The 133,904-nt window shown below is 47.5% G+C and overlaps 42 protein-coding genes across 42 annotated transcripts; 20 read left to right on the top strand and 22 right to left on the bottom strand.

Moving 5' to 3' along the window:
• Positions 1 to 35,495: 35,495 nt before the first annotated feature.
• Positions 35,496 to 36,083, bottom strand: IAQ61_009266 (uncharacterized protein; the record flags this gene model as incomplete). Its single annotated transcript, XM_003836902.1, has 1 exon — positions 35,496 to 36,083. One exon carries the CDS (start codon positions 36,081 to 36,083, stop codon positions 35,496 to 35,498), a length of 588 nt encoding a protein of 195 aa, XP_003836950.1.
• A 1,623-nt stretch (positions 36,084 to 37,706) lies between these two features.
• On the bottom strand, positions 37,707 to 39,714 carry IAQ61_009265 (uncharacterized protein; the record flags this gene model as incomplete). Its single annotated transcript, XM_003836900.2, has 3 exons — positions 37,707 to 37,870; positions 38,191 to 39,079; positions 39,145 to 39,714. The coding sequence occupies 3 exons, from the start codon at positions 39,712 to 39,714 to the stop codon at positions 37,707 to 37,709; spliced, it is 1,623 nt and encodes a 540-aa protein (XP_003836948.2).
• Positions 39,715 to 40,444: 730 nt separating this feature from the next.
• IAQ61_009264 (uncharacterized protein) lies at positions 40,445 to 42,493 on the bottom strand (the record flags this gene model as incomplete). The annotated part of the gene is made up of 1 exon (XM_003836898.1): positions 40,445 to 42,493. One exon carries the CDS (start codon positions 42,491 to 42,493, stop codon positions 40,445 to 40,447), a length of 2,049 nt encoding a protein of 682 aa, XP_003836946.1.
• A 330-nt stretch (positions 42,494 to 42,823) lies between these two features.
• IAQ61_009263 (uncharacterized protein) lies at positions 42,824 to 43,911 on the bottom strand (the record flags this gene model as incomplete). Its single annotated transcript, XM_066098320.1, has 3 exons — positions 42,824 to 42,983; positions 43,142 to 43,428; positions 43,552 to 43,911. The coding sequence occupies 3 exons, from the start codon at positions 43,909 to 43,911 to the stop codon at positions 42,824 to 42,826; spliced, it is 807 nt and encodes a 268-aa protein (XP_065951959.1).
• Positions 43,912 to 44,199: 288 nt separating this feature from the next.
• On the top strand, positions 44,200 to 45,675 carry IAQ61_009262 (mitochondrial 54S ribosomal bL28m domain-containing protein; the record flags this gene model as incomplete). Its single annotated transcript, XM_003836895.2, has 1 exon — positions 44,200 to 45,675. The coding sequence occupies one exon, from the start codon at positions 44,200 to 44,202 to the stop codon at positions 45,673 to 45,675; it is 1,476 nt and encodes a 491-aa protein (XP_003836943.2).
• Positions 45,676 to 46,788: 1,113 nt separating this feature from the next.
• IAQ61_009261 (uncharacterized protein) lies at positions 46,789 to 51,109 on the bottom strand. The gene is made up of 3 exons (XM_003836894.2): positions 49,473 to 51,109; positions 47,858 to 49,422; positions 46,789 to 47,806 (listed from the first exon to the last, which is right to left on the bottom strand). Exons 1-3 carry the CDS (start codon positions 49,732 to 49,734, stop codon positions 47,321 to 47,323), a joined length of 2,313 nt encoding a protein of 770 aa, XP_003836942.1. The 5' UTR covers positions 49,735 to 51,109; the 3' UTR covers positions 46,789 to 47,320.
• Positions 51,110 to 51,155: 46 nt separating this feature from the next.
• Positions 51,156 to 51,491, top strand: IAQ61_009260 (uncharacterized protein; the record flags this gene model as incomplete). The annotated part of the gene is made up of 1 exon (XM_066098319.1): positions 51,156 to 51,491. One exon carries the CDS (start codon positions 51,156 to 51,158, stop codon positions 51,489 to 51,491), a length of 336 nt encoding a protein of 111 aa, XP_065951958.1.
• Positions 51,492 to 52,785: 1,294 nt separating this feature from the next.
• VMA2 (Vacuolar ATP synthase subunit B) lies at positions 52,786 to 55,259 on the top strand (the record flags this gene model as incomplete). The annotated part of the gene is made up of 9 exons (XM_003836891.2): positions 52,786 to 52,887; positions 53,043 to 53,282; positions 53,345 to 53,429; positions 53,486 to 53,505; positions 53,560 to 53,595; positions 53,661 to 53,822; positions 53,873 to 54,189; positions 54,244 to 54,518; positions 54,576 to 55,259. Coding segments are annotated over 9 exons (1,773 nt in total), but the record flags the coding sequence as incomplete, so codon positions are not given.
• Positions 55,260 to 55,966: 707 nt separating this feature from the next.
• IAQ61_009258 (uncharacterized protein) lies at positions 55,967 to 57,048 on the top strand (the record flags this gene model as incomplete). Its single annotated transcript, XM_066098318.1, has 2 exons — positions 55,967 to 56,004; positions 56,796 to 57,048. 2 exons carry the CDS (start codon positions 55,967 to 55,969, stop codon positions 57,046 to 57,048), a joined length of 291 nt encoding a protein of 96 aa, XP_065951957.1.
• Positions 57,049 to 57,412: 364 nt separating this feature from the next.
• IAQ61_009257 (uncharacterized protein) lies at positions 57,413 to 57,907 on the bottom strand (the record flags this gene model as incomplete). Its single annotated transcript, XM_003836888.1, has 1 exon — positions 57,413 to 57,907. One exon carries the CDS (start codon positions 57,905 to 57,907, stop codon positions 57,413 to 57,415), a length of 495 nt encoding a protein of 164 aa, XP_003836936.1.
• Positions 57,908 to 58,328: 421 nt separating this feature from the next.
• IAQ61_009256 (uncharacterized protein) lies at positions 58,329 to 61,944 on the top strand (the record flags this gene model as incomplete). Its single annotated transcript, XM_003836887.2, has 3 exons — positions 58,329 to 58,745; positions 58,801 to 61,478; positions 61,548 to 61,944. The coding sequence occupies 3 exons, from the start codon at positions 58,329 to 58,331 to the stop codon at positions 61,942 to 61,944; spliced, it is 3,492 nt and encodes a 1,163-aa protein (XP_003836935.1).
• A 303-nt stretch (positions 61,945 to 62,247) lies between these two features.
• On the bottom strand, positions 62,248 to 63,726 carry IAQ61_009255 (uncharacterized protein; the record flags this gene model as incomplete). The annotated part of the gene is made up of 1 exon (XM_003836886.1): positions 62,248 to 63,726. The coding sequence occupies one exon, from the start codon at positions 63,724 to 63,726 to the stop codon at positions 62,248 to 62,250; it is 1,479 nt and encodes a 492-aa protein (XP_003836934.1).
• Positions 63,727 to 64,259: 533 nt separating this feature from the next.
• IAQ61_009254 (uncharacterized protein) lies at positions 64,260 to 65,615 on the bottom strand (the record flags this gene model as incomplete). Its single annotated transcript, XM_003836885.2, has 3 exons — positions 65,432 to 65,615; positions 65,196 to 65,385; positions 64,260 to 65,147 (listed from the first exon to the last, which is right to left on the bottom strand). The coding sequence occupies exons 1-3, from the start codon at positions 65,575 to 65,577 to the stop codon at positions 64,260 to 64,262; spliced, it is 1,224 nt and encodes a 407-aa protein (XP_003836933.2). The 5' UTR covers positions 65,578 to 65,615.
• A 661-nt stretch (positions 65,616 to 66,276) lies between these two features.
• On the top strand, positions 66,277 to 66,885 carry IAQ61_009253 (uncharacterized protein; the record flags this gene model as incomplete). The annotated part of the gene is made up of 2 exons (XM_066098317.1): positions 66,277 to 66,353; positions 66,681 to 66,885. 2 exons carry the CDS (start codon positions 66,277 to 66,279, stop codon positions 66,883 to 66,885), a joined length of 282 nt encoding a protein of 93 aa, XP_065951956.1.
• Positions 66,886 to 67,095: 210 nt separating this feature from the next.
• Positions 67,096 to 68,247, bottom strand: IAQ61_009252 (uncharacterized protein; the record flags this gene model as incomplete). Its single annotated transcript, XM_003836883.1, has 1 exon — positions 67,096 to 68,247. The coding sequence occupies one exon, from the start codon at positions 68,245 to 68,247 to the stop codon at positions 67,096 to 67,098; it is 1,152 nt and encodes a 383-aa protein (XP_003836931.1).
• A 381-nt stretch (positions 68,248 to 68,628) lies between these two features.
• On the bottom strand, positions 68,629 to 71,250 carry IAQ61_009251 (uncharacterized protein). The gene is made up of 3 exons (XM_066098316.1): positions 70,337 to 71,250; positions 69,862 to 70,031; positions 68,629 to 69,730 (listed from the first exon to the last, which is right to left on the bottom strand). The coding sequence occupies exons 1-3, from the start codon at positions 70,355 to 70,357 to the stop codon at positions 69,463 to 69,465; spliced, it is 459 nt and encodes a 152-aa protein (XP_065951955.1). The 5' UTR covers positions 70,358 to 71,250; the 3' UTR covers positions 68,629 to 69,462.
• A 314-nt stretch (positions 71,251 to 71,564) lies between these two features.
• On the bottom strand, positions 71,565 to 71,871 carry IAQ61_009250 (uncharacterized protein; the record flags this gene model as incomplete). Its single annotated transcript, XM_003836881.2, has 2 exons — positions 71,565 to 71,778; positions 71,852 to 71,871. The coding sequence occupies 2 exons, from the start codon at positions 71,869 to 71,871 to the stop codon at positions 71,565 to 71,567; spliced, it is 234 nt and encodes a 77-aa protein (XP_003836929.2).
• Positions 71,872 to 73,708: 1,837 nt separating this feature from the next.
• GOT2 (Aspartate aminotransferase, mitochondrial) lies at positions 73,709 to 75,709 on the bottom strand. The gene is made up of 4 exons (XM_066098315.1): positions 75,271 to 75,709; positions 75,071 to 75,131; positions 74,017 to 75,020; positions 73,709 to 73,960 (listed from the first exon to the last, which is right to left on the bottom strand). The coding sequence occupies exons 1-4, from the start codon at positions 75,379 to 75,381 to the stop codon at positions 73,859 to 73,861; spliced, it is 1,278 nt and encodes a 425-aa protein (XP_065951954.1). The 5' UTR covers positions 75,382 to 75,709; the 3' UTR covers positions 73,709 to 73,858.
• Positions 75,710 to 75,803: 94 nt separating this feature from the next.
• IAQ61_009248 (uncharacterized protein) lies at positions 75,804 to 78,089 on the top strand (the record flags this gene model as incomplete). Its single annotated transcript, XM_003836879.1, has 1 exon — positions 75,804 to 78,089. One exon carries the CDS (start codon positions 75,804 to 75,806, stop codon positions 78,087 to 78,089), a length of 2,286 nt encoding a protein of 761 aa, XP_003836927.1.
• Positions 78,090 to 78,157: 68 nt separating this feature from the next.
• On the bottom strand, positions 78,158 to 80,189 carry IAQ61_009247 (uncharacterized protein). The gene is made up of 3 exons (XM_003836878.2): positions 79,471 to 80,189; positions 78,945 to 79,386; positions 78,158 to 78,859 (listed from the first exon to the last, which is right to left on the bottom strand). Exons 1-3 carry the CDS (start codon positions 79,814 to 79,816, stop codon positions 78,655 to 78,657), a joined length of 993 nt encoding a protein of 330 aa, XP_003836926.1. The 5' UTR covers positions 79,817 to 80,189; the 3' UTR covers positions 78,158 to 78,654.
• A 546-nt stretch (positions 80,190 to 80,735) lies between these two features.
• Positions 80,736 to 81,869, top strand: IAQ61_009246 (uncharacterized protein; the record flags this gene model as incomplete). The annotated part of the gene is made up of 2 exons (XM_066098314.1): positions 80,736 to 80,879; positions 81,078 to 81,869. The coding sequence occupies 2 exons, from the start codon at positions 80,736 to 80,738 to the stop codon at positions 81,867 to 81,869; spliced, it is 936 nt and encodes a 311-aa protein (XP_065951953.1).
• A 1,501-nt stretch (positions 81,870 to 83,370) lies between these two features.
• Positions 83,371 to 84,274, top strand: IAQ61_009245 (uncharacterized protein; the record flags this gene model as incomplete). The annotated part of the gene is made up of 2 exons (XM_003836874.1): positions 83,371 to 83,846; positions 83,911 to 84,274. 2 exons carry the CDS (start codon positions 83,371 to 83,373, stop codon positions 84,272 to 84,274), a joined length of 840 nt encoding a protein of 279 aa, XP_003836922.1.
• A 279-nt stretch (positions 84,275 to 84,553) lies between these two features.
• IAQ61_009244 (uncharacterized protein) lies at positions 84,554 to 85,391 on the bottom strand (the record flags this gene model as incomplete). The annotated part of the gene is made up of 4 exons (XM_003836873.2): positions 84,554 to 84,598; positions 84,947 to 85,101; positions 85,174 to 85,297; positions 85,353 to 85,391. 4 exons carry the CDS (start codon positions 85,389 to 85,391, stop codon positions 84,554 to 84,556), a joined length of 363 nt encoding a protein of 120 aa, XP_003836921.2.
• A 486-nt stretch (positions 85,392 to 85,877) lies between these two features.
• Positions 85,878 to 86,186, top strand: IAQ61_009243 (uncharacterized protein; the record flags this gene model as incomplete). The annotated part of the gene is made up of 1 exon (XM_003836872.1): positions 85,878 to 86,186. One exon carries the CDS (start codon positions 85,878 to 85,880, stop codon positions 86,184 to 86,186), a length of 309 nt encoding a protein of 102 aa, XP_003836920.1.
• A 577-nt stretch (positions 86,187 to 86,763) lies between these two features.
• Positions 86,764 to 90,394, top strand: IAQ61_009242 (uncharacterized protein; the record flags this gene model as incomplete). Its single annotated transcript, XM_066098313.1, has 2 exons — positions 86,764 to 87,203; positions 87,271 to 90,394. 2 exons carry the CDS (start codon positions 86,764 to 86,766, stop codon positions 90,392 to 90,394), a joined length of 3,564 nt encoding a protein of 1,187 aa, XP_065951952.1.
• Positions 90,395 to 91,160: 766 nt separating this feature from the next.
• Positions 91,161 to 93,149, bottom strand: IAQ61_009241 (uncharacterized protein; the record flags this gene model as incomplete). Its single annotated transcript, XM_003836870.2, has 6 exons — positions 91,161 to 91,784; positions 91,837 to 92,167; positions 92,214 to 92,433; positions 92,499 to 92,546; positions 92,592 to 92,904; positions 92,979 to 93,149. 6 exons carry the CDS (start codon positions 93,147 to 93,149, stop codon positions 91,161 to 91,163), a joined length of 1,707 nt encoding a protein of 568 aa, XP_003836918.2.
• A 1,384-nt stretch (positions 93,150 to 94,533) lies between these two features.
• IAQ61_009240 (uncharacterized protein) lies at positions 94,534 to 95,758 on the top strand (the record flags this gene model as incomplete). The annotated part of the gene is made up of 2 exons (XM_003836868.2): positions 94,534 to 94,874; positions 94,998 to 95,758. The coding sequence occupies exons 1-2, from the start codon at positions 94,691 to 94,693 to the stop codon at positions 95,756 to 95,758; spliced, it is 945 nt and encodes a 314-aa protein (XP_003836916.2). The 5' UTR covers positions 94,534 to 94,690.
• A 1,409-nt stretch (positions 95,759 to 97,167) lies between these two features.
• IAQ61_009239 (mitochondrial 54S ribosomal protein mL61) lies at positions 97,168 to 98,162 on the top strand (the record flags this gene model as incomplete). The annotated part of the gene is made up of 4 exons (XM_003836866.2): positions 97,168 to 97,206; positions 97,283 to 97,285; positions 97,412 to 97,518; positions 97,718 to 98,162. 4 exons carry the CDS (start codon positions 97,168 to 97,170, stop codon positions 98,160 to 98,162), a joined length of 594 nt encoding a protein of 197 aa, XP_003836914.2.
• Positions 98,163 to 98,416: 254 nt separating this feature from the next.
• Positions 98,417 to 100,117, bottom strand: IAQ61_009238 (uncharacterized protein). The gene is made up of 3 exons (XM_003836865.2): positions 99,343 to 100,117; positions 98,873 to 99,270; positions 98,417 to 98,801 (listed from the first exon to the last, which is right to left on the bottom strand). The coding sequence occupies exons 1-3, from the start codon at positions 99,688 to 99,690 to the stop codon at positions 98,744 to 98,746; spliced, it is 804 nt and encodes a 267-aa protein (XP_003836913.1). The 5' UTR covers positions 99,691 to 100,117; the 3' UTR covers positions 98,417 to 98,743.
• Positions 100,118 to 100,372: 255 nt separating this feature from the next.
• IAQ61_009237 (uncharacterized protein) lies at positions 100,373 to 101,896 on the bottom strand (the record flags this gene model as incomplete). Its single annotated transcript, XM_066098312.1, has 2 exons — positions 100,373 to 100,938; positions 101,020 to 101,896. The coding sequence occupies 2 exons, from the start codon at positions 101,894 to 101,896 to the stop codon at positions 100,373 to 100,375; spliced, it is 1,443 nt and encodes a 480-aa protein (XP_065951951.1).
• Positions 101,897 to 102,573: 677 nt separating this feature from the next.
• On the bottom strand, positions 102,574 to 103,895 carry IAQ61_009236 (uncharacterized protein; the record flags this gene model as incomplete). The annotated part of the gene is made up of 2 exons (XM_003836863.2): positions 102,574 to 103,304; positions 103,380 to 103,895. 2 exons carry the CDS (start codon positions 103,893 to 103,895, stop codon positions 102,702 to 102,704), a joined length of 1,119 nt encoding a protein of 372 aa, XP_003836911.1. The 3' UTR covers positions 102,574 to 102,701.
• Positions 103,896 to 105,137: 1,242 nt separating this feature from the next.
• Positions 105,138 to 105,398, top strand: IAQ61_009235 (uncharacterized protein; the record flags this gene model as incomplete). The annotated part of the gene is made up of 1 exon (XM_066098311.1): positions 105,138 to 105,398. The coding sequence occupies one exon, from the start codon at positions 105,138 to 105,140 to the stop codon at positions 105,396 to 105,398; it is 261 nt and encodes an 86-aa protein (XP_065951950.1).
• A 422-nt stretch (positions 105,399 to 105,820) lies between these two features.
• IAQ61_009234 (uncharacterized protein) lies at positions 105,821 to 110,194 on the top strand. Its single transcript, XM_066098310.1, has 6 exons — positions 105,821 to 106,197; positions 106,413 to 106,712; positions 106,784 to 107,147; positions 107,326 to 108,569; positions 108,618 to 109,559; positions 109,618 to 110,194. Exons 2-6 carry the CDS (start codon positions 106,659 to 106,661, stop codon positions 109,678 to 109,680), a joined length of 2,667 nt encoding a protein of 888 aa, XP_065951949.1. The 5' UTR covers positions 105,821 to 106,197; positions 106,413 to 106,658; the 3' UTR covers positions 109,681 to 110,194.
• Positions 110,195 to 110,426: 232 nt separating this feature from the next.
• Positions 110,427 to 113,346, top strand: IAQ61_009233 (uncharacterized protein). The gene is made up of 4 exons (XM_003836860.2): positions 110,427 to 110,659; positions 110,724 to 112,004; positions 112,063 to 112,220; positions 112,276 to 113,346. The coding sequence occupies exons 1-4, from the start codon at positions 110,617 to 110,619 to the stop codon at positions 112,510 to 112,512; spliced, it is 1,719 nt and encodes a 572-aa protein (XP_003836908.1). The 5' UTR covers positions 110,427 to 110,616; the 3' UTR covers positions 112,513 to 113,346.
• Positions 113,347 to 114,227: 881 nt separating this feature from the next.
• IAQ61_009232 (uncharacterized protein) lies at positions 114,228 to 118,590 on the top strand (the record flags this gene model as incomplete). The annotated part of the gene is made up of 3 exons (XM_003836859.2): positions 114,228 to 114,467; positions 114,644 to 118,286; positions 118,379 to 118,590. The coding sequence occupies 3 exons, from the start codon at positions 114,228 to 114,230 to the stop codon at positions 118,588 to 118,590; spliced, it is 4,095 nt and encodes a 1,364-aa protein (XP_003836907.2).
• Positions 118,591 to 119,244: 654 nt separating this feature from the next.
• IAQ61_009231 (uncharacterized protein) lies at positions 119,245 to 120,431 on the bottom strand (the record flags this gene model as incomplete). Its single annotated transcript, XM_003836858.2, has 2 exons — positions 119,245 to 120,108; positions 120,174 to 120,431. The coding sequence occupies 2 exons, from the start codon at positions 120,429 to 120,431 to the stop codon at positions 119,245 to 119,247; spliced, it is 1,122 nt and encodes a 373-aa protein (XP_003836906.2).
• A 700-nt stretch (positions 120,432 to 121,131) lies between these two features.
• Positions 121,132 to 121,521, bottom strand: IAQ61_009230 (uncharacterized protein; the record flags this gene model as incomplete). The annotated part of the gene is made up of 1 exon (XM_066098309.1): positions 121,132 to 121,521. One exon carries the CDS (start codon positions 121,519 to 121,521, stop codon positions 121,132 to 121,134), a length of 390 nt encoding a protein of 129 aa, XP_065951948.1.
• Positions 121,522 to 121,918: 397 nt separating this feature from the next.
• IAQ61_009229 (uncharacterized protein) lies at positions 121,919 to 122,131 on the bottom strand (the record flags this gene model as incomplete). The annotated part of the gene is made up of 1 exon (XM_066098308.1): positions 121,919 to 122,131. One exon carries the CDS (start codon positions 122,129 to 122,131, stop codon positions 121,919 to 121,921), a length of 213 nt encoding a protein of 70 aa, XP_065951947.1.
• Positions 122,132 to 122,693: 562 nt separating this feature from the next.
• On the bottom strand, positions 122,694 to 122,933 carry IAQ61_009228 (uncharacterized protein; the record flags this gene model as incomplete). The annotated part of the gene is made up of 1 exon (XM_003836857.2): positions 122,694 to 122,933. One exon carries the CDS (start codon positions 122,931 to 122,933, stop codon positions 122,694 to 122,696), a length of 240 nt encoding a protein of 79 aa, XP_003836905.2.
• Positions 122,934 to 124,911: 1,978 nt separating this feature from the next.
• Positions 124,912 to 127,545, top strand: IAQ61_009227 (uncharacterized protein; the record flags this gene model as incomplete). The annotated part of the gene is made up of 1 exon (XM_003836855.1): positions 124,912 to 127,545. One exon carries the CDS (start codon positions 124,912 to 124,914, stop codon positions 127,543 to 127,545), a length of 2,634 nt encoding a protein of 877 aa, XP_003836903.1.
• A 1,628-nt stretch (positions 127,546 to 129,173) lies between these two features.
• On the top strand, positions 129,174 to 129,777 carry IAQ61_009226 (uncharacterized protein; the record flags this gene model as incomplete). The annotated part of the gene is made up of 4 exons (XM_066098307.1): positions 129,174 to 129,220; positions 129,410 to 129,460; positions 129,519 to 129,543; positions 129,592 to 129,777. 4 exons carry the CDS (start codon positions 129,174 to 129,176, stop codon positions 129,775 to 129,777), a joined length of 309 nt encoding a protein of 102 aa, XP_065951946.1.
• A 1,952-nt stretch (positions 129,778 to 131,729) lies between these two features.
• IAQ61_009225 (uncharacterized protein) lies at positions 131,730 to 132,307 on the top strand (the record flags this gene model as incomplete). The annotated part of the gene is made up of 3 exons (XM_066098306.1): positions 131,730 to 131,759; positions 132,056 to 132,153; positions 132,226 to 132,307. The coding sequence occupies 3 exons, from the start codon at positions 131,730 to 131,732 to the stop codon at positions 132,305 to 132,307; spliced, it is 210 nt and encodes a 69-aa protein (XP_065951945.1).
• Between the last annotated feature and the right edge of the window lie 1,597 nt (positions 132,308 to 133,904).

Genomic DNA, 133,904 nt, shown 5'->3' with positions numbered 1-133,904 from the left:
ATAATAGTCTAGGGTAAAATATCCTAGTCCTTGTTTCTAGATTCTAGGAAGTGCTTACCTACCCTAGCGCTATAAGTTCTAGCTAGGGGGGGTAGTCCCTTACTAGGTAGGTTTCTAATCTATATATATTATAGGTAGGTAGTTTCTTATTATACTACCTATAACTCTATAGCCCTAGCTAAGTAGTTATTATTTACGTAGGGCCCTAGGTTCTTAGCTAGTTTATTAGTAACCCCCTAATTACTATAGTATTCTAATATATTCCTTACTTTATCCTAGCGTTAGTTATATATAAAATAAAGTAGAGCTAGTTTACTAGGCTTTTTAGTAGTAGGCCTATCGCGTAGTGTTCCTATAGCCTATTAGCCTTAGCTAAACTTATCTTTATTTTTCCTAGTGCCCTAATTAACTAGTCTATTTCTAGGTTAATATTTAGTAGTAGTTAAGTAGTAGCTTGCTCCTTTTTAATGCCTTTTGCTGCCTCTATAATTTTCTTCTTTATAGGTGTAGCTTTTACTAATTCTAATATCTAATATACCTACTAAGTATCTTCCTTTATTTAGCTAGCTAATATATATTTTATTCCTTCTCTTTACTAATAGATTCTTTTAACGTAGGTATAGATCTTCTCTAGTCTATAGCTTACTACCTTATTACTATTAGGCCCTCCTAGCATACTAAGCAAGACTAGCTCTTTATCTACCTAGGGTAACCCTCTAAAGAAGAAGAATCTAACTTTACTTTTATATAGCTATTTAAATACTAGGTAGGTATTACTATATACTATAAAATTAGTATAGTACTCTAAGAGACCTAGGAAGTTTCTAGAGGCTTCTTATATATACATATCTAGGAAGGTTTAGGTACCTATCCTTTAGGCTATATCCTAGTCCCTCTAGTTCTCCTTTATAGCTTCCTGTAGCTCCTCCTAGTCTTGCTTCTAGTAGGGTCTAAGCTTCTTTATAAATATTCTACATACAGTATTATAGAAGTCTAGTAGAACCTTTAGCTAGTCTACTTTATCTAGCCCCCTATTTTCTACCTAGTAGTTATAGTTATCTAGGAACTCTATAACCTCCCTCCCCTAGAACTAAAAGTTAATTTTCCTAGGCCTTATAGGGATAAGGACTCTTCTTAGGGGTCTAGAGGTTTCTATTTTAGTTAACCCTAGGGTAATATTACTTTCTCTAGGTATTATTCCTAGTAAAAAGAATAGGCTTAGTTAAGGTAGTAGGCTTCTATAAATATTAAAGGAGGTATATAAACTAGTAATATTAATTAAAATTATTAGATAAGTTAGTATCTGCTTACTTATATTACTTCCCCCCTTTCCTATCTCTTACTTTTATAGACTACCTCCTCTTCCTTAGTAGCTATATCCCTAATACCCTTCCTAAATAGTGCTAGCACTTATATGTATTTTTAGTAGATTCTTATTATATTAGTAACTTTAGCCTAGCCCTATTTTCCTACTAATAGCGTATACTATCCTATAGCCTTTGCTATAGCTTTTCTATTAGTAGCAATATTCTAGGTATTCTAGCACTTCTAGTATTGCTAATGCTTCTTGTAGTTCTAATTATTCTAATAGTTCTAGTTATTCTAGTTCTAGTTATTCTAGTTATTCTAGTTCTAGTCGTTCTAGTTCTAGTTGTTCTAGTTCTAGTTATTCTAGTTCTAGTTATTCTAGTTCTAGTTATTCTATTTCTAGTTATTCTAGTTATTCTAGTTCTAGTTATTCTAGTTCTAGTTGTTCTAGTTCTAGTTATTCTAGTTCTAGTTGTTCTAGTTCTAGTTATTCTAGTTGTTCTAGTGTTTCTAATGTTTTCTAGTTAGCCTCTTAGTATTGTTACTCTATTCCTACTAACGCGTATTAGCCACGTCCTAATATAGGCCTACTATTTTTGCCTTAACAATATTAATTATTAAAACTACCTATTTTTTAATTTTTCTCTACCCTTCTTATACTTAGAGAAACGTCCTCTTAGTTATATGCTGCTAGGTCCTCCCCTTTACTAAGATAAGATAAGTTCCCCTTAGGCTTTGCTATTTAAACTGTTAGGGAGAGTAACCTATTTATATAAGGAGAAGTAGGAGGGGCAAGGTTTAATAGTCGTAGTGCTATAGTAGAGGATATAGGTTTAATGCGGGAATATAAGTAAAAAGATAATATTATAGAGTTAAAGTTACGTCTCTAGGAGTCCTCCTATTCTATCCTCTAATCCTTCATGCCTTTATACTATTTAATCCGCCTAACTTTTTAGGCTAAGCCTTGCTTTTCTTCTATACATCCCTTGCCACGGCACACTATAACCTAATAAGGAAGACCTAGTAGTAATAACGCTAGATTATATAGACTTAAGATATATTATCCTAGGATTAGAAGACAAGAATACACTAGGGATCTACGCCTCTATAAGAGAGAAAGAAAAGCCAAGGGATTAAGTCTTAGAAGAAGTAAGGGCGGGATTAATCTAGAAGCGTAGGCAAGGAATATAAAGGGCTTAGGCTTATACCTAAGCCTAGGTCTAACATAAGATAGACCAAGTCTAACACTACTACTAAGTAAACACACTACACACCTATAAAAAGGCGCAAAGGGCTTACCTCTCCTTTAAGATACTAAATACTATTATTAACGCTTATTATATTCTCCCTTAAGGCTAGTCTATAATATTTTAGTATCTTCTTCTAAATATACTATAATAGTAATAAGAGATAGACGCGCTAGATATTTAGAATAATTAGGTATAACCTAATATATTAGAAAGGCTAATATAGTAGGTCTATAGATTAATAGAATAATAGGCTTAAGACTCTACTATAATAGCTATACTATATTAATAGAATAAGGAAATACGTAATTAGATTCTATCCTAACCCTCCTCTAAGCCTGCTAGGTTTAATAATCTACTACCTCTACCCCCCTCTACCTTATATTACAAACCCTTCCTAGTTAGCTTACTATATAATAGCACTAAGGCAAACTTTTCCTCCTAGTAAATAACTATAGAGTTTAACCTACGTGCAGATAAGGTCTTTATTAGGGATAAGAAGGTAAGGTTTATATATATTTAGTCCTAGTTATTACCTATAGTCTAGTGTGCTATAGCACTATACTTTATAGATAGTACATGCAAGCGTTAGGATATAAGTAGGTTTCTAAACTACCTAGTGTTCTATTATAGTAACTATTACAGGCAGGAGCGCGCCTAGGTTACGTTAGAACACTTATATTAGGGCTAAAATTAGCCTTTTATAGAGTTCTTTGTAAATTTTATATAGCTTCTTATATAGTTAGGAGGTTTATACTAGGATAATAAATAGAAGCCTTTATAAATTTAGTAATCTCTTAATAGCTATATATGCTTAGTTTCCCTTAATAGGGGAGTCTCTAGGATAAACTATAATATAGCTATAGAGGAATACAAGATAATTATAGTAGATATTAAAATAGCCTCTCTAGAACTAGGCTTTCTTTAGGCTAGTAAGTCTAAGGAACCCTAGTAGAAGACTACCTTAGATTAGGACAGCGACACAAATATAGTAGAAGTAGCAGCCTTATTAAGTGCACCTACTAAACCGCTAATATCACGTCCTAACTAGATCCTATAGGACCTATTTAATGCATAGAAACTAGCAAAGGTCTACACTTAGTGTAGATAGGGTAGTTATTTTATACGTGCATGTCCTAATACCCTATTACTGCAACTAGTAGGTATTAAGATAGTTACAGCATTAGCAAGCGGCCCTAATTTAGGAAACTAGCCGCCCCTAACCCTAGGCTAAGTTAGGGGTATAAGGAGGACACTATAATAGAGGAATTATTAATAGTAGAGGCTATTAAGTGTCCCCTAGATATTAAGGCTAGGTTAAATAATCCTCCTTTCTTTATTCCCCTCCTCCTAGGTAGAGTAGAGAACGTGCAAGCGATAGTTAATTTAGGGTGCTAGTGTTTTAGTATAGTTAAGGAAAGGTTAGCAAGATAGATTAGTAGGAACTTTATAGATATTCCCCTGCGACCCTTGTAACATGCCTAGGGAATTACTAAGAGTACAAGAATTTTACAGTTAGTAGTATTAGACTATAATTTAGATAGTTAGTGGTCTTAGCTTTTAGCCTATGTAGTACCTAGTCTCTCCTATTAACTAATACCAGGTAGACTATAGCTGTGCAGAGAGGGCGTTGTTATAGATATTCTATAAGGCAAATTAATAATTAGGAAGGCAGGAAATATAGTAGTATAGGAGAGCAGGAGACGCCTATATCCTACCTATATCTCTATTATCTTAGGTTTAGTTATAGTAGGGTTACTAAATTAAGGACCCTAATAGGAAGATATATAGGTACAAATTTTTATAATAAATATACTAGATATTTTATAGGTAATATATAACTTACGCCTAATAAAATATCTAGGAAGTGTTAATAAGGGAAGTCCTATTAACATACACACTATCTATATTGCTAATAGTATAGTTCCCTATAAGCCTAAGTATAAAACTAGAAAGATAAAGTTGCTACTAGAACTATAAGAGTTTAGGGACCTGTTTAACAAAGAGTTAGCAAGCAGTTTGCCGCCCTATTAAGGTAGTATAGATTACTATATTTAGTTAATAACTCTCCTAGATAGAACCTAGCCTAACCCCTTATAGGGTCCCCTATACCCTATATCTTGTAATTAATTACTAGAACTAAGAATATAACTTACTAGATTAATAGATAAGGGCTAGATCTAAGCAAGTTCTTCTATAGCTAGAGCTCTAGTATTACTAGTAAAGAAGCTGTTAGGTAGTTAGCGCCTTTATATAGATTACTAGATACTTAATAGTATAATAATATTAGACTAATACCTACTACTACTTATTAAGGAAACTTTGCGTATACTATCTAGCGTAAATTAGTTTATAAAAGTGGATGTTTGCGCTGCCTTTTATAAAGTTAGAATAGTAGAAGGTTATAAGTCCTTAATAGCTTTCCGCACCTAGTTTAGGTTATATAAATAGTTAGTATATCTATTTAGTCTTATTAGTGCGCTATCTACTTTCTAATAATATATTAATACTATGCTTATAGAGTTACTTAGATTATATATAATAGCCTACCTTAATAATATCCTAATTTATTTAGGAGGAGACTAGTTTAACTATATAGAAAAAGTAAAGCGTGTACTTATACTATTAAACGAAGTAGGACTATACCTAGACTTAGAGAAATATACTTATAGTGTTAAGGAGGTACGCTACCTAGGCTATATTATTAAGGCGGGCAAATTACTTAGACCTAACCCTAAAAAGCTTAGGGTAGTATAGAAATAGGAATCCCCTAGGAATATAAGAGAGGTAAGGAGTTTCTAGGTTTTGCTAACTTCTACTATAATTTTATTAAAAGTTTTCTAAAGTAATAGCACCTTTAAACTAACTAACTAGGAAGAACACTATATTCTAATAGAGAGAGGAAGAATAAAGTGTATTTAATACACTAAAAAAGGCATTTATATCTAGACTAGTATTAATATAATAGGACCTAGCTAAAGAGACGTTATTAGAAGCAGACTATTTAGGATACACTTTTAGGTGTTGCTTATTATAAAAAGTTAGGGGCGTCTAGTGCCTAGTTACTTACTACTCTATAGCACTAATACTAGAGAGACAAAACTACACTATATATAATAAGGATTTGCTAGCTATTATTAAGTGCCTTAAAAGTTAGTTAGTAGAGTTATAGAGTGTTTATAAGCTATTTATAATATTTATAGACTATAAAAACCTAGAGTACTTTACTAGCCTTTAAAGCTTAAGTAAGTAATAGTGCTACTAGGTAGAGGAATTTATAAAATATTAGTATATCCTATAGTATAGACCTAGCTATCTTATAGGATAATCTAATACCTTAAGTAGGTAACTATAACATTTAAACTCCTCTAAAGTAATACTATAGTTAGTAATACGCCCTAAATTAATTTAGGTTATAGTGTTAGAAGTAGAGGAGGCGTCTATGTTACTAAAGTGCGCTAGCCTCTTTGCTAACCTATATATATAGATACTATAGGATAAAGTAGTACTAGAAGATAAGATATACTAAGTGCGTCTTAATATAGTTTAGAAAGGCGCTAGATATTTCCTAGTTTTAGCTAACACAAAAAAATAGATTAGGGACTATATAATTAGTACACACAGCACTTTACTTTAGAGGGGTATTATTTAGTTACTAATATAGGAACCCCTTATAATAATAATTATATAGTAAGTATATAAATTAGGGTTAGTAGGATATCTAGGAAAGAATATAATATTTTAGATACTACGCCACAACTATTATTAGGATAGAATATTAGGAGATGTTACGTGGTATATTTAGAACTACTAGTATTATAGCGCTTATATCTCCTAGAAGCGCTAATAGGGTTTATTATAACCTATACTAGTAGCGTTATAATACTAGTCCTAAATATCTATAGATTCTATAGTTAACCTACGTATAAAAGATAATAGTAAACCCTAGTTCCTATTTATTATTACTAATAGATTGTTTAAATATATTTAGCTTAAAGTAATAGTATTTATAATAGCTAATTATTGTGCAAGGATCTTCTAGGATAACTAGTAGTTGTAACAATAAGGCAGAATTGCCTGCCTATTGTTCCATGCCAAGTCAGGCCTAATAAAGGCCTGACTCACTAATGTATATAGAGAACAGCTCACCTATAGTTAGGATAGGCATGTTCTTCTTGTCCTTTCGTATAAGACCTATAGGTGTAGGAATCTTATTCTTTTCTATACTAACGCGCACTCCTATATGCCCTTAAGTTGTATAGGATACCTTTTAGATGCCCTACCTACCTAAGTTGTTACATTATAAGAAGAATATTATCCTAGCTAGTAATAGTATTTAAGAATATTGCACTTGTTATTATTTTAAGCTACTAATTTAGTTCTAGTAGCTATCTAACCCTGTAACTCTATAGTTAGAATAGCTATTAGAACTTCTAACAACTAAAGCCTATAGGCTTAGACTTCTAGACCTATAGGTGGTGCTAGATTACCTTTAGAAAAATCGCGTTAGATTACGTTAAGGTAGAGACCCAGAGACTACTAAAAGCCTAGAGGAATTAGAGGCAAAGCTAATATCCTCCTACAACCAAACCCCCTAAAAAAAAGATTTATTATTCTTATTAACTACAAAATGTTAGACAAAGGCAAAGGAAGGGTATCTAGTTTAGCCACTTTTAAAAGCCTATTTACTAATAGAAAGAAATTAGATAAGGAAGACTTAATTAATAACGCCCTTCTAGAAGGACCCGCTTCCTATCTGTCTCTTAAGGTACCTTGTGCTCCTAGGAAATCTTAAAGTAACACCTCCCTTAAAGATTAATATATATTAGCCCTATCTAAAAAGGAGAGGTTAGAGGAATAAGTTAAGCAACTTACTAATTAGTTATACAACACCTCCCTCTATAAGGAGATACAGGGTACTACCTAACTAGGCTAGTCTTTAGCTTCTATATTAAACCTTATAGTGTATACTATAAAAGCTAAGAGACAATCTAAAAAGACGCTAAATATCTCTACACTTAGTAATAGTGCTAATCCTACTTTTAGACAATAGCAAGTATCTATTTAGGATAGGCTAGAGATTAATGCTAATTACTACCCCTCTTCTAGAGCTTAGATAGCGTTAGTCTAGGGACACTGCTTAGGACTAGCAAGAGAATACTTAGAGCTATGTTACCTATCTAATTCCTTAAGTCTTTAATTCTAAAAAGCTAAGGAAATAATTACCCTCCTTTAAACTTACTTTATTACTAGAAATAAGATAGCTAAGAGTTAGACTATATTTAACTACCTGTATATAATAAATATAGAGATGTTCCCTATTTTTAAGTTATAATTCTAGAGTCTTGCTATTAGAGGAGAAGTACCCTAATTAGAGTAGTATTACTACCTCTAGATAAAGATTATACCTTCCCTAAGGATACCAAGCCTCGCTTTCTAATAGAATTAGCACAATAATTTCAAGACTATAGTAGATTATCTTACTACTTTTAATATAGAACGCCGCCTATACCCTACCTTATCTACTCCTACCTAGACTACTCTATTATCTAGAAAAGGACTAACCCCCTTCTAACACTCTAGAAACTAGTCCTATTTAGACGCTAATTAGAAACCCTATAATAGACCTTTAATAGCCAAACCTTATATGCCCTACTTGTAATAATAAGGCACTACCCCTTAAAATAATTAACCCCTATCTGCTACGCTAGCTACTCCTAGCGCTACTATAATAGGAACCCTAGTAACTTGCTATAATTATAGAAAGCCTAGGCACTTCTCTAGTAACTACCCTAAACCCCCTAGGATTTAAGCTATAGATATAGAATAGGTTGTTAAGAATTCTAAGGAAGAAGAAACTGCTAAATTAACTAATTTAGATAGCTATTAGATAGGAAATAATAACGCCTAGGAGGATCCTCCTTCCTAGGCCTAACTTAATATAACCTATTAAACCTTTCCTTAACTAAATTATTTGTTAGTTCCTATTTACTTGCACGTATAACCCTATGCCTTAATAGATCTAGTGTTTGCCTAAACGCTTTAGTAGATACTAGGGCCTAAGGTTATTTATTTCTTAATTTAAAAATTGCTTATAATATCTCTTCTACACTTAGGGTACCTGTCTAAAAGCTACTATACAAGCTTACTATTAAAGGGATCTAGGATTAGATTTCCTTACTAGTTGCCTACTATATTTAGCTTTATATAATAGTTAGTAGCTAAAAGGTGTATAACTACCCCTTTATAATAGTAGACTTAGGTTCTTAGGATTGTATTATTAGACAACACTAGCTAAAATAGTTCTAAATCCTAATTAATATAGATAAATCTTAACTAATCTAGCTAGAGAAATATCCTCTAACCTACGACCCCGCACCTCCTATTCTAGTACGACTCCACTAGCAAGTGCCATCTACTCTAGTTACCCACGACATCTTGCAAAGAGACGCCCTTTAGGATTAAGAGGAGAACTAGAACTAAAATAGTCCTAGTTTAATTAATAGGATACGTAGTATACTTAAAATTTTAACTACTTATAGGGCTACTACTAAACCTATTACACTACCTACCCTAGTCTAATTACTAACTGTTACCCTACCCGCAAAATTCTAAATTGCTACTATTTCTACTAATGCTTTCTATTTTAATATAAAAAAATCTTCTAATAAATTCTTTACTACTAGCCTGTATAAGATTAAGCGTAGGATCTAAACCCTATCTAAACAGGACACTCTTAACTATAGCTTATTAGATTAGAAACTCCTATCTAACTATAACTCCTATTAGGACCTCTTTAATAAGGCTAAGGCTAATAAACTTCTAATCTACTAGCCTTATAACTATAAGATAGTCCTAAAGGAACCCCTTCTAAACTACTAGAGTCCCCTCTACTATTAAAATACTAAGGAATTCTAGGCCACTAAGGAATATATACAAGACCACCCATAGAAAGGTTTTATTAAGACTAGTTAGAGCCTATTTACCTCTCCTATCCTATGTGTTAAGAAGCTAAATAGAGGCCTTAGGATCTGTGTGGATTACTGTAAGCTTAACAGCTTAACGCGAAAGGACGCGTATCTAATACCCTATATAGATAATCTATTATCCTAGCTAGCTAAAGTAAAAATCTTTACTAAGCTAGATATTTGTGCTGCCTTTAATAAGATCTAAATAGACCCTAACTTAGAGGAGTACACTACTTTCCACACTAGGTATAGTGCCTATAAATGCAAAGTCCTACTATTTAGGCTATATAACAGACTTATAACCTATTAGCGCTATATAAATAATGTACTAATAGATTATTTAGACAACTTCTACATCACCTATCTAGATACTATCCTTATCTACTCTAAAGACCTTGCTACTTACAAGGACTATATTTAAAAAGTCCTTAAGGGTCTTTGTTCTACTAGATTACAGGCTAATATTAGGAAAAGCAAATTTAATATAACCTATACCTGTTACCTTAGATATATCCTTACTAACAGAGGCTTAGAGGTAGATCCTAACAAAGTTAAAGTACTCTAAAACTAGTCCGCTCCTAAGTTAATAACTAGAGTAAAGTCCTTCCTAGGATTTACTAGATTCTACTAGCAATTTGTAGAAAATTTCTCTAAGATAGCTAAGCCCTTAACCACTCTCTAGAGCCCTACTACCCTATTTATATAGACTTTAGAATGCCAACAAGCCTTTAACTAGCTTAGGAATGCCCTGCTAGCAATCCTAAGCTTAGCTTACTTCTATCCTAAGTACCCTCTAAAACTAGAGACAGACGCCTCTAATAGAGTTATTATAGCTATCCTCTTATAGGAGCATCCTAATAGGAAATAGTACCCTATATCCTTCTTTAGTTAGACCCTTACTAGTTCTAAACTTAACTAGGAAATCTATAATAAAGAATTATTTGTAATAATATACGCCTTTAAGAAATAGCGTGCTAACCTAATAAGTACTTAGCACCTTATTAGAGTATACACAGACTATAGAGTACTAGAGTACTTTATATCTACTAAAGTCCTTAGTGCTAGGCAAGCTAGATAGCTAGAGGTTATAAGTCCTTTTAACTTCTAAATTAAGTATACTCCTAGATCTTACAACGCCTAAGCTAATATCCTAAGTAGAAGGGAACAGGATATATTTAACCTTAAGACTACTTAAAGGGATAATTGCTTATAAGTAATAATTGCCCTAGATAGGTTACACCCCTAAATTAACTCTAACTTAGCGCAAGACTACCTAGCTAAGCGTTCCTTACTAATCCTTGCTTTAATTATAGTAGTTTAGAACCCTATAACTCTTAGATCCCTAGAACTTATTAAAACTCTTCTCTAAGAAAATAGGTCCTTATTCCTAATAGAAAGATTAGAGTTGCCTAAGCACTATTAGATAGAAAACAGACTCCTTCTCTACTAGGATTAACTTTGCGTGCCTGCTAGATTAGTCCTATATACTAGACTAATTCATAAGGCTTATAATTAAGTGTCTACTACCTACCTATTAGCCACTAAAACCTATTAGATTCTAGCCTAATATTACTATTAGAAAGGTATAGAGACTACCTATAAACGCTACGTTTAGAACTGTATCCTATGCAGGAGAGGGCACCTAAGATAGCACTAACTCCCAGGCATGCTCCACCCCCTTCCTATCCCTAGTCTACCAATGCAACACCTGTGCATTAATTTTAAGGATTTTCCCTAGGATTAACGTGGTTATAATTAGATTATAGTTATTATTAATCGCCTATTAAAGCAAGCTATTACTATCCCTTACCACAAAACTATAGACGCCTAAGGTATAGCTACCTTATTTATTTAGTAGGTGTACTAATTTAGACATACTCTAGATACTATTATTTCTAATTAAGGCCCTTAGTTTATATCTAGTTTCTAGTCTAAATTCTATTAGATTATAGGCACTAAAGTTAAGCTCTCTACTACCTACTACAAATAAACTAATAGACAAACTAAGATTATAAATAAGTATATTAATTAGAGACTAAGGCCTTTTGTATCCTATTACTAAGATAACTAGAGTAACCTACTACCTATAATAGACTGTGCCTAAAGTACTCTTCTATATTTATCTATTAGCATAGCTCTATATTAGCTTCTCTTTAGTTCCTTACTAAAGCAAAGTTAGTATTAGAAACTAGAAAAGACCCTATCTACTATACTAGAGAAACTGAACCACAAGGACGCCTTATCCCTTGCTACCTAGATACACAACGCCTAGAAGATTACTAAAGAAAATATAGAAAGAGCTTAAGACTAAATGCGCTCTGCTACTAATTACTATTGCTATCTAGTTAACTAGAAGGTTAGTAACTATATTTATCTATCTACTACTAATCTTGCTATTTTATAACCTAGCTAAAAACTATCTAAATAATAGGAAGGCCCCTTTAAGGTATTAGAATAAGTAGGAAACGCGTATTGCCTCTAATTGCTACCTAGTTCTAAGATCTATAACGTTTTCTCTCCTAATATACTATACAAAGATCCCTAAGACCTATTACCTAGATAAGAGGCTCTAAAACCCCCTAGTACCCCTATACAAGGTGTAGAGGAATAGGAGGTAGAAGAAATCCTAGCTAGCAAATTATATTAATCTAAGCTAAAATATAAGGTTAAGTAGGTTAGACACAATCCTAATCCTATTTAGTATCCTACCTCTAACTTTATAGGTGCTCCCTATAAATTACAGGTATTCTACTAATAGTATCTAAATTAGCTAGGTCCCCTACGTAGCTTACTAAAATAGATTTAAGCCTAGGAAAAGGGTAAGGAGGATCTAATATTACTTCACGATAATTATGCTTAATATTAGAACTAATTTATATCCTATTTAGCTACGTATTATCTATTAACTACTATCTATTACTATTATTCTTGTTACTATTTATTATTATATCCTATTTAGAACTATCCTAAAACCTTTAAGGTTCCTAGGACACTACCCCTAGGAAACCTCTTTATTCTGTATCTATCTCTCTATTAGAACCTAGTTTAGACTCTGTATTAGCTAAGATAGCACCTAGACTAGGCTTCTTCGCTAGCTTCTAGACAACTAGTGCAGCAGGTGCGGCAGCAGGTGCAGGAGCAGGGGTAGGAGCTAGGACTAATTTAGACTCCTTCTTGTGGAACGCCTTTATCTTAGCCTATACTAGGAAGGTTACCTCCTAATTTAGTGCTAATTCCTCCTTAAGTTTATTAATAGCCTTTATTAAGCCCCTAACTACTAAGACTATCTTATAGATACTATTCTAAAGCTAACGTGAATTAGATATAGTAGTATAATAAGTGGCTATAAGGATTTTAGCAGCTTCTATGCCCTTAGTCTAAGTATTAGCAATAGTAACGCACTTAGCAAGGTTTTAGGTAGTTTCTTAAATAGTAGCCTTAAACTACTTAATATCCTTCTAATAAGTAACTATAGCTTCCTTATCCTTATCCCCTTTAGTAGGGTTTGCTACTAGGCTATAGTACTTATCTAGAGCACCCCTAAGGGCAGAGAACTCTTAGCTAATAAAAGAAGGAATCTACTATAATTAGTAAAGGAACCCTATTAGACTTAGATACTTACTAGATTGTAATACTTATTCTAAGAGATATAGTACTAGCACTTCTTAGGATTCTTTAACTTAAAATTAAAATTGTTAAACCTGCCCCTAGCTAGAGCCCTAACTGCCCTTATATAGAGAGCGCGATAAGCAATAGGGAGGACTCCTAGTAGTACTAGTACTAGCATAGCTAAAGGTTCTAATTTAGATTAGTAACTATTTAATTATATAGATTAAATACTTACTAGATTTTAGATAGATTAGGTTAAATAATTAAAAAATTAGGGATATAGGAATAAGAAAGTTAGTAGGTAGAGGGCTAGTTATAGGCAGGCTAAGGATAGGGGTCTGTGCCCTAGGAATAAGAAGTGAAGGTAAAGGCAGAGGTAAAGGTAGATTTATTTTGCAAGAGCTTTTCTTTAATAAGGGATTTAAACCTGATCCTAAGGATAGGGACTATCCTTTCTCTATAGGAGGGGGTAGTGTAATAATAAGGCAGAATTGCCTGCCTATTATTCTATGCCAAGTTAGGCCTAATAAAGGCCCAACTTACTAATATATATAGAGAACAGCTCGCCTATAGTTAGGATAGGCATGTTCTTCTTGTCCTTTTGTACAAGACCTATAGGTGTAGGAATCTCATCCTTTTCTATACTAACGCGCACTCCTATATGCCCTTGAGTCGTATAGGATACCTTTTGGATGCCCTACCTACCTAAGTCGTTATAGTAGTAGTTCTTGGGCTTCCTATCCTCTATTATTACTAACTAAGGCTTAGACTAGTTAGGAACTTTCTAGATAACGTTATACTAGATAATTGTTGCAGGAGGGATATCAACCGGATCACAGAGCATCTTGATCTGATTAATCCTGATTAATACCCCTGTGTGACCAACTATCTAATCAACTGCCAGCTTACTACTAAGTGCCTAATAAAAAGCAGGAGCTCTAGTAAGGAAGGTTTACTAATTATTCACCTTCTAGTAAGGGTAGCTAAAGCTCTATATATATAAGTCTGATCGTAGTAGATATAATCTAATAATCTATCTCCTAAATTATTCCTAACCTTAGTAATCTAAATTTCTATAGTTATAAGCCTAGTTCGCGCTTTACCTTATTAAAGATTGTCCTATCTATTTAAGCGTATTGTTTAACTTAGACACTAAGCTAGCAAGCTTTACTCTTTCTTTATACTATTTCTTAAGCAGAAGCTTACTTATTACTCTTCTACTATAAGCAACTAAATCCTAAAGGGGGATATCCTACTTACTAGATTAACTAACTAGCCTACCTAGTACATTTAATTTAGATACCATGCCCTAACTAAAGGGATCTAGGTAGAGGTAGACCCTAAGGCTTAGGATACTAAAAACTACTTTAAGAATAAACCTATTAAGCCTAATATGCTAACAGATATCGCGCTATCTAATATAACAAGCGAGTAGTATAAACTTAAAATAGCATAGTACTAAGCCTACTTATTAGATTAGGTATTAAAGTTATTAGCAATCTAGAACCTTTATATATAGGTTAATAACATAGTAGACTAAGGGATCCTTACCCTAGCATATATAGAGCTTGTTAATTAAGGAAGAGTAACCCTCTAAGCACTTATCTAAGTGCTCCGCAATAACCTAGCGCTAACTAATTTAAGCGCTGCAACACTAGCGAGATCGCAGTATAAAGCTTATCTTGCTAAGGCAAAGATAAGTAGCTAAGACGCTAATTACTAGCAGAAGGAGTGGACAATCCTATATACGCAAGCTAAGGTATACAACATTCCTAATATTAAAGGGCAGCTTATAGTATAGGATTATCTTAAAGCTCTATCTACTAGGATCTTACTAGATTAGGGTTAAACTATGTTTTAAAGGATTATTAAAAAGTTAGTAATAGGAGAGCTAACTTATAACCTCTATTAGGTTACTAAGATCTATTTATTACTTCTCTAAGAGAATAATATAAGATTAAGCTCTAAGGGTCCTGGAGTGTTTGCAATAATAGGAGCTCCACCTTCTAATTAACCTAAGAAGGAGTCTTTATACCTATGCAGTAGATCCTACCTATAGAAACCTCCTAAATGCAAAAACGTTATTAAAGCTTAGACTAATATAGGTAACAAGCTTACTACTACTTAATAATTAGAGATTAAGAAAAAGATTAATAGGAATTAAAAATTTAAAGAGTTAAGAAAAGCTCTAATTAATTCCTATCCTATTAATCAAGATTATAGTAGTGAGGCAAGCGCAATTACCTATCTAGGTAGTATCTAGGCGGCACTAATTAACCCTATGTTAATAGCAGAGAAAACAAACAGGATCTATTTAACTATAGACTTTAAAGCTTACGCTCTATTAAAGAGCACTATCTTTAACAATAGGGGTGTAGTACACCTAGTTAATAATATAAGCTACCTAGAAGAAAGCTTGTTTAGATTAGTTAGATATAAGATAGTTAAAGCAGGAACTTAAGCTTTTCTAATCTTAGGCAGAGGGACTAGAGTAATCCCTAATACTCTTAATAGACCAAGAGGTCTAAAAACAGAAGATTTGGTGCTCACTAACGTGGTGTTAGTAGAAGGTTTTTATGTGAATATTATATTAGAAGCTTAATTGCTTAAAGCAGGAGTTTAGTTCCTTAGGCTAGATGCCACCTTGCAGTTTAGATTATTAGAAAAGTGCGTTATATTAGCCAAGTTACTGCGCAAGTTTAACTTAACTTTCCTAGAATACAAGCCCTCTACCCCTTATCTAATAATCTAAAGCATAGTGCCTAAATAACCCTAATAATCCTAGACAACTTACCTAAGATATAATAGTAAGGAGCTTTAGCACTAATAATTAGGCTATTTAGGACCTAAGGCGCTTAAAGCTCTAGTTAAGTTAGTAATAAACGTTAGGATTAAAGGAACTCCTAGGAGCAAATACAAGTACTGCGCTATTACACATGCCTAACAGGTTATATTAAGATAACTAAGGGAAAGATTACTACGTCTATACTACTAGGTATTATAGGATCTATTTAACATGCTAATAGGTATAGCTTACAAGCAATAGATCTTAGTATTAAAGTGCGACTACTTAGGAAAGCTTTATACCTATCTACTGCAAGCCAAAAACCTTAATAAGATTATGCGGGTGTTTCAAAATTTTAAGAGCTTAATACTTAACTAATATAAGCTTAGCATAGTTAAGATTATGCAAGATAACAACGTTGTAACACTCCCTTAGCGTGGCAAATCTCGTTTTTAGATCTAGGCAGCTAATAATAGTATTAAAATTAAGAGCTTACCTGTATATACCTATAAACCTAATAGAGGAGTAGAAAGAGCAGGGCAGGAGATTATAACAAAATTAATTAAAATAAGGATTAGTGCTAACCTACTAACAAAGCTCTAGCCTAAAATTATTAAAGCAGCAACTTAGCTCTATAATATAAGCCTGTCCTATGCTTATAATATAATATTACCTAACAAAGTGCTAGATTGTTAGTTTACTAGATACTTTAGGTAGTGGCAACTAGAGTAGATAAGGGAGGCAACTACTAATCTCCGCCCTAATTAGAGCGGAATATACGCCTATGGCTGTTAAGCTTACCCCCTTAATAGAGATTAAGCAGCTAGGCGTTACAAGAGGGTTTTTAAGGTGAACCCTTAGGGTTATATTAGATATCTAGTAGGATATAGAGTATCTAATATATATAGGATATAGATCCCCTCTCTTAATTAGATTATTATAATATAGAACGTTACCTTTAATAAGGATCTTTTCTATAAAGAGAAAGATCTAGAGTAGCTTTAATAGTTAGAGGCTTAAAAGATAGTTAACGTTATTAGTAAAGATAAGATCTATAATATAGGAGAAGCATATAAAGAGCTTAATATCTTTAATTAGCTTTGTATTATAGCAGAGTAATATAAGGAGTCTAGTAAGCAAGGAGGACTAAACCTAGCGCAGGAGCTAGGGGGTAGGGTAGAGCTAGAGGAGGTAGATAATTAGGCTAGCTAGCCTAGTGATTCACAACCCCCTAAGCAGACACCTCTAGCGTGGGTACTAAGCACAGCTAGCTTAGTACAAAGAATCTATATAAAGTCCCCTAAGCTAATAGGGCTCTAAACTTCTAAACTAACACTAGAACTAAACTTTAGTATAGGAGATAAAGGATCTATACAGGTTATAGATTAGGGTCTTACTACCTAAGATAGTAGTAATCTAACTTACTTTAACGCCACAATAGGTAGCTCCTAGGAAAGACCTAGAGGGGAGAGTGCTATTAGTAGGTTACTCTATAAGAGCACAGAGATAGGTAAGGGCACCCTATCTAGCTCTTATAGGGGTGGTAAGCAGAGCTCCTACCTACCTGCTTTAGGACTAGATTCTATATCTCCTGCAGATCCCTTATAAGCGGCACCTAGAGCTCCTAGAAGAAGTAGAAAACTATAAGTTAAAGGACTGCCACTAATACGTGTTAGTAAGCAAGCTTAGGGACAGGACCCTAATAAACTACTAGGAGGCTCTATAAGTGTAGGGATATATATAGTAATAGATCTATTAGATATAGATCTAATTAGAAATCCCTTGCACAATCTTTTAGTATATCCTAAACTAAATGCTATAATCCACGCTGTAATCGCAGTAGCAATAGGGAGCAAATCTCCTAAAAACCCTAAAAGAAATACGCACCAGGACGCTCTACAAAAAGAGCTAAAATAATAGAAGGATATCTATAACTACTAAATAGGACAGCAATTTAGAGACGTAGCATATAAAGAAATTAATACTCTGCTAAAAGCTAGTACCTAGGAGGAGATTAATAGGCTAACTAAAGGAGAGCGTCTACTCCTACTTAAATAGGTGTTTATATACAAGCTTAATTAGGATAGTTACCTAATTAAGTGCAAAGCAAGGATAGTAGTAAGAGGAGATCTATAGCTTACTAACTTAATTTATTTAACCTACGCAGCTACCCTAGCAGCTTGAACCTTTAGGACTATAATAGCTATTAGAGCTAAGTTTAACCTTAAGATATATTAATATAACGTTGTTAGAGCTTTCCTTAACGCCTTAAGGGATTAACACCCTATAGTTATCTGCAAGCTACCTAAAGGATATTAAATACCTAGGAAGTGCGTTAAGCTTAAACAAGCTCTATATAGACTAAACAACTTACTATTATTATAATATAATAAGCTCTTAACTACACTCTAAGAAAATAAGCTTATTACTTCTAAAGAGGAGCTATGCCTATTCTTTAATAGAGATTGTAGTATCTTGTTAATATTCTATGTAGACAATATCCTATCGCTCTATCACCAAAACTACGCAAGCTAAGCTCACAAAGTTATCTAAGCTCTAAAGCAAAGATATACTATAGAAGAAAAGGGACCTGTGAGCTAGTTTCTAGGGGTAAGAGTAATCTAGGATAGAAAGAGATAGATAATAACGCTTGTTTATAATAAATATATTAACAAGATTGCAAAGAAATTTAATCTAGTAGAGATAGGAAAATTCCCTACTACACTACTATTAAGTAAAGACATTATAAAGAGCACAGGAGAAGCTACTAAAAAAGAGATTAAGGACTATTAGGAGCGCGTTAGATTAATCCTTTACACCTTAATTATAGTGCGCCCTAATATTGCCTATGCAGCCTCCTAGCTCTCCTAATACCTTACTAACCTATCTAAATAACACTTTAATACAGTTAATTAAGTGATTATCTATCTATACTAAACTTAATACTAATTAATCTAATATAGGAATAGGGATCCTAATAAGCTTATAATATATAGTAATATATTATTTACTAATAATATTAATACTTAGCGATTATTACATAGATACCTAATTATGCTCTTTAGAGGACCTATTATTTAGAAGGCAGCTTAATAAGCAACTATTACTACTTTAACTACTAAGGCAGAGCTCCTTGCGCTTAAGCAAGTAAGCAAAGAAGCAATAGCGTTAAAATACTTTTTAACTAAAATACACCTTACTTTAGATACTACCTAGACAATTAATTATAATAATTAATAAACTATTAGGTTAGTAGTAGGTAATAATAAAAGGATCACTACTAAGCTGCGCTATATAGATATTTAAAACATATAGCTAAGATAAGAGTATATAAAGGGATCTTTCTATATTACCTATCTACCTACTAGTAATATACTAGCTAATAGGCTTACTAAAAACCTAACTATATAATAATTTATAAGGTTTAGGGAGCACCTAATATTATATAATAGTAGAGTATATATTATATAGCGCTAATTAAAGTAAGGTAGTATACAAGATCTATTAATATATAATATAAGAATAACTAACTATAGCCTACCTCTCTATTATTAACTAAGTAGCTTCCTTAAGGAGCTCTATTACGCGCGAGAAGCGTGCCTTAGAGTCTATAGGGAGCCGCCTAGGTTACCCTAGCCTAGGATCTATAGGGGGAACCTTAGAGGAGCTAGAGTCCTTATCTTCTAATAAGGAGCTCTAGGCGCCCTTAGCTATAGTATTAGCCTTACGCGCAAGCTTAGTAGTAGTAGTAGTAGCTTTTACTAGCTCCTGCTGCTTAGCCTTGCTCTCCTTAAGGAGCACTAAGACCCTCTGCTTCTTATTCTTAAGAAGGTCTTAGCTCTTACCTACCTACTTCCTTACTAGGAAGGATAGCGTAGAACGTTAGGCAAGCTTAGGGCTATTAGTTTATTAGTATAGATCTTACTAAGCGTTATAAAGGAAAAATTCTTATATAGATTATATATATTAGGATATAGCTATACCTAGAGAAGCACTACTAGCACTAAGTCCCCCTACTAGAAGAGTTATAGCACTTACTATTAGACTTATTAAAGAGTGTAGAGCGTAGATAATTTAGATAAGTTTTAGCATAATAAATACTAGGCTCTCTATAGCAGGAGGATCTTAGGGTCTCCTTAGGAGCTAGAGAGGGAGCAGGAGCGGGGATATTAGGTAGGGTCTAGGGAGGAGCGGGAGCTAGAGTTAGAGTTAGAGCTAGAGTAGTGAGAGCTAAGGCAGGAGCGCCCTTCCTTAGCTTCTTAATCTTAACTATAGCAGCAGTAGCTACGTGCTTAGCTACTGCACGCTCTATAATAGCCTTACGCTTAGTAGTAGCACGCTCTTCTTTAGTAGTAGTAGCTTTAGTAATAGTAGCTTTAGTAGTATAGGAGGTAATAAGGGTAGCGTAGGTAGAGCAAGGGTAAGTAGCAGTTTTTAACTTTAACTAAGATATAGGTTAGTAGGGATATAGGTATAGTTTAGATCTTTAGGGTTATATAATCTTATAATTTAAGCTATAGTAAAGATTATAGTTAGGTAGATAGAGTTATAGAGCTTAGTCTAGATAATATCTAAGCGCGTAAGCGTAGGCTAAATAAGGAAGGCGCGCTAGTTAGTATCTAAAGTGTAAGCTAATTTAACCCTTTAGATATACAACGCTCTAATTAGCCACACTACCTACTAACTATAGGCGTAACTATAATAATAAAAGATCTACCTATACCTAGGGGGTGTGTTATAGGAGGGATATTAACTAGATTATTGTAATAACTTAGGTAGGTAGGGCATCTAAAAGGTATCCTATACAACTTAAAGGCATATAGGAGTGCGCGTCTATATAGAAAAGGATAAGATTCCTACACCTATAGGTCTTGTACAAAAGGATAAGAAGAATATACCTATCCTAACTATAGGCGAGCTGTTCTCTATATATATTAGTGTGAAGGGCTTAGGCTTATACCTAAGCCTAGGTCTAACACAAGACAGACTAAGTCTAACACTACTACTAAGCGAACACATTGCACACCTATAAAAAGGCGCTAAGGGCTTACCTCTCCTTTAAGATACTAAATACTATTATTAACTCTTATTGCATTCTCCCTTAAGGCTAGTCTATAATATTTTAGTATCTTCTTCTAAATATACTATAATAGTAATAAGAGATAGACGCGCTAGATATTTAGAATAACTAGGTGCAACCTAATATAGTAGAAAGGCTAATATAACAGGTCTATAGATTAATAGAATAATAGGCTTAAGACTCTACTATAATAGCTATACTACGTTAATAGAATAAGGAAATACGTAATTAGATTCTATCCTAACCCTCCTCTAAGCCCGCTAGGTTTAATAATATACTACCTCTACCCTCTCCTGCCTTACATTATAAACCCTTCCTAGTTAGCTTGCTATATAATAGCACTAAGGCAAACTTCTCCTCCTAGTAAATAACTATAGAGTTTAAACTACGTGCAGACAAGGTCTTTATTAGGGATAAGGAGGCAAGGTTTATATATATTTAGTCCTAGTTATTACCTATAGTCTAGCGCGCTATAGCACTATACTTTAAGGATAGTGCACGCAAGCTTTAGGATGTAAGTAGGTTTCTTAACTACCTAGCGTTCTATTATAGCAACTATTATAGGTAGGAGCGCGCCTAAGTTATGTTAGAACACTTATATTAGGGCTAAAATTAGCCTTTTATAGAGTTCTTTGTAAATTTTATATAGCTCCTTATATAGTTAGGAGGTTTACACTAGGATAATAAATAGAAGCTTTTATAACTTTAGTAATCTCTTAATAGTTATATACGCTTAGTTTCCCTTAATAGGGGAGTCTCTAGGATAAACTATAACGCAGCTATAGAGGAATATAAGATAATTGTAGTAGATATTAAAATAGCCTCTCTAGAACTAGGTTTTCTTTAGGCTAGTAAGTCTAAGGAACCCTAGTAGAAGTCTAACTTAGATTAGGATAGTAACACAAATATAGTAGAAGTAGCAGCCTTATTAAGTATACCTACTAAACTGCTAATATCACGTCCTAACTAGATCCTACAGGACCTATTTAATACACAGAAACTAGTAAAGGTCTGCACCTAGTATAGATAGGGTGGTTATTTTATGCGTGCATGCCCTAATACCCTATTACTGCAACTAGTAGGTGTTAAGACAGTTATAGTATTAGTAAGCAGCTCTAATTTAGGAAACTAGCCGCCCCTAACTTTAAGCTAAGTTAGGGGTATAAGGAGGACACTATAATAGAGGAATTATTAATAGTAGAGGCTATTAAGTGTCCCCTAGATATTAAGGCTAGGTTAAATAATCCTCCTTTCTTTATTCCCCTCCTCCTAGGTAGAGTAGAGAACGTGCAAGCGATAGTTAATTTAGGGTGCTAGTGTTTTAGTATAGTTAAGGAAAAGTTAGCAAGATAGATTAGTAGGAACTTTATAGATATTCCCCTGCGACCCTTGCAACATGCCTAGGGAATTACTAAGAGTATAAGAATTTTATAGTTAGTAGTATTAGACTATAATTTAGATAGTTAGTAGTCTTAGCTTTTAGCCTATGTAGTACCTAGTCTCTCCTATTAACTAATACTAGGTAGACTATAGCTGTGCAGAGAGGGCGTTGTTATAGATATTCTATAAGGCAAATTAATAATTAGGAAGGCGGGAAATATAGTAGTATAGGAGAGCGGGAGACGCCTGTATCCTACCTATATCTCTATTATCTTAGGTTTAGTTATAGTAGGGTTACTAAATTAAGGACCCTAATAGGAAGATATATAGGTACAAATTTTTATAATAAATATACTAGATATTTTATAGGTAATATATAACTTACGCCTAACAAAATATCTAGGAAGTGTTAATAAGGGAAGTCCTATTAACATACACACTATCTATATTGCTAATAGTATAGTTCCCTATAAGCCTAAGTATAAAACTAGAAAGATAAAGTTGCTACTAGAACTATAAGAGTTTAGGGACCTGTTTAACAAAGAGTTAGCAAGTAGTTTGCCGCCCTATTAAGGTAGTATAGATTACTATATTTAGTTAATAACTCTCCTAGATAGAACCTAGCCTAACCCCCTATAGGGTCCCCTATACCCTATATCTTGTGATTAATTACTAGAACTAAGAATATAACTTACTAGATTAATAGATAAGGGCTAGATCTAAGCAAGTTCTTCTATAGCTAGAGCTCTAGTATTACTAGTAAAGAAGCTGTTAGGTAGTTAGCGCCTTTATATAGATTACTAGATACTTAATAGTATAATAATATTAGACTAATACCTACTACTACTTATTAAGGAAACTTTGCGTATACTATCTAGTGTAAATTAGTTTATAAAAGTGGATGTTTGCGCTACCTTTTATAAAGTTAGAATAGTAGAAGGTTATAAGTCCTTAATAGCTTTCTATACCTAGTTTAGGTTATATAAATAGTTAGTATATCTATTTAGTCTTAGTAGTGCGCTATCTACTTTCTAATAATATATTAATACTGCGCTTATAAAGTTACTTAGATTATATGCAATAGCCTACCTTAATAATATCCTAATTTATTTAGGAGGAGACTAGTTTAACTATATAAAAAAAGTAAAGTGTGTACTTACGCTATTAAAAGAAGTAGGACTACACCTAGACTTAGAGAAGTGTGCGTTTAGTGTTAAGGAGGTACGCTACCTAGGCTATATTATTAAGGCGGGCAAATTACTTAGACCTAACCCTAAAAAGCTTAGGGCAGTATAGGAATAGGAACCCCCTAGGAATATAAGAGAGGTAAGGAGTTTTCTAGGTTTTACTAACTTCTACCACGATTTTATTACAAAGTTTTCTAAAGTGGTAGCGCCTTTAAACTAACTAACTAGGAAGGACACCCTATTTTAATAGGGAGAGGAAGAATAGGGTGTATTTAATACACTAAAAAAGGTATTTATATCTAGACTAGTACTAACGTAATAGGACCTAGCTAAAGAAATATTATTAGAAGTAGACTATTTAGGATACGCTCTTAGGGGTTGCTTATTATAAAAAGTTAGGGGCGTCTAGCGCCTAGTTACTTACTACTCTATAGCACTAACGCTAGAGAGATAAAACTATACTATATATAATAAGGAATTGCTAGCTATTATTAAGTATCTTAAAAGCTAGTTAGTAGAGTTATAGAGCGTTTATAAACTGTTTACAATATTTATAGACTATAAAAACCTAGAGTACTTTACTAGCCTTTAAAGCTTAAGCAAGCAATAGTGCTACTAGGCAGAGGAACTTTTAAAATATTAGTATATCCTATAGTATAGACCTAGCTATCTTATAGGATAACCTAATACCTTAAGCAGGTAACTATAAGACTTAAACTCCTCTAAAGCAATACTATAGTTAGTAATGCGCCCTAAATTAATTTAGGTTATAGTGTTAGAAGTAAAGGAGGCGTCTAAGTTACTAAAGGGCGCTAGCCTTTTTGCTAACCTGCACATGCAGACACTATAGGACAAAGTAGTATTAGAAGATAAGATATACTAAGTGCGTCTTAATACAGTTTAGAAAGGCGCTAGGTCTTTCCTAGTTTCTACTAATATAAAGTAATAGATTAGGGACTGTGCAATTAGCGCACACGGCACTTTGCTTTAGAGGGGCATTATTTAGTTGCTAATATAGGAACCCCTTATAACTACTATTATATAGCAAGCATATAAATTAGGTTTAGTAGGATATCTAGGAAAGAATATAATATTTTAAATACTGCGCCGCGACTATTATTAGGATAGAATATTAGGAGACGTTACGCAGTATATTTAGAACTGCTATTATTATAGTGCTTATATCTCCTAGAAGCGCTAATAGGGTCTATTATAACCTATACTAGTTATGTTACAATACTAGTCCTAAATATCTATAGATTTTATAGTTAACCTACCTATAAAAGATAATAGCAAACCTTAGTTCTTATTAGTTATTACTAATAGATTATCTAAATATATTTAGCTTAAAGCAATAGTCTCTATAGTAGCTAATTATTGTGTAAGGATCTTCTAGGATAACTAGTAGTAGTTCTAGGGCTTCCTATCCTCTATTATTACTAACTAAGGCTCTAACTAGTTAGGATCCTTCTAGATAACGTTATACTAGATAATAAAGATAAACTAGTTACTGTTTACTATATATCACCCCTAGACAGATAGCGGGATAGAGCGGGCAAACTAAGAGGTGTAGGTAGTGCTGCGCATAATAGTATGCTTTAAGCAGACTAACTAGCCTAACTACCTACTAGCCTGCTAACTTGCACTTAATAATAGGGACTCTAGTATAACTAGTATTAGCCTAAATCTACTTTTAAATAGGTATACTATAAACACGCTATAAAAGATAATATTACTACTAGTAAAGCCTAAGAATCCTTATAGAGAGGCTATAGCGTTCTTGTCGCACCTATAGAGGGGTGTAGAGCTAGCGCAAGCTACTATTATATTCTAATAGCAATAATAATAGGAAGTAACAAACTAGTCCTAACGCCTAGCTAAAAAGTTCCTAAAAGGCAATATAGTTTAGTTTGCAATACGCAATATAAAGATAAACTAACTAAGCAAAAAGTTTAACTAGCTACAGGTAAAGTATAGAGTAATAGAAGTCCCTACTCTACTTATAGTAGTATTAGATTTACTAGGGAACTTGCATAAGACTGTGCATGTAGATCTACTAGAGAGAGCTGCTAATAACCTGCTGCTAAGCTAGAGGCTTTAGGACTTATAACTAGGTCTAATAGTTACTCTAGAAAATAAAGATGCAACACTAGATAAATAGGAAGTAGAAGAGATCCTTTGTGCAAAGAATACAAGAGGAAAAGGAAAGTATTAAGTCCTAGTAAAATAGAGGGGGTATATTAATCTAATATAGCACCCGCTAGAGGTAGTGTAGGATACTAAGGCTTTAGATAGGTTTAAGGAATAGTATAGGGATGCCGCGTATAATAATAGCCTAATATATATAAAAGCTAGGAGGTAAGGGTAAAAGGAAACTAGAATAATAACTTAGACCTTTATTATAATTAAGAAGTAGAAAGGTATTAGAGATATCTTTTATTTATCCTAATAATACTCTAAGTAAGTGCCCTACTACTAAAGTTTTATAATATAGCTAATAATTAGGTAGCAGTGTCTATACTATTACTATCTATAACTAACCCCCCTTTAGCCCCCCCTAAACTATTATTTATATTATTCTAACGCCTCTATATCTCTTAGTAATAGTAGTAACGCTTACGCGCGTTATAGGTAGAGGAAGACTTAGTTAATAAGTATAAGCGGCGGTAGTAGTAGTAGCAGGAGGAGGGTAGTGCTTTAATAGCTTGCTAACGCGCAGCACCCTAGGCCTAAAGAAAGCAAATGTTAGAATAGATATAAAGGGAATAAAGGAAAATTAATACTAATAATAAGAGTCTTAATACTACAGGCAGTGCGCTTAGTAGCGCTCTTAAGCTTATTAATACAAAGGTTAGTTTAGGCCTAGGTCTTGTTTATACGCTAGTTAATACGCTAGAAGGTAACACTAGTAGTAGTAGCAAGCTATATAATATTATTATTGCTATAACTGCTATATAAAGGCGTAATAGCAGACTAAAGTAGAAATACTAGAGCACTAGTAGTAGATAGAATAATAGCACTAAGCTAATACTAATTATAGGCGCGCAAGTAGGTAGTAGGGGCAAGTAGAGTAACAGCGTTATTAGTTTAAGCCCTTAATATAAGATCCTTAAAATAATAGTAGAGCTAGTAGAACTATAGTATAAACTAGTAATAGGTGCCTTTAGTAGGTTTCCCTATAAAGGTGCTAAGGGTCCCCTTCTTTATAATATAGAGGCAATCCTCCTAGTAACTATAATAAAACTAAAGCTAGTTATAAAGGGCTTAGCAAATATTAGGATTATTAGCAAGGATAGCTTCTAATTAAGTATAGGTCTTATAGCTATAATAGCAGGACTTGTATAAGCGCCCTAGATATAGTTAGAACTTGCTATAAAGAAAACAAAAATTAAGGGGAACTTACTACTACCTTCCTAATAGTTACACTTACTAAAGAGATAAAGCTAGTTAATACACTAATTATAGGGAAGCAGCTTTATAAAGCTACTATTATACTCCTTATTATCTAAGTTACTAGAAATAATAAAGCTACTAAGTAGCTATATTTAGGGAGGCGTATGCTAAGCAAAAGTTAGTGCAGGAAATATAGGGAGAACACTAGAAGTACGCACCTTATCTTAGTAGGCCTAGCACGGGGTCTAACTACCTTATAGTAGATCCCTACTACTAGCACTAGCAGCTACAGATAAAGATATAATAGGAACTAGATAGGCGGGATTAATAGAAAAAGATTAGAGAAAGGGCTAATTAGTAGGGAAAATCTATTATATAACAAAGTAAGTTTAGGAAATTTATAGTAGGGTAGGATAGCTATATTAGAACTTTTATAGTAGGGTGCTAAAATAAGCGCATAGACGCCACACGCGCGTACTACTTAACATACAGGCCTGTTATAAATTAGGGAGGAACACAAAGATATAATAATAAAACCTAAGAATATATAGAAATAAAGCCTAAAACAGATTATAGGGTACAAAGACATAACCCTAGACCCCTAGAAAGATAATTTTATAATAGTTTATAGGGAAGGTTAGGGGTATATAAAGGGCTTAGGCTTATGCCTAAGCCTAGGTCTAACACAAGACAGACTAAGTCTAACACTACTACTAAGCGAACACATTGCACACCTATAAAAAGGCGCTAAGGGCTTACCTCTCCTTTAAGATACTAAATACTATTATTAACGCTTATTGCATTCTCCCTTAAGGCCAGTCTATAACAATTAGTAAGTTAGGCCTTTATTAGGCCTAACTTGGCATAGAACAATAGGCAGGCAATTCTGCCCTATTGTTACACTACCCCCTCCTATAGAGAAAGGATAATCCCTATCCTTAGGATTAGGTTTAGATCCCTTATAAAAGAAGAGCTTTTTGCAAAATAAATCCACCTTTACCTCTGCCTTTACCTTCACTTCTTCTTCCTAGGGCACAGACCCCTATCCCTAGCTTGCATATAACTAGCCCTCTACCTACTAACTTTCTTATTCCTATATCCCTAATTTTTCAAATATTTAACCTAATCTATCTAAAATCTAGTAAGTATTTAATCTATATAATTAAACAGTTACTAATCTAAATTAGAACCTTTAGCTATGCTAGTACTAGTACTACTAGAAGTCCTCCCTATCGCTCATCGCGCTCTCTATATAAGGGCAGTTAGGGCTCTAGCTAGGGGTAGGTTTAATAATTTTAATTTTAAGTTAAAGAATTCTAAGAAGTGCTAGTACTGTATCTTCTAGAATAAGTATTATAATCTAGTAAGTATCTAAGTCTAATAGGGTTCCTTTACTAATTCTAGTAGATTCCTTCTTTTATTAGCTAAGAGTACTCTGCCCTTAGGGGTGCTCTAGATAAGTACTATAGCTTAGTAGCAAACCCTGCTAAAGGGGATAAGGATAAGGAAGCTATAGTTACTTATTAGAAGGATATTAAGTAGTTTAAGGCCACTATTTAAGAAGCCGCCTAAAACCTTACTAAGTGCGTTACTATTGCTAATACTTAGACTAAGGGCATAGAAGCTACTAAGATCCTTATAGCTATATATTATACTGCTATATCTAATTTATATTAGCTTTAGAATAGTATTTATAAGATAGTCTTAGTAGTTAGGGGCTTAACAAGGGCTATTAACAAACTTAAAGAGGAAACAGCACTAAATTAGGAGGCAACCTTTATAGTGTAGGCTAAGATAAAGGCGCTTAACAAGAAAGCGTCTAAATTAGTTCTAGCTCCCACCCCTACTCCCACACCTGCTCCCACACCTGCTGCACTAGTTGTCTAGAAGCTGGCTAAGAAAGATAGTCTAGGCGCTATCTTAGCCAATACAGAGTCTAAACTAGGTTCTAATAGAGAGATAGACATAGAATAAAGAGGTTTCCTAGGGGTAGTGTCCTAGGGAACTTAAAGGTTCTAGGATAGTTCTAAATAGGATATAATAATAAATAGTAACAAGAATAATAGTAATAGATAGTAGTTAATAGATAATACGTAGCTAAATAGGATATAAATTAGTTATAATATTAGGCATAATTATTATGAAGTAATATTAGATCCTCTTTGCCTTTTTCCTAGGCTTGAATCTATTTTAGTAAGCTGCGTAGGGGACCTAGCTAATTTAGATACTATTAGTAGAATACCTATAATTTATAGGGAGCACCTATAAAGTTAGAGGTAGGATACTAAATAGGATTAGGATTGTGTCTAACCTACTTAACCTTATATTTTAGCTTAGATTAATATAATTTGCTAGCTAGGATTTCTTCCACCTCCTATTCCTCTACACCTTATATAGGGGTACTAGGGGGTTTTAGAGCCTCTTATCTAGGTAACAGGTCTTAGGGATCTTTGTATAGTATATTAGGAGAGAAAACGTTATAGATTTTAGAACTAGGTAGTAATTAGAGGCAATACGCATTTCTTACTTATTCTAATACCTTAAAGGGACCTTCCTATTATTTAGATAGTTTTTAGCTAGGTTATGAAATAGCAAGATTAGTAGTAAATAGATAAATATAGTTACTAACCTTCTAGTTAACTAGATAGTAATAGTAATTAGTAGCAGAGCGTATTTAGTCTTAAGCTCTTTCTATATTTTCTTTAGTAATCTTCTAGGTGTTGTGCATCCAAGTAGCAAGGGATAAGGCGTCCTTATAGTTTAGTTTCTCTAGTATAGTAGATAGGGTCTTTTCTAGTTTCTAATACTAACTTTGCTTTAGTAAGGAACTAAAGAGGAGCTAATATAGAGCTATACTAATAGATAAATATAGAAGAGTACTTTAGGCACAGTCTATTATAGGTAGTAGGTTACTCTAGTTATCTTAGTAATAGGATATAAAAGGCCTTAGTCTCTAATTAATATACTTATTTATAATCTTAGTTTGTCTATTAGTTTATTTATAGTAGGCAGTAGAGAGCTTAACTTTAGTGCCTATAATCTAATAGAACTTAGAATAGAAACTAGATACAAACTAAGGGCCTTAATTAGAAACAATAGTATCTAGAGTGTATCTAAATTAGTACACCTACTAAATAAATAAGGTAGCTATACCTTAGGCGTCTATAGTTTTGTAGTAAGGGATAGTAATAGCTTGCTTTAATAGGTAATTAATAATAACTATAATCTAATTGTAACTACGTTAATCCTAGGGAAAATCCTTAAAATTAATACACAGGTGTTGTATTAGTAGACTAGGGATAGGAAGGGGGTAGAGCATGCTAGGGAGTTAGTGCTATCTTAGGTGCCCTCTCCTGCATAGGATACAGTTCTAAACGTAGCGTTTATAGGTAGTCTCTATACCTTTCTAATAGTAATATTAGGCTAGAATCTAATAGGTTTTAGTAGCTAATAGGTAGGTAGTAGACACTTAATTATAAGCCTTATAAATTAGTCTAGTATATAGGACTAATCTAGCAGGCACGCAAAGTTAATCCTAGTAGAGAAGGAGTCTGTTTTCTATCTAATAGTGCTTAGGCAACTCTAATCTTTCTATTAGAAATAAGGACCTATTTTCTTAGAGAAGAGTTTTAATAAGTTCTAGGGATCTAAGAGTTATAGGGTTCTAAACTACTGTAATTAAAGCAAGGATTAGTAAGGAACGCTTAGCTAGGTAGTCTTGCGCTAAGTTAGAGTTAATTTAGGGGTGTAACCTATCTAGGGTAATTATTACTTGTAAATAATTATCCCTTTAAGTAGTCTTAAGGTTAAATATATCCTGTTCCCTTCTACTTAGGATATCTGCTTAGGCGTTATAAGATCTAGGAGTATACTTAATTTAGAAGTTAAAGGGACTTATAACCTCTAGCTATCTAGCTTGCCTAGCACTAAGGACTTTAGTAGATATAAAGTACTCTAGTGCTCTATAGTCTGTGTATACTCTAATAAGGTGCTAAGTACTTATTAGGTTAGCACGCTATTTCTTAAAGGCGTAGATTATTACAAATAATTCTTTGTTATAGATTTCCTAGTTAAGTTTAGAACTAGTAAGGGTCTAACTAAAGAAGGATACAGGGTACTATTTCCTATTAGGATGCTCCTATAAGAGGATAGCTATAATAACTCTATTAGAGGCGTCTGTCTCTAGTTTTAGAGGGTACTTAGGATAGAAGTAAGCTAAACTTAGGATTGCTAGTAGGGCATTCCTAAGCTAGTTAAAGGCTTATTAGCATTCTAAAGTCTATATAAATAGGGTAGCAGGGCTCTAGAGAGCGGTTAAGGGCTTAGCTATCTTAGAGAAGTTTTCCACAAATTGCTAGTAGAATCTAGTAAATCCTAGGAAGGACTTTACTCTAGTTATTGTCTTAGGAGTGGACTAGTTTTAGAGTACTTTAACTTTGTTAGGGTCTACCTCTAAGCCTTTGTTAGTTAGGATATATCTAAGGTAATAGGTATAGGTTGTATAGAATTCGCTTTTCTTAATATTAGCCTATAATATAGTAGAACAAAGATACTTAAGGACTTTTTAAATATAGTCCTTATAAGTAGCAAGGTTTTTAGAGTAGATAAGGATATTATCTAGATAGGCGATATAGAAGTTATCTAAATTATCTATTAGTATATTATTTATATAGCGCTAATAGGTTACAGGTCTATTATATAGCCTAAATAGTAGGACTTTATATTTATAGGCACTATACCTAGTATAGAAAGTAGTATACTTCTCTAAGTTAGGGTCTATTTAGATCTTATTAAAGGCAGCACAAATATCTAGCTTAGTAAAGATTTTTGCTTTAGCTAGCTAGGATAATAGATTATCTATATAGGGTATTAGATACGCGTCCTTTCGCGTTAAGCTGTTAAGCTTACAGTAATCTACACAGATCCTAAGGCCTCTATTTAGCTTCTTAACACATAGGATAGGAGAGGCAAATAGGCTCTAACTAGTCTTAATAAAACCTTTCTATAGGTGCTCTTGTATATATTCCTTAGTAGCCTAGAGTTCCTTAGCATTTTAATAATAGAGGGGACTCTAGTAGTTTAGAAGGGGTTCCTCTAGGACTATCTTATAGTTATAAGGCTAGTAGATTAAAAGTTTGTTAGCCTTAGCCTTGTTAAAGACGTCCTAATAGGAGTTATAGTTAGATAGGAGCTTCTAATCTAATAAGCTGTAGTTAAGAGTGTCCTATTTAGATAGGGTTTAGATCCTACGCTTAATCTTATACAGGCTAGTAGTAAAGAATTTATTAGAAGATTTTTTTATATTAAAATAGAAAGTATTAGCAGAAATAGTAGTAATTTAGAATTTTACAGGTAGGGTAATAGTTAGTAATTAGACTAGGGTAGGTAGCGTAATATATTTAGTAGTAGCCCTATAAGTAGCTAGAATTTTAAGTATACCACGTATCCTATTAATTAAACTAGGACTATTTTAGTTCTAGTTCTCTTCTTAATCCTAAAGGGCGTCTCTTTGCAAGATATTATAGGTAACTAGCGTAGATAGCACTTGCTAGTAGAGTTATACTAGAATAGGAGGTGCGGGGTCGTAGGTTAGAGGATATTTCTCTAGCTAGATTAGTTAAGATTTATCTATATTAATTAGGATTTAGAACTATTTTAGCTATTATTATCTAATAATATAATCCTAAGAACCTAAGTCTACTATTATAAAGGGGCAGTTATAAACCTTTTAGCTACTAACTATTATATAAAGCTAAATATAGTAGGTAACTAGGGAAGTAATCTAATCCTAGAACCCTTTAATAGTAAGCTTATATAGTAGCTTTTAGATAGGTACCTTAAGTATAGAAGAGATATTATAGGTAATTTTTAAATTAAGAAATAAGTAACCTTAGGCCCTAGTATCTACTAAAGCGTTTAGGCAAATACTAGATCTATTAAGGTATAGGGTTGTACGTGTAAGTAAATAGGAACTAATAAATAATTTAGTTAAGGAAAGGTTTAATAGGTTATATTAAGTTAGGCCTAGGAAGGAGGATCCTCCTAGGCGTTGTTATTTCCTATCTAATAGCTATCTAAATTAGTTAATTTAGCAGTTTCTTCTTCCTTAGAATTCTTAATAACCTATTCTATATCTATAGCCTAAATCCTAGGGGGTTTAGGGCAGTTACTAGAGAAGTGCCTAGGCTTTCTATAATTATAGCAAGTTACTAGGGTTCCTATTATAGTAGCGCTAGGAGTAGCTAGCGTAGCAGATAGGGGTTAATTATTTTAAGGGGTAGTGCCTTATTATTATAAGTAGGGTATATAAGGTCTAGCTATTAAAGGTCTATTATAGGGTTTCTAATTAGCGTCTAAATAGGACTAGTTTCTAGAGTGTTAGAAGGGGGTTAGTCCTTTTCTAGATAATAGAGTAGTCTAGGTAGGAGTAGATAAGGTAGGGTATAGGCAGCGTTCTATATTAAAAGTAGTAAGATAATCTACTATAGTCTTAAAATTATTATACTAATTCTATTAGAAAGTAAGGTTTAGTATCCTTAGGGAAGGTGTAATCTTTATCTAGAGGTAGTAATACTACTCTAATTAGGGTACTTCTCCTCTAATAGCAAGACTCTAGAATTATAACTTAAAAGCAGGGAATATCTCTATATTAGTTATATATAGGCAGTTAAATACAGTCTAACTCTTAGCTATCTTATTTCTAGTAATAAAGTAAGTTTAAAGGAGAGTAATTATTTCCTTAGCTTTTTAGAATTAAAGACTTAGGGAATTAGATAAGTAACGTGGCTCTAAGTATTCTCTTGCTAGTCCTAAGTAGTGTCCCTAGACTAACGCTATCTAAGCTCTAGAAGAGGGGTAGTAATTAGTGTTAATCTCTAGCCTATCCTAAATAGATGCTTGCTATTATCTAAAAGTAGGATTAGCACTATTACTAAGTATAGAGATATTTAGTATCTTTTTAGATTATCTCTTAGCTTTTATAGTATATACTATAGGGTTTAATATAGAAGCTAAAGACTAGCTAGGTTAGGTAGTACCCTATATCTTCTTATAGAGGGAGGTGTTATATAACTAATTAGTAAGTTACTTAACTTATTCCTCTAACCTCTCCTTTTTAGATAGGGTTAATATATATTTATCTTTAAGGGAGGTGTTACTTTAAGATTTCCTAGGAGCACAAGGTACCTTAAGAGATAGATAGAAAGTAGGTCCTTCTAGGAGGGCGTTATTAATTAAGTCTTCCTTATCTAATTTCTTTCTATTAGTAAATAGGCTTTTAAAAGTAGCTAAACTAGATACCCTTCTTTTGCCTTTATCTAATATTTTATAGTTAATAAGAATAATAAATCTTTTCTTTAGGGGGGGTTTAGTTATAGGAGGATATTAGCTTTGCCTCTAATTCCTCTAGGCTTTTAGTAGTCTCTAGGTCTCTACCTTAACGCAATTTAACGCGATTTTTCTAAAGGTAATCTAGCACTACCTATAGGTCTAGAAGTCTAAGCTTATAGGCTTTAGTTATTAGAAGTTCTAATAGCTATTCTAACTATAGAGTTATAGGGTTAGATAGCTACTAGAACTAAATTAGTAGCTTAAAATAATAACAAGTATAATATTCTTAAATACTATTACTAGCTAGGATAATATTCTTCTTATAATATAACAACTTAGGTAGGTAGGGCATCTAAAAGGTATCCTATATAACTTAAAGGTATATAGGAGTGCGCGTCTATATAGAAAAGGATAAGATTCCTACACCTATAGGTCTTGTATAAAAGGATAAGAAGAATATGCCTATCCTAACTATAGGCGAGCTGTTCTCTATATATATTAGTAAGTTAGGCCTTTATTAGGCCTAACTTGGCATAGAACAATAGGTAGGTAATTCTGCCCTATTGTTACACTACTAACCCTATTACCCTTAAGTAAACCCTCTATCTATATTAAGACCTCTATATTACTCTATTAGTAATAGAAATAATTTTAATAAATGCTAGACCCTTAAATAATAGTCTATGCAAGAAGAATTCTTTACTAAAGGTAGGACTTTTATAAGGAAATAGGTGGTAGGGGTTATAGGAGATAGGTTCTAGGTCTAGGTTTGTAGAAAATAGGTTTTAGGTAGGGGTCGCAGGAAATAGGTTTTAGGTAGTAGGGGTTACAGGAAATAGGTTCTAGGTCTAGGTTTGCAGAAAATAGGTTTTAGGTCTAGGTTTACAGGAAACAGGTTTTAGGTCTAGGTTTGCAGGAAACAGGTTCTAGGTCTAGGTTTACAGGAAACAGGTTTTAGGCAGGGGTTGCAGGAAACAAATTTTAGGTCTAGGTTTGCAGGAAATAGGTTTTAGGTTTTAATTTTCCTCGCATAGTTATTTCCTGCCGCACGCTAGTAACGCACAGTCCTCTTTAGAGTTGTTTCCTAGCAGGAAACAACTTTCCCACAATATGTAGATCCTTGTAGGAATATATATAATATAACATTCTATTTTATTCTTTGTGAGATAGGTTATCTAGTTCCATCTAATAGATTTCTAACTGCATTTCCTATCCTCTGAGGGGCGCAAAATCTTGCACCAATTGCGGGGACATCCATGAGCCAATGTAAACGGTCTTTCCCAAGCTGAAACCCTTGCTCCTAAGCAGCATGTACATAGCGCTGACATGGAAGTAGCTGTTCGGCATGACGAAGCTGTGGAAATAGTCGGCAAGACCGGTCAGGTTGAGTGTCTTGTTTGGGCCATCGAGGAAGATGCTGCAACTCTTCTCCGCGCTGGCGTTGAATGCTTTTTCATCAATGGCATCCAGGGCAGCTCCCACCTTTTTGCAAAAATCGATGACCTCGTCAAACGAGGTGAACGATGGGATCATGGGTGGGAATGCGACGGAGCCAGTGAGTTTGGTGTCATCCAGTGCGAGGCTTGCAAATTTCGCCATGAAAATGGGTTGCATTCGGAAAGGAAGCATGGTGCCAAAGTGTGAGTCGAGGACTTCTAGCTCTGTTGGGAGGGTGCCATTGGCTGCGGTGGAGAGTTCCGTCTTTGCGGACGTCAATATGCTGATTGCACTTTGCGTAACTTTTTTCAAGGCCGGAATGGTAGTTCCGTAAAAGGAATATGTCATTGGGTCCGACATGGTGAGGGGTGGCTTTTTAAGTCTGGGGTTGGGTGTTTGAGTAGATTCGACGGTGGTAGAATAATTGAGGACTGGTATTGGTATATAGTTGAGACCTTCACGGTGAACCGAAGTCTATATGTAGCTATTGAAGATTGTTCTCGTCTACTAGTCACAGTCCAAAAATCCGCTTGTTTTTTGTGCTTGATTGGCCAGAGCAGGACTCGTCAATGCACTCGCCCGCTGAATAATGCCGAGAGTCCAGATGCCGGATCGGCCCATCCACCTGCTTCCAGTCCTCAACACCAAACATCAGTGACACGTTGTCGTTTAACTGGCACGCTTTTAGCAAATACGAAAAATTGTTTAAGCCCTATTCACTTCCTTATGCTTCTAATGACGATCATTCAGACTCAAACTATACTTTTCTACTATTCCTAGTGTCAATGCTGTCCTTGGACGATGTGCTTAGCACAATTGGCCTCACGTATGATGACTGAACACATTTGCTTTCAATGTACGTCTTGGCCAACAAAATCTTTTCATGCAGGAGAATGCATGTCTCATCTTGCCTCAAATCCAGATCATCATGTCACTCGTCCTCACTCGCAACTGTGGCAGATTTCACCAAACACTTGTATCGAACATGTGACTGACGCTAGGCATGAGCTATCGATCGTGACGCAGTAACTGATTCATCGTCTCTATGCACCGTCATTCAAAAATGCACACCGTCCTCTTTTGTTTCCAGTAAGTGAGGGCATGAATCATTTCGTATTTGTCAACATGAGATCCCAGTACGTGCATGATGCTTTTCGAACGTCGAATTCCCTGTCCGTCACGCACCGGATAAATTCTTGAGACTACTACACTGTTAGTGCCTCAATTCTCGAGGCTGCTATAGCTTCATGGTGGGGACATGATCATGCAGTACTTAGTCTACCGCAGACCCTCAGTCAAGCTATTCACATGCTGTCGGAATAGAGTGAATGATTTCTTGACTTAGGTCAGGCGCCAACTTGTTATGTATTTTCGGTGGTACCGGTAAAGCATGCTGTATCTTTTAGTACATGGGTCATTCTAGAAGCTACAGTATGTAGGGCACATCTCCACGAATGCAGTGCACTTCTTTCTCGATGGTACTACAGTCCCTATTCACGGCGAGCTATTGGCGTTGGAAGAATTCGGTTCGGCAATACTCGGTGTAATAGGTACGGGGACTAACTTGGCGTGCGGAGCCTCCGCAGCATGGTATGTGGTACATCCGAAACTGTGATTATCGTTAGTAGGAAAAGTCAAAAGTCCTTGCTAGGAATGACTAGAAGCTGGAACCCGGAACACTCTTACAACAGGTATACTCGTAGAGTTGTAGGAGCCATGTGGTTCTGTCTGGGTCCGGAATGGAAGATCATTGTCCCATTTACGACGTTCGTGCGTCCCGAGGTCGCTTCCATGGTTCGTCCTGGCTGGGTCCCGTACCGTGTCGTGTTTCCTTGGCTGTGGCATCCCGCTGTGGAGCCGCGCGACATGTGCTTACCAAGCTCCATGAACAGATCCGAGATATTCAGACTCGGGTACAACAGATAGAACCCGATACGAATCTAAACGGGTGAGGCTGTCGTCCAGTCTATCGGTTCTAGAATTCTAAAGAGGTTCTGGTATTCCTACTATAGTGGGCCGTTGTTGCAAGGGCAGCATTGCTAACAAGGTCGCTGAGGACACGCGGTAGTGCAGTGCTGATGCCGGTCTGGCAAAGGGAACTAGAAAGCGTCCGACATCGATTGTGTCTGAAGAATACGTCATGGCAGCTGTGCACTTGTGTCGCCTGCCGTCTTCCGGATCATTCGAAGCCCACCAAACTTCCAAAAAAAAACATACAACAGCGAGGATTCGCCAGTGGTCACCCACCTGACTACTAATTCGCCGGTACATTGCTTTAGTACAGCTGAGCGGACGGGAAGCTCTATTTTCAATGTCCTATGGTCGTATGTGAAGGAGAGTTGGAAAGTGAAGCTATAAATCTCAGAAACCATTGATGCCATTGATCGCGCACAGCACATTACAAGTCCATCACAATCTCAAACCACCGTCCCATTGCCTGCCCTTCTAAACAAGAAACTAATCATACCCCGACCAGGCACACTCGCACTCGCCGTCCCATCGCCCCCCACCGTCACCGTCGTTGCAACCATGTCATGGGTGTTGTCCGTATACCACGCCTTAGCACTTCCATATCCTGCCACCACAACACCAAGATTTTGCGCAGCACCTGCAGAGTTGATAATCACAACCGCAACTCCGCCATCCTCATTCACAAACGCCGCACTCTTGACATTGCCCCCGCCAGTAACCGCGACTCTGACAGCCCTCGGCCTAACAACCCGCCACTGCGCAAATGCCCATAGACGCTTGCTGACCTGGTAGGTCTGCCCGTCCACGAGTATGAGTTTCTCGTTGTTATTGTTGTTCGTTGCGCGGTCTTGCACGCCTTCCCAGAAGATGTAGGCGCTGAGATTCGCATTGACAACGCCGTTAAAGATGTTGTTGGCCCAGGTGAATCCGTCGCCGGCGCCGCCGTTGGAGTACCATGACGTGCTCCAGCGACCACTGAGGTCTGAGTACTCTGTTTGCCAGACGCGTGCGGCGGTGCGGAGCGGAGTTGTGATGCGCGATGTATATTCATGACTTGTGAGGGCGTAGAGCATGGGCTCTGCGCCAGAGCCAGCGATTTGAGAGGCGTGTTGAGAGGCGACGGTCCAGCCAGTGGCTTCGCAGCAGTTTATGCCTACGTTGGAGAGGTTGTGACGGTCTAGTGTTGGGCGGAGGATTTTGATGAATTCGGCGGCTTGTGTGCCAGAGGATAGCATGGAGGCATACGAGGTGGAGAAGTCGGGTTCGTTAAGGAAGCCAAGGTGTGTAATAATAATGCCAGCAGAGGCGTAGAAATTGACGTATGCGACGAGGTAGTTTGCATAGGCTTGGAGCCAGAGGCCTGTGCGGCAGTTTGTGCCTGAGACCTAGGGGGTTGTTCGTATTAGTCAAACACTGTACGAGATGGGAGAAGTAGGAGATGAATCTGTACTCCACAGAGTTGTCCGCCATTTGTATCCTGCCCATTCGTCTTCATACATCCTGGTGCACTCCATGCGTTCGCATAGAACGTCTGAACACCGTACTCCTTTGCTCTCTGACTCAGGAACAACTGTCCGCTATCCTTACCATCCCATACATAACCACCATAATCCACTGTCACTTCAGCAGCCGTACTTGGGCACTTAGGCAAGATGGTGTTCATGTAGTCGCTATTGCTGTTAGGGGTCGACCCAATGCCATTGCGAAGGATCGAAAGGCCCGCCCCAGATGTTGTGTTAAAGAGTAAGTCAAGGACTTCGCGCTGCTTTGGCGCTTGTAGGTTGACGATGAGATTGGCGCGTTGAAAAGCGGCGGACACTCCGAACCCATCAATGGTTTGATAGCCTTTGGTGAGGTCGACGATGATATTTTGTTGGGTTTGGCGAGTATGAAGGGATGATACGGCAGTAGTCGTGAGTAGTATTGTAGCAAGAGCTGCGAGCACACTGAAACTAATTTGGAAACTCATCATGGAGGTCTTTTTGAAGCTATGTGTTTTGACTTGAATGTGCTGTTCCATGCTGCCATATATGTCAAAAACGCCTGCAGATGAGGCCTATAATTAATCTGCAAAACCGCAATCTACCGTTACAACTTTCAAATTATACGCTCCTGCGTACCAGAGAAACGAAGCAACAGCTTGGCACTTTGCTCTCATGATGTAGCAATATAATATTGTTACGTTTGAAAGTGCCAAAAATATTGACCCATAGTTCCGTTGCGCCGGGTGACCTAAGTTGGCAGCTGCAGATTTAGCCGAAGCCATGACTTCTTTGAGAACACATCAGCTGTCTAATATGTAGATGTTTTCGACAGAATGTCCTGTGTGTTTTCGTTGGTATGACTGGGTATAGGCTTCGGCAAGTGGCAGTTGCAAGGTGCAAAGGTGTCCTTGAGATGATCATGCAGATTGTAATAGAGGTAAGGTAGAACAGGACTAGAGGGTATGTAGAGAGCATGAAATCGAGGACGTTAGTCAAAATGTCATAGCCTACCTCATACAGTCCAGCGATTGATCAAATGGAGTGCTGTCAGACTGCCAAGTTTCCAGAGGTACATGATTAGTGCTGTTGTTAGCCACGGAAAGCCATACTGGCAGATCCTAGCGTCGGTCGATGAGCTATGCAAAACCTTTTATTAACATGAGTCCGTATGTAACGTACAAAGATGCTACTAACCTCAGGAGTTGCCATACCAGGTTCCGAACTCTTCGAAGCAGCTCTTTAAGACCCGAACTAAGTTAGTCAGTCCTACAACAGGCGTACACCAGCAGTCTTGTTCTTTTTCGCCTGGTTACTCAATGCGTTACCCAAACCACCACCACCCGACTTGCCTGCTTCTAGACTGCTCTCCGCCATCTTCTTCTTCTCCGCCGCAACTTTATCAAGATACTTCTTCGTCTTGGTATTCCCACTACCCTTCCCATGAAACTGGTGACTCAATTGTTTAAACGCCTCTTTCTGATTCATCTGTCGTCCATGTTCATCCACGTAGCTAAGTTCCACGTTAGGCTTGTACTCTTTGTTGAAAATCTCAGCTAGCTTCCGACTCTCAGACATGTCAGCGGTTGTGTTTTGCTTGCGGGCCCATTCTTCGCGTTCACGAGGTGTCATGGTGTTCCAGCGTGAGGAGGCACGCTCGCGTTCACGTGCAAGCTTGCGTTGGCGTTCAGCTTCGGCTTCAGCCTTCTGCTTGTCGGCCAGAAACTTCTGGCGGTCGCGGTAGTGGGCGTTCTTATCCCCAGCGTCAGTAGTGGTGACGAGACCTCGTTGCTTAAGGAGTGCGAGAGTAGCGCCAAGACCTTGGTCAACGGTCTTCTCAGCTTCAAGGCCTGTTTCGGTAATCTCGGTAGAGCGAGCACGAGATACGCTACGGGTACTGGCTCGAGCATGGGCGTCTTGAGCTTCGGCGGCTTCAGCATAAGACTGTGACATATCCACATCACCATCTAAGTCTTGATGGGAAATATCGCCCATAGACTTGGTACCTGAAGACATGTGACTTGACTTTCTGCGCTTCCGTCGTGCCTCTTCTTCAGCAACCTCTTCAGCGTTAGCACCCAGATTCGCCACGAACTCGGTAGTCTCGTCAATGATTAGAGCAGGTTCTTCAAGTCCTTCGGTCGATTCCATGACATCTTCAGGCAGTACAGACGCCTCTCGTATCTGTCTAGCAATATCTTCCGGCTTCATCTTTTTGCGTTTCTTGAGAGCCTTTTGCCGCTGAGCTGCGAGATTAGCCTGTAGATCGTCGTCGTCGACGAATGACTCGTCGAAGATGCTTTTCTTCTTTGGCTTTGGTGCAGCCAGCTCCCCTCGGTCTATTTCCATGTCGTCCGCGGGCACCTCGGCGGGCATAGTAAACATGTCTTCTTCATCTTCAATACGCTCGCGCTTGGCCTTCTTGCTCTTCTTCTTTCTTGGCTTCTTCATTTTAACTTCTGTAACATCCATGTAGTCGTTGGCGGGCGCATCGTCTTTCAGGATGTCGAGGCTGATGGCCACCTTCTTTGGTTTTGATGCACCAGCAGCATCTGTCTGCGCTTCTTCCACTGTCCGACCTTGGCCATCAAGTGTGAAAGCCTTGCTCTTCTTGCCGTCAATCTCCTCGTCGTACTGCGCCAGAATTGACTTTTGGCCTGACTCGTCCATATCGTTGGGATCGTACGCGCGCTTTCGTTTCTTCAAGTCCAGTCGTTCTTGTAGTCTTTCCTTTTCTCTCAGTGACACTGCTTCAAGCTCGTCGTCGTCTTCAGCATCCACAGCAGTATCTTTCAGGACCAGGATTTGATCCTCATCATCGAATTGATTGATTTCATGAGCGACCTTGACACCCGCGAGGTCAGCCTCGGTGTATTGCATGGCCTCGCGTTCCTGGCGCTCGCGCTCTTCAAGCTCTCGCTGCATCTGCTCCGCCTTGGCGATCTTCTTTTGGCGCTTCTTGCTGCTCTTCAGCCAAGCCATGTCGTCGTCCTCCATAGCTTCATCTGCCAGACCCTTGCCCTCGAGCTTTGCGAAACGCGCTGCCCGTTCACGCTCCTTCTTGATAGCAGCCGCGCGCTCCTCTCGTTTCTTCTTAGCCTCGGCCTCGTCTTGCAGCTTCTTCCAGTTGTCGTACCCGGCAGCCTCACGCGTCTCAATGGTGCTGGCAGGCTCATCATCTGAGTCGTCGCCCGCGGTCGGCGGCTTGAAGGCGGGTCCAGAGGCGGCGGTGGCGGTGGTAGTGCTCGAACCTGGTAGAGCAGGCAAGCCCATGGACAGGCGGATCTTGTTCGCCTCCTCAATCGAGAGGTCCGGCATGATGGTGATCTTGGGCAGGCAGGCAGTAGGGGTGGTGATGATGGCGATGGTGGTGATGTTGGTGGTACCTATTGTCGTTCGTGTGCGGCGGAGGTATCAACTTCGCGACTGCAAGGTTGCCCACCCGCGGGCGTCAGGCAGACACAGTCGCGCCAAGGCCACTAGCGCGCCGAAGATTTCCCGTCGCATACAAAAAAAGTTTAGACGGCCTCATCCTCTCTTCTCTCACAAACAAACGACCTGTGCCAGCTGTCCCATTCCATGTCTTTGGGCGTGTGTTACGGTTGATGGCTGGCAGTTCGTCCGTCTCACGGAGCCTTTTCTTCTTCCTCATGGATGGGCTTCGGACGACAGGTCGCAGAGCAAGTTGGCGCCAGGTTGGAAGCCTGAGATCACCGCAAGGTTGGAGCTCGGTGGAAGACGTGGTGCCTGGCCAACTAATTCCTGTTCCCTTATGCTAGGCCGTCGGCTCTTGATGCTTGGGACAAACCTAGTCGGCTACAATTCACACCTTTTCATTGCGTTGCGGTACTCTACCCTCGGGTGCCCTGGGCTAGGAAGAGAGAGGTCATGGTGCGGTCACAATACGTTGGTTTAGGGGGTGTTTCTTCTTTGATATCGTCTCAGGGAGGCGGGTGTGAGCTCTACAGCAGCTTCAGGTGGCCGGTGACCTGATCTATGACTCCCTTGGGCGCAGGTCCGATGCCCAGCACGGTCGCGCTGCCACTGGCAATCTGCGTCCGTCCAGCGTCGTGGATGATATGTGCTACCAGTCCCAGACTCAGTGCTTGCGCCTGCAACAATTCGAGTTCCTCCTCGCTCCTGACCTGCAGCGCCACCTTGGCCTGTCCCATGTATTCCCATCGCTTCAATAGGGGTGAGCCGGGTGCCTGTTTTAGAAACTGCTTGTAGCAAGCCAGTACTGCATGTCCGCACTGGGCGCCAATCTTGCCTGAAAAAATATCAATTGGTTAGCTGCTTTCCAATGTGCGTGTGAAGTGTGTGAAGCGTGTGAAGAGTATGAGTGTGAAGAGTGTGACGAGTGTGACGAGTGTGACGAGGAAAGGCGCACCCTTAGTCATGCCCAAGTCTGTCCTCACAACCAAGACCATCTTACACTCCTCCTTGTGGTCTGGAAACTCTGATGGCACGCTGTCGTCCTCGTCCTCGTCCTCGTCCTCATCCTCATCCTCATCCTCATCCTCATCCTCGCTCGACTCTTCGCCGTCTTCCGAGTCCTTTGCCTTTGCCTTTGCCTTCATCTTCTTCTTCTTGTTGTCTGTTGGTGCCTTTGATATGGGGCTGCCACCAAAGAGGCCCAGTGATTTCGCTTGACCAAGCATGTAACCTGTTACACCTGCTATTATAGCGCATGCGACTGCAATGTTAGCCGTCGAAGGCTGTTGTGCTTCCTGCATTGTGGGCGTGGAGAATCGATATCGAACTCGTCGTCTTCGCTATTTTCGAATATTGTGCTGAGAGACTCTTCCGCCTAGATTTAGGTTCTCTCAAAAAGGATTATGGTAAAAGCATTTGCTCTGAAATCACCAAGCAGGTGCGCCCACACTGGCGAGGTTGCAGGTACTAGGTAGAAGGGTACGGTACGGTAGTTTAGCTTGGCCAAGACAATTTTCTTCGGACTTCCGTTCTGCTGCCTTTCTGCCACCACCAGCAACCAACAACACTACAGCCACATCTCGCGCCCCATGATGCCTCCACGCTGCCAATGGCTCGCTGGGCGTGTCCACACCTCTTCTCTGACTGTCCGGTCTGCACAATTGTCGCAACGCACCTACGCAACGACCAACTCAGAAGTACCCCCGCCTGTGGTCAAGAATCCTCTCCAGCGGCGAAAGGGTGGTGATCTGGGTTCTCATTTGCCCAAGGACATCATTCCACAAAACGTATCCATCCCCGCCTATCCCTATGGCGAATATCAGCTCTTCAGACAGGCCAATAAGGGCCTCTATGGCGATCAGATGATACAGTTTGGCAACAACGTGTCCAAGAAGACCGAGACCAAGACACGGCGTGTGTGGAGACCAAACGTACTATCCAAGAGTCTATACTCGGTAGTGTTGAAGAAGAAGATCAAGCTACGCGTCACTGCCAACGTGCTCAAGACGATAGACCGTGAGGGTGGATTAGACGAATACCTGCTCAAGGACAGCGAGCATCGAATCAAGGAGCTGGGCCCTATGGGATGGGCCCTACGCTGGACACTGATGCAGAGGCCCGAAGTCATTGCACGACTTCGCGCCGAAGCCGCCGCATTGGGCATCGACCAAGCCACCATCGACAAGCAATGGCCAACGCGCAAGATGATGTACGAACAGCGGAAAGCTGAAGGTCTTCCCACTGAAAAAGCCTCCACATACAATTTCGAGACAGATGTCTCCCGAGAGAGACAAGAACAAGGAATATGGGATCCAGAAGACGACTCCTTCCGTGCCAACCCGACATCTTCACCCGAGGAGAAACAGTTCGCCATCGACACCATGCGCGAATTCAACATGGCCGTTATCGCTGGGCAACGTTACCTGAGGCGCGGCGTCGTAGACAGCGAAGAAGAAGGCATCAAGCTAGCATTCGTTCGCGCAAAGGAGCGTGAGGATGCCACCAAAAAGCTGCAAGTACAGTATGACACGGCACTGGCATCGATCCCTCTCGAGGAGCTCGAAGAGCTCAAATCACGTCTCAAGCTCCCCGAAAACATCAAGGAGCGCAAACTCCGCAAGATTGCCTATAACCAGCGCCGACGCGCGCAAGTCGACCAGGTGGGCGGCTACGAGGCCTGGAAGGAGGCCAAGAAGGCAGAGTGGATGGCCTCAAAGGGCATTTCGCCTGACTCGGATCCCAGACCCATGGAGGAGAGGAAGGCAGAGTATGCAAAGCTTGTGGAGGAGGCGGAGACGGCCACGACAAACACGAGTTTGAGTAAAGAGAGGAGAAAGTTTTTCCAAGAAGCTATCAACAAGGCGAATATCGCCATCAAGGCCACGAGCGCGGGTGGCAAGTGGGATTATTTGGATGCTCTCATGAGGCAGAAGTTTCCTGATTCGATAGATGCCGCGACGCGAGGAAACAATCTTGGTGAGTTGACTCGAGGGGTTGGCGCGGATGGTTGGGGCGCCGTCGTGGACGCGAGTAATAAGTCTGAAGCCAGGCAGCCGAGCGCATAGAGAGATGGCTGGATTCGACATGACATGACATGTGTGTCGTTATTATAGGAATACCTCGTGATGCTTGCATGATGCCAAAGAGCATATCTGTTGGGCCACTTGTCACTTTGTACTTTATATCCACCCCTTGACCGCTTCTTACTACAAGAAGGAAGTGAGGACATGTCATTCCCATCTGATTTCAACTTCTCGAGCCTTTGATCTATATTCCTTATTTCTTCAAGCAAACCGTCCACTAAGGCGACCTGATTGGGAGCCCATCAGCAGGTGGTTTACTCAACCCATAGCACCCGCCACATAGATATCAACGTAGAGATCCATATCCCATATTCGCCGCCCGGGAAACCCACAGAACACTTCAACCCGATTTCCAAAAGAAAATCATGACCCAAACACTCCATCCACGACTCTACAGCCTCCAAGTCACATCAACTCGTGGCCCTAACCCCGCAAAAGTCCATGGAGTAGCTATAGTACTTGGTCTACCTACCCTTGTCAAACATTCATGCTTATACCCATAAACTTGATTATTACATGTACATACGACAAACACGACTCATCATTCCTTCATCGTACCATATACCCTTACTCCATAGCCCATCCAAGTATCACACTTCCTCTACAATCGACTATCTACTTTCTGCAGTCCTCGACGACTTTTGATTTCATGACCTCAGAGTGTATTAGTCGCCATGTAACTCACAATTTATATAAGAAATGATATCGGTGGGCTTGAAGTGGACTGAAGGGCGTGGGAAGTGGGCAAGAGGAATCTCGAGCTCTTGGATATTTGCTGTGGGTGAGCATGCGGGTGTGATGTTGCATGTGTTGTGTAGGACTGTTGTGGTGGAAAAAGCAATGAAGATTTATCCCGAGATGATGGTAGTAACTGTACAACAGCCAGCGGTTGAGCTGGTAAGATACACTGAAGGAAGTGATAGATCGGAGATGGTGTTTATGTTTTCGTGTCATGGATGAATGGGTGGTATGAGTCAACATACACGTACATCTAAAAGGTCCGCAGATTGGGATCAACCAGCGCTTCATCATCATACATCTATCCGGTTTGATTCGATCCGTTCCAAAGCAAGGCAAGGCAAGCTAGGTAAACTCTTAGAGTCATAATGTCTTCATTCCGTGCAAAAGAATACTCTAAACGTCTGTCAAATGCACACGTACTCCGCGCTTCCCCCTCACAGACCACGCTTGAGACATCCCAACACTCGTCCACAAGCCCCAAACAGGAATCGTTCTTTTCTGCCATAGGCCCTCTATGCCACATAAAAGCGCACGCCCGCATTTGTGATGTAATGTACAAGAAAAGATTATGTAACCAGCGTGCGAGCTGGTAAATGAGATCAAGGACGAGAAGCAACAAGTTGCATATGCGCCGGAATGCCGTAAGAAAAATTTGGAACCGCAAAACAAAGATCAAATAGCCCCACCCAAGCTTCAAGGGGTAATCAAAGCATGTGACGAAACGCCAGAGGAGATTGAGATTGACATCAGAATGATGAAGAGGGGGAACGGACGAAGAACGCCGGCACTGTACAATGGAAACATGCCAGGAAGATTGCAGGGGCCTGAAAGACGTCCATAAAAGGTGTCCGAAGACCAACGGGAGCAAATCCAAGACGAAGACCGGCTAGTTGCCACCCTTCATTCTCTTCCCACCACCGACCCTAGGACTTTGCTTGACTTTGGGGCCGCCATTCATGTCGCTGTCATCCACTTCAATCTTTGCTGTACTCCGCCGCCGCTTGTTATTCATATTTGGGGACGTGTTGACGCTCGCCGTGTGCGAACTTGTGCTGTGCTGTTTGACCATGGGATGCGAGGCGGGCGATGGCGTCTGCATCATGCTTGGCGAGCCGTTCATGCCGCCATTGGGTAGCAGCGAATTGGCCATGGCGGGGGACATGAACATCTGACCAGTCTGGCCAGGCCGTGCGCCAGGAGGCATGTTTGGCTGCTGCATGCCTTGATTTGCTTGCCCTTGCGCGTTATTTGCCATGGCGTCCTTATTGGACATCATCACGTTCCAATTCTCGAGAGCCTCTGTCGGCTTCATATTTGGATGCTCGAGATAATGAGCTACCAAGCTGGTCATATTGTTCATTGTCTCATAAATCTACCATTGTCAGTGTCAACCCCTATGAAAAGCCGACAGGAATGGAAATACCTCGAGATAGCCTTGTAGAGCATGCGGTAGGCCGTAGTCTGTTGTACCAGCGCTGGGTAGCTTGGACATCGGCAGATAGGGTTCTGGGGGGCCTTCGGCCGCTCGCTGCTGCTGTTTGTTCTTTGCGGCCTTGCTCATGCGCGGAGATTGGTTGGGGTTCATCTGATTCGGCGAAGGCTGGTGGAACAGTTGCTCGAGCGCAGCACGCGGCAGATATTGCTCATGGCCATGGCCCTCAAATTGAAGCCACTCCATCTTGTCAGAGCCAGACCAGAAGGCTGTCAGCTTGCCATGGTAAATCACCTGGCAGCGATTTCTGTATGTGTAGATGAACTTTGCCCGGTCGCAGGTAACCTTGAGCTCGGGCGGCGATGTTTTCTCAGTCGCACCGTCCAGCATAATCTGAAGGTTCGTGACATCGGTATTGAACAGAGTGTAGAAGTACCGTGGGAGCGCGGCATACACAATCTCAAACTGCTTGCTTCTTTCCCCTCCTCCCCAGGAGACCACATGTATAAACGAACCCGTCTCACTGAAGAATTTGTCGACGAACGCTTGCCACCTCTCCACCTTGTTGCCACTGTTTCGATCTTCGTTTGTGAACTTGCCAATTTGATCGACAAAATTCATCAGCTTCAAGGTACCCTGTCCCCCAGACTGAGATTGAGCTTGTTGCTGCTGGGCTTGCTGTTGCTGGGCTTGCTGTTGCATCCGTAACGTCGCCATGTTCCTTTGCTGCTGTGCTGCGGCATTGGCTTGCGCCTGAGCTTGCGCCTGAGCCGATGCTTGTACTGGCTGCGTCATACCTGCGTTCCGCTGTTGCATCTGTTGACCCTGAGCTTGTGCATTAGATTGCTGGGGCAGGTTCGGTGGTTGAGCAGGAGCAGGAGTCTGTTGCTGCTGAACAGCAGGGCCTGATTGCTGCTGCTGTTGCTGTTGCTGTTGCTGCTGCTGCTGTAGAGGTTGCTGAGTCTGAGGCGGAGGCTGAGGTTGTTGCTGAGGTGTAGGCTGTGGTGCGGGCGATGACTGTCCTTGATGACTACCTATGGCCGAGGGTGGACGAAGCGGACCTTGTTGGGCTTGTGTTGTGGGCGCCGGCCCTTGATTACCGGTCTGGCTGTGGTTACTGGATTGCGACTGAGCGTGTTGCATGGCGATGGTGTGTTGTTGTTGTTGTTGTTGCTGCTGCTGCTGTTGTTGTTGCTGGAGCTGCTGAGCTTGATGTTGCTGTTGCTGAGCATGATGCTGGGCTTGTGCCTGTGCCATGGCGGCAGCTTGTTGAGGTCCGCCTTGCTGTGCGTTCTGCATTTGCTGTTGGTTTTGCATTTGTTGTTGGAGGTGTGGTGGGAGATTGATGAAAGCGGGCTGTCCCATCTGTCCTGCCTGAGCTCTTAATGCTGCCATTTGCTGCTGTTGGCTCATGTTTGCCATTTGGTTTTGAAAGTTCATGCCCATGCCGCCAGATTGTTGGAGCATTTGCTGGTGCTGCTGCTGACGCAGAAAGGCTTGTTGCTGGGCGGTCCGCTGCTGCTGCTGTTGCTGCTGCATCATGGGGTTAGGGTTCACTGCGAAGTGGATTAGCCGATGCTCGTGACTCGCCCGTGACTGGACTTACTCATCTGTTGTTGCTGATGTTGCTGGAACATGTGCGCCTGCTGAGGCTGGAGGTGAAGGTTGGCGTGCGCATTCGGGCCCATGCCCGGCTGCATGCCCATCATGGGCCCCGCTTGGCTCATAGGTCCATTCGGGCCTGAGACATGTTGCATACCGGGAGGCATTGGCTGGCCCGGGTTTGGACCTTGACCTCCCATGGGGTGACCATGCGGCATGCCTTGAGGGTGCATGCCAGCACTGTGTGGATAGCTGGTGGTCATCATCTTGCTCGCACTTCCGGCCGGAGGAGGGTGTCGCGTTCAGGGTGCGAAAAAGGGCCGTAGTGGGCGAGATGTGATTGGTGTAGGAGGTAGGCAGTGTCTGCGCGACGTGGAAGGCACGACGGCAGAGGCAGATGGGGAAGAGGAAGGCGCGCAAAGACGGCCAAAGTGCGTTTCGGTGCAGCTTTCGCTATGACTCTCGCTGTTGCTGTCGCTGTCGCAAGCAGGGCATGCGCTGAGGGTAGTCGGTCGCGTCAAATGGCAAAAAAGGTCGTGTGTCAATGTCTCAGATGGAGGGTGCGACGATGCGGCGGAGACGGCGTCGAGGTCACGGCCCGTCCAGTCGAGCTCTGTCGCTGTTTGGTGATGAGCGTGCCGGCGAGCGGTGGCGGTGGTGGTGGTGGTGGTGGTGATGGCGTGCCCGCGCTGGTATCGCGCTGGACGACGTACAGGCTGCTTCGGCCGGGGGGCCGGCAAAGGCCGTGGTGGTGATGCGACGGCGAGGGTAGGGGAGGGGAGGGGATAAAGGGTGTTGGGGGCGCGCCAAAGTGCAGCGCGAGGCCTCAGTCGCGCGGGGGAGCGTAGAGGGTTGGTTGAAGGGTGTGGGCGGATATAGCGCGATGTGTTGTCGGACGAGGTGCTGTCGCATCCGGGGCCCACCAGCGCGCGGGCGGTGGAGCGAGACGAAAACGAGCAGCGCAGAGGAGAAGGAGGAGGAGGCTGCACGGGACGGACGGGGAGATGGGGGCGGAGAGGGAGGGGCGGACAGCAGTGTGTGCACGACTAGTCTCCTCCTACTACGGTACTGCTACTGCTACTACAATACTGTAGCGAGCGTCTCTTGTCTTCACCAGTTGAGGCCTGGGACGAAGTGCATCCAGCAGGAATAGGATCCAGGGGCCGGGGAATGGGTGCCAGGGAGGCGGGCGTTGCGTTGGTCGAGAGTTTACTGTTCTGGTGTGGTGAGAGATGATGGGCGCATGGCCTGGCTACGAGCTGATCGGCGGCCTGCTTCCTGCTTCCTGCTTCCACTCCTAAGGGGGGCCGTTTGGGTGTCGCGCAAGTGCCCAGGTGGAAAGCTGGGCTGTGGTGCTCACTGCTCACCACCTTTTGGCTGGCCAACTATGGCTGGGGGCGCGCTCCGAAGGCCACAAACCCGACTTCGCCCAAGCTTCACAGAAGAATATGCTTTGAAGTGGTAATTCACAAACTGAATAGAGTGCGCGATGCTGCGTCTTGCACGATATACTACTCTGCGTGCGTCTTGGTAGGAAGACGGGCAAGCGATGCAAGAGTGAATCGGCTTTTTGGCTGAATTTGGCAAGCAGCCGTGGATGTGTGGGCGAGGAAGAGGGGAGGAAGTACGGTTGGGTGTAGATGGAGTATGGAGTCTGGAGTACAGTATGTAGATGGCTATAACTACTATGCATGTGCCTACTCTAGACCGACCTGGCTACGACTACTACGACGACGACTACTACGACTACTACGACTACTACGACTACTACGACTACTACGACTACTACGACTACTACGACGACTACGACTACTACGACTACTACGACGACTACGACTACTACGACGACTACGACTACTACGACTACTACGACGACTACGACGACTACGACGACTACGACGACTACGACGACTACGACGACTACGACGACTACGACGACTACGACGACTACGACTACTACGACGACTACGACGACTACTACTCTACTCCTATCGTACCCGTACTCATCATTGCCTACTTGTAAAGTCGTCCTTCTTGCGCCCTGCTTGCTATATTGTCTGCCCAACCGTTCCCAATTGCCCCGCTGTCCACATCGAGGCGGGCCGAGGGTCACGTGTTGCGGAGGCTTGGCGGTCGCGCTAGTCGCCCAGCTTTAGACTTTTTCTTCCTTCACAGCTCGCCCTCAGGTCTCGTCCATTTTCTTTTCCTACACCTCCTCTCCCTTCATTCTCAACACACCTTCTCGACCACAAACAGCCACGGCAACACGTCTGCATGTCCACATATATATACACACACACACACTCACACACGCATACGCGCACATGCACCTGCACACCTCAACGCTGGCCCCTCTAGCCTACTGGCTGGCAATCGAGCATCACGAGAAGCTCGGTGGGGGCCAGTCCGGCTTCAGAGAGTAAGTCGCAAATCTAGCTGCACCCTTTCCATTCTGGAGTGATGACACACAATCTACTTCTTTTCCTAACCGATTCGACCTTGAAGAGACTATCATTCGGGTGCCTTTCGCAGGGCGCCTGCTACTTGCCAGTACTGTCGTCTGACCTCATCCTATGATTTCGATTAGATCCACGCCTAGTCGTAGCATGATGGCTAACCTCTCCAAAGTGTAGTTGCTTGTAGCCGAGCGCCTGACACTTGCTTGGCAGCCTTGTGATGGCTGATGGGTCTACACGGTGGTCGCATGGCGCCGCTTGCTACTACCCTCGCCTCCTTCTACCAGACGGGCGAGACGGCCAGTGAGGAAATCCATACCCGCGGGATGCTGCATTAGCCCATGCAGGGACCCGCCTCCTGCGCCTGAATACCACTGGGATCTGCTCATGGGCACACTTCTCAGCAAGGACAGGCGTTAGGCTTCAGAGGTGAGTTGTTGCCACCCTCTCGTATCTACCCTTGCCCTCACCCACCTTTCATGATGAAACATTCCTACATTCGCAGTTTCCACGCTAGCCATCAACCTGAACCTTAGACCGATGGACAATGAGCGCGAATACCTTCCTTGGATGTCTGATTTACTTGATCCACGATGCACACTGCATGGACTCGACGCTTGGTTTTCTTCTTGCTAACCGATTCGAATAGGTAGATGTTTTCGGTTTTGCCGACTATCCATCCCCTTCCAGTAAGTAGAGGATAGAGATTAGGTAGTTGTAGGTAGTGTTCCAGCACATTCGAATGAGTAGCAAACAACATGTTGCAAAACGCACAATGAGTCTTCAATCTTGAATGCATGCGTTGTAGTGTGTAGTGAGACTGGTTTATGTGCCTCTGATTTGTACATGCCAACCCTTTAGAACGAACTTTCTGTCTGCCATTGTCCCATGCGTGTCGACTTCCTCCGACTCGACTGGACTCGCAATACCAGGTCGTTGCCATCAAGATCCACTGCGCAAGACGTACGTAGGTCACATCGTCTACTACTATACTACTCCATCTCGCGCGGCGCAACCTGGAAAGATAGCAGTTGTGCAGTCGCACCGTGTGGTTGGCTTTCTTGTCTTGGCAAACCGTCATAGGCAATCCATCGACCCAAGGCATGGATGCACGCTAGTGGAGGCCGGGGGCTGAGAGCTCCAACCCACTTTCGACGGCCACCATCGTCGTCACCTGTCAACCCCGACCCGCGGCCTTAACGAGTTTCCTTTGGAGCGATTTTGCACATAGACGACCCACGTCGCTCACCACCGCCACGATGCCTGAAGTTGTCGACCCCCGCATGATCTCGGTGACGCCTAGGATACGGTACAACACCATCGGCGGCGTCAACGGCCCATTGGTCATTCTCGACAATGTGCGTACTCGTGGCAGCTCCATGTACTGCTGGCGCACCATGCTCATCACACTGCTGGACAGGTCAAGTTCCCGCGATACAACGAAATCGTCTCCCTGACGCTGCCCGATGGCACAGAGCGCTCTGGACAGGTGCTCGAAGCTCGAGGTAAGCCATGGCAGGCTGGGGAGGCAGCGCGCTGCATGAGCTAACATGGCCGACAGGAAACCGAGCTGTCGTTCAGGTACATGATGGCGAATACCCAACCGACAGACTCCCATTCTGATTTGCGACACAGGTTTTCGAAGGCACCTCTGGCATCGATGTCAAAAAGGTACACATGAAGATCTTCCCTTGGCTGCTGTTCCTACAAGGAAACACCCAACTGACCCCTCACAGACCAAAGTCGAGTTCACTGGCCACAGCTTGAAGCTTGGTGTCTCGGAAGACATGTTGGGCCGTATCTTCGATGGTTCAGGAAAGGCCATTGACAAGGGCCCCAAGGTGCTCGCAGAAGACTACCTCGACATCAACGGTAGTCCAATCAACCCCTACTCTCGAGTACAGGCCCGTCTGCCGAATGACCATGCTCAACAACTGACCGTCTGCAGGTCTATCCAGAAGAAATGATCTCGACCGGAATCTCGGCCATCGACACGATGAACTCGATCGCCCGTGGTCAGAAGATTCCCATTTTCTCCTCGTCTGGTCTCCCCCACAACGAAATCGCCGCGCAGATTTGCAGACAGGCTGGTTTGGTCGGCAAGCCATCCAAGGGTGTGCACGATGACCACGACGACAACTTCTCCATCGTCTTCGGTGCCATGGGTGTCAACCTGGAGACCAGCCGTTTCTTCACAAGAGATTTCGAGGAGAACGGCAGCATGGAACGTGTCACCCTGTTCCTGAACCTGGCCAATGACCCTACGTAAGTGGATACATCTACGAGCGAGCCGGGAGACCGGTGGCTGACTGTGGATAGGATCGAACGTATCATTACGCCCCGTCTTGCGCTCACTACCGCCGAGTATTACGCCTATCAGCTCGAGAAGCACGTCTTGGTCATTCTTACTGATCTTTCGTCGTACTGTGATGCGCTTCGTGAGGTCTCTGCCGCCCGTGAGGAAGTGCCCGGTCGCCGTGGATACCCTGGTTACATGTACACGGATTTGTCCACCATCTATGAACGAGCTGGTCGTGTCGAGGGCCGTAACGGATCGATTACCCAGATTCCCATCTTGACTATGCCTAATGACGGTGCGTAATAACAAAATATAGATACACAGGCACCATCTTAGACTAACACGGCGACAGACATCACCCATCCTATTCCCGACTTGACAGGTTACATTACAGAGGGTCAAATCTTCGTCGATCGTCAACTTTACAACAAGGGCATCTACCCACCGATCAACGTGCTGCCCTCGCTATCCCGTCTCATGAAGTCTGCTATTGGTGAGGGTCGCACGCGCAAGGACCACGGTGACGTATCTAATCAGCTTTACGCCAAATACGCCATCGGTCGTGACGCCGCTGCCATGAAGGCTGTCGTCGGTGAGGAAGCGCTGTCCTCGGAAGACAAACTATCTCTCGAGTTCCTCGAGAAGTTTGAACGCTCGTTCATTGCCCAGGGCGCGTACGAGTCCCGCTCCATCCACGAATCCCTCGACCTAGCTTGGTCGCTGCTGCGTATCTACCCCAAGGAATTGCTCAACCGCATTCCAGCAAAGGTCCTGGATCAGTACTACCAGAGGAGTCGGGGCGATGACAAGAAGAAGGCCAACAAGGACACGAGGGACAACTCGGGTGAGGGTCGACAGGCAGAGGACGAGAACTTGATTGATGTATGAATGCAGAGTGCTATAGAGAGGAACTTGACGTGTTTGCAAATAGATCGCTTGCTGTGGACTTGGTGTCACCGAGCGATGAGGGCTCTTGAGCGTAGATAATAAGTACATAGGAATCCGTCTCAAATGGCTTCGTAAAACAAGACTTGATGCCATGTATTTTGTATGTGGTCAGTGATTGTCTCCCACGGCACGCATAAAGTAGTGTACTATATACACAGTCAATGCTATCTTTCACAGCACGCAAAAGCTGGTGTGTTTTGTATACGCCCAGTGATTGTCTCCTACAGCACGCATAAAGCGGTGTACTATGTACATGGCCAACAGTGCCTCTCATAGGACGTACAATGTGCTGTATGGTGTGTATTGTGTACATGATTAGAGCTCCCGCTCACAAGACGCGTATGATCAGCATTCACCTAGATTTGAGCATCAATCCACATGTACAACCAAAGGACCACGGTCATATCAGAGGTGACGCCAGAATTTGTCTTCTACATGGAGACGAATTCCACCTTCACCTCGTCGTGTACATTGAAATGGCGGTAACAAATCGGCAGTCCTCTGCAATCTGCTCTGCTTCACCTTCACCTTCACCACGCGTGCTGGAACCAGCGCTGCACGGCTCGACTATATCCTTTGACCTGCTCCCTCTCTCTCTTTTTCTTTTTCCTTTTCTTCTTCAGTCTTCCTTGTTGTCTTCGTCGATGTCTTCATCGTCGTCTAATTAATTCCACCAGGAACAAGTAGCACCCACAACTGCACCACCAGTACCATCACCACCACCGCCGTCACTACCTCCATCACCATCATCGCCACCATAACCAAAACTACCACCACTACCACTATTGCCACAAGATGGATATCACACCGATGCTCAACGTCATTGAACCGCAGTAAGTCCCTCTTGCATTCTTGCTGCCTGTTGCTGGGGAGGAGTGGGTCCTGGGATACACTGGAGGGTATCTCGGAGGTACGTGTGAGGATTTGAGAGTATCATGAACGGAGGTGGAGATTGGCGACCCGACCCTGACATGCTGTCAAAACACTGTGGATTCCTGGTATACTGCGAGCTATCAGATCGGACCTCGAATCCCTACAAGAACTACTATCACCACGACTACGACTGCGTATAAACCTCGTTGCCTTGTCAAGCATTCGTAGCAATCTGGATATCCCTGGAGGTCAGTACAATACCTCGAGAGCTTGCTCGTTTAGCTGACGATTCTAGCGTATATGGCAAAGACCACATAGATCTCACACTCCCTTTGATCGAAGAAATCCACACGATCAAGTCAACGGCTCGCTGGTACATCTCGATTCTCGATCGTAAATTTCGAGATCTCGACTATGGTACTGTCAAAGTCCTACCTCCCTAAAACTCATGTCTTTAGGAGGTCCCACACTCGATGCCGCCGGAGTCGCGAGACCTAGTTGTCAGACGCTACGATAGGGATTCTTTGCATACCTATACACCCCTCGACTTAGTCTTCGGACATGAGAACAGCCCACGACAAGGGCACACCCACCATGACGGAGTAGAAGGCTGCCCCTCCATTACGACTCCATTGGTGTGGCCATGAAAGTGACTTAAGAACCTCTACTCTGTTACTGTACACAGGGCGTAGACTGTAGAATAGCTGATGACGCTAGCAGTGGTGGAAGAAATATACTAACAAAATCCTAGAGGCTTCACCCGACTGGAGAAGGCCGAGGGCGTCTGGGTCTACAGGCAGGTTGACGAAAAGACAAAGGTCACCTTCCAGGAGACCTTTGCGAACCTCGACTCGGCCTCCCTTGTAGGTCAGTTTGCCCTCGGCCGGTTTCCAGGGATGCCTGGATGGGCAACGGGAACCGATATAGTCATCGACAGGCCATGGCACCAGACCACGGCCCCCCACATCACCGTCTACATGCGGTACATCAAGCAAGATGCGTAAGTTTCGCCAATTAGCCTACAGTAGTCACGACAGTGGTCAGTAACGAGTTGTACTAACACGTGTAGCCACGCCGCTGTACATGTCGCCACAGCGCATATCTATGTGGACGGGTGGGAGGCCGTGGACTGGTTAGATAAGAGGGAGCGCTATGGCAAGATGAACGGCACGACTACATGGGCACTTTTTCCCGTGTGTATCTTATCTTGCTGGGTGGAAGACATTTTAGCAGTGCACTAACAGTTGCCTTTAGAAAAGTTGGGCACATGCCCCACCCTCGATACACAAGGTGCCAAGCTTGCTAGAGTGGCGCATCGAGAACCCAGGGCCGATGGTAAGATGACCAAAGTGTTGAATTCTTCTTTGACTAACTTGCTTCTTTTGCAGAATACTTGTCGGCCCTGGGATCCATTTCCAGAGCCGGAGGAGCAGGACTCGGTACAGGTGCCGGCCTTTGGCTTTCACGGGTTCCCCGCCCAACAATAGTGGCATCATTGGTATGTGAATAGATATTCCCCAGCATCCCCCACATCCTCTGTCTCAGTCCTTCAAACGGCTGCTCACCCGGCCGCGGGTTCATGGGATCCTTCCTGAAGTCGTGGAAGAGCACGCCGTAGACGACAATGAAGCTGATCATGCTCCACTGCACCACCTTGGTCCACCTGTCCCACTGTGGCCTGACAGACTTGGCCTTGATGCGCCGCTTGAACTTGCGCTCAAATCGGAATTGCTGCTTCTCCGTGAGCTCGCGGAGGTTGGGTGGCCATTTCTTTTTGACGCGGAAGCGATTGCGTGCAAAATTAAAGGGCGGCAGTGTGTTCTGGGTGCGCCCGAGCAGGCGGTTGATCAACTGCTGGAACATGGTGGGCCAAGTCTTGTCGTCGTCTAGCGATCTGCCGTCTTCTTTTCCTCTCCAGAGTTGGTTCGCAGTTGACAGACAAAATTCTCAATGGAGGCGGCTGGCTGGCAGAGAGAGATTCAAAGTGGTGGTTGTGGTCCGACAGTCACGTTCCTTCACGTTTCTTTACACGTCGAGGCTGATGGTTGATGTTTTGTGTTTTTTTTTGTTAACTGGTGCACTTTGACTGACGTTCAAGCAAACAGGCCGCACAGACCGCGCCGCTCCTCCCGCGGGTCTTGGCGTACGCACTTTCCTCATCCGCCCGCCTACGAAACTTTGACTCAGCAAACCCTAACACAAACCACAAACTTTGCCTTCTCTCCTTCTTTCCCCCCACTCCGCCGCTTCTTTTTCTCTCTTCTTCTTCTCACGTACGAAAATTATGGCGGAGGCGCTGGTAACACAAGACGCGCCGAAAAGCGCAGTCGCCGCAACATTAGAACTTCTTAAGCCGCAAGAAGCTGAATCAAAAACATTGAAGATTGAAAATACGGATAAGCGAGATACCTTGATCGAGGCCGAAAAACGCTACCAGAGAGCATGGGAAGAGCAAGGCGTTTTCAATCCGGACGCACCCTCGCTAGAGGAGGAGCCATTCGACACAACTTCACCTGACCAGCTGCACCAAAAACACCCCAAATGGTTTGGCTGTTTCGCATACCCTTACATGAATGGCACTCTTCATGCTGGTCATGGCTTCACTGCATCCAAGGTCGAGTTCACGGCCGGTTTTCGTAGGATGTTGGGCGAGCGCGCTCTCTTTCCGCTCGGATACCACGTGACGGGCATGCCCATCAAGGTCAGTGAGACTCGACTGTACAATGTCCGCCGAGCGTGAAATTAACATGTGCCAGGCATGCGCAGACAAGCTCATTCGAGAAGTCGAGATGTTTGGCCAAAACTTTGAACGATGTCCGGTAGAGGAGGTCATTGACACCAGCGTGCCAGAGCCGCCAGCACCCACCCAGGCCGAGACCAAGACCGACATCACCAAGTTCAAAGCTACCAAAGGCAAAGCCAACGCCAAGACCATCAAGACCAAGTACCAGTTCCAAATCATGCTGGCACAAGGAATTCCTCTCGAAGAAATCCACAAGTTCGCCGACCCATTCCACTGGATCGAATACTTCCCTCCCCTTGCGAAGCGTGACCTCACAGGCTTTGGCGCCCGCATAGATTGGCGAAGACAATTTGTTACGACTGATGCCAACCCGTACTACGATTCCTTTGTCGCATGGCAAATGCGCACTCTGCTCGACCTGAAGAAAATCATCTTCGCAAAGCGCTATACCGTCTACAGTCCCAAAGATGGACAAGCTTGCATGGACCACGACAGAGCTTCTGGTGAGGGTGTTGGTGTTCAACAGTACACAGCACTGAAGATGAAGGTCACCAAATGGGCAGACTCTGCGAAAGAAATCGCGAGCAAGATCCCTGAAGGTGCCAGCGCCTATTTCATCCCTGCTACGCTACGCCCAGAGACTATGTACGGGCAGACTTCATGCTTTGTCAGTCCTACGATACAGTACGGTCTTTTCAAGGTCACAGACACAGAGTACTTCGTGTGCAGTCAGCGATCAGCACGCAACATGTCCTACCAGCCAGGCATCTTCCCCGACTGGGGCGTACACCCAGAAATCATCAGCTTCTCCGGCAAGGACGTCATCGGCACAGTCGTCAATGCGCCGCTCTCCGTACACAAGGAGGTCTACATTCTGCCCATGGAAACGGTCAAGGACACAAAAGGAACCGCCGTCGTTACCTGTGTTCCTTCAGATTCACCCGACGACTATATCACTTCATTCGACCTGGCCAAGAAGGCAGAGTATTACGGCATTCAAAAGGAATGGGTCAAATTTGATGACATTCTGCCCATCATCGACACTCCCACGTACGGCAACCTGACCGCAAAAAAGCTGGTTGAGGAACTCAAGATTCAGTCGCCCAAGGACTCTGCTAAACTTGCAGATGCCAAAGACAAGGCATACAAGGAAGGATTCTACAAGGGCAAGATGATATACGGTGAGTTCAGCGGGAAGCCCGTTGAAGAGGCCAAAGAATTGTGTCGGAAATGGCTTATTGACAATGGCGACGCTTTCCCTTACGCTGAGCCAGATGGCAAGGTTATTAGTCGAAGTGGTGACGACTGTGTGGCAGCTCTGCTCGACCAATGGTACATGAACTACGGTACGGCGGCCAATGGCGGAGATGGAGACTGGGCTGAGCAAGTCCGATCACACATTGAGGGTGAACTCAACCTGTATTACCCGGAAGCCAAGAATCAGTTCTTACGTGTGGTCGACTGGCTGAGCATCTGGGCATGTGCTCGCTCATACGGTCTCGGGACAAAAGTACCGTGGGATCCATCAGTCATGGTGGAGAGTCTCTCGGATTCTACCATCTATCAGGCCTACTACTCGTTCGCTCATCTACTCCACAAGGACATGTTCGGCAAAGAGCCTGGTCCTCTAGGTATAACAGCTGATCAGCTCACTGACGATGTCTGGAATTATGTCTTCGCTCGCCGTGCACGCTCGGATCTACCTCAATCAGATATCCCCAAGAAGAGTCTCGAGACGCTGAGACGACACTTCGATTATTGGTACCCGCTTGATATGCGCTGCAGTGGCAAAGATCTCATTCAGAACCATCTGACCTTCCATCTGTACGGTCACGCTGCAATTTTTCCCAAGGAAAACTGGCCACGCAGTATTCGTGTCAATGGACATTTGTTGCTCAATGGTGACAAGATGAGCAAGTCTACCGGTAACTTCCTCACGATCGCTGGCGCTACCGAGAAGTTTGGTGCAGACGCTACACGTATGGCACTTGCAGATGCTGGTGATGAGATTACCGACGCCAATTTTGAAGAGACTGTCGCCAACGCCAACATCCTCAAGCTATTCGAGCTCCGCAAATGGTGTGAAGACTTGGTCAAAGAAGCCATCTACGTTCCCAATGCCGCTAGTTACGCCGAGAAGCGCTCAGCCGAGCGCATCAAGAATCCTGATGTCATTCAACGCCAAAGCGGTAGCGAGCGTTTCTTGTTTGATGACATGTTCGATAACGAGATGAACCTGCTAGTTGAAGAGACATACCAACACTACCAAGTCACATCTTACAAGCTCGCCCTGAAGTCCGGGTTCTACGACTTCACATCCGCACGTGACTTCTATCGCGAAGCGACAAAGGCCGCAGGTGTCGGTATGCACCAAGACCTCGTCAACAAGTTCATCGAACTCCAGGCTCTGCTCATCGCACCCATCGCACCCCATTGGTCAGAGTACATTTGGCTCGAGGTACTGAAGAAGGAAGAGACTATTCAAAAGGCACGCTGGCCCAAGGTCCCTGCAGCAAACTCATCTCTTACCGCTGCTCGCGAGTTTGTACGCACTACGCAAACAAACATCACTTCTGCGGAAGGCGCGGCCTTGAAGAAGCTGTCCAAGGGTAAAGCAGCAAATTTCGATCCCAAGAAGGAGAAGAAGATTACTATTTTCGCTGCGCAGGAGTGGCCAGCTTGGCAGGCTAAGTACGTAGCTCACCACACATGGGTGAATCAGAAGCTTGATACCAGGACAGAATGCTAACGTTCCACAAGATACATCGATCTGATCCGCACCTCTGAAACTCTCGATATCAAATCCATCTCAAAGTCGATCGACAAGTCGGAATCCAAGAAAGCCATGCCCTTTATCAACGCGCTCAAGCGTCGCATCGACAACGGCGAGCCCAAAGATGTGGTATTAAATCGCGAGCTCGGTTTCGATGAGCTGAGCACCTTACGCGCAATGGTCCCGGGACTCAAGCAGACGGTGCAGAAGTGCGTCGAGGTTGAGATTGTTCTGGTCAAGGACGGAGGCAAGGAAGGCGTCGTAATAAAAGAGGATGGTAGCGAGGGCGAGAAGAAGAGCGAATTATTGCCAGCGGCTGGTAGTGCAGAACCTGGAAGCCCAAGCTTCGCATTTGAAAATATTGAAGGACTGCCTATACGCTGAGCGTCGACGAACATGAATTACGAGGGCCGGTCTGGATTTGGGTTTGGGAATATGTCCGATGGCGCAATAATGGATGTGAGGCTGGACGCATGTCACGGCTATATATTACACGATGCCACTTTCGGGGCATCGATGAAACCGTAACGCGTCCATGTAGCTCACGATCACACACCACGACTCGATTGATACTTATGCATAGACAAGGGAAAGGAAACAAGAACAGATTTCATAAAAGATAGGCATGCCTTTTTCGGAAGTGATTGATGATGCCTTTCGTTCAGTAGGTAAGCTCAAGGATAGCTTTTAAACTCCCCTAGCCAACACTGCGGCTCTCTTCAGTCCCGACCCCGGCCTCACCTTTCCTTCAAACATACTCTCCACATCGCCATCAATTCCCTTCCTCGCCTTCTCAAACGCGCCCTCGATCTTCTCTCTGCCCTCTGGCCCCCAAAGCTCCAGCGCCCTCTCAAAGTCTCCACATGCAAACAGAAACTCGCCCAATGCCGTGTGCACGGTTCCAAGCGCATACCACGTCTGCGCCCTCTCCTGGTCGGAGAAGAAGGAGGATTTATTCGGCGGAATGAGTTCGACGGGCAGGGAATGAAACCAAGGGTTATGTGTTGGGGTCGGGGAATCCGTAGCCAAGGAGAGCGCAGACGAGATTGACTTCTCGGCTTGGAGGAGGTCTCGAGCTGCCGTCTTGACGTGGGATGGCGGGTCGGCCGCATTAAGCCAGTCGCGCGCTGTGGAGGTGGCGCGATGCATGAGAGAGAGCGATATGCCGACGCCGAGTTCTGTGCGCCAGCGGAGTCGCTGTATAGCTTTGTGGAAGGCGTCGCCGTCCTGGCTATGCAGAGCTTCAGCGTGGGTGAGGTAGCCGTAGGTCAGGGCGATGATGACGGCTTGTCCGTATTCCTTTGCCAGTTCGTCGTTGCCCTGTTCGCGCGCGGCGTCGGCAAGGTCGGCGAGCTCGCTGACGCTCTGGAGCCAGTTTTCTGCTTCGAAGTTGGGGGCCGTCATACATGTCGACAGGCCTTCTGCGTAGCGTGGGAGTAAGTTCTTTGGGTCTACGGTCACGCCGCCGATGTTTGTCAAGAGTCGGAATAGTTCGAGTAGATCGCCTTGTAGTCTGGATACTGGGTATGAGTAGGTGTGTAGGACGTTGATGAAGAGCGTGCGTGAAGGCGCCCAGGATGCAGCGGCGCGAGAGGCTTGGTCGATGAAATTGATCAGGCGAGGGAGGTATTGCGCAGGAAACATGACTATTGCACGCTTCATGCTCGAGTTTTTTTCCACAAGGGCAATTTCCATGGCGTGTTGCGTACTGCGTTCCATCATATCTGGGGGCGCGGTGTAGAAGAGTACGCCCGAGTCTTCGAGCATGGTTTTTGCATGCCTTGCATCCGAGGTGAAGATTTCGAAGCGGATGAACAGGTTCTTGGAGTAGAAGTAGGAAAGTGCATCTCGAGAGATTTCTTTGTTCAGGTAGAAGAGTGATGTATTCACTGGGAAGGGCGGACGTGAGGATTTGAAGGCGAGCATGCCAGAGGGGGACAGATTATGGGTGAAGGATACATTGGGCAATCCAACATTGGCGAGTTCAGTGTCGAGGGCATATTTGTAGATTGTATTGCGGACAGAGGGAGGCAAATCGGTGAGCGCGAGGGAGCGCCGCTTGGACTGAGGTGTTATCGTCGTGGATGCGAGTTTGGCCTCAATGTCAGGAATAGTGGCTTCCATGGAGTCACGCTTCGGCGTCGGTTCGGTTGTTGTTGCTGCCATGATTGCGTGGTTCCTAGTAACAGTCAGATTGCTGAATTCAAGCAAATGACTTCCTCGGCCATTGACTCACTAGATCGGACAATTCGTGAGGCTGGCGATTATGGTCGTGGATGGCCAGGTTTGATTCGCTGGACAGCTTCAATTGCACTTGGATACCCAATTCTGAGAACTCTGACCCTTCACGTCAATCAGGAAACAAACAACAGCCAAAGCAATAGTACACTCGAAGTATAAACAATGCGGGGTTTTATAGCTATTCCGCCGGCCTAGACGGGGGGGAGGTCTTCCTCTCGTGCGGGGGAGGGAGCTTGCATGTGGGGAGCTGACGCGGATCCGAACGTACCGCACCGTACTGGCACCACAGCCTTCATCGCCTATGTTATTCCCCTGCAGGCGAAAAGTGCGGGGTGAAAGATGGGCGATGGGCAAAGTCTCTTGGTTGCATGATAGGACACTGGCACAGTACATAGGTACGGTAAGCCCGCCTCCAATCGGCACGGGGCCTCCTCGAACCCAATCTCTCTCGACAAGATCTACTCGACGAAAGCAGTAAAGGCTTTAAAAGCCTCCGTCGCCTCGTACTCCAGCTTTACACCTGGTGCAATGAAGAAAATATATCCAGCACTAAGCTTGTACTCGCTCCCATCCGCCTTCAACCTGCCTTCACCCTCAGTCACGATCATGATGCTGGGCCCGCCCACCTCGGCGATTGCCTCTGACTCGCCATTGTCCAACGTCGTAGCATACAAGCTAAACTCGCTCAGCGGTGGCGCATAGAGTTTCGATCTACCCTGCTTGCTCTTGTCAAACTTTGTCGAAGGCAGCATCGCCTCTTTGGCGTCATGCGGCGTAAACGTGAGGGAGGAGCAGAACATATCGACAGAGTCACGGTCTGCGCGAGGACAGAATCCTGTGTTCAAAACGTTGTTAGACCGCGCCATACATTCGATAATGTCCCCAGAGAGGTATGCATGGATGCCATCTGCGGGGATATAGATGCTATCGCCTTCCTTGAGTTGAAGGTAGTTCATTGTGATGAGTGCGACCAAAGTACCGTTGTCCGCCTGGTCATACTGTTTCGAAAGACGAGGAATGAGGTCTGGGATGTAGGTATGGCTACCGAAGGAGTCCTTTGGTAACGCAAGCAGGGCGTCGTTGGTCTTGCGCACTGTATCCTCCGACGCACTCAACATCATCTTCACGACATGCTTCAGAGTCTGGTCATCAAAATCTGGCTTCTTGATCTCAGGCAGAAAGACCTTGAGTGGTGCGAGTTGCAATAGACTCTCAATCTCCTTCAAGGGCTTGAAACCCACAAAGGCTTCGAAGTCGCCAAGAGCCAGAGCAATCTCCGGTTTGTGGTTCGGGTCCGTGAATTGATCTGGCTTCTTTTGGTGTAACTCGGACGCTAAAGTTTTGTTCTAGAGAGCTCGTCAGTATGTACCTGGCAAGATGTCAGAGAAGCCTACTGGGTGCACTTGCAAAGGCAAGGCCTTCGCTATCGACAAGACCTTGGGGAGATATGGGAGCTTGGTGTGGCCGAACTTCTCAGCAATTTTCTTCCCAACAAGCTCATCCGGATACTTGTCGAGTACATCTTGGAGATCTTCGCTAGTTTCCAGGACATATGATGGGAGGTCTGGGTATGTGCCCATCCACCTATTGACATCAGAGTTGTCCGATTGATATCTTTGAGAAGACTCACATTTCGGCATAACTATTATTCTCATCGATTTTGAAGTCTGTGCCAGGTGTCTTCTCGCAAAGCCTTGCTGCGATGGAATCGCTACCCTTTTTGCCCCATGGGTACTGGTTGCAATTGCATTTGAGTTGAAGAACTTTCTGAACCATATTGGCGGTTGTTGCAGATTATTGAAGTATATTCTGACTGAATGCTAAGTATTTAACTATGGAATACTCGAGGTGGGAAATGTGGTGATGATGTATGCATATCTGCAAAAATCGCATTGTGGTGACAATTCTTCGACGTCATAGCGGGTAACCTCAGCGTCAGGAAGTTTCCTACAATCTATCATTACAAATCCATCAGCGTGATTTCGGCCTGGATAGAACAATTTCAGCATCATTTAATGTGGCCTTTGTTATCTTCACCTTCTTTGCTGTTTTTCGCGAGATGCTCTCCAGCAACCTCAACATCATGTCTTGGCGTCTTCGCCCGAAAGAGCCGTGCCGAAGTCTCTCTGGGAAATGGCCATTTCAATTGCGATATTGTTAGGGATTTGCTGCAAGGGAAAGCTGCTCAATGGCAAATCTTCGCAATGACCCCGACTGCTTATCGTATCTAATTCCTTCGTAGAATCAAAAGCTTTTGCGACGATTGGAGCAACGCGTTAGCAATGGCATATTGGCATAATCAAATTCCCTATTCGAGTACACATATAACTTTAATCTGTGCCAAATTATAGGCCACTTGTAGATTAATGTCTTTGATCGTATTAGTAGGTTGCTGATCGACGTGTCAAAGCAAGCGCCGACCGAAAGCATAATCTACTAATCCAATTAAAACCACAGAACATTAACTAGTGAACAATGGCATTCTGGGATCACGGTGTTCAACAGGGCAAAATAGAGCTTTGGTCACATGGGGCTATCATCATGGAGATCATGTTCGTGCTTCATTGCACAACCTCACAGGACGTGATGTTGAAGAGGCGTGAATGAAGGAGCACCCCACTAGGTCTGCCAAACTGAAAAGTGCTATGTGAACTCCACGCCAGCTAAAACCCAAATTGCACTGCGTTGTACTAAACATCTCATAAGATACACGTCAGAATATGTTTCACAAATTATATTGGGACGGTGATAAGGGATGATCGGAAAGCACGATGAAGACAGTAGACGCAGTAGGTGGGCTGTGGCCGACATCTTGCGAAAGTCCGGCTCCTTCACAGCTCCACTTTCGCTGCAAACGTTGTGTGTATATTGGCATCCAGCGGCTTCATCTACCCCAACGGCACCAACCGCAAGGGCAAATGGCTCAAGGAGGTGCCAGTCTGCAGGGTTGATACCGAGAACTTCTACGTCGAGGATGTGCAGAATTCGTGGTCGGCATGCTGCACGCAAGAGGAGCCAAGGGGCTTCGATAGCTTTGGAACTGTAGGGTTTAAGCAGTGGTGGTCGTTGACAGAGGGGGAGTAGGGAATCTCATACGTCAGTAGGAAATGCTCTATGCTGCCACCGCCCTGCAAAACCGCAGCTAGACAACACCCAAGAAAACGACATACACATGAATACTCGATCTGATATGAATATATAGGATTGATTTACGAGAAAAAAAGAGATCTGGCGAATGGCCAGACAGTCATTCTTCACATCATAAATCCCTATACCCTTGTACTTCTCAGCCTCTCAACCCAACCCAATCTCCTTCTCGCCAACAACATCATATACAGCATCCAGCACCTCACCCACGCCCTCGGAACGACCACTCCATACCTTCCTGGCGCCCATTTCGCAAATGCAGAGTCTATCAATCTGGACGTCTTGGGCCCAGAGGAAGTCTTGGTATTGGTGGATGAGGGGCCGGGCGTCGAAGCGGAGGGTTAGTTTGGGGTGGTTGGGTGTTGTGTTGGTGTGCGTGTTGGAGGGTGGCCCTGTATTTCCACTCGCATTCTCAATTCTGGGTGGGTTTTCGTTGGTATTCGCGCCTCTCGCTATATCCCCCTCTATCCTTTGAATCCCCCTCCCCTTGACATTTCTCCTGCCCAAAATCTCCTTCTTCGCGTAAATCGTGTTCACAAGCGTGACATGTAATCTCAGCTCCCGGTCCTCCTCCAGCAGAAACCCTTCCTTTGAAAACTTCTCTCGTACACTACGCGCAAATGCTTCTAATCGTCCAGTTTGATGTCCCTTGTCTCTAGCCTCGGCGTATAAAACGCTTGTTGATGAGGGCTTGTGCATGGCATGTAGACCTTGTAGATTTACAATGAGCGCATCTAGAGCCCTACTTCCAGTCTCGACAGCTTCATTGGCATTTGCAGCGTCATCGTGGGGAGTTGTTACAGCGCGTAGTATACCGTGCAAGTCTAGTTTCTGTAGATATGCGATTGCGGTTTGCAAGCTCGATGGGTCCAGGCTCATAACGCCGAGCGTGAGATGGAGTGTTGAAGGAGGCCGGACGGCGGAAGCTGGGATTGCGCAGGAGGTAGGGAGATGAGATTGCAGTGTGGATAGGGAGGTGCGTAGTTGGGGGAGGGAGGCGGGGGTTGTGATGGGGAGGCAGAGGAAGTGTGTTATGGGGGGTTTCTTCTGTGATCCTGCTCCTCCTCCTCCTCCTCCTCCTCCTCCTCCTCGTTTAGACCGAATGGGTTCTGAGATGGATTCCTGTTGGGTTCCTGCTGCACCGCCATGAGAGCGTGTAGACTGCACCAGTGGTGGAGAGATTTCTCGAGCCAGCGAAGTGGCGGATTGCAGTGTCTTTTTTACATCAGCATTGTCGAGGAGCTTTTCGCCATCGAGGAAGTCATTGTAGGTGTTGTTTGTTTTTTTCTTCTTGGCCATGACTACCTCTTCGTGATGGGAACTAGTGATGGGCCTTGTGATGCTGTGAGGGTGTCGAAGATTGCGAACGGCTTCGTATGGAGTGAACAGGGCGCTGAATCTGGTCTTGCAAACCCTCCAGCCTGTTTTTTGAAGATTCGTTGTTCGAAACAACATAAGAGCAAAGTGCATGCGTGAGCAAGCAACAAGTATGTACTAACACATGTCGTACCTAGGCACCGGTACGTACCTATCTTGAACTAGGTACAATATGCCTAAGAAATCGCCACACAGACATGGACAAAATACGCACCATCTCCAATATAAGCACGCCCAACTACTAATGCACAACCAATCGACCTACTTCCCACTCTCCCTTCACCCCTTTCTCACCCCTCTATATCCTCAGCTACCCTATAACCCCCCATTCCCTCATATCCCCAACCCCATACCTTTTCTCCCTATCGCGCGCTTCCCGCGCTCCCCACACCCTATCCCAGCCAATCAGCGCGCCCTGCTTCCGCCCTACCGCCCACTACATCCCGCGTGAGAAAATGACGTAATTGTAAGGAAGAGAGACGCGATGGCGGGGTCGCCTCGGAGAGCGAGGAAATCGGGCCTTTTTAGGTTACCCAACTCCAGCAGCGCAAGGCTGGAGGGAAAGTGTGCTATAGATAGTATAGAAAATTGTCGTAGGTCTGCGGAATGCAGCTAACATGGCGACTAGAGAGGGAAAGGGGAAAATCCCGCTACTTGGCGTCTGGTAGCGGTGCTGGCATAGATAGCAAGTCTATGTAGTGGAATCTCATAAAGAGGGAGGGAGCCACCAAGGACATGGCATAGGCACAAAGAGAAATCCAGGGAAGGGCAGTTTGACATGGATGGGGATGAGGCTTTGCATTCCAAAAGGCTTCTTCCTCCGGTCCCCCTCCAATCCTCTGCTACAAAGCTACCGAGCCACCAAACTCCGCCCGTGACGACATCTATGCGTAAATGTCCCAAGGGACGTGGAAGTGAATTGTCAAAGAGACGATAAGAAGAAAAGGTCGTGATGCTCAAAGTATGTTGTGTGGCAAGAGAGCAGGATGCTGGAGTCGCATGCTGTTCTTCGATGAGACAGGCAAGCCTCCATGCCGTCTTGTCTGCGCTTTACTGTCCATCCTCCCTGCACAAGAATACTCTCCCCGGTCGCATATCCATTGTGAATGCGAGAGGAGAGTCGGCAGGGCAGCGTCATCAAGACTCCTGGTCATGATAAAAGTCCCGCAGCACCTTTTCGACTTCTTTGAACTCCGTCTTGGCCTGCTCGATGATGTCCGCCAACTTTTCCTTGGCCACCTCCTCTGTGATGTCCTTTGTACCCGACTCGTCCTTGAGCTGGCCGTAGTGTTGTATCTTCTCGCACGAGTCTTTGACTTTGGTGAGGCCGAGGGTGGCCGAGGAGCCCTTGAGGAAGTGGCCCAGCTCACTGAGCTCTTTGAGTGCCTTCGCATCGCCGTCTTTGCTGTTGAGAGCTGCCCGTTAGCCAAGCTTGGTCCAGTGCAGACGACACAGAGGAGCAGTTGTGCGACTTGTCACCAGGCAAGTCGCGACAGCGCTGACACCGCAGAGCGCCCATGCGAGGCCACTACTTACAGCTCGCTATCCATCTTCTTGAACGTCGTGTCTGCCTGCCCAAAGAAGTCGTAGACGATGCTCTTGCTAAACTCGCGCTCTTCCTCGTCTTCGTCCATTTCGAGGATCTGCTCAAAGGTGGCGGGGTCGATGGTGTCCTCTGCACCAGGGATCGACATGATGTCGACGTTCTATCCGTCAGATTTTAGCAACAGTAGGATAAGATGAAACAATAGATAGGATGGAAGGCTCAGGTGGAATTAGGTGCATTGGGGTAGAGAGAGAGAGAGAGAGAGAGAGAGAGAGAGAGAGATTTCGGGGACATGGAAAGGTGGCGCGAGGTTCTACAGGAACAGGAAGCCAGATCGAGTAGAACAGCGCAAACAGAGCAGAATGGGCATGGACATGCGATGGGTGTTTGCGCGGGCGAGCAGAGGCGATGCTTGGAGGGGCAGGCAGGAACGACGACGCGGTGGGGAGGGGCGGCAACACGAACCTTGTCGTCGCTAACCGACATGGCTGCGACAATGCGAACAGCAACCTTGGGGTCGAAACAGAAGAAAGAAAGGAGAACAAGAGGATTCAGTCCCGCTGAGACAACTGCTCGACACCTTCGTGTGCTGGTGTCGCAATGAGCGGCAAGTGACGATGCTGGGCGCGCGCCGGCTATTTTTCGCACCAGAGACGTAAGGTGGTGGACCGTGCAAAGCTCACGCCTCGTCGTGTGCGTGTGTGTCTGTGTGTGTGTGTGTGTGTGTGTGTGTCTGTGTGTCTGCGTGTCTGTAGGTTTGCTGGGGAGGTGTTGTACCGTGCGGTAAGAGTGCGTGCTGTTGTGCTGTGTGCTGTGCAGTGTGTACTTGTGTCCTGAGTCTGGTGTCCCGTGTCCTTGTCTTGTTTCCTGTGTCTTGCGTCCTGTGTGCTGGGATGGCTGCTGCTCAAACAAGGCCTGGATGCGATCCTTCACTGGAACACGCCTGATTGGGTCTGAGCTATGGCTATGGACAAGAGAAAAGGGCCGGCCCGTCCAAGAGTTACAAGTAGATGGGAAGCACCGTGGTCAGTCACTCTCGAAGACGTCTCGAACGAGTCAAAAAGGGTCTTTGGGGAGGGATGGCGGGGGAGGGGGGGGGTAAGGGCAGGAGGCTGAGAATGAAGGCGGCTTTTCTGGCAATCAATGGATTGATGCTTGAATGCACAGCACACTCTCGGTTCGCACACTTGACTAGAGTCAGGCAGGTAGAGTATTTTAGTCCGTCCGGGCTCGATTTAAGCTTGCAGCTCACACAGTCTGCAGTAGCCAACGGAGCCAGTTGCCGAGCAATGCAGCGGACGCTACCCTCGTCGTCACGGCAGAACGGGGGGGAAATAGAAATGGGGGGGGGGAGGGGGGAGGATTCTCTCCCTCTTTTTTTTTTTGACAGCCGCCGAGATAAGACGAGACGAAGTAGCTTCTAGCAGCAATTGTCACCACGGGATGATGGGCGCCCGTACAACTAGGCCGCGTTCTAGAAGGAAGAAAAAGGCGAGTGTTTGCATCACCACGAAAGAGAGAAGAGGGGGGGGGGGCGGTCGAGATGACGGCCACCGCAGTTACTAGCAGCAACGCTCGCTATACTCTAGGGCGGGTGGAGACGTCGACGTCAATCGGCAGACTCGCTCGCCGTTGATCGACTTCTGGCAGAACAACAGTTGTCAACCGCGTCCTCCCACGGCCTCGGGGCTGGTCAGTGGTGACAGTGCCCACGAGCCTGCCCCACCCCCAGCTGCTCCGCTTGTCGGTATTTCGGCCAAAAGTAGGCAAATGTACCATCCACATCCACAGAAAGAGAGTGCACATGCGCCAGCGCCGGCGCCCAGCACCTGTGGAGAACTGGCTCCTGGCCTGACAGTTGGCCGCCGCGCCATGATTGTGTGTCCCTCTGCGGCTCGGATGGGGGCCTATTTAGTTGGTGACGCGCTCAACAGAGAATCTGCATGGGAATCTGCATGGCTTTGTTGCCATATTACCTACCCGGTGTTGCAAGCAGGCATGACAGGTGGAAGAGAAGAGGGAGAGAGAGAACGAGGGGCCTCTGGGTGGATGCCAAGAAGGCCTGGAAGCGTTCGAAAAGGCCAGTTCCCGCTGTTCAAAGGCGTCAGAGCAGAGGGGGGAATGGTCGACGTCCGCATTTAAACAGAAAATCGCGGATTTGCAATTTTCGTCAGACGAGCAGACGAGCGACGTCACTCTTCCACCGACGTCACCAGCAAGGGTGCTGCATGGCTTGAACCCTGCATCTGCTGCTTTGCTTCCCATCGCCCAAAGCTGCCTAGCCGGCTTTTTTCCACCGAAGAGGAGCACATGTCGATGTCATCTAGGTATGCAACGGCGGTGTACTTGTTTGTAGCTAACTATATTCTGGTACTGTGGTACTGGTAGTCCTCCAAGGTAGAGGTACTTGCACAGTCCATTCCGGGTGCCTACTGTGCACTGCACTGCACTGCACGGGTACTACTAGGCCACTACTCTACTCTACCTAGTACCTACCTATATGCCACATTTCGCCCACCAACCCTGACAGACACGTTGTGTTCCCAGCGTGAAGGGCTGATTACTATTACTACCGTACTCTACTGTACATACCGTACTTACTTGGCCCTAACCTACAAAACCGCCGAGTCGGATCCCCGTCCTATATGCGAGCTCCATACCTACCTGGGTGCATGCCTAGACCTACCGTAGTACCTACCGTACCGTACTGTCGAAGCCATCCGTATATACTGCACCTGTAGTCGCACACTGACTCTCTACAATCTTCATATCGACTACCCTACAATATACCTGTCGCCGTCATGATCATCACCACACAGGCTGACCAACCACCCAATGGCCATGGCTCCCAAATGCATTCAAACAGGTCCTCTACTCTCTACCCCTCCCCTTCTCCCTTCCCTCCACCACCTATGCAAAACAGAAAAACCCTGCACAATGCTATCACGGTGCAGTGGCTATCCGGACCCCTCCGAGCTGCATGCACATGGACGATGAATGGCTATCCTCGGTGCGGGAGCGTACATAGTGCGCATGAACCCCTGCCTCGATACTGCGTTGCCATTACCTAGTTGACAAGCGGATCGGCAGGCCTGACCCCTTCCAATCTTTGCTTTTGCAGTCATATGCCATTGTCGGCTTGACGGAGCGGAGGCGGAGGGATATCTACTGTGTGTGTGTGTGTGTGTGTGTGTGTGTGTGTGTGTCTTGCACAATAGCTACTATACAGGCTGGGAAGTCTTTGGCGACCTTCTTTCGCTTTCGCCTTCTGCTTTCTTACCGTTGGTGGGGGTGTGTGTACCGGTAAGGGATGTGGGTGATCGAAATTCACCACGTGATGACCCCATGTGGACGCAACATTCCGAATCGACGTTGCCTTGCATCCTGGATCAGCACCATCAGTCAATTTGGGCAAAATCCATGCATGACACTCTCACAGCAGGTCAAAGACTACTCTACAACCCACTTCCACTGCGTATAGTAGCACTCTTACTCTACTCTAGAGTAGTAGGTGCTGAGTTTCAAAGTCATAAATGTGGGACGCTCTCGTACTGATCCCGTGTCTGCCCACAGATCCTACCAATGCACATGCTTGGCCCTTGTCACCCTGTCGCACACAATCAGGTAGAAATCATACCGCATACGGCAATGATGCGCTCGACCACACAGTAAAGAAAACTGGCAACCAGCCTACCAGAATTTGTCATGTGGGGGAACGCAGTGGGTAGCAACGCAAGCGATGAGTAAATCTTGGTGAAGGGAATTAGTAAACGCTACTTGTATCGTATAGCGGCAACGGGCCCGATCTCGCATTGTGTGGAGAAGGATTCATGTGTGGACGATCAGGTATAGCTGCAAGATTGGTACGCCTGTTTGGAAAACGTGCATTTAGCTGTCACTTTTAGTTTGTGTGTGTAGGTATAGTACAGTCTACTACCGAGTCATGCTGTAATCGTATGCGAGTCATCTGTCCTTCATGCGAAAAGTTTAGCCCTTGACCTTGTAGATGGCCTCGGCAAGACGACCAACGTTCTCGCTTGTAATACCAGCAACAGAAATACGTCCATCCTTGGTGGCATAGACCGAGTGCTGTGTGCTAGTTAGTATGTCTACCTCGTTTTCCTATTCTCGTTTGACAAACTCACCTCCTTGGCCAGCTTGTCCATCTGTTCAGCGGTCAGACCGGTGTACGCGAACATGCCAATCTGCGATGTGATGTGGCTCCAGTCCTGCTTGCTTCCCAACTTCTCGAGGTTCTCCTTGAGAAGAGCACGCATGGTGATGATGCGGTCAGCCATGTCCTTGACCTCGCCCAGCCATTGCTTGTTGAGAGAGGCGTTGTTGAGGATCTCGGAGGCGATGCGAGCACCGTGCACTGGAGGGTTGGAGTATAGCGGGCGGACGAGGATCTTGATCTGAGAGTCGACGCGCTTCTTCTCATCGGCAGACTCGCAGACAATGGAGAAAGCACCAACGCGCTCGCCATATAGACCCATGTTCTTTGCGAAACTCTGGGCAAGCACGGGGCGGAGACCCTGCTTGATGAAGTGACGGAGCGCGAAAGCATCCTTGTCGGTGTCACCGCTGGCAAAGCCTTGGTAAGCCATGTCGAAGAAGGGGAAGTGGCCGCCCTCCTTGACAGCCTCAGCAATCTTGAGCCATTGCTGCTCCGTAGGGTCAACACCTGTGGGGTTGTGGGCGCATGCGTGGAGCAAGATGATGCTGTTCTTGGGCATCTTCTTAATGTCTGCGACCATTCCATCGAAGTCGAGACCGATTGTGTCCTTGTTGTAGTAGCGATACTTCTCGACCTTGAGACCAGAGTCCTTGAAGACGGCAGCGTGGTTTGCCCATGATGGGGTGGGAATGTAGATGGTCTTCGCGTGAGGGTAGTGACGCTCGAGGAAGGCGCCACCAATGCGAAGCGCACCGGTACCGGAGATGGTCTGCGTGACGGCGACACGGTTCTCGGTGAGGGGAGTCGAGTCGGATCCGTAGGCAAGCTTGAGAGCCGCCTCGGTGAATTTGGGAACACCAGTGATGCCGGCATACTCCTTATCCAGGGATGACTCGACAATCTTCTTCTCGGCCTCCCTTACGGAGGGCAAGACATAGGGCTTGCCCTTGTCATCGCGGTAAGCACCGACACCTGAGCTGGTCAATTGCGGCTGTTCAATGACGGTAGCAGGATATACTGACCCAAATTGATCTTCTTTGGGTTGCTGTCGGCCTTGAAAGCTTCCGTGATACCTAAAATGGCCTGAGGTGGCGGTGAGTGGGTTGTTGTTGTTGTTGTTGTTGATGGCCGTTGTTCTGCCACAGTTTCATACTCACATCCTAGACACAATCAGTATTTCCAGGGTTCCATTGACATGAGGATGATTTTTCGGTCAACTTACTGGAGGACCCTGAGGCACCTGCGACCAGACCGAGACGGCGCGGACGGAGCTTCTAGCGGAGAGCTGTTTGGCCGCAGCTTGACGCAGCGCTGTTCTTGAGGAAGCGAGCATGATTGTGGGTGATGGCGTGGGGATGAGGAGGGCCAATTGAGGGATGCGGAGGAGGTGAAGGAAAGGAGGAAAGACTCAACGTAGGGGGGAAGCTCACGAGAATCAGTCGGTGGTGGTGGTGGTCTGAGCTGCGGGTGACTGGCTACTCCTAGCCTTTAGGTAGGTTTGTACCCCAGAAACGCAATTGCCCTCGACGGTTGCGCGGGAGAGGGCGGACAGTTCGCTCTCATTGGCCAAAGCTTATTTCCACGGGTTGCCTGCTTAACTCCGACACTAAGGACAATTTTCATAGCCAAAAATCACAAGCGCGTCGCGTCTAGTTGGCGTCAAGTGAGTGAGAGTGGGGTGAATGAAGCTTGGAAGCGATAGACGAAATGAATGTCATGGACTCCATGGACTTGTGATGCGACACTTCACTCGAAATGCGACCACATTCAGCTCTTCGTCAGGCCAGGACGCTACTGAACCAAGAAGCCTCCTCCATCGTCTCAATCCCAGTCTTCCTCTGCCCAACCCTGCTCAGGACCCCGATAGCCACCAGGCGTCACCATACAGAGCCGACTCGGCCATCCAGACCCTTGTCGACATTCGCACGAACACTGCAGCAGCGAGCCACTCTTTCCACCCCAGACGTAGTCGAGAGTCATCCACGCCCTACTGCCCCAAGACTGCTCCCTCGAGCTTGTCCAGGATGTGGCGCACCAGCACAGACTACTAAGCAGAGCGAGGCTGGATTTTACAACACAGAGAGAAGGTCCCTGCGGGAATATGTCAACCGACCTGTGGAAAGGGCAGCAGACGCTTCAGAGGAAGAGGACGTGTATAAAAAGGCACTCGCCAACATCAGTCCAGAGCTGTTGGGTGAGCTGAGGATAGCGAAAGACGGTGATGGCAACAACATCTCGCACGAAGATCAATCTCTCCCGATTCCAGTCTGTGATCGCTGTCACAACCTTCTCCACCATCACGTGGGGACGGCAATCCACCACCCCTCCGTCGAAGCCATTCAACAGACTATCGCCGAGTCCCCCCACCGACGCAACCATATCTACCATGTCGTTGATGCTGCCGACTTTCCCCTCTCCATCGTCCACAACCTCCAATCCTCGCTTCGCATTCCCAAGCTGCGAACCCAGAACAGACGAGCAAAACACAAAGGCTGGGTGGCCAACGACCGCATAGCAGAAGTCAGCTTCATCATCACGCGTGCCGATCTTCTCGCCCCCAAGAAAGAGCAAGTCGACGCCCTTATGCCCTACGTCCGCGAAGTGCTCCGTGATGCACTCGGTAGACAGAACCAAAACGCCCGCCTAGGCAATGTCAGACTTGTGAGTGCGAAAAGGGGCTGGTGGACCAAGCAAGTCAAAGAAGACATTTGGGAGCGTGGTGGCGCAGGCTGGATGGTGGGCAAAGTCAATGTCGGGAAATCCAACCTCTTCGAAGCTGTTTTCCCAAAGGGACGAGGCGCCGACTATCAGAATATACCCAAGATTCGTACTGCTGCGGAGCGCGAAGCCATGCTCGCGGCTACCAATTCCCTAGAAGAACTGTCAAAAGTGCAACAACAACTCGCCGAGGAAGATGCAGAGATGGAGCGTCTCAAGAACAAGCCTGTGGAACATGTGCACCAAACCCCTGCCGAAGATGAACAGCGTGATGAAGAGGAAGAAGACTGGGAAGATCCGGATTCCCTCCTTCCCCCACCCCAACCCTACACGCCTTACCCGATCTTCCCCATTGCCTCCTCCCTCCCCGGCACAACTGCATCGCCCATCCGCATCCCCTTCGGACGCAACCGCGGCGAGCTCATCGACCTGCCCGGCCTCGCCCGCACAAACCCCGGTCTCGAGACATTTGTCGACCCCACCTCGCACTCCTCCCTTGTGATGACCTCGCGCATTAACTCAGACCGCTACACCCTCAAGCCCGGACAGAGCCTCATTCTCGGAGGCGGCCTAATCCGCATCACGCCCACAACCCCAGACCTCGTCTTCCTCGTCCACCCTTTCGTCCCCCTCCACCCCCACATCACCCGCACCGACAAAGCAATCGCCTACCAAACCCAAACCTCAGACCGCCATCTCGAGTCCCTCCTCGCCCCCTCCGTCGGCCCCAAGATGCGTAGCGCAGGCATTTTCCCCCTTCGCTGGGACGCCACCAAGAAACTCGCCGGCCCCCTGACCTCCAGCGTCGCCGGCAAAATGAAACCCGAGAACCTCCCGTTTTGCATTTGGAGCACAGATATCCTCATCGAGGGCGTTGGCTGGGTCGAGGTTAGCGCCCAGATGCGCCGCCCCCATGGCTGGAAACCAGCAGGTATGCACAAGAAGGATCCGAACCACGCGCAGATTGAACGGCAGCGAGAGTTGCGCGCCTTGGAAACGTACAAGGAGCGCAAGTTTGCGGCCCTCAGGCGGGCGGAGGAGCAGGGCAGGGATCCCGAAGAGGTTTTGGCAGAGGAGTTCAAGGAGGAGGATGAGGATGCCGAGGAGGGTGCCGGTGGGCTTGGGCTTGGGCTTCATGATGACGACGAGTTGGTTCCTGCGGTCGAGGTGTTTAGTCCGTTGGGCAAGTATGTGGGGCAGAGGAGGCCCATGTGTGCGAGCTTGGTCAGTGGACCGAAACAGATTGCGGCGAGGGATCGCAAGATGCGGCCGAGGAGGAGCATGGTTAGTGTAAAGAACCAAAGGGCGCCAAAAGAACGATGATTATGACCATGTTTCTGGTGGTGTGGTGTGGTTCGCTGATGTGGCCGAGGGAGGGGGAGGTGGTAGTGATGACGGGGGCAGAGTTGTATGATAATTGTTATCAAAATAAGAATATACATGGAAAGATCAGTATAACTAGATGAAACTTCAAAAGAGATTTCACAAATGCCATCCATAGTCACCGCTATACTCCCCTCCCTACCTCCATCATCATGGATAAAGCCTGTCGTCCCAGAAAAAGATCTTCCACAAAGCACAAATGTGTTTTGTATATTCCCCAACATATACGTTGCGCATGACAAATAAAAAGACGAGAAGATCCATGCACATGCTTGCAATCAATGCTGGATGCCCAAATTCCTTATGCGCCCCACCAGTCTCCTTGCAGACGTCCGCCCACCAGTTGTCCACACGGGATATTTACCAACACTGCGTCCTGTGTCCTGCTCTTTTCCATGCATGCACCATTGTTATTTCCATGGCCTAGTATGTCTTCCCGATTCGCCAGGTCCACGCCTTGATCTGGGCCCTACTTGGGACGATCCTCTTTCTTTCCATTGTGTCATCACGCTTTGGGACGTTCAAACTTGTCGAGGAAGGGTTGCATTTCCTTTGCACAATCCCGACCATCCTTGTCGCAGCCGGGGAACACGGCGACGAGATCGCCGTCCCTGAACTGCCCGTAGCTTTCGGATGCGGGGCCAGAGACATAGGCGTTGAGGAGGTTCTGAGGCACCATTGCGAGTTTGGCCAGGATAGTGCCATGCCATCTGTATTTGATAGATTAGTATATGCTGCGCCGCCTGGCTAGCCCGATTCCATTGTACAAGATAGTGGGGGGGGGGGAGAACGTACTGCACGATGTGCTCCAGAGCATGCGTTTCGGCTTTTTGAAAATTATAACTGCGGTAAATGGGATCAAACCAGACGTCTAAAAAGTATTTTGCCCATTCTCCGTTTCGTACGACAAAACTGCTGGGGGCAAGACCATCTTTGTCCTGTGTGACGACAAAGTCGATCCGGTCGCCTTTGAGGTTTGCAAAGGTCTTGATGACACTATCGGGTGGGACGACAGGTGCGTTGGTAATCATGACTTTCTCGAGACGCGCAGGGTTCAGGAGGTGTGCTTCGAGGGGTAGCGAGGGGTTCATGATGAGCGCGGTGGCATCAAGATACCAGAAGTACGTGGAGCCGGAGTGGACCGTCATTGCGTGACGAATGGCGGGAACGCGCGCCCAAGAGGAAGGAGCACCAGAAAGGGGATATGTGTCGGGGGAGGGGAAGAAGGTTAGATAGCCTGTATTGTCTCCCATTAGTGTTTCTGCTCGTCCAGTTCGCCATGCATGGCTCCATGGCAAGAGGGCAGGAGGGTTAGACGTACCGTGGCGCTTAGCGTAGTCGTCGCGGTTCTTCTTGATCTTCTGCGACCATGTTGGATCCGCCTTGGGGTCCAAGACAGTCACTATGACCACGGGTGGCCCACTGCCAATGGCGACCTTGGGAATGTTGACTGCCTCCCACCGGGAACCCTTTGATGGTTGGCCACCACCACCTATTATGCCAAGCAGCCATAGTGTGCCCATGAAGCTCAATATGCCCAGTGCTACCACTCGCATCTTATCTCGTCGCAACAGCTTCTTCAGCGCAGGCGGTATCATCGAGCTGTGGCCTCTCGATGCATAGGGCGGCGGCCGCGAAGTTTTCCGTGGAGGCATGGCGAAGTGCATGGTGCCGTGAAAGGATGTGTGTGCGTGTGCGTGTGCGTGTGCGTGTGCTTTGTGTGTGGTGCTTGTGTCAAGGTGGTACCTAGCAAAAGCCAGGTGCGGTCGCTGGTGGCTGAGGCCAAACGAGGGATGGTGGGCAAGCCAGTGGGCACAGGTTGGGCGGAGTTGTGAAGGGGGCGCAAAGGAATGGCTACGGAATCATGCTGCTATTCACGGTCGCGAAGACGTTGGGTGGACGGAGTAACGATTGGTCGTCGGGCAAAGTGGGCAGCGCGCAGTTTTCGTCTACTGCAAGGCGAGATGGGCTCGGAAAAGGGACAGAAACTGTGGTCATAGAGAGAGCGGGCGGCCATGGGGGGAAACGTGTTGGCCTCCAATGTCCCGACGACCCCCTGTCACAAAAAAAGGACCCTTACCTTGAGTAAGTACCATGGTACATAGAGTACTAGGTCTGTAGAGTAGATATGAGTACCCAGTCGCCGTTTGATACGGATTCGCTCCCGCGCATGTACATGCACGGTATTCAGTACACACACACACAGCTCTGCGTCGTCGGCAAAGTCTGAGCAGGTACTGGGTTTCTGCCCAAGACGTTGCGATCTTCGTCCTGAACATCTGGCATTGCTGGTTTTAATGTACTCGTTCGAGCTATTCGCTTTGATATCGAGTACCAAGGACATGCACAGGTACGTACCCAGGTGGTGGCTGTATCGGCATTGGCCAATTTAGGATACGTGGAATATATTACGCGTTGTACCGGTATTGCTCTCTCGCCGTTTGATTCGGTATTCTACTAGCGTCGTTTTTGAACGTAGCGCGATCCTTTGATCCTCCACCTTCCCCACCCTATCTTACCTACCCTACCACTGCTACGTTAAACACACCGACACTTGGCTACCAAATTACCATTACAAGGGTCACGATGCTGCCACCATTGGATCCTACCGTTCTACAACGGAATCCAAACTTTGAAGTTCTGTACAACGACCTATGCACTCGGAAATTGAACCCAGATGGATCAACACGCGACACGAGGAAGCAAAGAGTACATGATGAGATTAGGCGGGCAAGTTTTGTTCCTTTTCGCACTGCTGATTGAAATTACCGTACTCATTGCTTTTATGGCTCTAGAGATCCATTCGAGTTATCGCATCGTGTTGGTTTCACTTGCTTGCCAATGCCAAGGCTCTCGTCCACCTACTTTTGTTTCCAGTTGACTTGAGGAACAAACAAGAAAACATCTCATGACTGACCATAGTCACAGAGCCTTACAGCAGCCCGCACAAACTTCCTCTCGTCCCAAATTCTGCTAGCTTCATTATCCACCTTACCATCACACAACACCAATCTCCCACCAGAATTTCACTCTGCCGTCGAAACAGTATTAGCCCAACTCTCTGGCCAATTGCCAGACTCGGACCGTGAGATGCTCGCAGACGACACGGCCTTCTTCCTCTCCAACATCGCCACCATTTCTGACGCTCTATCCACCCAGCTTGCCGTCTCAACAAATTATCTCTGTACCATTGCCAATCCCGCCAACCCTCCGGCATTGGACGAACTGAACAACACAGCAACATGTCTACAAGACACCGCAACACGCTCCCTCCCTTTATCCATCCACCTCGCCCGTCAAGAACTCACCGACACCGCCTCCAAACTGCTCTCCACGCACCTCTCCCTCCTCAGCGCCAGTATTCGCATCCTTGAACAAACACAACACGGGGCCCTCGCTCGCCACACACGCACATCTGCCGAACTCCTCCACAGCCGTGCCACGCTCCTCGGCCTCGAGGCAAAATCCCACATGCTGGCGCATCCGCCGCCTGCCGAGTTTGTAGCGGCGCTCAAGGAGTTCAAGAAGGTGCAGGGTAGTGGGGAACGCAGTTTGAGAGATCGAGAGCAGTTGGCGAGGAGGGGTTTGGAGTTGTATGCGAAGGCTGGGGAGAAGGGGATGAGGGATTTGGCAAGGCGGAAGGTGTGGGTTGAGGGAGAGATTGAGAGGGTGGAAGGAGAGGTGCGGAGTTTGGAGGAGGGGAGGGGGATGGCTGGATGATGAGAGAGTAGAGGTGTTGAGAATACGACGACATGTTCGATTCAGCGCGACTATTGTGATGTGAGAACTGCAGTTGTAGTGTACATAGTTTGGAGTCAGGGATCATCGTTTTCCTATCCGATTGTGAGCTAGCCAACTACCTACCCCTACTACAGTGAGTACAAATACCGGTGCCTGCTCAAATCCACCGAACAGTAGTTTCGTCACCTCGCCACGCGCCCGAAGATCATCGGGGTGCGTGACGCCATAGATCTAGGTACCATGTCTACAGTCTGTAGGCAGATGTTGAGCTTCGTATTCGCAGCTTTCTGTTCCAACGACGGCAAGGCCAAGATCAATCCGGGGGAAATACAAGGCTTAGGGTCTAGACTACGGAGACGGCTCCGAGGAAAAGACCGAGATGATGGGCGGTGACGACAGCCAGGGAAGCGGTGTCCCATGATGAGATGCAACCGTATGGATGTTCGACTGTGTTAGAGTATGATGATGGCCGTGACTTTGGCCACCTTCCAAGGCCACACATACATACTTACTGTACAGTACAGTACACACCCCCAGACTAGACTTCACATGCTGGCACAACCACCCATCTTCAGGTCGTGCAGCCACCGAGCCACACGACCACATAAGCCCAAGAAGGGGCACAACTGTAAGCTTACGCCCGATCTCAGAACGCGTCGATTCGATTCGTGGTCTAGAGCACATGCAAGGGCATCCCGCGTCGCATGCGCCCTGTCCCTGTCAGCCCTGGTGGCTCGTCCCAGACCCCGTCGACGCCCACAAGTCATCGACGTCGCAACGACGTCTTCCCCCATCTCTTCGGGGTGTGGCTTGAGAGGCAGAAGAATTAGCGCCAACCACGACGGGAAGCAAAGATGACCTCAAGCCTCACCTCGCCATCGAATCATCAATCACCCTGCGCGCCGGACTTTTTTTTTTTTACTTTATTTTCTGAGTTCTTGGGCCGCTCGTGGCCAAACAGGATTGGCGATGATGGGCGTTCAAAGGCGGGTTGGGTCGGCAAGCTTGAGGTCAACAAAGGGCCGGGCGAGCTAGTTGGCATGTGGACATGGAGATAGGTGGCTAGTACTAGTTGGGCTAGGCTGCTGTCTACACAGTTATGACGTCGTGGTGGTGGTGGTGGTGGTGGTGATCGACCCTGCCTGAGCTCCACCACAAACAAGGCCAGGGACAGGAAAGCCAGTATTAGCCATGCTTGCGTCGGACAAGGCTGTGTGTGTGTGTGTGTGGGTGTGTGTGCCCAGGTGGCCGCGAGCAGCGAAAGAGGGCACATATATCCCCGCATGCGCCCTGTCCGAGGGTACGATTAAATCCTCCATCTCTTTCTCTTCATCCTACACAACACCACATACCTACCACACACCCACAGTAGTGGAGACAAGGACCAGAGTAGCATACAAAACCCTGATCACACCACTACCACCACCTTCCACTTCATTGTCTCCTCCCTCATCACGCCCTCTTTGCAACACACACAAACATGGGTTTTGGTAGTGCCGCCCTCAAATTGGGCTCGACAGCCCTCTACGCCATTGAATTCGCTTGCGCTGCCATCGTCCTCGGCATCTACTCGTACTTTTTGTCCGTACAGGCTGACCGCAATGTCTCCATCGATACTTGGCAAAAGGCCGTCACCGGTCTGGCTGGCGGCGTCGTTCTCTACACCATCTTCGCCGTCCTATTGACATGCTTCCTCGGCGGCAAAACCATTTTCGCTCTTCTTGGCATGCTCTTCAACATCTTGTGCTGCGGAGCCATGGTTGCCATCGCTGTCATGACACGTGACGGTGCTCACAGCTGCTCCGGATTCGTCAGGACGCCTCTTGGCGACGGCGACTCCAACTCTAGGGAGGGTTTTGGCAGCAACGGCCAGGGAAATCAGATTACCTACGCTGCCAGCCTTGGAACGACCTGCCGCCTAAATACAGCTTGTTTCGCCGTATCCATTGGTGGAGCGTAAGTCTTACCCCACAATCAAATCAACACATGTTCACCAATTCCCAACTAACAAACCAACCAGCCTCCTCTTCCTCATCTCCGCGCTCCTGCAATTCTGTCTGCGCCGCAACCACAAGAAGGAAAAGGCATTTGGCCCAGGTCCTTCCAACAACTACACCAAGGGCTCCGGCGTCAAGTTCTGGCAACGTAACCGTCGCGCAAAGACCACCGGCCCAGTCGACCCTGAAGTAGGCACCGTCCCTGTCTCGGGCGGCGGTCTTGCTCCCCCAGTCGCGGCACACGACTACCGTGCTAGCCACGATACCGCGTACACTGGCTCGACTGTTACGGCCCCTGGTTCCAAGTACGAGCACAACAAGCCTGTTACGGGCGGTTACCACACTGCACCTGCAGGCACTTACCAGAGCCCTGCCACTAATTACTAAGTATTGCCCATGTGAGCGGATCGTTGAACAGAAGACCAGGAGATTGTCGGTTCATGGCACAACTCGTGCTGGTTGGAATTTGAATGAAAGTCACCATGAGTCATGGACATGACGTGGTGAGATGGATGTATCGATTTTACGATTTTACGCATGATACCAGAATGGGTGGAATGGAAGTAACTCAGCGACGTGTCTTTCGTTCTTTTTGTTATCCACAGTCGATTCGACGTGCAAACTACCATAATGTAATTTAATATAATTTATGAATTTACCCCACAATTACGCAACCTTTTTACTTTCAATGTGCGCTTCTGTGTCTTGTGGCTGTACAGTTGAACTATATGATGGGTATGAATTATTGTACATTTGATATCTAACACAGGAGACTCCCTGGCCTTCTTTCATCAATCAGACCTTGCAAAAGTCCAACACACGCATAACTTATGGGTATCATTTCTACGAGAAGAAAAACCCAACAAGGCCAAAGGAAAAGCAGAGCTCTCAGACACCCCAAGACGACGCCTGAGTAGTCCCACATCACCACGCCCCCTTACCCATCTAAATCTTGCCTTTTCCCCTTCCCCTCCCCCCACCAGTACCACTCGGCCGCCCCCTTTTCTTCGCCCCGCCACCACCACCAGCAGTAGCAGTAACAACAGGTTCCCCGCCCACCCTCCTCCCCTCAGCAGCCCGTATCGCACTCAATTCCATCTGCATATACTCCTCCAATTTCTCGTTTCGTCGCGCGAGCAGCATCACGTCAGCGGGCGTGATGACGCTACGGCCGGCATGGGCAGAGAAGAGTTCTAGGTCGTGGGATGTGTTTGCTGTTTGGGGGGAAGAGGTTAGGTTCAGATTGGCGATGTAGAAAGACATGGGTGTTGAAATCCTTGACGTACCGATTTGAGTGTACACGAGTTCTGTGAGGGCGCCGATGAATTGTGGGGTTGCGTTTAGGTCGCATGTCAGACATTCTTCGTCGACGAATTGGCCGATGGAGTACCAGAGGGCGGATTTGAGACGCTGGAGGGTTGTTTCTGGTCAGGTAGGGTTCTTTTGGGAGATGTGTGTGATATACCTCTTCGCGCTCGGCAGCGGCGTCGTCAGTGGTGGACATTGTGGAGATGGCTTTGCGGGGGATCGTAGGTAAATGGATATTGCGTCGGCTTATGGTGAATAAATTATCGAGCCTGCTTATTCACGCGCTCTGTACATCATCTAATCTCGCAACCGTGGTAGTGAGGAAGACGCGACGCGTCGACCAATCGCGGAGCCTCGGTCATGGTCGGGGAACATGTTACCGCCTTTGATTCTGCCGCGGTGCTTGCGATGGTTCATCAATTCCTTTGAGCCATTTTATTTTCGATCTGCATTTCCTTCTTCAACAATCCACTTTTCAACCCCTTAACCCCATCGACAGATTCGCATCACGCAAAGAATCAACTCGTTTACCAACCTTCGCGCCGAACTTCCTCCCAACCCCAAGGACTTGTGGGCCATTGGCACAAACAACGTCTCCACATACTCAGATCGCACCCCCGTTGCACTCGCATCCCTACCACTTGTCTACGACCTAGTCTAGAAAATTCGATAGACCCTCATCATGGACACCCTAGATTTCATCCTCGAAAACGTCGGCATCTGGAAAGATCGCCTCGTTAACAATTCAATCAAATCCTTCGAAGACATGACGATCCAGCGCTGGGTCCGCATCATCGCCATCGTAGGCGGCTACATGCTGATCCGCCCATACCTTCTCAAAGGCGCAGCAAATAGACAAAAGGCAGCAATGGCAAAGGAGGCAGAGGAATTGGGCTTGGAGACTAGTGCAGAAGCGAATGCAAATGACTTTAGAGGGGGCAAGAAGACGGCCAAGCAAAGTAAGACGGTGGATGGAGTTGGCAAAGATTAGGATGGGTCCATGTGAAGAACAGTGGTGGTGGGAGTGACGCGATTAGACGCGTGCTTGCATTCCAAAGGCGTTTTTGGGGTTAAGCTTTGCGAAGCTTTTTTCATGGGCGACACGTTGAGAGAGATGGAATGTGGAGACGTTATCAGGTCGACTCATTCCAGTTACGATCGATTGGATGTCGGAGGGTAGAGCATTCAGCACAATTGGATAATCTGAACAGACTTATGGGGGCCTTGCCAACTAATGTGCTCAACACGAAATGGATGATAGGGATAGAAGGGAACACCGCTTGAGCGCATTGAACCTCCACGTGTACTCGCCGACTCCAACACTCATTCTTTTACCTTGGAGCCCTGCCACCTGCTAAAAATATTCTCACATACACGCGACTAACGAAGCCAGGAATTTGACGCGTAAACTCTCTTCTCGGCCACTGCACCCATCCCTTACTGTCTACCACATATACTTTAGTATACTGTCAAGATGCGTCGTTTATCCAGCTCCTTTTGCACCTATTCTACATACACGAGGAGAACAGTAGTCCCTGGCGGATTTTTCTCACCGCAATATTCCAATCATGGCTCCAAACACTCTTCTTCGGGCCCTGGGGGCCACGGCATTTCTGTCCTCTCTCGCATCCGCCCATATGCAAATGCTCATCCCATCTCCTTTTCGAGATCCCAATGCCGACCGCAAAGATGAGCCAAAGGACTACAACATCCTCACTCCTCTCCATGCGGATGGCAGTGACTTCGCATGCAAAGGCTACCAGTGGAACACGCCGTGGACATCAGTTGCAACATATGAAGCCGGAGAGTCGTATAATATGACACTCAAAGGCACCGCCACTCACGAAGGAGGCAGTTGCCAGCTCAGCTTGAGCTGTGACGGTGGCATCAACTTCAAAGTCATCAAGAGTATCATTGGAGGCTGTCCATTGGAGAAACAGTACTCCTTCACAATCCCACCGGAGTTTGGAAAGACAAGCGAGACAACTTGCCTATTTGCTTGGACATGGTAAGTGACAGGAACAACACCTTCACCCATCAGAGGCGTCATCAGCTGACATCAGAACGTACGCAAGGTTCAACAAAATCGGCAACAGAGAAATGTACATGAACTGTGCCGTCGTCGACATCGTACCGAAAAAGAGGACGAGCGGCGGCGGAGGAAGGCGACCTAGCAGAAGCAGTGGTGGTTCCAGGCTCAAGGGCCGAGACGTTTCTCACGCCAACGCCGCAGCTCAATCCCTTCTCGCCGGCTACCCGGATCTCTTCGTCGCGAACCTCAAGAATGTAAACAGCTGCAATATCAGAGAGGCCGTCACTGTCGTTTTCGACGATCCGGGCCGTTCTCTCTCCTTCGGTGCTGGCCAAAGCGAGTCTGCAGCCCCTAGCTTCAAGCGCGGTACATGCAGAGGTGCAGGCTTGAATAGTGCAGATAGCGCTGCCTACTCATCTACCAGCTCGACGGGTGGTTGGAAGGAAAGTTTGAGTACAAGCGGTGGCCAAGATTGGACGTGGACGGGTGGCGATTCGTCTGATCAAAGTACCAGTGTATCGCATGGTGATGATGGGCAGTGGCATGGAGACAGCCAGACGAGCCAGGATTCCGCATGGGATGATGGACAGTGGCGCTCGCAGGGCCAGGCGAGCTGGAATGCGCAGCAAGGGGGAGCTGATGCTCAACTAGCGACCGCTGGTTCGAAACCGGCAAATCAGCAGGAACAGGTCAAGGCGAACTTGAGTCCGGTTGATTTGAATGAGGTGGGACAGCAGCCTGACGCTAATGTGCAGCGTGAGCTCGATGCCTATCTAGCGAAGCTGTACGGGAAAGCTCCGTCACACCAAAGGAGAGATGTTGAAGACATAGACAATCACTCCGCATCAGCTTACACGAATGTCAACCAGGGATCCGTCGGAAAAATCACCAGTTTTTCAGAGATCGACAATCGGGAGCAGACAGAAGTTACTAAACAGTTTGAGGATCAGACTTCTTCTACGAACGGTGCTATTGACTACTACAGCAATATCAACAAGAACATCTTGTATGACGGCACTAATGCACGTCTTCGGCGCACAACGCGTCAGAAGCGTTGGGAGTCTTATAACCAGGATAGTGTTGAGCCCTGGTCACCAAAGAAAGAAGAGGAATTCAAGAGCGAAGCAGTGTTGAAGAATGAAGCAGCCTCTAAGAGCGAAGCCGCACCAGACACCGATGCAACGACGGAGGAGAACCAAGAAGCTGTCGCCAAATCTGCACCTCAGGCTTCCACCAGCCGTAGTGATGATGCATTTTTCGCCATCATCGCAAACTTGCATAATCTCGGTGACACTTTCTTCACGCTTATCAAGTTTGCTTCAACCTATCTCGATGCTCCACCTCCACCAGGAGAATTCATCTTTGCGACAGTCAGCATGGATAATAGCACCATTGCCAAGATGGAAAAGCGCATGTTGATACAAGGCTCAGCAGAGGAGGCTTCCCACAGCGCGATGCTGATGGGAAAGCTGAGTAGCTTGCAAAGCCAAGTCTCTGCAGTATTTCAGTCTGTTGAGAAGAAGGTGAAGAGTCCTGCAGGAGTCTGGGATGGGTTAAAACGCTCTTTGATGCAAGCGGTATCGAAACGCCAACTTATTATACCAGGCATCATCCCCGCAACTATACAGAACAGCGAGGAGTTTTACCTTGATGGCCCCATGGCTAGTGTAACACCAGAAAGCGATGATCATAAGGAGAAAGACTACAGCGGACGGAAGCCACACAATCCACCATCCAAGATTGCCAAACGTCAGGAAGATGGTGTGGGGGAGCCCGGGGATGCGGAAGCGCTGTTCCCAAATGTAAGTCATGATTCGTTGTATGATGGGTTGGAGGATCCGAGTACAGCACAGCCGTATGACTGGGGTGCTATATACCCGGATATGGCTCAGGATTCCCCGGGGAGGATACCCGCTGTTGTTGGCCCGACGCCTGTGACGGACTGGTCATCTTTGGAGGAGGAATCGATGCATCGTGGTGGACGCTTGCCACCGGTTGTAGGGCCTACACCGGTCAGTGACTGGAGTACGGAGAACCCTGGAGCCAACTCCTCCGATCGTGAAACACCTAGTGTGCAAGCAGATGATATGGAAGACTTTGTTGGTGAGGAAGTCTCGCCTGGCCCCCATGACGGAGGACAACACAACGTGACGAGTTCTATGGCTTCCAATACTACGAGTCATGCTCTGCTCGGTACTACAATCCCGACCCCGTCTCAGACAGTGATACCGTCAGCGCCTTACAATGACACCAACGACAAAAACATGACGCTGGGTGAGGCTCTCAAACTTGCTTTTCCCGAACTCGTCCACCACGGACCCACTGATGAATCGATTGATCCACCACCTCGTTCTACCCAACCGAAGGAGGAGGAAGACTTGTGGCGCGATGGCGTATTTCCCTTCCCTCGCCAACTAGACGCCCGGCAGGAACTACCATCCCTCATCCCCACTCCCACTGAGCAGCCTTCCACTCCGAACCCCAGCACCAGCCTCTCGGCCGAAGATGAAGACCTAGTAGCCATCCTACCCTACCTCCTCGCCCCCGGACCCGTCATGCTCCCCGGCATGACCGGGGTCTGGCCCAACCCACAAGACCCAGAAGACCCTGGAAAGCTCGAGGCCATGCCCGAAGACATCAAGGACCTCACCCCGGAGGACTCGCAATACATCCAAAACTACTTCTCCGAAGTAGCCGCCCAAGCCCAACCCACGGCCCCCCCAACCCCCGTTAGCAACCTGGATTCCCTCCCCCCTTTGATCAACGACCTCACACCCGAAGACGAATCCTCAGTCCGCGCCTTCTTCTCCTCACTCTCCGCCTCCGCCCACCCCACCCCCTCGCCCCCACCCCGCCTCCACGCCCGCCAAATCGACCTCTTCCCGCTCACTGCCCCGTCCCCAGTCCCCGTGTCCTCCACCTGCGCTGCCAATCGCACGGCGCTCCGCAACCTCCTCACCACCTACCAGGCTGCGCTGCGCGAGCCCTGCAACACGACGCCGTATGTGCAGATGAGGGGGCCGAGTCGGGTACAGATGCAAAATGCGCTGCGGCGGGAGTGCAAGGAGATGAGGAAGAAGGTGGGAAGTTCGATTGCGCTTGTTACGAGGGTTCTAAAGGGGGGGTGTGAGGACGTGGAGCAGTTTATGGTGGAAATAGGGGTTTGATGCGATGGTATGTTTCTCGTGGTTGCGCGTTATTATGACTGTATCTTTTTTTGGCGTATATGTGAGTGTTTGCTGTGAATCTGACTTTTCTTTTTTGAGCGTAGCAGACGGAGTGTTGTTGACGTTGAGGGATTGTAAACTTGGTGGGGTAGACTTGGATGACATGAAAACAAGAAAGATTTTCGGTGTGATCAAAGGGCATTTATAGTCTCCATCATTTTCTGTTGGTGCGTCATTTTGTTCCCCTTTTCCATGATTCGATTCATCTCCAACACCATATTATTATTCAATTAGTGGATTTTCCCATACATCACGAAAGAATAGTCCTGCAATTACAGATATTCACCACAGTTATGACAGCCTAAGGAACATACCTAATCGATAATAGAACTTTTTATTAATAGTATTATTATAATTAGCAATGCCTTGATAGCTTATCGACTTTTCGTACACATATGTAAAAACACATCAATATATCAACATGTAACCTCGACCAATTTCCCACTCAAAAATCTACCTCGATACCAGAGAACACGATTAGCCAATCCACAAACTTTTGAAATATCATTATCGCTCCTGTAAACGCCATGATTTGCCTGTCCTAGGCTCCGATTTTCTAAAGTCGCAGCATCGTCCTGGAGGAAGGTGTCGTATCGTCGTGTTTATGAAAACATTGTCCGTCTATCTGGCGAGCGAGTCGTTCCTCACAATAAAGAATCCGGGAAGATGACAGAGATACGATCAGAATATTGCCATGGAAACGGGTTTAGAAGCGTGCTCCCATGGCCCGCTCAGCCGTGTCTGGGGTTGGCAAGTATCTAAGACCTGGCAGTGGAGATGTCGGTGGGGCCCTCTCAAACCTGGGGATCGGTTTAGACCGTGGCTTCGCCTCTGAATCGTTCAACTTGAGCTTCGAAGCTGACTTGGACTCGGTAGCTGATTGATGTTCTATGGCCGGAGCTGGTTCCAGAACTGGACTTGGCTTTGATGGCTTCTTTAGGCGTTCGGTTCCTGCTACTGCCTTAGGTGAAGCTGCAGCGGCAAATTGCTCCAGTGTCTCTCCCCGATGTAGTGCACTTTCTTGTTGTGCGCGGAATTCTGCAAGCTCTGACTCATGCACAGGCTTTGGGTCGTAATATCTGTAGATCATTTCACCTTTTTGCCCCGGCAATCCAGGTGCTCGATATTCAGCCAATCCAGTCTCTTCGTTATAGCTCTCATATGTAGAGACAAGGCGCTTACCACCACCACCTGGCAGATCAATGACGAAAGCTGGCATCATAAAGCCCGACAGGGTACCGCGCATCAACTTGTCAAGCCTGAGAATTTCGCTGAGCGGGGTCCGGAGGTCCTCGATGCCCTGCACCATGTCGCATTGGTACACATAATACTGGGTGTCTGTTAGTAGTGCTTGGATTTCAAACATAGCAGGCTTGTCTCACGGGCTGAATGTTGATATTGGCTAGAGTCGTTATGAGCTCTTTGATGGCATCAGGGTTATTGTTGACGCCATTCAAAAGTACAGTTTGATTGCGAACAATGACGCCATGCGCAAAGAGTCTGCGTGCAGCCATTCTCGTGACCCATGTGATTTCACTGGCATGGTTGATGTGCGTGTGAAGACACACTTGCTTGCCTAATTTCCGACCTTGATTAGAGATGTCCATCAGTGTGTCCATCCATCCGTCGTTAGTATCAAGAAAGCGGCCAGGTGCGACCGATAGCCCTTTGGTGGCGAGCCGGATGCGAAAAATATGCGGGATACTCAACAGACTAAACAACATGAGCACATACTTTCACTGAGGATCGAAATACATACCGTTCTACAATTTCCCTGAGAAGATGCGGCTCGAGATAGAAGATGTCGCCTCCAGAAAGAACAATGTCTTGTAGGGAATCATTATCCTCGATATACTTGAAGATGACTTCCCACCGCGCGCGATTTGGTTTCTGGGCTCTCTTTGCGACTGTATCTGTGTTCCCTCCAACCGCGTAGGATCGGGTACAAAAGCGGCAATACACTGGGCAAATGGAAGTGGCTATTATTGTCAGTTACAGAGTGATGCAGTAAAGGGGAAGTTGAACAAAAGAAGGTTTGGCTTACCCAGAAATAAAGCTCTACCGGGGTATCGATGGACCAGTCCAGGAACAGCTGAAGATCGTTAGCAAGACTAGGGGGGACATTGAACCGACGTACGACTGTCAGCCTCTTCGTTCAGCGAGTCCAGTTTCATGTGCTCATGGTCAGGGATCATTCCGCTCTTGAGGGGTAAGAATTGTCGACGAATCGGATCATCCAGGGGATTATTCCAGTCAACACGAGACAAGATGTGTGGTGTCAGACGGATTGCCATTGGAGCCAGCTTGAGGGCACTTATAGCATCTCTAATGAAGTCTTCTTTTGTCCTGATATGCTTAAGATGCTCATTTTGGGTAGCTCCCAAGACGTCTGGGAGTGTGTCGGACAAGAAACGGTACAATTTGGCATTGTTCATGACAGTATTATTGAGCTTTGATTGTTAGCCATGAAAAATGTTATATCAGCGAGAATATCGGATGAAGATGGTCAAATATCATGACGTACCTGCCATCGATGGGAGATGAATTCCTCATGGGTCACGTCCTTCCATGTGGGTATAGCTGTCCAGTAACGTTCCTGGTGAGAGTACGTGGATTGGAAACGCTGAGGTATAGCTACACGGGAAAGGATTGACCGTGAAGCCCGGACGTGGAAATTTACTTTTGACAATAGCATTTTAGATGCACCTCACGCTCTTCCCTAATGAAAAAGAGTCGTACCTATTCAGGTGGAGAGATGGAGACGAAATGGCTGATTGGGGGCCGACATTGATTAAATAGCAACGGATGCATTGACTGCTGTGAAACATAATTTTGCTGTCCACCTGGCTCACCTGGATCCTCATGGCCATGTCGAAGGACCTAACGCCACCAGTCACACTCAAGGTGCATATGATATCATTGCTAGCATGAAGATTCCGGGTCATACATTGTTTTGTCAAGGGGTTGCTTGACAGCAGCTTCGTCTCCATCGCTTGCTTTGTGCAAGACTCCGTACTGTGCGCCGAGAGCATGGTGAATGGGACCGGATGTTACTTCCGTGGCGATCGTCCATGCTATGATTGGTGAAGATGATTATAAACTGTCGGGACCATATCATTCCAATGGAGTAGCGGCCTGGGGTCTAGGTAAGATGCGTCCATCGAACCCGGCTTGGACGATGATAAGCTACTAGTAGCATTAAATGTATCTGAAGGCTGCCTAAGCGCCTTATGAGGCAATGGCATGCGAGGATCATGGGTACAAGTCCCGAAAGTACACATCCTTCGATTTGAACAGGAGAGCAGCGAGGAAGACGGTAGCGAGATGTTGATGGTCAGCAACGCCTAGGTAGCCGTCGTCGGCTGTAGTTATGAGCAGTCAGTGATTACCCTCAGAGCAATGAACAGCGACGAATAGCCCGAGAGGTGAAGGTCGAAAGTTCACGACGATCTCAAGCCACGCAAACCCGGAGCCCGTAGGCTTGGTACAGGCTAAGTCTTGGTTGGGTACGATATGGTGCCACTGGAAGGACGAAGAGTTGTCGCGTAGTTGCACAGCGGGCGTGCGGGAGATGGTGCCCACAAATCGGAGCAAACTTCATACACACTAATTTGAGAGGATGCGGACCCTCGACTGCAGGATTCTGAGGCTGTTCAGACTGGCAGGTAGACTTGCAGAAAAGACGTGAGGCGTGCTCTGCTAGGTAGGGTAGGTATCATCGGTGAACAACGGTCCAACGCGTTGAGCAGATTACGGGCCGCGCCGCATAGTGTCACCCGCGATTGGCGATGGCCAGGTATATGAATAGGTAGATATTGATCTGGGAAGGGTAATGGGTATAGGGGGAAGGGGGGGTAGTGGTAGTTACGTGGGTGTGTGTGGTTCTATCAGGTCACACGAGGAAGGGATTGAGTATGTTGATGGGCCATGAAGGCTACACAGCGAGATATCCGAAGGAGTTACGCGCCCGGACTGCACAGCTCCACTAACTAGGACTAGCGCCGGGAGGCTTGTTCCTGCGACGCCGAAGTAGCGCCGCCATGCCAAGAACGATCATGAACAACACACGAAGCACAACAGCAGATGATCATCTGCTCTGCTCTGCTCAATCCAACAACCCACGACGACAACGACCGACGACCATATCAACCATATCAACAAACACAGCTGCAGCAAACAACAACAACAACACCCAAAAATAGAAACAAAAACAACTAAAATCTCTCATCCACAAACATGGCAGACGCTGCGATGCCCGTGAATGCAGCCGCATCTGGCGAGTCTCCCGCGCAACTCAAGGCCCGCTTGAGAAGGGAACGTCTTGCTAGCAAGAGCAGTGGTGCATCACGTCTACAGAAGATCACTGCATTGCAAGGAGGCCCCCCCAGAGCGCTCAGCGAAGTTGAGAAAGACGTGCCAGGTATAGTGGTCCTTTATATTGCATCCGCGGATGCAGGCTCGCCTCTAGCTATGCCCATCTGCTCCCTTTTGTCCAATCTGTGCGGGGATCCGCGCCGACAGCATGGCTAACTGCGCCGTCTAGTCAAACCCTCTACACCATCTCAATTCAATCCTGCAGCAGCCTCTGGCACCGCAACACCGGATCCTGAGGAAGAAGACATTTCGCAGCACCATTACACGCCCGCCTCTCAGCCTCGACTCCCCTCGCCATTTGCTCTTGATGGCAATACAGGTGGCCCTTTCGGTGATGCTCCCGGATCCGACCCATCTCAGGATCCCATGATGGCCATGCTCCAGCAGATGATGGGTGCAGGTGCCGGCGGAATGCCATCCGCCCAGCCAGGTGCAGCACCTGGAAATCTCCCTCCTGGGCTAGCGAACATGTTGTCTGCTATGCAGGGTGGAGCTGCTCCTGCCGAACCATTGCCAGAGAAATCTTCCGCCTGGATGTGGCATCTCATTCATTCCATCTTCTCGCTGGGTCTAGCAATCTATATTGTGTTGCAGACACCTTTCACCGGGTCCAAGCCGTCGCGTGACAGTGTCGTAGAGGAGGATTGGACTGTCGAGTCAAAGTCTGCGCATAGCTTTGCAAATTTCTTCTATCTGTTCGCGACATTCGAAGTGGTAATGCAGTCGTCGCGCTACTTCATCGAAAAGGGCCAGCTACAGGGCAGTGGCATTCTGAACACAGTGGCAGGCATTCTGCCGGCGCCCTATTCCGGTTACATCAAGACCATTGGACGATACAGCGTCATTTATAGTACCATCATGAGCGATGCCATGGTAGTTGTTTTCGTTCTGGGCGCTTCGAGCTGGTGGCGCGGCGCCGTGGTGGCATAACTCTTATCACAGAAAGAGGCTAATGGCTCAACAATTCAAGACGCATTCGTCCTCATGACCATGTTACCACGCTTCTGTATACCCTGGTGATCACCATACAGCCGGCTACTCTTACTCTTAAGGCAGGCGCAATGTATGCACATCATTGCCTCGTGTCGAGGTGCAACGGATGCTGTCACCGACTATGCTGGACATCAATACTTCTAAAGACCGCAAGTCGTGCATGATGCCCCGCATGCATGCACAGATTCCTGGCTGTCAAACCTCGCGTTACCCAACAGCGATTCGATCGGGTTTTTAATCAGCTATCAGCTCACCCAATGGACCCAGTTTACAATATCATCTGCACGTCAGGTCACTCAACCTTCCAGTTTCACTCGCGCGACAGCTGCGATGACACCCATTCACGTTGACATCATCCTGCGATGAATTCTTAACACCTTGTATATGAACCACGAAGTCTCCTGCATGAACCGTTACATGTCGGACACTAGCCTTTCCGTTGAGCAGCCAGCAACCGCTTCAGTGGCTACCGGCACAGAGCCACAACAGCTACCTACACAACGCTACTGTGCCATCCTAGCACGGAAAAAACGTTGGCTCGGTACTGGACGCATTCATTTTCGGCATTCCAGGATTGCATGTGGGGAGTGTGCGCCCTCTGGCCTTAACCTGCTTTTGTGTTTCCATCGGGAAGGACCCATGAAGGGACCCATGAGATTAGGCGGTTTCAGTAATACCTGTTGCATAACGCCAGCCCCAGCTCCGCGGCCACAAGACTTCAGGTCTCCTTCCGACTAGGAGTGTATAGGAGCTGTATAACATGTTTAGCTCATATAAAACGAATAATTAGAACATGAAGACTGGCTCCCAGCTCAATCACCTGGAACTGATATTTTCACCATACTAAGCCTCGCGCTGGAATGTGAAACGGTTTGATGAGTATTTTGAAGAAGCACGGTAGAGAGGCTTTCGGGTGCATTAGACGCACACTCTGCTCGACTATTACTATCTCTCAACTCTTTCTTCACGTCCAGATCCTTCGCAACAGGTACCGGTAAGCTAATAACAAGACTGGGCCGAGTGTGCTTTATTGTACTATGGTCTTTGATAGGATGTTCAAAGTCCAAAGATATTCTGCTGGGGTACCTCTACCTGCCATGAGATACTCTACAGTCAAATCGGCAATCGAACCAATGCAAAAAGCAAAGCACATGCAGGTTTCCGTTTGTTCACGCATTCGCTGGAAGATGGCTTGGTGATGTTATCGATGAGTACCTAGGTACTGTACTTCCAAAAGTTAGGGGAATATCCGCCAAGCCTCCGTCACGCTAAATTCGCATCCCGTCCGCATCTCGAAATCTCGCGACCGCAACGACGAAGTGCAACTCTCCCACATGAAACCAGACATGGTTGAACTATTAAAGCGCATGCGCAAGCTCCACACGGTCAGAACCACAATTGCTACTCTTTCCATTGCCTATACGCTATAATACAAGAAATACGTACTGACGTCGGTTGTAGAGGGTAAGAATGTTTTTCGCCGCAAGACACCTCCGAAACCGCCGCTGCTCGCAGATACGATTGATTACAAGGAGGGAATTTCGAGGGGAATCTGGCAATGTAGTAGTGCTGACTATGTTGGTTGTTTAGTTATTATGGATAAGATGTGGACCTGGAGCGCTCATATTGCCAAAAGAGGTGTCGAAGATCAGCATGGAGTTTAATACCAAGCTATATGGTGGACATCGGGGGGCGAGGTATGTTCCATAACACCAGTTCCCTATACTCTGGCATTCCCAGCTAAAGCACCATGACCGGGGCGGACCTCTCTCCCTTCCCTCCTCCAATCTGCAATCCATAACCCAGATGCAACCCCACTACTACTACCTTCAACACGACCAAAAAGCGAGCATCATTACGCACACCAAACTAACATTACCGGCCCTCCCCCCACAGAAAATTCTGGCGCGAAATGCTCCCGAGAATGAAATACCGCAACCCCACCGTCCTCATGGAAATCCACCGGCACACCCAGGCAGACGGCCCCTCCCTCCTACACATCTTCACGCACACCAAACCCACCGCTACCCCGCAACAACCACAACAACAACAAGGACCGGCCGCGTCCACACCCGAGGCCCCAACCTCGGAGCCCACGTACACGCTCAACATACGCGACCAGCAGGAATCCGAGATCCTCGAGACGCTGCTCAAGACGCTGCCGGGGTGCCAGGAGGTGCCGGCGACGGAGGCGGATCAAGAGAAGATGAAGGAGTTGGCGGAGAAGAGGGAGCGCAGTGAGATGGATAGGCAGTTGATGCGGGAGACGCTGCTGATGGAGCGCAAGGAGGCGGAGATGTTGAAGTTGGCGAGGGGGGAGACGGATGCTTCTTTTGCTTAGGGAGGGCATAGGTAGGGGGCGTAGGGGTTGGGTGGATTTGTAGGAATATCTTAGTGAGCTGTGTTTGGGTGTGGTGGATTACAAAATATCTGTGTAAACAGGAGAATGGCTAGATTATAACGAAAGGTCACCAATTTTTGGATGAAAGGATGGCATGATTTACTTGCATGGCACGCTTGTAGTCACGACGACTCTGATCATACCTACCAGGTCCAACAAATAGCAGACATCACAAATTACAATCCACACAAAAATGCATGGCTGCACCACGCGAGAATGATTTCAACAGGCTTCAATTACATTATCCAACCATCTTCCTAAAAAAAAATTATCCTCCACAACTGTCACCTTTTCCGGATCCCTTTCCTTCCTTTTCCTTTTCCCCTTTTTTGCCCCTGTACATGCCGCAGAGCAGAGCGGATTGAATCAAAGTGTGGTGTTGTATATGTATATATATACATATGCATGTATATCAAGTCCCAGCACGCGGGGTCCCATGCTACAAGTCTTGGACCGTGGTGCGCATTTCCCGTCGTGTACGTGGCGAAGAAGAAGGGAAGTCTCGATTGCTTATTTTTTGACTACTGCGCACGTGGAGCGGCAGCTTCGCGGGGAGTGGGGCCAGCCATGCGCTTGCTCCTAAATATGAATTAGCATCTAGACTGTTCTTCGACGAGACCAAGGGGAAGGGGTAGAGGGAATAATCGTACATGAAGGACCTGCTCAAAAAGGAAATAATAATCATAGGCATCCAACTTGGCATCTTGCTGAAACCCCATGTCGCATAGCCGTAGGGAACCGCGAGATTATATTGCTGTAGAGCGCCGTTGAAAGGGTGAAAAATGCCCTCATACGGCTCGACTTTTTCAATCTCCTTGTCGAGGATGAGTTTCTTGATGGTGTCGACAGTGGTGGAGGTGCGATTGAGCGGTTGGTAGCGGACGGTGGGTACGGGGGCGGATTGGTCGGCAAGAGGCTTGGGGATCTGGAAGTAGTAGAGCGAAGGGGCGCCGATGGACCAGGAGTTGCAGAGAATGTTTTCAGTTTCGCAGTCTAGATAGGCGAATTTAGGTGGGTTGGGGGCCGCGGCGATCAAAGGCAGGGAAGCCTGTGGTATCTTTCGTTAGCGCGAATTTCTCGCAATGAAGCGTATCATGTAAAATAGGATGGAAGGACGTACGTTCCAGGCCTTGGTGACGTTTGCGCAAAGTCCAAAGCATGTCGAATTCCCGCCTGTGCTGAAGACGAGCCAATCTTGCGTTGTGGGCGGGCTGGCCGTTGGGTCAACCGTTAACACTTCCTTCCAGTTTTCTAGAGTAAGCGGGTGTTGGATGACTTCCACCACTTTGGCGGCGGCGGCCTCCTTGGCCGCCTCGACGGGCGACGAGGGCACGCTGGGAATAGCAGACGACACGGCTGCGGTTGCCTGGCTGAAGAAGCCCTTGATCTTGTCGAGCAGCGGGATTTGCTGTTGCTCGGCGACTGCGAGAGCCGGGAGGGCTAGCAGGAGGGGAGAGGAGAAGCGCATGCTGCCTTGCGGGGAGTGGGGGTAAATGTGGAGAGGGGGATTGATGGGGTAATGATAGTGATGATGATGACGATGATGGTGATGAAGAAGAAGGCTATGTATGCAAAGTTGCAGTAGTCCCCAAGGCTTGTAGTGTGTTGTGTTCTGGGCGCTTCTTCTGCCGGATGATGTAAACAGGGTCCCGAGTCGCAGGCAGAATGTGGGGGGGAAGGGGAAGGCGGAAGGCGGCGGCAAAACCTCTTTTCAAGTGACAAGGACCTCGGGAAGCAGGCAGAGCAAAGAGGCGATCAACACGTGTCTGGTGTCGCACAGGATCGTCAATGCAAAACAAACTGCAAACAACAAGCGACAGGCGAGAGGGAACAGGTAGCAGGTAACAGGTGACGGGTAGCAGGTAACGGGGTCTGTGGACACTTGGGGAAATAATACGGAATAGGGATGGGCGAGCTAGAGTGATCAGAGGTGAGCTTTGGCCGGAAATGATTGGTTCATTACTAAGCCTGGTGGCCTTGGCTCTGTTTGCGGACTAGTGGGCTGTGGCTGCACACGTGATTCACACCAAAACGCCACACTCGAGAACGTACGATGATGCAAATGGCTGAAATGGCTTCGTGTTGCATCCGACTTTGTGTCGAACAAGAATATGGCACTTGTACGACAATCTCCTCTCCCAAGTCTTTCTCTAAACTCCCTCCCTGGCCCCCCCAATCTCACTTCCTCCATCGTCAATCGCAGCCCAATCTTCTTCCTGTCCCTGTTCCTGACCACGCTCTTTAGCCTCGATACCCCGACTATGAGTCGTGTTCTCATACAGCTCTTGTCCGCCCCGAGCGGCGTTGTTGTCATTTATGTTGCCAAGAGACACAGGTTGCAGAGAGGGGCCAGATTGAATGGCGGATAGAAGGCTGTGCAGGGTGGAGTTGCGGAGGGGAACTGGAGATGGTGCTGATAGTGGCGTAGGAGGAAGGGCTGGTGTACCGGTAGGACGAGGAGGAATTTTAGGCCCGCCTGCAGCATGCCTATCCACATCCAACACGCCTGGTGCAGTATGTGTAGGTGATATGTCCCCCCCACTCGCTTCTTCCAAGACATTCAAGTTGCTAAAATCTCGTGGTAACGTATCTACTTCACTTTCTCTCCTCACGCCTAAAAAATCATCACCTGCATCTGGAAACTGCTCTCTTAAACGTTCACCTTGGAGCGTGGGCGGGCCGTAGGAAAAGACGTGGCCGGGTGGTGTGTCGTGCTCTTGTTGAACGTGTGAGGACTGTGGTAGGGCTTGTGTGTGCTGATTTGATTGCGCGTGAGAAGTACGAGGTCAAGGAACACGCGCCGAGGTAGGATGAGCATGTTGCATGTCTCGCTCTGCTGTTTGTTGCAAGGCAGAGGGATGGGACTGGGCGGGGTGGGAATGCGAGTGCGATGAAGCATGTCTGGGTCCTTTGTCCTCTCCTCTATCACCCTTTCCACCACGCCTCCCACCCCCCTCTCTTCTTCCACGTCCTCTACCCTTTCCTCCACCGTCCCCCTTCTCCATCCCCACCCCCTTCCCCCTCATCTTATCCAACCTCAACTCCAACGCCCCCCTCTCCCGATGCCCCGCCTCATGCTCAGCCTTGATATGCCTGTACGTGTTCAAAAAGTGCTCTCCGAAACCCATGCCCTTTTTCTTCTGCGGCAGGCGGCCAAAGGGCGTACCGTCTGGACCGCGAGCATGATGGGGAAGAGACGGGCGGGGGTAGGTATGGAGTTTTGGGGATTCGGGAGGATGTTGGTGGTCGTGAGGGCTTGGACGAGCGTGGGTTTGTGCGTGTGCATGTTCGTTCGATGGCTGCGTGCCCCGACTCCCCTGGCTCCGAACATGATCGGAGTGATTGTGATCCCGAGACTGTTCGTGGGAGTGATGGTGGTCTTGTGTCTGCGTTAGAACGGCACTGCCTGCTGCGGCTCCACCCATCAGAAGCATGGGCTTATCATGCTCCTCTGTCTTGCCAGCCTCGCGTTGCGTGACTAGAGCGTCGAGATCCACGGGGATAGTATGTCGTTGTGCTTTAGCCTCGTCTGTATGTCTATTCTTACCCCTATCTCTATTGCCATGCCTATCCCTTTCCCCATCACTTTCCTCATGCCGCCTCCTCCTGTCTTCTCCATCTCTCCGTCCCCTCTCCTCCGTTCCCCTCTCCTCTCTCCTCCTATCCTTCTCCATCTTACTCTCCCTCCTAAGCCTATAAATCCTAACCTCCTCCACAACCCCCTCTAGCACTAATCTCCGCGTGCTCAGCCGCGCCAGGTGCGGATCGCGCGGCCGGTCTCCAGAAAGTAGGGCTTGGATGCGGGTTTGGACCTGGGTGCGGTAGGGCAAGGTGGATTTTGGGGGTACGGGCATGAAAAGGAGGATGTGGGTGTGGATGATGCTTGTCTGGGGGAATGTGTGGGGGCGTGGGTGTGGGCAAAGCCGTGGTGTGGTGGTTGTGGTGGTGGCGGGGTTACGGCAGGTTTGGAAGCGGGATATATATGTGGATGAGTGAAGGTGTTACTGTGCTATTTGGAAGTGTCAGAGAGATATATAGGCGTGTTGGCTAGGGGTACGTGTATGTGTGTGAAGGAACCATGTGTTGGATAGTAGGCCGGGATATGGGCGACGGGGTGATTGTGAATGTAGAACGTATGAAGTATCAATTTAACAGAGTGTTCATGCATGGTAGGGGGTTTGGGTTTGCGTATGTGAAGAGCCTGTGAGATGTCATAACGTGCAAACCGCGAGGTAAGTTCAAACCCCGACATTAGGTCGTGAGCTTTGAATGTTCATACAGTCTCATTCTGTAGCAAAGCAGGAAAGATTCAATCAAATAGGCAAAAATATATTTTAGAAGTTAAGGCAAGGGCAAGTTGAATGTATATATGTACATGAATAATCATCCGCTTCTTCATCTCTCTTTCCATCTTCAATCTTCTCAATCACCAAACCTCTGGAATTACTACCACCTAGTTGTCTTAACAGCTCCCATAGTCTAAGCAAGGCACTGCGAGTAGTAGTCATTCATCTTCACACACTTGAGCGTGCCCTCACACACAGTCGGGCCCTTGAAACCAATGCCTCCACACTGGTAGTACATCTTAGCCGCGCCCGTCACACCCGTAGGCGCTGCGCTGCCACCAGTAGGCGCCACGACCGGGGCATCAGGCGTAGGGCTAACAAGGGTGGCAAAGGTAGACGGGACACCGGGCGCAACGGTGGGAATGGTATAGTTACCAGCTGTAGGCGCGGGCGCACGGGTAGAAAGAGGGATCACAATGCTAGTCTCAGCAACAGCAACAACAGAAGAGGCAGCGGCGATGGGTGTCTCAACTGGTGCAACGGCAGTGGGACCAGCGATTGTGGAGTTCAGGGGCGCAGGGACAGGAGTGGCGCTAGGCTTTGAGGGCGCAGCACCGCCTGCTCCGCCGCAGGTAGCGATGGGGCCACCGGGGGCAGAGTAGGTGGATGCGTCGAAGCCGTTGTAGACATTGGGGATGTAAACATTAGGATCCTCGGCTTTGTAGGCGCCTGGGATGGAGATTGTGGGTCCGCAGGAGCCGGAGCCGGAGCCTGTGATTTTGAGTTGGGCGCAGCCCTGGTGGATAGGTTAGAATATCTCTCTAGCTTTTCTACTATAAACAAGCTTCGATGTGGTTGAATCTGGGCTTACAATGTAGAACTGGGCACCGCCGACTGTCTGCGCAGCGTGGAGGGCCAACATCTCAGAGCGAAGGAGATACTCTCCGCTGGGAAGACCGGTGGGCAGAGTGAATTCATGGGTCATGTTCTTTGCACCCATGATTTCGTTCGCCCATTTCCCATCGACGTTGTTGAGCTCGTCGATCTTGAACCAACCGGCTCCAATACCAGTCTCCTGGGATGCATCGTCGACAGGGCCGAAGAGGAAGTGAGTGATTGGGCCAGGATGGCCAGACTGGTCCCATTGGACCTTGATAGTGTCCCCCTCGTTGGCCGGGATGGTGTCAACGCCCGAGGGAACTTTGGAGCCGTCGACGTTGCAGGCCATGTCGTTTGATGTTATGTCTTCGACGGGGCTGTTGGAAGGTGGCATGCGGATACCGGCTTGGTAGCCAGGAGTGACATCGTTAATCCAGAGTTGGTGCCAGTTCTGGTGGGCTGAGACGGCAGAGACGAAAGCCGTCGCGAGGATAGCTTTGGAGAACATGGTGAAGATTGTGATATGAGGATAAAGAGGTGAATGAATGATGTAGTATGTGCAGCGACTTTGCAAAGTGGACGAGTGATTCCTGATCACAGTAATGAATGTACGGATTGAAAGAATGAATATGCGCAACCAAGAGAATGCAGGAGATTGTGAAAAAGGACTGGCCCGTTGTGAATGATGGAAAGGCAAGAACAAGGCTGGCAGTCCTCAGCTTTTAAGTCGGAGCCAGACCGCCTTACCGCCCGACTCTGAATCTGCCTTTGCAAGATTTCATCCCGTACATCGGGGAGGATGAATACATTATTCGCAGTAGCCGCTGTCTCCACCCCGAGAAATCAATAGAAGAAAGGCATGCATGACGAAAGCCGAATGCGATTCTTCTACATGTGGCAGCGACTTTGCTAAGCTAGGCGCAACGGCCGAGAATAGTGATGCGAGAGGCAGTAGCCGAGATTGAATGGAAGTGGTGGCGGAGAAACGAGTGTTTCCAAAGGCGCTGTATCGGGTTAGTGGGCGCGTGGTGGTAACGGCTCATGGTGTTTCAAAACGTGGTCTGCATCCTGCGTGCCCCGTTCGATTCGTGTTTGAAACATCCAGACTGCAAAATCGAGCTGGTCAGAGATCCAGGTGCAAAGGATAGCATGAGATCGAACGAAAGCTCTCCTGCGTTAGAGCCAGCATGAGAAAGATGTAATGACAAAGTTAAAGGGGAGAGTTCTTGAACTGTGGTGGTATGCGACCATTGTGAGTGTAGTTCTGCTAGTACTATAGTGTACTTGCCTTGGCAATTGACATGTTGGGTTGGTTCCCTACACACTGTCAAAGTGCTGCACCTCACGAGGCGCTGGAGTGGCGCGTAGGTTGGTTGGACAGTGCACCGGAGAAATCCTTCCCATACCCGTTCCTCGAAAGGATTGTTCCCATGGTTGAGGGCGCAGATCGCAATCCGCATGAGAGTGGAGAAGAGGGAACACGCTGGTGATTTGCACTGTTATCTGACTGGCTCAGTAGGCATGGTCAAAGCAGCGTGATGGGAGCTGGATAGTATTGTCATCGTGGCTGATAAGCCTTTGATGTCAGACGCTGTGTCTATGATGGCGCTTATCTTATCATGGTCATCAACACTGCTCCATGCAGTTGGCAAGATGCAATTCGTTAAGAGGGCCGAGGGGGAGAGGCTCTACACAGCCTTGAAGTATAGCAAGCAGACAGTGAGTGGAAAGAAGGCGTTGGCCAAGATGGATGGAATCGAGATGGACCTTTTTGGCCATGGGCACATTCGTGGCAGGAGTACTTCAATATGCTGGCGCTGGTGAGCACATGCTCCAGGTCCTGAGATGCCATGAAGAAAATCGAGGCTATTGCTGTCGTTCCGGATGGGGTGATGTGGTGTTAGATGGAGTAGGACAGGAGTCGAAGAGGCTTGCGAAGAAGATGGTTAGACTCGGACCATGTTTTGGTGAAGGCGCTGATGATGGGGCCCAGCTTGATCAAGAAGAATAAGAGCATTGACACGGATGTGTTTGCAGTGAACAGGCTGCTGTCATGGTTGCTATTGATGGCTGTGGTGTTTGAGGTCGACTTGGATGGACGAGGCGGTTCGCGGTACCGAACCAGTACCGGTACGCCGTGGAGTTGGGTATGCGGGGCAACTTGAAGTGATTGGCGCGTTCTACCGGTACGCTTCCACAAGTTATGCTCAGTTTATGCACAGGGGTCGCAAAGTTCAGACGCGGCCTCTTTTCTTGCCTCTGTTTGGCGCAGAGAAGAGAGAGAGAGAGCGAGAGAGCGAGAGAGAGAGAGAGAGAGAGAGAGAGAGAGAGAGAGAAAGAGAAGAGTTTGGCGGTTGCGAGGCTTGTATGCACTGGTAAAGTACTTGGGGATGGTAACAGAGACGGTCACATGCATGCCTGATGGGTCAGAAAGGGACAGCCAGCAGTCACTCCCTTTCTGCCTCTTCACTATAATCCAGTATACTATTACATAGGTACACGGCCTACATACATAGCTACCTTAGCTACATTTCTCTCTCTCCTCGCTGTATCTCATGGCCGTGCGTCGGCGGCCAACAGCAGCGGCCCCTGTCGATGTTTCACGTTGAAGAAGGGGGTCAGAAACATTCATTCCCATCATCATCATCATCACCATCATCATCGCCAACAGCCTCAAGGGAGCACAGTTAGCTCGTGCAACCAACAAACGACTAGTGGACGGAACAGCTGGCGTCGAGTGCACATACTCCCAAAGAAGACAAAAAAGCAAAAGCCGCCAAACTTGGCCGTCACGGCTGCTGCAGTTGCAGGTACTTTGCACTCCACTCCCTCACACTTACCCATTATACTTTTGGCAGAGTCCTCCATTACTCTATGCACGTCCAATGAAGATGACGGGCACAGGGGCTAAATGAACCGAATCCTAGTCTCTACTCTCTACCTAGCCTGGGATCGGATCAAATCAATCGATGCGACAGCCAGGGTCGAGCTCACACTAATTCACCGTCACTTGTCCCGCTTCTAGTTCATCTTCACCGTCTACCATCACCCTCGCTCTGTGCACGCCCGCTCTGCCACGAACCACAACCACTACCACAACCATACGCGAGTCTTTCGTTGTGTCAGGCTGCGGCTGCTGCAATTTCCCCCCTCTCCCGCCATTTTTCATTTCTGGCTCCTGCGCCAACTGCCACTTCCACTTCCTTTTGACAGTTGAACCCACTTGCACCGCTCCATAGGCCCAGCCCATTGACCCCTGCAACCTCTCCTCATGGCGGACAACAACGACCGGCCCACGAGCTCTCAGAGCTCTGACAAAGGAGGCGTAAGTAGCCGACGTCCACCAACATGCGCTGCTGCACAGAAGCGGCCCTTGTGAAAGTGTGCTGATCCCAGGCTGTGCTGTTACAGGACGACTTCGAAGACGCCTCTGAGGTTACTCCTCGCCCAGATTCACAGTCTGACCGGTCACGGCCACGGTCTCTCCTGAGCAAGCGCGACTCCTCCACCTCCTCGGCCCGCGATAGCAGAGACGATTCGCCCCCGCCTGACGTGCCAGAAGTGCCCGACCCAGCCAAGGAAGTCGAGGACGACCCAGTCAAGGAAGTCAAGGACGACGACCAAGTCAACGAGGACACAGCCAAGGAGAAGCCCGGCGACGAGAAATCGAGCGACGAGAAATCCTCCCCCAACTCGCCTCTCCTCACAGCGCATAGGATATCGGTGACTTCAGATATGGACGATGTGTCCCTAGACGGTGGTGAGTGTGCCCCCCACCCCCCGTACGACTTGCTTGAGACGGGTCGTGCCCCCATTGGAATGCTGCATGTCTTGGCCGGAGACATTCATTAGGGCCCCGAACGGGTCACATCCAGCCCTTTGGAATCGAGTCTTGCTTTGCCGGTGCTGCATAGCGAGTTCAAGCTAACAATGCTTAGACAATGCCAAAAACTCCACAACACCGCCGAAACTACCGTCGCGGGATTCTCGAGACTCAACCAGCAGTGCACTCCAAGGCTTGTCTGGCAGAATGTCTCCAGTCAAGTTTCCTCCGCCACCCCACCCTCCTACACTTCAAGAAAAAGCAGCACCGCCACCGCCCGCATCAAGAAAGCTAACGAGCCCCTTTTCCTGGCTATCACGGAACAGCTCCAGCAAGAAGACGGATTCAGGAAGCACTTCAACCGCAGACAAGCGCAATACCAATGCCTCGATCAATACGCTCGGTAGCAATCCTGAGCTCACCCTCAGCAGGATCGAAGACGAGGATCGGACAAACAACCGGTCGAGCTCAGGCAGCTTACGCGACCGGTTCAAATTTCTAAGGATGAGAGAAGAGGCCGGCATCACCATGACAGATGAGAACGGTGCCGAAGCGAGTCCTGGAGGTGCACTCGCTGGTCTCGTTGGGCGTTCTACAAGTGTGAGTCTTGGAGTAGGTAGTCCTACTGGACTGGTAGAGGATGGTCCCGGAAGCCCGCATCAGCCCACGGTCAACCCAAACCTGGCTCCTGGTACCGCTTCTGGATTTGCAGCTGGCCCTGCCCCTGATGCCGCCGAGCCGGTGGATTGGGATCTATGGCAGTCGGTCGTCAATGAAGGACCTGCAGCTATCGCACGTACTAGCCCAGAAGAACTGAACCGAGCCATCGCAAGTGGGATCCCGCAGGTCATTCGTGGTGTCATATGGCAGGTACTTGCACAAAGCAAGAATGAAGAGCTGGAGAACAAGTACAGGGAATTGGTCGCTCGGGGAACAGACAAGGAGCACACGCCTGTCAAAACCCCCAACTCGGGTACCCAAGTCAACGGAAACAAGGAGAAAGACTCCGTTGCTTCCTCATCGTCTTCCGTTCATTCGGACTACTCAACACCAGCAACCACCACTGCGAGTGGCACAGCTCCATTACCCTCACCGTCCGTTACGTCAGATAGCTCCGAGGATCCCATTAAAGCACAGGCAAGAATGGCTGCTGAAAAGAAGCAAAGCGCTGCCGCTGTTGCAAAATTAGAAAAGGCCATCAAGCGCGACTTGGGGGCCAGGACGAGCTACTCCAAGTATGTCATGGCAGCTGGTCTGCAAGACGGCCTTTTCGGCATCTGCAAGGCATATGCGCTATACGATGATGCGGTTGGTTACGCTCAAGGCATGAACTTTATTGCTATGCCTTTGCTGTTCAATGTAAGTCCTCCCTCTTGCCCAAGCAGGCCATGAAATTTACAGAGATAGATGCCCGAGGAAGAAGCTTTCAGCCTTTTCGTTACGCTCATGAACAAGTACGGCTTGCGCGACCTGTTCGTACATGACATGCCTGGCCTTCATCTCCATCTCTACCAATTCGAGCGTCTATTAGAAGAGTTTGAGCCAGCACTTTACTGCCATCTGCGACGACGAGAGGTCAAGCCACAACTTTACGCCACGCAATGGTTTCTTACCCTGTTTGCCTACCGATTTCCTCTCCAGCTTGTACTCAGAATATACGACTTGATCCTCAGTGAGGGTCTTGAGTCTGCCATTTTGAAGTTTGGTATCGTACTGATGCAGAAGAATGCCGAGACGCTATTGAAGATGAAGGACATGTCTACTCTCACCAACTTTCTCAAGGAGCGGCTCTTTGACGTTTACATTGACAAGGCTCCTTCGGCGAATTCCATCCTCGAGAATGGCTTCTTTGGCTCAACAGCAGGAATTGACAAGGAAGTCTACCGCGCTGACATGCTTGTGCAAGATGCGGTTGCCATCAAGGTGACGCCAGAGATGCTGAAGCAATACACTGCAGAGTGGAAGGAGCAACAACGTGTGGAGAAGGATCGTGAGACGGAGCTCCAGGGTCTGAAAGAAAAGGTAGCCCACCTAGAGTCCAAGGTCCGCCTACTTGAGACTCGTGCGGAGCAGTCGGACATGGAGCATGTGCAGATGGCCTCGGAGTTGGTCAAGACCAAGGTCGAGAATGAGAGTCTCGCTGAAGAGAATGAGACATTCAGGACCAAAGTGACTGAGCTCCAGAAGATTGTGGACACGCAGCCAGATGAGGTCGAGGCCCGGTTGAAGAGTGAGATGGAGACTGTGATGCAAAAGAACATCATGGTCCATAATGAGAATCGCAGCCTGGAAGAGGCGATGGCCGAGATGGAGAAGGAACTTGTGGAGACGAAGATGCAATGGGCTACTGTATGTTGACCGACACGCACCATTTGTACACCTGTCCCGCCCACTAACGCAGCTGCAGATCAACGAGGAGTACGAGAGCCTTAAACAAAAGTGGAACAGCGTGTCGAGCATGATGAAGTAAGCCTGATTGCTTACTTGTTGCATCATTCCCACCATCATTATCATGAGCGGCGTTTTGGGTTGACTTGCATATGGCAAACAGGCGTTGTGAAACTGAGGAATCCGGAATTCATCACAACCAGCACTGAGCGTCTTCACTTCAGATCCAATGTCTATATTCGTAGCGGCGAAAAGGTGTATTATGTAATCTGGACGCCAGTGTCCATGCCCATCCAACGACCTGCTTCGGCGGTCAGACTTGTTTTTTGCATTACGACGGGGGAAATTGATTGCATCACAGTCTTTGTTGCATGCAGCGTCCTTTGCGGTCTGGATAATGTGCGTTGGGTGGACTAGGCACTGACGAAAGAGGACTGGTACGGAACCATGGAATGAATGCTTCTAATTGGTGGGTGGGCCTACCTGCATGAATAAACGACGAGTTAGGTAGCAAAGGTAGGCCCCGCGAGGGTAGAGTATCTATCCTCAAAAACACTTGAATGAATACTTCAATGAGCCATGTGTCTCTTTCTGCACGATCTGCGTTCTTGATCATGTTTTTTTTTTTTTACTTTTTTTTCTTTCACTTTTTTAGAGTTTGTTGGGATCAATACTGCTTGTACTTTTGACTTCCCTTGCCGGGTGTGTGACAGAACTCTATGGACTCGACGTGGACGTGTACCGTGGTAGAGCAGGCACGAGCCACTGCTCGCTTAAAAAGACGCTAGCCGTCAAACCAAAGCTTCTCGACTCCTCTTTCTCTCATGCACAAAAGTTCTCCACCCGACAAACACGACAACCTACAACGCTTCACACACGCGCGCTTCCACTGCGCACTCGTCAACAACCCCCGCCACCGCTCCCCCTTCACATCCCTCCCTCCTCTCATTCAGTCCGCTGTCGTGTGCAATTAATTCCTACTTTAACCATCGCTCCTTCCCATCAACGCGCAATAGCCATGGCTGGGCCTCCCGATCTCAATGCAATCCTTGCGGCTCTTGGTACGCGCACCACATCTTCTGCTGCTTGGCCTGTGGCCCCATTGCTAACTTACTTGTTCATCAGCTGCCGGTGGAGGACGTGGGCCCTCTACCACGCCCTCGCAGGCGCCGCAACAGCCGCCGCCAGCGCAACATGCACCCCCTCCGGGCATGCCTCCCGGCTTCCCAGGCGGCATGTCGGCTGCCTCCCCATCTGGTATTCATGGCTACAACTTCCCTCAGCCCACCCATTCTGGTAGCCTCGATCTCAGCGCCATCAAACCTGTGAGCACTGGCTCCGTCAGCATACAGGACGCGCTGGCCAAGGCGCGTGGTTTTGCAGCTCAAAAGGGTCTTGCCTATGAGGCGCGCCCAGGTATTCCCGAGCCTTGGTCTGGTTATGGCGCGCCTGCGCAAACTTACACAGTCCCAGCTCATTCAGAAGACCCGCGACTCAGCGGCCGTTCTTACCGTCGATCGCGCTCGCGTTCGCGCTCTCCGCAGCGTCGTGAGCCTGTGCGTGAAAGCTACAACCCCTACCGTGACGAGCGCCGTGATGAGCGCCGGGGCGGAGGCTATGGTCGTGATCGTTCTCGCTCCCCTCCTAGACGTGAGACTTTTTCTCCATCGCAGGCACAGTACGGCGGTCAATCGCGCTCCCCCCCTCCCAATGATAACTCTGAGGTGATTCTCATTGATTCGTCGCTAGTTGGTCTTGTGATTGGACGCCAAGGTGAGAGTCTCCGTCGCATTGAACAAGAATCACAGACTAGGATCCAGTTTATCAATGGGCCTGAGTCTGGTCCTCAACGCCAATGTCGTATCACCGGTAGTCCCAGTGCTCGTATTAGTGCTAAGCGCGAGATCAACCGTATTATTGAAGAGAATGGTGGCAACCCGGCTCGTGAGACGGGTCGCAATGCACGAGCGCCTGCAAAGGCAGTCGTCGGCCAGCAGCAGCCCGCTCTCCGCGAAGGTGAACAGTCTTCTCAAATCATGGTGCCTGATCGTACTGTTGGCCTGATCATCGGCCGTGGCGGCGAAACTATTCGTGACTTGCAAGAACGAAGTGGTTGCCATGTCAACATTGTCGGTGAAAACAAGAGTGTGAACGGCCTGCGCCCTGTGAACCTCATTGGAAGCCCTGCTGCTGCCGCCCATGCCAAGGAGCTGATTATGGAGATTGTCGACAGTGACACAAAGCAAATGGATGCGAACAACCAGCAACAGTCACAGCAGCAGGCACCTCAAAACGCAAGACGTGATAATTTTGATGCATATGGCGGAGCAGGTGCTGCCCCTGCTGGCAAGATCAATGATAGTATCTTGGTCCCTTCCGATGCCGTTGGTATGATTATCGGCAAAGGTAAGACATACTCACCTACAGTCAAGCGTTTGGATAGGATATTAACGGGGATATACAGGCGGTGAAACTATCAAGACTATGCAATCTGACACAGGCTGTAAGATCAACGTGTCGCAAGCTTCGGGTGCCGACATTGAACGAGAAATTGGACTCGTCGGAACCCGCCAGGCCATCGAAGACGCTAAACGCGCCATCTGGGAGAAGGTTGACCAAGTAGTAAGTCCTTGCTGTCTTTCCGTGTGTCCCGATGCATGAACTAACAACGCAACAGAAGGAGAAGAATAACTCTCGTCGACGTGACAATGGAAACCAGGAGAATAACTACTCACACCAACAGCCATCTTACACGAATAGCGCGCCAGCAGCGCAGCCTCCGCCTGCCGCTGCTCCTGCTGCAGGCGCTGCAGATCCATATGCCGTGTACGGTGGTTACCAGAACTACCTTGCCATGTGGTATGCGTCTATTGCTCAGCAGCAACAGGGCGGTCAGGGACCACCGGGCGCTTAGGCTCACATGCATTCACCATGATTGATGCACATGCTGCTGAGACGTCGACGATTGCTGCTTGCTTTGCATACCCCCCTCGTGTCTGGATCTTGCTGCGTGTGGCATGTGTATACCCGGATCTTGGACTATTTCCCGATATCTTCTTTTTTGCTTTTACCGGCACTGCACCTGTGGATGACACCGCTCTTCTTCGTAGGACCTTTGGCATCAGTTCGTTTGCGGCATTGATAGCTTGGCCCTGACATGCCCGTCCGACCCCACTAAACGCCGTCCATTCTACGTGAGCTGCTCGCCGCTGAACCATGCCTGTCTTCTGGGTGACTGCTGAACTTGCGTCAAACGCGCAAAACGTTTTCATGGACTTGTCACTGAAGAAGAGGCAATGTAGTCAGTTTGCCTGTGTCGTCTCCATCCTACCTGAATATGTGGTAGCGGGGAATGTCCGCCCATGTACCTTGCATTCGCATGCATGCTTGCACATGATTTGATCTGCGAGAACGCTATCACGACCACGACATTTCCTACCGGATCACTTGTGTTTTGGGCATGTGTCGTCGCCTTGAACTGTTTATACGTCTACATGTTCGCACTGAAGTCTGACGGACGCTACAATTGAAAGTCACATTCGATGTAACAGGAGTCTTTACCTGTGAAAAAATCATGACGTCGTCTGCGATCAAGGAAAAAAGTTGGTATCAAGAATGGGTGATAGATCATCTCCCGCGATGCGTGGGGATTATATCTACCTTTTCCCATAGTTAGCACTCTCTAGTTTTAGTGCCAGCAAATGAAACCTTGGCAGTTTACTCTTACATGTCAGAAGTTGACTATGAATCATTCCATCCACTTTTATCCTCACAGTCAGCATCCTATTCCCGGAGTTGCTTTGCCATTGAGAGAGAGAGAGAGAGAGTGTGTGTGTGTGTGTGTATGTGTGACCGAGGTCCATTTCGTACTCCTAGGCCCGGTAGCCGTGAATCAAAGACCCACGATCCCCCCGCCAAGCAACCTCCCAAGGTTAAAACCAACCGCTGCTCACGTGCGAGAAGCCAAAGTGGGGCTAACCTATGGAGGGGGCGAGCCTTACTAACACCGGCGGCGACCGCCGACTTCCTTGCGCCCAGCAACCTGAACTTGTCAGATAAGACACGCTCTCGAACAGAGCTAATGCGAGCCGTGTGATTCCTTTCCCTTTCACCTGTAGAGTACATATACCCTTTTTTATTTTTCCCTTCCACCCCCATTTGCTCCTTGCTGGGTTGCAAATCACTGACGACGTTAACCTACACGAAGGGAGCGTGCTTTTTCTTTTTGCATCTCTCGTCACATTGACGTATATGACTCTTTCACGAGGAGGGAGAGATTAGAGACTGGTCTAAAGTCTGTGGGTTTCGTTTTTTTCGCCACACGCCGTTTTTGACGGGTTTTTATTGCCTTTTTCGATTTTGAGAGGGCGCGGTTTCGGGAGGAAGACGGTGAATAGACGGGCAGAAAGAGGTGTGTGCGTGTGTGTGTATTCTTTGCACACTGACAGGACGGGTTGGTTTAGTACATCTACGGCGTATACCTTGACCATCTTGTCAGGTTGTTGCTGGGGGGGGGACGTTTCTGTCATCTTCTCGTGCTTTCCGCCTCCACCTCCGTCTTTTTATACAGCTTCCGAGGTGTTCGTTCGTCTAATTACGACCTTTACGCCAGTGGCGCATTCTCCCATCATGGCGCCAGGACTCATATCCGAGACCTCAGCTGCCCCGGCTGTCTCGCAAGATGCGGCGAGGGCGTTGAGTGAGGTCACGGCTGGTTACGACGACACGCTGCGCTTTTATCTGAATGGGACGAAGGTGGTGCTAGATGCTGCTGATCCAGAGGTCACGCTGCTGGAGTATTTGAGGGGGATTGGGCTGACGGGGACGAAGTTGGGGTGTGCGGAGGGGGGTTGTGGGGCGTGTACTGTGGTATGTATGCTTCTGTCTTTCCTGTTCAGTGGGACTTGGCGCAAGAGGCAGGAAAACGTACGGGAGAGACAGTGAAGAAGAGAGCAAGGGTATTTTTCATACGAAAACAAAGGGATGGTGATTGGGCAGCACGAGGAACAGGGATCCCGTTATCGATGCTAACAACTCTTGAACAGGTCGTCTCACAATACAACCCTTCAACCAAGAAAATATACCATGCCTCTGTAAATGCATGTCTCGCACCGCTGATCAGTGTGGATGGCAAACACGTAATCACAGTCGAAGGCATAGGTAATGTAAAACGGCCACATCCAGCACAGGAGCGCATCGCAAAGGGCAATGGCAGCCAATGCGGATTCTGTACACCAGGTATCGTCATGTCTCTTTACGCACTTTTACGGAACAACGATGCACCAACCGAGCACGATGTGGAAGAAGCGTTTGATGGCAATCTTTGTAGATGTACAGGATACAGACCCATTCTCGACGCTGCCCAAAGTTTCAGTGTCAAGACTGGTTGCGGCAAAGCAAAAGCCAATGGTGGTGGAGGATGCTGTATGGAAAAGGACGGTAAAGGGGCCAGTGGTGGATGTTGTAAGAGCGGAACAGACGGCGATGATCAGCCCATCAAACGCTTTACACCACCTGGTTTCATTGAATACAAACCAGACACTGAACTCATCTTTCCACCTCAACTCCACAAACACGAATTTAGACCCCTCGCCTTTGGCAACAAGAAGAAAAAGTGGTTTAGACCGACTACCGTGCAGCAATTGTTGGAGATCAAAGATGCTTATCCGTCTGCAAAGTTGATTGCCGGGTCCACAGAAACGCAGATCGAGATCAAGTTCAAGGGCATGAACTACAGCGCTTCAGTATTCGTCGGCGATATACCCGAGCTCAGGCAGTACACCTTGCACGACGATCATCTCGAGATTGGCGGGAACGTCGTCCTCACCGATCTCGAGGAAATCTGCGTGAAGGCCGTGGCACATTATGGTCCTGTGCGCGGGCAACCATTCAACACCATACTCAAGCAAATCCGATACTTTGCGGGGAGGCAGATTCGAAATGTCGGTACCCCCGCGGGTAATTTGGCAACGGCGAGTCCCATTTCAGATTTGAACCCCGTGTTTGTTGCGACAAATGCCACACTCATTGCCAAGAGCCTCAAGGAAACGACGGAGATCCCAATGGCAACATTCTTCAAGGGGTACAGGCAGACTGCGCTGCCGCCTGATGCTATCATTGCGGGTTTGAGGATTCCGGTGGCCAAGGAAAAGGGCGAGTTCATCCGTGCGTATAAGCAGAGTAAGAGGAAGGACGACGATATCGCCATTGTCAATGCCGCTTTGAGGGTCTCTCTGGACGACGGAGATGTGGTAGAGAGTGTGGATCTGGTCTACGGTGGCATGGCCCCTACTACGATTCACGCGCGGAAAGCTGGAGACTTCTTAAAGGGCAAGAAGTTCACGGATCTTGCGACTCTGGAGGGCGTCATGGATCAGCTCGAGGAAGACTTTGATCTCAGATTCGGTGTGCCTGGTGGCATGGCGACGTATCGGAAGACTCTGGCCCTGAGTTTCTTTTACAAGTTTTACCACGAGATTTTGGCCGAACTTCATGCTGAGGAGGTGGAGATTGATACTCAGGCTATCGGCGAGATCGAGCGGGAGATCAGCTCAGGCAAGAAGGACGACAAGGCTGCCGAGGCGTATATCCAGAAAGAAGTTGGTCAGTCGAAGAGCCACGTCGCTGCTCTGAAGCAATGTACAGGTGAAGCCCAGTACACAGACGACATTCCCCTCCAACGCAATGAGCTCTATGGCTCCCTCGTTCTCTCTACAAAAGCACACGCCAAGCTGCTCAAGGTTGACGCAGCAGCCGCGCTCGAACTCCCTGGCGTCGTAGCTTACGTCGACCACAACGATCTCGCATCTCCCGAGGCAAATTGGTGGGGTGCTCCGTCCTGCGACGAAACCTTTTTCGCAGTCGATGAAGTCTTCACCGCCGGTCAGCCCATTGGTATGATCCTCGCCGACACAGCAAAGCACGCCGAACAAGCTGCTCGCGCCGTGCAGATTGAGTATGAAGATCTTCCGGCCATCTTCACAATTGAAGAAGCCATCGAAAAAGAAAGCTACTTCAATCACTTCCGCTATATCAAGAATGGCGACCCAGAGAAAGCATTTGCAGAATCCGATCACGTCTTTACAGGCACCGCGCGAATGGGCGGGCAAGAACACTTTTACCTTGAAACACAAGCCTGTGTCGCCGTGCCCAAGCCTGAAGATGGCGAAATGGAAATCTTTAGCAGCACCCAAAACCCCGCCGAGACCCAGGCCTACGTTGCCAAAGTCGTGGGCGTTGCCGCGAACAAAGTCGTCACGCGCGTCAAGCGCATGGGCGGTGGTTTTGGAGGCAAGGAAACACGGTCTATTCAGCTTGCTGGAATCGTAGCATGTGCTGCGAATAAAGTCCGCAGACCGGTGCGCTGCATGTTGAGCCGTGAGGAGGACATCCTGACATCCGGACAACGCCACCCTTTTCTTGCCCGCTGGAAAGTCGGGGTCAACAAAGATGGTCGTATCCAAGCCCTCGATGCAGATGTATTCTGCAACGGAGGCTGGAGTCAGGATCTCAGCGGTGCAGTGGTAGAGCGTTCACTCAGCCACATCGACGGCGTCTACAGCATACCCAACATTCATGTCCGGGGACGCGTTGCAAAGACAAACACTGTATCCAACACCGCATTCCGCGGCTTCGGCGGACCGCAAGGTCTCTTCATTGCGGAAACCTTCATTGAAGAGATTGCAGACCACCTAGGCATTCCGGCCGAGAAGATGCGCGAGATCAACATGTACGGGCCAAACACAAGCATGACGACGCACTTCAACCAAACCATTCCAGACTGGTACGTACCCCTGATGTACGATCAAGTGCAACAAGAATCCTCGTATACTGCCCGCCGCGAAGCCATCACCCACCACAACGCCACCCACAAATGGGTCAAGCGCGGACTCGCCATCATCCCCACCAAATTCGGCATCTCCTTCACCGCGCTCTTCCTCAACCAAGCCGGAGCCCTCGTCCACATCTACCACGATGGCAGCATCCTCGTCGCTCACGGCGGCACAGAAATGGGCCAGGGCCTACACACCAAGATGACGCAAATCGCTGCCCAAGCCCTCGGGGTATCCATGTCTGAAATCTTCATTGCAGAAACCGCAACGAATACGGTGGCCAATACCTCCTCCACAGCTGCCTCGGCATCCTCTGATCTCAATGGCTACGCCATCCAAAACGCCTGTGACCAACTCAACGCCCGTCTCGCCCCCTTCCGCGAACAACTCGGCCCCACGGCATCGATGAAGGACCTCGCCCACGCCGCCTACTTTGCACGCGTCAACCTCTCCGCCCAAGGCTTCTACAAGACGCCCGAGATAGGCTACGTCTGGGGCTCCAACACAGGCCGCATGTTCTTCTACTTCACGCAAGGCGTCGCCGCCGCCGAAGTCGAAATCGATACCCTAACGGGCTCGTTTACGGTGCTGCGGGCCGACGTCAAGATGGACGTTGGACGCTCCATCAACCCGGCACTCGACTATGGACAGATTGAGGGTGCGTTTGTGCAGGGCCAGGGCCTGTTCACGACCGAGGAGAGTCTGTGGTTGCGCAGCTCGGGCCAGATTGCGACGAGGGGGCCTGGGAATTACAAGATTCCTGGTTTCAGAGATATTCCGCAGGTGTTCAACGTGAGTTTGCTCAAGGGGGTCGAGTGGGAGAATCTGAGGACGATTCAGCGGAGTCGGGGTGTTGGTGAGTTTCTTTCCTCCTTCCATTCATCCCCCCACCCTCCAACTCCCAAAACTCCAAAACTCCAAAACTGACGCACGCAACCCCTCCCCCAGGCGAACCCCCCCTCTTCCTAGGCAGTTCCGTCTTCTTCGCCGTCCGCGACGCGCTCAAGGCCGCCCGTGCAGAATTCAACGACACGTCGATTTTGCACCTCCAGTCGCCTGCGACGCCCGAGCGCATTCGCATCTCGTGTGCCGATCCTCTTGTCAAGCGGGCGTGGGTGGAGCCGCGCGAGGGTGAGAAGAGCTTCTTTGTTAGTATTTAGGTGGACATGGATGGTTTCGAGTGTGGGGGATGGGATGCGGGGGCGATACTGTCATGTTTTAAGATTTCTTTTCTCTTTTTTTTGGGGGGAAGACCAAGTCGATATAAGCAACGGCCGATGAAAAACAATCGATCCGCATCCATGTAAACACCTCGTGCTTGCCGGCTTTCTCGGGGGTAAATTCTATATATGAGCACACAGGATACATGGTCGTGTCTTCTCCACATCAACAAAAACAAGCAAGCTTCCCCGATCTTCTCCGCATGTTGTGCTCGGTCGCTTTGGTCTGGTGAGATGTACCATGCACGTCGTGAGTCTTGCCAAGTGCAAAGTCACGCGTTGCGATTTGATTTTTTCCCGACCAGAACGACTTGTGTACATGATGGTAAGTAGTATTTCACCGGCTGTGCGGGGAGGGAACGAGGGATGAGGAGGTGGTTGTGTCATGTTGGGTTTGGTCGGTTTGTCTGTATGAAGGAGGCGAGAAGGAGGGAGGGAGGAGTCATGAGTAGATGTACCCACGATTGATTTCCACGAAGCCGAATAGAAAACGGGAAAAAGAACTGACGCCCATCTTACGAGGATTGGCAAGCACTGAAACAAAGACGAACGAGCAGTTTAAAAGAATGAACCAAAGAATAGACTGAATAGTTTCTACTTGTCAGCCCTGCGCATCTGCGCCAATATCGCCTTGCCCGATCGACTCTCATTCGGCCGCCCCAACTCCTGCGATATCCATTCTCCCACTTTTGCCAGCTTCTCGACATCGACGCCCGTCTTCGCCCCTAAGCTATGAAAGCAGTGTACCAAGTCCTCCGTCGCCACATTACCCGTCGCCCCGGGACTATAGGGACACCCACCCAGCCCCGCAACAGCGGCATCAAAAGTGCGAATACCATGTTCGAGTGCGACCACGGAATTCACAAGGGCCTGGCCGTAGGTATCGTGAAAGTGGAGGGCGAGATCGCTCTTGTCGATGCCGGCTGCGTTGAGGGTCTTGAGGAGTTCGGCGGTCTTGGGCGCGGTGCCCATGCCGGTTGTGTCGGCTACGGAGATTTCGTCTGCGCCCATTTCGAGCAGACTGACTGCGAGTTCGGCGACTTTGTGGGGGTTGACGTTGGGGCCTTCGTAGGGGCATCCGAGTGCGACGGAGATGTAGGCTCTGACGTTGACGTTCATTTCTTTGGCTTTTGCCATGATGGGTTCGAAGCGTTTGAGCGACTCTGCGATGGAGCAGTTTGTGTTCTTTTGTGTGAAGGCTTCCGTCGCGGCGGTGAAGATGGACAGCTCGTGTATGGGATCTTGGGAGGAGGTGGTTTGGGCCGGGGCATCATTTGTTCCTGGGGATGGTGGAGGTGTGGGATACGCATCCTGGCCTGAGTTTGACTTGGCCTGCCAGGTGGAGAGGAAGTTGTCGAGGCCTTTGACATTTGGCAGCAGCCATTGGTAGGTAATCGGGCGTGAAGATTGCGGCGCACGATTCAAGACGTGTTCGAGAATCTCGGCAGAATTCGCCATCTACACGATGAGTGACATCAGCTGAACGTGTTCCTTTCCTTTTGAGGGATTCCATGGTCTTTCACCTGTGGGGTCCATTTCGGCGACACAAATGAGCCTGCTTCGATGGTCGTCAATCCAGTCTGCGCCAGCCTCTCCACTAGCTCAATCTTGGTCGCCAGAGGTATCGTCTTCTTCTCATTCTGCAGTCCATCTCTAGGCCCAACTTCTACAATGCGAACGTGGTCTGCACGGCTACTGGCGGCTGAGGCGAACGTCCTTTGCCGGCACGGATGGCGAGCAGCAAGACGCGCCGCGCGCAGATAGGTAAACTTCGAGGACATGGTAAGCACTATAGCAGCAATGGGTGTGGCAATATTGTAGGTCCCGTCAGGTAGCTCATGGCTGCCTTGTGGAATTGAGGTTTGCGGGGAACATTCACCGAGGCAAAGCTTAGGCCGAGCATGGACCACTTCCCAAGCAATGGAATCGTGGGTCTTGGCACTGATCTCATAGTCCTCGAGGTTCAAGTCTACGAATTACGACTGCGTTGTTGCATCTATCTTCGTGGCGTACAGACTGGTATCCCGAGGCTGTGCGGTAGATAGCTGGTTACTACAAAAACCTCCATCCAAGTCCGAATGCGATCGGACATGGTTCTACCGTCCACTACACAGGAACGTGCAATAGCTTCTCGCGGCTTACCGAAACTTGAATTTGAACATGAGTTCATGAGTTCCTCAAAACCTCTGTGCCTTGGACCCTTTACTACCTACTCTAGCGGACACAGGCTCAAGCTCTCCCCACTTATGATCGCCTGTTCAGACGCTTAGGGACGGCGTGAGATCGTGTTGACTGTTCCGTGGCCTGCATGGCATCGTCAGAACTCTAAAGAAAATCAAGACGACTCGAGTTTGCTATGCAGATCTGATCATTCTCCAAGACTGCCCATCATCCGTCATCTGAACAAGCAACGGCCAGGCGACTGGCGGCGACTGGCACCTCGTTCGAAGGTCATGCGATGCAGCCCATGTATGTCTTTCATCATTCATGCGCACCATAGCTTGACCGCTCTTTCAGGAACTGGCTCGCAGCTCGGCGGTCTTGCCTCCCCATGTCCGTGTGCTCAGTTGCTGATTTTGATTTTTGAAACACTTGGGTCGACATCGACGCCAGGCCTGCCAGCTCCTCGACGTCGGTGCCGTCCGTTAGTGCAAGGGCTTCGGGTGGAGAAACGAAATGGGCCAGCAGTGACCACAACGCCTCGGGGCCAGAATGGACGCTCGCTGGCCGATGGCACCGGGATTTGAAAATGGCGTGCTTGTCAAATTGAACTCGATAGTCACCCTCTTGTTCGTATCTGACTCTATTATTTGCATGCGAGCATGTCGATAAGAAAAAAGATTTATTGATATTTGGAGATGAGTTCTCCATGAGGGAACCAATATGCGCGTGCATTCGAGGTTGAACCATGTCCATGTCCGCAACGGGCGGGGATGGCGGACAACAGGGGAAGGCTGTGTACAGCACAATGTCCAGCAGCTGCTAGGAGAATAAATGACGCCTGCGAGGCAAGATCTTGCGGCGGGCGGAAGAATTGTTTCGGCGCAATGGTAAAGTGGAATTGGCCGACCCTGGCGGCCCTGTTCGCTTGTAGGGAACAGTGGTATTGAAGAAATACGGGCAAGCCTAGAAGAGCCGAAAGAGTTCACCAGCACCGATCGGCGAGGTTGTTGGACCTGTATACGGGTCCCTTGCGAGGTGTAGGTAGGGATGGGTAGAAGAAGATGTATAAAAAGTACATGGGACATGGTTACATGCGGATCTCTTATCAGTTCGTCAGGTTCCTCGGTCGCCCTGGCGCCCAGCGGCCATATCCGACATCCGGATGAGGCTCTTTCCAAGTCAAGCTCCGTGATGGTCCCCGTGACTGGTCTCTCGTGGACTGGTGCAGAGCCTCTGGTGTGGAGACAAAAGTCACGGCGCGTAATTCACATTTGGATTGCGAAACAGGTACATGGTGTTGGTCCACAGACAGGGACATGTGAGAGAGGCGGGTTATGTGCAGGTCTCGTATTTTCCCCGTCTCCCAAGTCAACCCCGCACGTTGGTGGATGACGGGAGGCGGCGCATTGGACGAGTAGGTAAGTTGGAGTACCGTAGTTCACTGGATGGTGTTCACTGTGGACGGCCTTGCCGTTGATTTCCCGGCGAAGGAAGACCCTGTTTCTGTCTAGGCCGGCAAGACATGTGCTGACGAGTTGCTGGAGAGCTTGTTACTTGAGACAAAATCGCTGAGTGGTTGGCAAGCAAGTGAACTTGGCTGGCAGTGGGCAAAGTACCTAGAGCGTAGGTGGAATGGTAGCCAGGTAGCGGTAGATGTGATGCTGCACGGGTGCCGAGGTGCGTCCCATGAAAAGGCTTAGCTCACGTGCAAGAAGCCCCCTCCCTGGGCCTTGTGAGGGTACGGGTACTATGTATGTAGGTATGTAGGTACTAGGTACTCCTGCTGGGTTCTAGGTTCTAGAGTAGGTACTCCTACTGGGTTCTAGGTTCTAGGTTCTAGGTTCTAGGTAGACTAGGTAGACTGGGTATGGTAAGTTGAGCTACGCACCCTGGGAATCCAGTTGGCTAGGACTTGGGTCATCGGTGAAGGCGCGAATTGCAGGACGAGCCCGTCGTAGGTAAGAAGAGGTCCGACGGCCAGGCTGCATCCAACCTGGAACCAGTGCCTTAGGCCGCTCAACGTTGGACGGGAGATGAATGTGCGGCAGGGCGTCACAGTGCCCAAGGGCCACGGCATAGTAATGGCCCGACATGGGGGCTGGCCCGCTGGCTTGCGCCATGGAGGTGTGTGTGTGTGTGTGTGTGTGTGTGTGTGTGTGTGTGAGTGAGGAGATGGTCAAGCGGCGCACACGACGGACGCAGAAAACCAAGCTCTGGCTGTAACCTGTCCTGGATGGGAAGGGCAGAGGAGCACGGCGAAGGCGAGACAATCAAACAAACTGCAGCTGGGGGGCGGTGCTGTGTGTGTGTGTGTTGTGTAGTGTAGTGTAGTAGTGCTGTGCTGTGCTGACGGTTGAGGGTGCTACCTTGGACGTGCTACCTACTGTATACCTACTTACCAGTACGCATGGCCCGTGAGTCGTGGGGGTTGTGAGAGAGGGAGAGGAGGCATCAGAGGCGTCAGAGGATGACAGTGGTCATATCGCCTTCTCATCATCAGGCGTGCATGAAGGGCTGTTATCACGACGAGGTCCACGAGAGTGGCACCGCCAAGAAGAAGGAAGAAGAGCAGAGCCGGCTGGCAGCAGCTCACGCAGGACCGGGCAACAAAAGACAGCGCTGGCACTGGAGCGCGGCGGTGCCAGACCAGACCAGGCCAGGCCCTTGACAATCCCAGTTGGTGCTTGCATCTTGCATCATCCATGGATGCAGGCAGGACTCGATGTCATTGTAATGGAGGGAGCGTCTGTCCAGTCGCGTGCAGCAAGTGCATACAGATTGGACTACACCCTGGCAGCCCATTACCGATGAGCCTAGGTATGGTACCTTGTAGGAGAATACATGGCGTAGGGGTTGTGAAGTGAAGACGCTACTAGTATACAGCAAGAGAGACACGGAGAGAAGAGAGAGAGAGAAGTATGGCATCTGCAAATGGTAGAGTATGACGATACGGTACATGTGGGAAAAGCTCGCATCAGCATGTTGGTATGGTGATTCCAGAGTCAAGATTAGTAACAGTAGACTTGCAGCCATCTTGCAGCCAGCCGCCAACCGAACACACGGCCCTTGAACTGTTTTGGAGAGAGAGAGAGAGTGTATGTACTCTACAGTAGGTAGAGTACACAGTAGTAGGTAGCAGGTAGACCTTTTGTTAGCCTTTCACCCCTTCCACCCCCGGACGATTAGCTACCGTACCACCTAGCCTGGCCTACCCTACCCTTCCCTTCTCTACCCTACCCATATCCAGACCCTACCCTCGCCCTCTCAGTGGCAGACGACCTTAGCGTCTCCGAAGTTTAGTGGCCGGTGGCAGATCGTGCTTGTCCATGGCAGTGATTGGTGGAGCACGTGTGGCGTCCCAGCCCTCTCCGTCCTGCAGAAAGCCCACCACAGCCCACTGCAAGCCCACTTCAAGCCCTCACCACTCCCCTCCCCTCTCCTCTGTCGCCATCCGCTATATCCAAGCTTCGACCCCCCCCCCCCCCTCCCCCCCGGCGCACTACCGCATTTTCCACGATGTAACCCGACCAGGACGGGCTCCGTCCCTGCAATGCGCCGTCTTCGTGTGGGGTGTGAAAGTGTGGTGGTGATGGCTCCACCCTAAGCCTCCAAGGGGACACCACCACCACCACCACCACTATCACCCCCCAGCACTTCCCAAAGCCTTGCAAGCCGCTGCAAAGAACATGCGGGCACCTGGCCGACTCGCTACAGGCTCCATCCTTATGCGCATCTCTTCAAGATGACCTCCTCACTCTCTTAATATCCTAGCGTTCAAAATGTATGCCGCGGTATTGACCATCCTATGACTTGGCATCCCCCCCCCCCTCCCCCCCATGTCCTTCTGCCCTGTTCACTAGGGCCCTGGCCTTATCAACGACCGGGACCAAGCTTCCTTTACCCGTACCCGTGGCCAGCTAAATAATACTCATCCACCGTCAAAAGTGCTGCTTCTATGCTCCATTGAGTATTGCCCCTCGTTGTTTCGTCAATCTGCCCCCTTACACATACCGTCCACGATCCACATCCTGCAGATGCAACACGGTAGAATACTGCAATAGCACTATCCACTCTATACTACCATCCACCACCATCATTATGGCTGCTGTCCCCTCAACCGCCACCGATCCCATCGAGATCAAGAAAGTCGACAACGCCGCCAACAACGCTGCTGCTGCTGCTGCTGCTGCTGCTACCGCCGTCCCCAGGAAACGAAGAAGAAGAGCACCAGCCACAGGAGCCACCGAAGACTGCTTTGCTTGCAAGAAACGTCAAGTCAAGTGTGATCGTCGTCGACCCTACTGTGGCCAGTGTGTTGAAATTGGAAAGGAATGCTCCGGCTACCGTACCACCTTGACCTGGGGAGTGGGCGTCGCCAGTCGTGGGAAACTGCGGGGCATGTCTTTACCCATTGCAAAGTCTCCGCCTGTCACTGCCTCACAGGAGCCAAACAAACAGACACGAACAAACTCAGTTACCGCTGCTAGCTCACAACAGGCCACCACGGCCGCATCACAACAAGCACATGGCCACTTCAACAACCGTGGAAGCGTGGACTATGGCGCCTGCTCTCCACCGAGTCCTACCAGTCCAAACATGTACTCTGCACCGCAAGAATATCGCTATCTTGGTCCTACCAGCCCGATCCCAATTCCATCGCCCTCTACACCCATGGGCTTCCCAATGTCCCAACAGGGGGACCATTTCGAGTACCTCATGTCAAATCACTCCAAAATGGGCCAACAACATCACCTGCACCGAGGACCACTCCAGAGGCTACAGACGACCCTCCGTATGCCCTTTGACGATAATGGCATGTCTGCCTCGTCTGCCTCGTTAGGCACCTACAGCGACAGTGACTTTCCCTCACCTAGCGAGTTCCCACATACCCCTGTTGATGAGTTCCCCTTTGCCGATCCATCCATCCCACGCTACTCGTACGGCTCACATGATCATGGCCAGATGGGTTCACTGGACAATTACTTCTTGCACGAAGCCCCCCGCCTGTTTCCCATTGCCGACGACATGAGCTCCAGCGTAAGCTCCGACCAGAGCATCCACGACTACGCCGAAGTGAGCTCGTCGACCCAGCAAAGCATGGGCACGACTGCATTTCCAGATATTTTTGTAGAGGGAGAGATGAGCTCGAGTTTCACTGGATTCCAGCCTGGCTTCTCTTTTCTCCCGTCGGAGGGTATGTCTTCATCCTATGGCTCTGGCCCCCTGTCTCTAGACGTACTGTCGCTCACCACTTCTATTCCTCAGAGCCTTACCATCGCTTCGCCCCTTTCCCCGCGGATGCTATCCCTTCTGGACTACTACGACAAATATATATGCCCGGTACTGGTGGCTTTTGACACTCCAGCCAATCCCTACCGTATGCACATTATTCACCTAGCCATGCGGAGCGAGGAGCTCCAAAACGCTATTGCCGCCCTCGCAACCAACAATATGCGCATGCGAGGTGGCATCGAGGGACGTAGACTGTCCGTTGCCCATGACAGCCGCTTAATCCCCGCTCATGCGTACTCGCAAATGACGACGCAAGAATTGCGTGAGATGCATGGTGAAGCCTCTGGCGAAGAGAAGCATTACAAGCAGACTTCTATTGCCCTGCTCAATAGGAAGCTCATCGACTATGATGGCTCGCAGGACGACTCTGTACTCGCCACGCTTCTCATCTTATGCCTATTTCACGTCTGTGACTCGGGCTTCACCAAGTTCAAGACTCAACTGGCTGGCGTGCAAAAACTGCTGAGTCTACGTGACCGAACCATTCAATCCGATTTTGTGGGCTGGATCGAGACTTTCTTCACTTGGTTTGATGTCATGACGGCTGCAGTCAACGATCGAGAGATTGAAGTACGCGGCGACTCACTCGACATGATGAATCTGAGCGCAAATCTGGGCGCCCTAGAGCATCACTCTGGCTGCGAAGGCCGCCTGTTCAAACTCATTGCGCGACTGGGAAGACTCAACTTGCTAAGTCAAAATCGACCTGTACGCGACAACGACGACACGCCCACCTCATCACCCCGACCCAGAAAGGTCAAGGACTTTTACTCGTTCAGTTTTGATAACATGGATGGAAATGGATGGGGAACACCCATCAACGAGACACCGAATCCTTTTCACTCTGCACAGCGCGAAGATCCACGCTCTGCTTTCTGGACCGAGTGGAACGATGTAAGGGTACGCCTGCAAGATTGGGAATTTCCTTCTCCTGGAGAGCTCCATTCCACCTCCTGCGAAGCCACCTCCTCCCTACTCGCCATGTCACCTGCCCAAGCCGCCTTGTTACACATTAGCGAGAGTTTTCGCTACGCAGCCCTGCTCTACACCGAGCGCCTAGCCCATCCCACGCTCCCCGCCAGCTCCCTCAACTTCCAAAACCTCGTCTCCCAGGGCCTCTACCACATTTCGCAGATTGGCATCACCAGCTGTGTCAACAAGTTCCTGCTCTGGCCACTCTTCATCATTGGCACCGAGTGCGTGGACCCGGAGCACCGCGCGCTTGTGCGACAGCGGTGCGTCGAGATTCAACGTGAAAGCGGCTTCTTCAACAATCTCAGCGGCCTCGAGGTCCTCGAGCGCGTGTGGCGCGAGGACGACGAGTGGTCAGACGGCGATGTGCAGGTGCCCCGCCAAAACGGGCCGTTTAGTACCATGCAGCATCCGTTCCGGTGGAGAAGAGCCATGGATCGCGTCGATGGAGAGTACATTGTCATATGATGCTTTCTCCTCCTCCCCTCTTGATTTACTTTTTTTCTCATTGTATGCCGGCAGGATGAAAAACCACTAGCAGCGTACGTTATGGGATGATACATGTATGGTAGCAAAAAACGAGGCCATCTTTTCTTTTCTTTTCAACAAGCATCAACTCTGGGCATGCATTGGAGTCTTTTATTTTTATGAACTTGATCCTTGGGGATAGGACCCATGAAAACTCAAACGGATCACGGATACTACGGATATGGGTGGTTTTTTCTTCTTCTCTTCCTTCTCTGTCGGAGACATTTTCACGTGCGCAGTACGTTTTCCTGCATGTATGTATGTACAACACCATTTGCCCGATTTCTATGCGCATCAGGAAAGCATCGATATGTCGATATCTCCAGGGGTGCGCAATCGGTAGTAATCCAAACCAAACCAAAAACCATCATCAGATCACATCACATCATACCACATTATCCTCTCACCGTACCGTAGCTACCCTTAGCTGTACCGCACTCTCTGCATGCCTACCCCTCTTCGGGCTTCGAGAAAAACATGTCTCACGTGCACTGCGCTGCTCGTATCATCGCCTCACGGGTTCGAGGCACGAGGGAGTTTTGGTTCAGGGGGGGTGTGCAGCGAGTTGGAGAGAGGGGAAATGGTTGGGGAAGGGCAGGGGGGTAGCCTGCGGGTTGGGAGTGTTGGGAGTAGGGTTGGGTTTGTACAGTAGATAGACGTCGGGTAGAATGCGATGTGTCATGGAAGGAGAATGGAATGAAATGGTGTGTCGTATGCTTACCTTGTTTCTTTGCCTTTTTGCACGGTTATGGATTTCAGACCAGGTAGCTAGATGTAAGGACTGATATACTGTATTGTTGATATGTGTTGCTCTGTACATGTCATGCTATCCCTACTACAATGGTACCTAGTCTAACTCCAACCTACTCTGACCACCCACTCTCAGCACCCCAATTCGTCCATGCCAGCCACGAGACTTGCTGATCACAAAGTCGAGCGATCTGCTGATGTGAGGTAAGCTCTGCCCTGAGATTCTGGGGTTTTGTTTGCTTGTTGCTGAATCTATCTGTCTGCTCTGGTCTGACTTGGTTTGATTTGGTTTGGGTGCACCTGGGTCCCTAGCGAGGACGAACAAACAGACATGATTCGCGCGGAGACGCCGTGATGAGCGGGATGTGCATCTGCAATGTTGTAAAACAGGTAGAGGGACGCAGGCTACCGGTGAATAGTAAACTATGAACGTAGGTATCTGGCAATCAGATACATGTCCCCCTCCTTTCTCTCCGCCTAGGCTCCATCTACCACACAGCACAGTAGCATAAATACCTAGCCTAGCCCAAAAAAATCTCGAGTCGAAGAAGAAAGCAAAGTGGACTTGTGGCTGGCGGTCAAACCACATGTTTCACACACCCAACAATGCATGCATGTTGTCCACGGTCTCAGTCCGCTGCGCTTTGTGTACAATGTACCATCATAGGTACCGGCCATACCGGTAAGTCAGCAGATGGGTGGCCAGCCCCCAGTCCAACTAGAAGCGGCGATTAAGCCCCAGGGAAGGCGTTTGTTGGGGTGACATTGAGTCTCACTCTTACATGTATACATAGATACATACCATACCCACAGCTTGCATGGGCGCAGGCGCGTGTGCTGTGGAGATTGTGTACGGCAGCTATGGGTAGGTAGTGTGCCTGAAGCGGGGGGTTGGCAGTTCTTGTGCATGCGAATTATGTCAGCTACCGGTACTGTTTTGCGCGCCCGGGGAGAGGAGAGACAGGTCTCATGTGCTGTCGGTGTTGTGTAGGTCAGGAGATGCAGGGTCGAGGTTGTGGATTGTATTGCTTACACTGACGTTTGAACACTGCAGCGTTATTGAAGAACACAGCATCGACGTTGACGACTGCGTATACATTGTCAGGTAGCATATGTCAAGATCTCGGTTATGACTAGCCTGCAGTTGACCGAGCGTCGAGGAGTTTGAATTTTCCCCCGCGACAAAATGTAAGCATGAATCCTTCATCATGCCCCGGCCTAATTCCCATCACATAGTCAACCTATCTCAGTCTGCCCATACACAACACGAACCAAACCGGTCCACTGTCTGCAATATTCATCTTAAGCGAACCAAATGTACAGTGTACAACCTTACACTCTTCCATCGCATTACCCGCACCCCAGGCCCCAATCTCCGTGCGTGCATGTCCGTCACCTCCTCGGACCACGGCCACTGGATGAAAGCAAGATACAGGGCGAGACCAAGTCAACCAAACAACCCTCGCCCCCCTTCCCCCAGGCGATTATTTCGCAAGCGCACCTCGTCCTCACGGACAGCGCAGCAATGCTGCTCCGTGTTCAGGCACGCACAGTTTGAACCAATGGTGTGCACAAAGGTGAGGGGAGGAGGGGGGAGGATGCAGTATCCCAAGTTATACAGTATGTAGCTGGGCTATATTGATTGGCTTTTGTGGGAAATGGAGGAGGGGGAGAAGGGGGAGGGGGAAGGGGGAGAATGTTTGCATTACTGCATTGAGAGGTAAGCTCGGGAATACGCTCACCCCCAGGCCATGTCGCGAATCAACGAGCTGCAAGATTTGGCTGGCGTTTAACGAGCCATGGCTGATGGCAGGCTGATGGCAGGCTGATGGCGCTATTTTAGGGTTTCGAGCATGCCCGTTGTGGCGATCTGACGCCCTTGTCTCAGAGCGCAGAAAGCGGAAATGAAACCGAAGTGCCTTGTTACCGGTCTCGTTTCTGGAGGGTAACGTAGCCGTCGTGCTGGCATCGGGAAGCCTTACCACGAACTGTTACTGTACGACCAGCTGCGTAGAGTAGTGGACACGGCATTTGCACCTGCTGATATGCTCGTGCTCGCACTCGTGCCCTTCTCACCCAAGAGTCAAGACACAGCCATACAAACAGCCCAGCACACTACCATAATCCTCCGAAAAAACAAAGCAGTGTAGCCCAGCCCTGATTCCCGAGCCGTCCAGCAAATCACAAAACACCTCGGGGCGCCACACGAGGTCCCAATATCAAAGCACGTGAAAGTCTGGGGAATCACTCGTCTAAACCTCCCTGTCCAGGTGCGCAAAACAACCCATGACCCTGTACAGTGTACCAGCCGTCGCACTCTGGCTCAGCACACAAAGTAAAATCACCAGGAGGGGGGCGGGGGCGTTGCGGGATGGCTTCGGAACGGGCTGGGAGAGAAGATGAGGCCATTTTCCGTGGATTTTCCGCTACTCAGGCTGGCGCATTGCAAGTGGTGTAGTCTGTAGAGTAGTAAGGAGAAGTACACAGCATGTCCATCTCCTTAGTAGTAGCATACACGTGTGTAATATTCTTTTTGTGTGTGGAGGGATGATCACAGTAGGGGTAGTTACTATAGTGATGGTGGTGACGATGATGATGATGTTTGAGACTACTGGATCGGAGGTGACCGAAGATATCTTGGCCTGCAAACTGGCTGAGATGGTGATTCGTCCAGGCGAAAATGTACATGACGTCGTGCTAAAGTGGTAATGATTCAGGGGCAACATGGCTTTTTCTTTACTCTCTTAGCTACGCGCACATGATTTGACTGATCCAAACGACATGATTAGTCTCGCGGGCTGCGTGGCAATGGGGGAAATCTCTCTTTTGGGGGGTATTCGGAGTGCCCGAGGGCCTATCAAGCAAGGACATCTATGTTTGGTACAATTGTCAGGCGATGCATTCCTTATCTTCAGTGCGATCGGCATTGGAATGGCTGGGAGTATGGCAGGTAGAGCATTTGACTCAATGGTACCTTTGTATCATTACGAGATTGACTCGTATCTTTTCCACAATTGGGGGTATGCCTCAATACAGTTTATTGGAGCGTTTGCTAGGTAATCAGCTCAATTTATACACCTCGTATCCTTCCTTGATCTCGAGATCTATAGATCCCTGAAGGATTTCAAAGTTCCCTCCTCGTTCGATCACACCTGAGAAAGTTACCACATGTATATTTAGCAACTACGAGAGTGCTGAATGGAGGGCAATCCATGAACCTAGGACATACCACTTCTCCTATCGAGTACGAGCGTTCTCTCAATACTCGATGCTCGGCTTTTTTTCCAATGGCCATTTATTCGGCCTTGTGCGAGTCGAACATGGTACGACGCATGGGAGCCCAATGAGTACAATGACGTCCTATACAACGAAAAATGCAACATAGACCAGGAACAAGATGCAATGTCAGTCCGTCTTCGTTTCTGTACGACTGAATTATAGCCTTCAATAATAGCAGACAACTCTGCGCTCCATTCATTCAATCCGAGGCCCTTTGCATTGATCCCCTGTTCAACTAGTTCAAGCCTCCATCCTTGCCATTTTTTCTTTTCACCAGACGTCCCGCGATAGTGATTGAAGCCGATGGTTGACATGGTGGACTGCACAAAGCAACCCACGACGTCTGAGCTTCACGGAATACAAGGACCCTTAGCTTAACGTTCATCAACCAAAATCCTCCGGCACTTCTGACATCATCCAGAATCCCACGAAGAGGGCGGGCCGCTCACCCAGTTTCCCGAGATGCCTCCTGCCCAACAACCACCGAACCAGGGATTGTACATGGTGTACATCCTCTACGTAGGTACACGTAACATCCAACATACTCTACGTGATAGCCATTGCCGTGCTGTTACCAACAACTGCACAAAGCTTTCGTTTCACTGCCATTCCTTCCGCGCACACCTTATCTGTGGAGTCTGCGAACAGATCACTGTGCGAACGGCAACAATGACACCATTCCACATCGAATCCCCGGGCCTTCCCTCGCGTCTGCAGTTTCGCCCCCGCCGTCCACCGCAACAAAGGGAGACGCGCGGGACAAAAAGCAAGTGGGCAGGACTCTAGTCCACATGGAAGATCATTGCTCCGCGGTCCATTTTGTGACGATCGTGTCTAGAAAGTGGCACGAGTCATTTCCACTTCCCTGCTCGCCAGTCGCTTCGCTTCGCTATCCCCTCTCGTCCACTCCATCTGTGTCGCGATACCCGCCTGGTGAAGAAAAAACCCCTCAATGTCCACGGCTCCCAATCCATGACGGAAGAGGATCAAGCTTGCGCTTAGCACGAGCTTCCAAAGCACGTCCCTCCCTTCCCATGTTGTGTCTTCTTCACTAACCGCTGGGTCGAATCTGGTATTTTGACCGTGTGCGCCTCTTCCTGCAACTAGGAGCCTCGGTTCTCGCTTCGATGCAAACGCCAGACGAAGAAGAAGTCTCCCCCACAAACACCCCTAACCTCCAGCCTACACCCGGACTGGTTTACCTCCCGCGGCTACATATCAACCACTTGGACCTTGCACTGATAGAGGATGCATTTCCGTGACTGCCTCTTAGCGAAGAATGTTCGGTACTTTAGTGCATTTGCATGTTTTGCAGGGATCAAGTGGTTGGAGAATGTCGCTACAGCTGGTTGTCTGCAACTGCCTATTTCCCTTCTGTTGGTAAGAAGAAGATCTCGATGAGAATGGGGGGGTTCTTGTTGCCGTGGGGAGGGCAAGACTTGAAGGAAAGAACAGTCAGCAAGGATGATGATGGGGGAAGGATTCCGTGGGCGCCTGGGATACGAAGGGGTAGAGTACAGTAAGATCGTGATTGTGGAGACTGGTGAGAACAATGGATACCTGAACGATAAGCGGTGGATTCCAGAGTGTGTACACAGTCTAGTCGACTCCACTACATGGACCGTACTGTGTGTAGCGGTCGTAGAGGTCCAAACTTCAACGGTCCAACATGTTGATTACACTACGATCCCCGGTCCCCTTGTAGTCTCGTCTGCAGTCTCCACTACATGCATCTCGTAGCAAGTTTCCAGGTTATCTCTCGAGAGCAACAGGACCAGAATTAGCCATCATGCGTCCAATCCCTCTCGGACAACATGCAGGCACAATCACAGTGCAGACACATCAATAGCTTAATCGATAGCCTGCCCTCCTGCATTGACAGCCTGGTCTTACGGTCGACCAACTAATCGCGCTTCAAGGGCTTGTCCTGCTTCGGGCGTGGGATATGCAATGAATGTTGGTTTTGAAGAAACCCTGCGGAATCTCGCGGGTACACTCGGTTAGTGCGGCACACTACACTGGACAACCCCCCAAGGACCGTGCTTCGATAACGTTCGAGAAGTGAGAATACAGGCCGAAGCCGTGGTGTGTGATGTGAAGGAGGGGTATGACGGGTGATGCTACACCGTGGCTTGCGGATATCCTGGGGTAATGCGAGTGGAGTGGTGCGTGAGGGTCTAGCTGATGTCGGCGGTTATGTGCATGCTGTATTGTCTCGAGGTCTGATTGTGAACATGTGTTCCACGCGATCGCGGGATGCTGTGCTGTGT

The sequence above is a fragment of the Plenodomus lingam genome (assembly GCF_022343315.1).
Source record: "Plenodomus lingam strain CAN1 chromosome Unknown contig_5, whole genome shotgun sequence".
NCBI classification, from domain to species: Eukaryota; Fungi; Ascomycota; class Dothideomycetes; order Pleosporales; family Leptosphaeriaceae; genus Plenodomus; species Plenodomus lingam.
The sequence above is the reverse complement of the archived record's forward strand: the minus strand, read 5'-3'. Positions and strand labels throughout refer to the sequence as shown.

Coding starts and splice junctions, on each gene's coding strand:
- IAQ61_009261 (XM_003836894.2), bottom strand. CDS start 49,734: ATGATGACCACCAGCTATCCACACAGTGCTGGCATGCACCCTCAAGGC. Junction 49,423..49,472: donor ACATCAGCAACAACAGATGA/GTAAGTCCAGTC, acceptor TCCACTTCGCAG/TGAACCCTAACCCCATGATG. Junction 47,807..47,857: donor CTCTACAAGGCTATCTCGAG/GTATTTCCATTC, acceptor TGACAATGGTAG/ATTTATGAGACAATGAACAA.
- IAQ61_009251 (XM_066098316.1), bottom strand. CDS start 70,357: ATGTCGGTTAGCGACGACAAG. Junction 70,032..70,336: donor TGTCGGTTAGCGACGACAAG/GTTCGTGTTGCC, acceptor TCTGACGGATAG/AACGTCGACATCATGTCGAT. Junction 69,731..69,861: donor AAGAAGATGGATAGCGAGCT/GTAAGTAGTGGC, acceptor AGCTCTCAACAG/CAAAGACGGCGATGCGAAGG.
- GOT2 (XM_066098315.1), bottom strand. CDS start 75,381: ATGCTCGCTTCCTCAAGAACAGCGCTGCGTCAAGCTGCGGCCAAACAG. Junction 75,132..75,270: donor AGGTGCCTCAGGGTCCTCCA/GTAAGTTGACCG, acceptor CCGCCACCTCAG/GCCATTTTAGGTATCACGGA. Junction 73,961..74,016: donor TGGACAAGCTGGCCAAGGAG/GTGAGTTTGTCA, acceptor ACTAGCACACAG/CACTCGGTCTATGCCACCAA.
- IAQ61_009247 (XM_003836878.2), bottom strand. CDS start 79,816: ATGCACTTCGCCATGCCTCCACGGAAAACTTCGCGGCCGCCGCCCTAT. Junction 79,387..79,470: donor CGACTACGCTAAGCGCCACG/GTACGTCTAACC, acceptor GAGACAATACAG/GCTATCTAACCTTCTTCCCC. Junction 78,860..78,944: donor GCTCTGGAGCACATCGTGCA/GTACGTTCTCCC, acceptor TATCAAATACAG/ATGGCATGGCACTATCCTGG.
- IAQ61_009238 (XM_003836865.2), bottom strand. CDS start 99,690: ATGCGCTTCTCCTCTCCCCTCCTGCTAGCCCTCCCGGCTCTCGCAGTC. Junction 99,271..99,342: donor ACGTCACCAAGGCCTGGAAC/GTACGTCCTTCC, acceptor AAGATACCACAG/GCTTCCCTGCCTTTGATCGC. Junction 98,802..98,872: donor TTTTTGAGCAGGTCCTTCAT/GTACGATTATTC, acceptor ATTCATATTTAG/GAGCAAGCGCATGGCTGGCC.
- IAQ61_009234 (XM_066098310.1), top strand. CDS start 106,659: ATGGCGGACAACAACGACCGGCCCACGAGCTCTCAGAGCTCTGACAAA. Junction 106,713..106,783: donor AGAGCTCTGACAAAGGAGGC/GTAAGTAGCCGA, acceptor TGCTGATCCCAG/GCTGTGCTGTTACAGGACGA. Junction 107,148..107,325: donor CGATGTGTCCCTAGACGGTG/GTGAGTGTGCCC, acceptor AACAATGCTTAG/ACAATGCCAAAAACTCCACA.
- IAQ61_009233 (XM_003836860.2), top strand. CDS start 110,617: ATGGCTGGGCCTCCCGATCTCAATGCAATCCTTGCGGCTCTTG. Junction 110,660..110,723: donor TGCAATCCTTGCGGCTCTTG/GTACGCGCACCA, acceptor CTTGTTCATCAG/CTGCCGGTGGAGGACGTGGG. Junction 112,221..112,275: donor GGGAGAAGGTTGACCAAGTA/GTAAGTCCTTGC, acceptor ACAACGCAACAG/AAGGAGAAGAATAACTCTCG.